This window comes from Nymphaea colorata, chromosome 14, assembly GCF_008831285.2.
Source record: "Nymphaea colorata isolate Beijing-Zhang1983 chromosome 14, ASM883128v2, whole genome shotgun sequence".
NCBI classification, from domain to species: Eukaryota; Viridiplantae; Streptophyta; class Magnoliopsida; order Nymphaeales; family Nymphaeaceae; genus Nymphaea; species Nymphaea colorata.
In genome coordinates this window covers 7,388,044-7,515,836 of record NC_045151.1, presented here as the reverse complement: position 1 = coordinate 7,515,836, position 127,793 = coordinate 7,388,044, and the positions used below count along the sequence as shown (strand labels likewise).

The window sequence follows — 127,793 nt, the reverse complement described above, 5'->3', positions numbered from 1 at the left end:
GAGTAAGCCATTGGTTTCAGATATCTTCACACCGTCGCATTAAAAACTTTGGATTGACTAGTTATTAATATTATTTTTTTAATTTTAACATATTTCTACTAGCAGTGTAAAAAAAAATATGAAATCACTCACCGGCGCGTGTAACTGCGGCTGTCGGTGGAAGTTACTTTTTTATCGACCTCCAGACCATAGGGCCATATTAAGATAACTGTTTTCTTTATGATTGTAATTGTTTAATAGGGATCAATGTTTTAAAACTCAGTGACTTCTGTTCTTAACGCATGACTCGGCAGGCCAACTCAGTGACTCGGACTGGGTTATACTTACGTTTTTGTTAAAGAAAAAAATAATATGTAACTTATTTTTTAAACATGAAAAGTTTCGTAAAATGATTTAATTTCACTTATATGTTTCAAAAACCAGTCAAAGACTTTGAAGTCGCAACTAAGTTCATTCTCCAAGGAAAGGCATTTATTGCGAAAAACACAGCTAGCATTTCAAATGGAAAGACAGGAAACCCAATCAATTTCGTTAATATTGTTCGACTTTAACAAACTGAATCTATATCTTTAATAAAACCTATATCTTAACCTGTATCGACTATCAACAGAATAAAATATTAAAGCGTGAACTAAAACAAGTCCTCCTACTGGGTTGATCCGGTAGCTGAGTCGAGTCACGCAGGTCATCGGGTTGACTTGGCGAGCTTTTAAACGTTGATAAGGATGCATATATGTGGCCGACCAAGAGTCACTCGTGTATTTCTTTTTCGTGTTGGATGAGAAAAAACATGCACCTTTTAAGGCAGTGTTGGTGATAGTTTTGTATGAAAAATCCAAAGTAGCTTAGTATATATAGACGAAGACACGGCATCAGGAACGATAATATGACCATCAGTCAAGTATACTACCGTGCAATGTGGCGGCATGCAGTAGCAAGTGCTTAGCAGATGCCATCCTATTTCCAGGAAAGCTTTTGAACAGCAGACCACCTTTGGCGCTGGATTTCTCCTTTCTTTATTCCTTTTGTTCTGTTTTAAGATTCTTTGCAGGTGAATTCCTTAATTTTGATAAGAGAATGTTACTTTTCGAGAAAATCCTCTTGAAGGAGGCAAAATTATTATCTTCCAATCAATGGTTGGATCATGATTCCAAGATTGAACACAATATTCTGGGACGTGAAGCCAAAAGAAAATGTTCATAGATGACTTCTTTTAATATGTTTGGTCAGCGTAAGGGTGGCTTTTCTGTATTTTAATCCAATGTTTTCTTATGTATAGTTTATAGGCAAAGGCAGGATCCGTGTAGGCTAAATAATCTAACAGGCTAAATACGCTAGGAAATAATTTTAGTTGCATATGCTACAGCCAGAAACAAGGCTGAAATCTTAAACTATATCCCCACTTATCTGGATGTGATTCATTGGTGAACAATTCAGTGATATGTTTCCTGCAGGACAAGGGGCAGGTCTCAGTTCATCAATGATAGAGACCAATAAAATTGATGTTCCTAAAGAAAGTTTGAGAACAGCACAGGACGACAGCATACTGTTAAAACTTAAATCTAATGGAAGATTCATGTTCTTGTGCTTTCCATTTGCTTCTTAATTTCATATGAAATTTCGACAACATCTTTTTCCTTTTTTTAGTTTCTCGGCATTTTGATTATGCTTTCAACTCATTCTGCTGGTAACCTTGGAAACACAAGCCATTATGTTATCAACCTTTTCTTTCTAAATCTTTCCAGCACAATATGTGTTCACCTCGTGAACTATATAGGCAGGCAGTACAAAAAATTTCCCAAAATTTTGATTAATTTTTACGTTCATATAAGTAAGTCCTTTTTCTTTAAGAACATGAAGAATTAGGAAAGAACTCAAGTAGAAATTTTGCATTTACCACCTTTCTTAACCTTCCAAATATTGCATTACCAACAAGATGCAATAAAACATTTCCCTTGGGCTTCTTTGTTAAACTCTCAGCCACAGTACTAAAATGTTTTATGAAGCACTAAATCACCAAGCCGGATGGTGTTGAAGTCTTAAAGATAGTGTTCAAGTGCTATGAAGGGTCGAACATGGACAAGTCAAGCCAGTGCAGCATGCCAGTGGACTCCGACGACAAACCAGTTGTAGTTCCTTCTTGAATAATCTGCCATCAAATCCTGAAGAGTCAGGCCCTGAGTCTTCCCATTTCAAAACCTAATCTTAAACCAGCAGAAACATGGCTACAATGGGAAGCACCATCCTCTTCATTCTTTTATATAGGGGCCACACTAGTGGATCCCTGGGATTTCAGCTTACGTACACCCTAAATTACATCCTCACATGAAGTATTAGGCTACTTGAACTTCAACCCTAGATGAAGACTTTCATATGCAAAAGAAATGCAGCAGACTTAATGCTTGCAGCCAAAAAGGGATTTCTTAAACCATACACATATCATGTACTCATAGGTTGCTCATGAGTCGATCCCACTTGAAACTGATTCTCCGCTCTTCTTTTCCTTAGAAAAATATGCCCTTGGTGCTAAAATGTTGCCCTATTTATAGACAGGTTTGCCTCCGTGCCATTGACAGTGAGACACGATACTTTGTTGTCTCTCCCCAAGCTCTTTAGAAGGAAATGTGAGATTCCTTCAATTGTGATGCAAACAGGTGCTTTTCAAGTCCTGCTCGCAGAGAACAAACTCACAAAAGCTGAAAAGCTGCAATTGAAGGTCATCGGTAAACCATGTCCATGAAGCCCTATCAGAACACTGCCATTCCTCCAAACACCTATATACCTCTATACAAAATCTACATGGAAGAGGCTTTCCATGGGAAGTCACCAGTTGAAACTAGTTGCCGACTATATATCATTAAGCAAGGTGTCCAACCATCGCCTTACGCAACGACAAGCTTTCACTTGCTTGTCCCCTGCGCCACCATACATGGTTGTGGACGCAGCTTATGCGTCCACCTAAGGAATTAGCTCTAACCCACATGCACCCTCGTGTGCAGCCTAACACTTTCAGTTTTAGCACTTTTCATTAGTAAAATTTGCAATATATCTGATGACCACTAAATATCAAATTTCTAAGATGTGTTGCCTTTCAGTACTCACCTTTAAGTATCATGACATGCTCGCTTGTTCAAGCCATGTCAACACCAAGGGCCCATGCTCTCTTGGATGTTCCTTTTGCACGTTAGGTTTCTTCACCCTATTTGCTTCAATGAGCTGCACTTCCATGGTCTTATGCTCCTGACACCCAGTTCTTCAAAACATGTGATCTCCATCTAGAGTGTCCTCCGAACATACCCCAAATAGTAGGGCATTTCACAACAAGCCAATGTTTTTCAAAACAGCTTGCTGAATACATCTTAGCATCAGAACTTCAAGTTCTTTGTCCCTTTTTGATCTCATTTACATCATAGTTCGCAAAATCGGTGATCCAACTCAAGAATCACATGAGTCAAGTCGGATCGGCTAAAAACCTGGCCATAATTCAAGGTTTGACTCGTATATACCCGATTTTCAAAAAACTCATGTCTAAATCACCTAGTTTGCTCGGAACCACCGAGTCTGAGTCTGGTCGGATTGGGTTCGAATCACCAGAGCTAGGTTGAAAAAAAGAAAAAGGGAGAGAAAAAGGAATAGGAGATAGAACAAACAGAGAGAGAGAGAGAGAGAGAGTAAAAATCAAGATTCCCCCCCTCTCTTCCTTGAAAAAGGGAGACTTGTGTAAAAGTAAACCTGTTTCTCACATGCTTTTTCACTCACTCTCTCTCTTTCTTGAAAAATCTCTCTCTTGAAAAAGTGCTTTAGAAAAAGAAGTCAATTATGATATTATTTAATGATGTGTCAATACAAATACTTTCAAACTAACAAAAGAAAGTTTCAAAGATTTCATTTTTAGTAAATGTTCAAAACATTTTTCAATTTTTTCTGAAAACTGCCAAAATAAAAGACCTAGCTTGGACAAGTCACCGAGTCAACTCGGTGTCCCAGTTGGCTGCCGATTTTGGGTTTGCCAACTATGATTTACATCATTCTTGTCTATCAAGTTCTTCTCAAGAAATCATTCTGCTACAATACCAATTAATCAGGGGATGACTTTTTCAAGTCATTTATGGGCCGCACAGCACCGAGGGTTACCACAAACCCCCTCGGCCAGCCTGGCTCATCCTTAAAAGTGGCAGCATTCTTCAATCTTTCAAACAATAGATAGATGAGGAGTGCAAGGCAGTTGGCGAACCATCACCCATGATTATCTCAACATAGGCCTTCGCCATGGCCATGAGTCTCTGTCGAAACACTGTCATTCTTCCAAGCACCTTCTACTTCCATTCGAAATTTGGGTGCGGGAAGACTTTCCTTAGAAGGAAGTTCTCAACCGAAGCCAGTTGCCAACTAGATATCATTAAGCAAGGGAATCAACCATCGCCTTACGCAATGACGAGCTTGTCCTTGCTCGTCCTCATGCCACCATATGCAGTTGTGGACGCAAGCTATGTGTCCATCGAGGGAATTAACACTAACCCACGCACACCCCCGATGGGTCTACTACCATCGATGTGCAAGGGAAGTTCATGTCCTCAATCCAAGCGACATCATCACTGGCTCCCAACCTTACTATGGTCGTGCTTAGATAGACAGAGGTGTGGCGCACATCACAAACACTGTTGTTGAATGGTGGATGCACTAGAATCATGGCCACAGCCGTCATCCTTCTGCGTGACTCTCATCAAACACCTCGTACAACCATAAGTCAAGACTTCTAACTAGGAGGGCTAGCTCATCGAAGCCAGTTGAGCATTCTAGTCCAACTTATAACATCTAGTCTAAATCTCATGGTACTGACTATCCCATCTGCTTCAGATGCCACGAGTTAGGTCACCTAGCTTCTAAGTGTCCAAATTCACATAGGAAAACTCATTTAGTGAGACTATAGAAGATCCAACAGAATCTAAAGAGAAGGGAAACCACAACTCAAGTGACTTGTCTAAAGCAAGTTTTGATTAAGGTGATGTTACACACTTTGATGATGATGACATAAACAATCTTTTGCCGATTCATCATGTTATGACTGCACCTAAGAAAAAATCAGATTTTTATGGTTATGAAGTAACATTTTCAGGATTCGATGCAAATGTGAAGGGTATATCTATGATGCCATCATTGATAGTGGTGCATGGGAGAACCTGGTTTCACATGCAACAGTTTCGACCTTAGGTTTGAAACCTGAGAAGCACACATTCGTACAAGATGGCCTAGTTTAAGAAGTGGAAAAAGGTTCCTATTGTGCAACAATGTTTGGTAAAAATTTTTATGAGACCAGAATTGCTAGATGAGGTATGGTGTGACGTCATCCCTATGAACACGTGTCATGTTCTTCTTGGGTGACCTTGGTATTAAACCATTCATGATGAACATAGAAATACTTATTCATTTAAGTTTAAGGGCTAGAAGGTTTAATAAATACTATATTGACCGACCAATACTAAAACCTTCAGTTTCGGGAAAACCATTATTGCTCTACATTACAGTCAACCGCTTTACTTGTGGTGTTTTCCTAGCACAATATGAAGGATGCAGAATAGAGCATGTCATCTATTATGTCATCAAGTTAATTGTGCAATTTGAGAAAAATTAATCCCACATAGGCAGAACTTGCTGATGTGTCAAAAATTGGGACTATCTATTACCATGAAAGGTCAAAATTCCATCCAAATTAAATACACTCAAATACATCATTGAATAGCCATTCCTGAATGGAATGATAGCCAAATGGTAAGTTCTATTGATGTAATATGATTTGGAATATGTATAAAAAAATCAATCAAGGGACATCCCATTGCAGATTAGTTGATAGACTTTTCCTTATCAAAAGAAATCAAAGCAAATGATGACTGTCCAAATGAATAAATCATGATAATAGAACCGGTTGCACTATGGAACATGTATTTTGGTTGTTATAAAAGCATCGCAGAAGTAGGCATTAGAGTACTTTTCATTAGACTAGAGAACAAAATGATCCCTTTGTCCCTCAAACTGAATTTCTTTTACACAAAAAATATGACAAAATTTGAGCCTTAATTTAGAGGCTCAAAGTGCTTCGAAAATTCAAAGTACAAAGAGTTCATATCTTTGGGGATTTGCTCCTAGTTGTAAGCCAAGTCAATGTTGAAGGACAAGTTAGATTAGAAACTAATCCTCTATCAAGAGTTGGTGACATCCCTTATAAGACAATTTGAGGAATGCTAACTCTCACACATTAAATGGAAACTTAACCAAATTGTAGATGGTTTGGCCAGTTTAGGTTCCATTATCACTTTCAAGCCTAAAGAGTCATTCTTTTGAATTCGGTAGACTCAAACCACCAGCTAACATTATGCCAGAACTAGTACTCCAAGTAGAAAGCATAAAAGCGCCTTGGTATCCAGACATCAAGAATTACATTGGAGATGGAATATTTTTGCCAGAAATGTCTTGCAGAGAACAAAAAGCAAGGCTCATGACCACAAGATATTTTGTTCTCACTGGAGTTTTTTTATAGAAAAGGGTTCTGCACAAAATATGCAAGATGTATTAACAAGCAAGAGGTATTATCAGTCATCCAAGAAGCCCACAAAGGATTTTGTTATGTAGGATATCAAACCCACATCAAACAGGTAGTCAGAGTAGAGCACTATTGGTCTACCATGCAGAAATACCGTTATCAATTTGTTAAGAAGTACAACAAATGTCAATTGCATGCACCATCAATTCATGCTCCCACAATATATCTATATTCAGTCAGCTCACCATAGCTGTTCTTGACATGGGCCTTCAATGTGGTTGACCTAGTCATTCCACCAGTCTCAAATGGACATAGATATTAGTAGCTATTGACTATTTTACAAAATGAGTGGAAGTAGTCATCTTCAAAACAATCGAGGGATTACATGTGGTGTCTTTTATCTACAAAAACCTAATGTGGCATCACCCATGACATTGCCTCAACAATGGCTCTCATTTTAAAAATGAAAACATGGGCAATCTCTATAACAAATATCAAATACAACCTCATTTTTCTGCATCATATTGCCCCTAGAGAAATGATTAAGCAAAAGCAACAAACAAAATCTTAATTCAAATTTTGAAAAGAACTGTTCCAATAGACTAAGATTGGCATGAAAAATTCCATGATGCAGGGCATATCTACACACTATTCAAACACCCACAAATGCCACATTGGCAAAATTGGTGTATGAAACAAAAATTTTTGCTACTCTTATCGAACTTCTTATCAACAAATACAAGTGAAGAAGATTAGTAGATCTCTTCAATGAAAATAGTTATAAATAGTAGAACATGTTGAAGTCTATTGCAAAAGAGTAGCTCAACACTATGCAAATCTATCATTGAAAGTAAATTTCGAGTAAATGACCTAGTTCTTCAATCTGTAGATAGGTGTCAAATTGGAAAGGACCTTATGTTATTAAGAAAGCTTTATCCGTAATTCCTATCAGGTGATTGACGCCAACGGTGTTGAAAACTTTGATCCAATCAATGCATTACACTTCAAGAAATTATATACTTGAGTGTAATCACAAATAAAAAATGCAAACATTTGAATAATAATTTTCTAACAAATAAATGTTTTTACATTTTTTACAAACCTCTAGAAGTATCTTACCTTCTACCAGGAAATTTCAATCGAAATTGATTTTGCAAACCATCTCTTCAAATGAATTTCCTAAAAGGAATTCAAACAATCTTTTCAATAACCTTTACAAACAATTTTCAATTTCCAAAATTGAGTGAGATCAATGTTCAGAAGTTGATATTGGGATTGACAATCAAATATTTGTGAAGGTCTAACATAAGATGCCATGAGGTAAAGTCTTTCTAACCAAAAGAACCTTGGCAAGATTCAAGAAATAAACTACCAAACAAAATGAGTTGAGTGATGAGTTTAGGGTGAGTGTAATTGTTCTTCTAATGCAAAGTTATGCAATAGCGGGTAGACATATGATCTATGCTTATGCCATAAAGCAAAAGGCAATCCATGAACAATTTTCTTATGTCAAGCCCCCTAAAGGCTTTTAGACTCAAGTAAGAAAGTCTGAGAGGTGTTCTATGCCTGGTACCTGTCTAGGAGCTACCAGCCCAAAACTCATTACAAGGGTCCAGAAGAAATCCGGATAGATGTGACAAAATTCAAAAGAAAGTAAGAAAGAACACAAAAGCAAAAGCAAACACTTGCCAAGGGACACAAGACTTGAAAACCCAATTTCTTTAAAACGTCAAGTGTAAAAGCTCTCCACAATTGCGGGATTTCTTGATCAATATCAATTTCTTTGTAGTACTTCCTGTGAAATTGAGCAAGAACTTTATATCTAAGCCTTTTCCCTCAATTATTGCTCAGGTAATAGGACTCAACAAAAAAGCAAGTTTTTCAACTTACATTTGCAAAAATTTGGTATGTATTGCTACTAAGTGAAGCCCAAGGCTCGCTCATCAACAAAGAGTGGCATCTATTAACACCCCAAATTTTTGAACATAGATCTCAATGGTGATTTTATAAATTTTGTAAAACATTTCGTCAAAATTTAGAATTTTGTAAAACATTTCATCAAAATTTAAAGCAATGTGCTTCTATGTCTGCCCAATCCAATTTTAGACCAGAGCTTAGGAATCAATCACGATCCCAACTCTAAATTAACTTAGAATTGTGAAATTAAAATCAAAACCCCTATTGAATTTGAAACAAGATTTCAAATTCGAATTCATTTAAAACTAAAATGGAGCTCAAGAATCAATACAAATCAAAGCCAGGGATCCAAGTCTGAAATTCAATTTTAATCTAAATTTAAAAAATCTAATCTAAACTGAGTTAAAAATTTAACTTCGTCAATTTCACCTTTATTGAAATTTTGGACTAAAATGTCCAAGACAATTCCAAAGCATAGAAACCTTAATTCAAGGTTATGTAGAGTCAATTTGCACAAACATAGAGTATGTGATCTTATGATCTATCTCAAACAAGTCAAAAGAATTTGATTTACTAAGTAATTGAAATGCACTCAATGAAAAATCAATCAATTTGGCATAACACTCATCAGAAAAGTGTTCAAAGCATGATTCAAACTAGTTAGATAAAAACTATGTTTTAGAATGAAAATTATCAAAATAGAGTCTAGTCAAAGTCACAATGCACTTTGACTGAATCTAGACTCACCTAACTCATGCATGTAGGCTAGGCAGGTCTCATGAATTTCAAAATTTCAAAAAAGATTCAATTCTCTTGTCATGTCATTCAATTCAAGAAATTCCAACGTGGAAACTAAAATTCTCCTAAGCAGGATTAAAACTCAATTAAGAGAACAATTAGAGAGAATTTGAAATTAATTATCTTTTTTCAAATTTGGTTTCATTGGAAAATGAAACCAAATCAATTAGAAAGAAACTAGTTGGACGTGTTCCTCTCGCTCACTTTCTTCTTCTTTGGAATTATTTTAAGTAATTCTAATTAAGAAGCAAACAATTTAAAATCGAGGCATTCAGGAGTAGCTCAGTTGGAGCGTAACTCTCTTCTCTTTAAAATCATTCCAAGTGATTTTAACAAATTTCAAAGTCATTTTAAAGGTTGATAGTGTCTTAAACACACATTTTTTCTCAAAAATTTTGGAAAAAATCCAAAAACCATCTCATTGAACCTGCAAATTCTTAAATTTTAAATGGGAACCGCCCAAATGGGTTGTACTTCAGTTCCACTTTTTAGATTTAAAAGATTGGAAAGGAAACCAGCTTAATAAAAGCTGGTGATTTTCAAAACTCATCAAGAAGCCACCAAAGGGGCACACTTCTCTTGTCTTTTCAAAAATTTTGAAAACGTCCCAATCTTAAAATGATCAGTTCAATTAGAGCTAATCCATTTACAACCTCAAATTGAGGCTTGAGGAGCCACTCAAAGGGGCATGCATTTCTTGTCTTTTAAAGTTATTTTGAAAATATTTCAACATCGAGAAAATTTAAACCAGCTTTGATGGAGCTGGTCTCTCTTTTCTAAAAATCCAATCAAGGAGCTGCTCAAGGGGGTTTGCTTTAAAGAGCAGCCACTTGGGTGTGCTTTTCATTAATTCCAAATCTTTTGAAAAAGAAACCAGCTTTAAAAGTAAACAAGTTAGCTTAGTAAAGCCAACCCATTTCCAAAGCTGAAGAACAGCCTCTAACAAGCATATTCTTCCTTCTCTTTCTAGCAATAAACTTCTAACAAAAGATTTAATAGCTAACTTAATGCAGTTACCTATTGGGGATTAAAATTAAAAAGAAAAAAGAAAAAAGAAATGAACTCAAACAAGAGAGGCACAACCCAGCTGGACTTAGCCTCTCCCCTTCTACCTCTTGATTGATGATTGATGCTTCATCAATCTTCATAGCTGCATGGCATGGTCCCCTACATTGAAAGGACCAAGTCCGTAAAAGCGGCATCAATGGTCAGGCAAAGTCTCTATAAAAAGCCTAAAATTCTAGCTTAAGGGACGCGGGAAAATTTGATCCTCCCACCTACGCCTCCCATTGCTGCTCTCCTTCAGCTCGTTGCAGCAGCTCAAGAGCAGGTAACTCCCTCGGACATGCTTCAGCTTCTCCAAGCCCCGCCGCAGCTCAAACCTGCGTTGTTCTCCTTCAGCTTGTTAGCTCGTCTTAGCTACAAGTATCCTCATTGTATCTCCAATTCTAACTGTTTTCTCAATCAACGCAGCTTCAGCCTGCGTCCATCTCCAACCGGTGCAGTCCCAAGCTGTTTGTCGTGTTTTAGCCTTAACATTGCAGCTTCCTACGGATGCCTTGCTGTTCCTAGCAGCAGCCATCAACTGCATCCCCTATCAGCAGAACCTAGCTGCTTTTAGTCTCCCAACGACAAGCCTATGGCAGCTACCTTGTTGTTCCCAATCAGCCAGTAACCCATTCGCTGCTCCACACCTATTTGAGCAAAGATCAATCCCTACTGATCTCAAACAAATTCTGCTGCAACAGTCTTCTTGCTCCATATCAACTAATGCAGAGCTCGGACCTACTCCTTCTCCTCATTGAATAACTTTCACAAGCTGAACAGTCGAAATCTCCGTTGTCACCCACTGAACTCAACAGGGTTCGGCCTAAACATTTACTATCCAAATCTAGCAGCTCCCTCTACCGTAACAGCCCTGTTGCTGCACTTCCAAAACCGCAAGTTTGTTACTGCTCTTGATCGGTAGCAATTTGTTGCCCTCCCAAAATAGCAGCTTTTCTTTCTAAGGCAGCAACTCAAGCTTCTCGATGTAATCTAATTAGTAGCCCCACTACTCCCCCATCGGTGGACTAGCTGCTCACTACTGAAGCCAACCTACTGCCCCCAAGAACAGCAGCATTGCTGCTCGTCACCACCTAAACAGTAGTTTTGCTGCTCTTCCAAAGCAGCCAACCTGCTGCTCTCTATCCTTGAGCTACAATGCCAGCGATTTTGCTGCCTTCAACCAACAGTCTAGCTGCTCCTTAGTCAAACCATCCATTTGAGTAGGGTAAGTATTGCAATTGATTTGATTTCATTTCTTGCATGAAAGAGCAAATATGGGGTGGGATTTCATTTCTTTTATTAAGGCTGGGTGTAATGTATAGCAGGGTTGCCGATGTTGAATCATCTTGGATTTTGGATAGTGAATTTCCCTAACATGACATGATATTTGTATTTTTATGATATCCCTTAAATCATGATCTCAATTTTGAATTCAGAAACAAATTTTCTTGCTAAGTCTATGTCCTACACCCTACTCGTAGCGGAGACTGGACTCCATGTCTATATGGCCTAGTTTTTGCATCTATCATATTAGATTTAGGACATCGATTTGCATTGATCTATGATGATCTGGATATAAACTTTAAATTAATTTCTTTTTGTTCATCAATCCATTTCTAAGATTTACTTATATTTTAAAGTGTACATGATTTTAAAATTAGGGTTTATTTTCTTTTGTAGGTTTTGGATGACATTTAGACTTAGAAAACATAACATTTTAGTCTAATCTTTAGTCTAATTACCCCCGGTAAAGGTGCTAGGAATGGTTAGACCTCGTACGAATAAGTTGAGTCCTGACTATCGAAATCTCGCACATGGAAACAAAGGCGAGTGCAGGTAATGCTATCCATTTATTACGGTCTGCATGTAAGATTTGATAAAAGAATTTTACATGTAAACAAAAGTGGCGGTCGTGATGGGACCTATCATTGTCTGACCAGACAAAAAATGTTCCACTTTTCTAAGTTCTAAATGTCATCTCACCCTTAGAGTCATTAGTTACCCTCATTTGATGTATGTATATACTTTTCATATGAATTAGGATTTAAAATTGAGAGAGATTTTTCATACTCACATAGATATAGGGTTACATATTACCTCTCTCAATTTAGGCCATCTTAGCTTCCATGCTCTCCTCTTTGATTTTAACCCTCTTCTTAGGCCACATTGCATTAAAGTCAACTACTGCTTGTATATGTGATTGCATATTTCAAAATTCCCCTCACTTGTATGTCTTGGTCATCACATCGTCAAGGAGAACGAAGACACTTAACTTTTAGAACCCCATGTGAAGGAGTCTATGCCATGTACTATAGAATTCTTGTCCACGGATATCGGCATATCTAGTATATGAAACATCTAAGGATTTGAAATCCTAAGATATCCAATTCTAGGTGATCAAGCTGCTTTCCATTATTTGCATGATAGAGCCACATCATTAGGGGGTGTTGTTTGAATACAATCTTCATGCATCTTATTTGATTATATGTTTACACCTTATTTAACACAATGCGCCAAATTTTCATCAAGTATTGGATGAATTTTTCAAATTTCTTATGTTAAAATCATCTGGAATTTTCCTTTCCAGTGTCACCCTATAGAGTCTCTTCAGCCTCTCAAGGCCAAAATTGTCATTTTAGTTGAAACCTCCTGTTGTGTCAATCTTAATAGGCATAGAGTCATCACTTAGTCTGGCCATTTTCTATTTGTATGTTCATTTATATGTCTGTCATGACCCCCACCATGTCATTTTTTTCAATCACCATGATCAGGATGTTCCCATGAGGACACATTATACACTCTATTCTTATAGATGACCTAGACATCATTTCTGTTCCCATAGATAGACTCATGCTAGGCTAGTATCCATAGTGATTTGAGCAATTCGTTATCAGTAGTGTTATCAACAAGATGTCACAGCAAGGCGTCAGATCAATAGTCATATGGTTCATACATTGGTTGAGAGGTAGAAACCATGCACACCCACATTTTGGCTCCCCTCTAGGGAGATGACATCCCTCCTAGACAAGTTCACCTACATCTTAGGACTGCTAGAGCCAGAGGGACATCATAGGGACCCAATCGATCATCAATTTGTCACCAACTTCAAGGTCATCAACTACAAAGGTTTTTGTATAGACTTACAGGCATCAATAATTGAGACCTTAAGAAGGAGGGAGATCGTAGTTTTCTTCAACTTAGAGATTTCCATGCACATTTTGGAGGTACAATAGAGGAAATGAGGGCTAGATCACTCAAACAGCAACACAAGACTAGGGAGGTGATGATGATTTGCAATACAGGACTCTTAGTCTTCCTCAATGGATAGGATACGATGGATGTACGCATTCTACACCTATTTAGGATGTGGGGAAACATCAAGACTCTGTGCCTCTCATTGCTTTGGCTGGTCTTACATTTCTGTATAGGGGATTCACCCGATTCATCATGGGAGATTTTAATATAATCGAGGGTTGCCCTCAGTTTTTACAAGTGGTTTTACATGCATGTCTTTCAGAAAGGTTGAGCTTTGAGGGGCGACAACTTCTTATAATTACATGCGCACAAGCAGATGATAGAGGATCTAGTGGAAGAGCGCATCATTTTGGATTTTTCTTATATGAATGAGCAGCTAAACCTTTACATTTACCACAACTAGAGAACATACTTTCTTCTACTTGACCTATTCTTTGTTGTTTCATATCATCAAGACTGATGCATATCTCAATTATCAAAGAGGTAGATTGATGGCTATATGATCAGAAGTTGCTTCACACAATCATAGATTTTGATCTAGATAGTGAAGCATGGTAGGACATTTGCAGTTTCATTACTGAAGGGTGGTCATCAGGGATAGATCTTTATATATATGGAGAAGCAGTTAGGTCTAGAGTGTACATGATTTGGTGGGAAACTATCCATCCCACTTCATATTGTCATTGAGTCCTTGTATGAAACAATATTGACAGTTTAACAACATTTTGGCATCTTATTCCCTTCCAATGTGTTAAATAAATACGTATTTCTTTTCATTTTCAAAACAATGTTATTCTTGCCTCTGTTCTCAAAATAATACGTCTGATTCAGGTGCAACTTTGACAGATTTTCTATGGCTCCTTGCATGAGATCATAAACTAAAAAGGGAAAAGAGTTTGAAGTTTAGATGAAATGGGAAATCCTCATTAGGTAGATTCTACTCTTATGCTGGCTATTCAGAAGATGATTTAGCAAATGATGGATCAAGGAGAGATAGCTAGACCAAGTCACAAGAATTCTGAAGGCTCCACTCGAGCCCAGGAACTTGAAGTCTCCATTGGGCACATTACATATCCCATCCAGTTCTGCATTGATGAAATGAAAAGAACCATCCATCAATGTAAGAGCAAGGGCAAGAAGACCTACTCCATATGGGATTTTTGTGAAGGGATGATGATAAAGACCTCGAGGGACTTCCAAGAAAATTCAATAAGTTCAAGGGAACATAAAACCCCCACACTCATTTGTCAATATTCTTTGCTGAATGTGAAAGGTTTTGCGACAATAACAATGCATTATTCATATGTTTTCCTTGACCTTTGGAAGGCAAGGCAACATAGTAGTACTTGGGGACCATTGACCCCAGTCAGATGTGGATTTCAATGAAGTGGTCAATGCTTTCATTAAAAAATGTGAACTCAATATCTCTATTGTGCCAACCATTGACATCCTTATCCACCTTCACCAAGAGTTGGGAGAGACATCTAGAGAATATATCTAGAGATGGCAAACGTCTAGTTTAAATCTTTGCACCCTAATGCTAGAAGTGCATGTTCTAACCATGATCATTAGCGGTTTTCAAGAACATATCTACCATCATCTTGTGTGAGGACTTCTATGATCTAACTAAAAAGATAGAGCAAATAGAGACAGCCATAAAAAATGGCTATCTTCGAACAGATGTAGGGCAGAGTAGTGGTGGAAACAAGAAGGAAGATTTCAAAAAATTCAACAAAACTCAAGTACATGCTCTATTTATAAATAAGAAATCAGCCAATGTGCAATCAAGCCAGCCCGATCAGAACCAGAACTACAAGGGCATGGAAAACAATAAGAAAGTGCCACAGTCCAACCACAACAATAATAAAAATCCTACTTAGATAAGAGGCAAGAAGTTTACTCCTTTTGGAGCAAAAAAAAGAGAAGTTTTGAAGTACGTCTTAGTTGAAGGACTCTACCACTTGCTGGTGTATCAGATCCCCTTGAGATGAAAGGAAAAATGAAAGATCAGTACTACAAATTTCGTCGTGCTTTAGCCATGACACTGAATATTGTATCCCACTCAAGCACATTAGTTAGGATTGTATCAATATACTGGATAACATATCTTTCTATTCACAATACTCTATCCGGCCATGCACACGAGAAGACATGGTTGTAATGGCCATCGATAACAGATCTATGTGTAAGTCGTTAGATTTTATTAAAGTCGTCAACAAGAGAACAATCACTATGAGGATCCAAACTGACAAGCCCAAGCCCATCAAAAGGCTCAGGTACAAGGTGAATGAGGCGCTCGTAGCTACTGAGTCCCCTTTTAAGGTGCCTGAATAGTGGATCAAAAAGGAGGAAAACAAGATAGAGGATCAACTAGAATCTTCCCGCACAACTAAAGAAAGGGCAGCTCAGTAGGTCCTTAACATCCCACTAAATATCCCTGTTCTGGATCTCAGAAATACCTTTGCCATAAGACTTTCATGGAGAAAGTGCTCAGGAAAATCAAGGTCAAATCTAGCACCCCTCCAAAAACCCTAGCGCAGACCGTTAACTCGGTTATGGTTAATGTACCAATCATGTTATCAAATGATAATCTCCCAAAGCCTCATCAGTTTCACAACAATGCACTTTATATCATAGTGAGGACTCGTGGTATGAACATTTCACACATACTAATAGACCGACGAAGAAGTCTGAATATATGCTCGGAGATGACAACTAGAGCCAAAGATAAATATTACATGTTAGATGATATGGCCAATTATAGCATTGCACGAGCAAGATATATCTGGACTAGCATATCAACTTCACAGTCTACAATTCTTTTCTATGTGGTAGATGTGCCACCATCTTACAGTTTACTTCTTGGATGACAATGGATACACAAGCAAATGTTGTGTCCTCCATCCTGCACTAGTGCATCAAATGGAGTCGTGGATGCACTATTACTACAGTCCTAGCTAAAGAAAGGCTCCCACAACCTTTGGTTCCTTGTCCTACATGCATCATTGAGATGTTGAGTGTCCAGCACCCTCATGAAGTGTACTTGAAAGATAGCCTTGATTGCTTGGCATGAATGAACCCAAGATTATAGAGCAAATCAACACAATGGAGTGGAAAGGACCAACCTTCTACAAGCTTAGTAGGCAAATCAATGAGGTTGCCATCAAAGGCCATCCCTTATACAAATGTTTTGTAGAACTATTGAAAGGACTTCATTTGATGATCAAGATGGGCTGCAAACCATACACAGGCTTAGGGGTTAATGAAGATGGCATTGTTGAACCAGTCATCAGCGAAGCCAGACACAAAGGAACTGCAGGTCTCGGCTATAAGAGGAAGCTTAACAAGGGAAAGGCCAAAGAGCTGTTTAAGAAGAAGCGGGGTGCTTAAATAAAAAAATCGTTGTCACTATTTCACTTTTCCTTGTCTTTTTGTTGAATTTCTATAGAGATGGCGATGGTCCTTATACTTCAGGGGGCATTTGATGGGCTGGAAAAGCACTGTTTAGCTTAGCAGGAAAAAAATTTCAAATTTTTTAAAATTTTTCGTTTCATCAAACGTGGAAACGAAAATTTTACCGTTACATGAGCTTTCGGAAAAATATTTCCTAAAATTTCTTTCCACCCCAGCGGGGTGGAAAAATTTTTCCGGAAATTTTTTTTTTGCAGGGCTTCTCCTAAACGCGTCTGATTCTCCCCTCGTCTTCCGTCGCTGCCTCACCTGCTGCTGCCTCAACCCACACGCTCCTTCAACACTGAAAGCATCTCTTCACCAGCGCAGCGTCTAGCAGTGGTGAAAGGTATCTCTCTCTCTCTCTCTCTCTCTCTCTCTCTCTCTCTCTCTCTCTTTCTTCCTCCGCCATTTTCCCACCGTCCATTGCAGCCTGTCATCTCTGTCTCTCTCTTCTTGTTTCGCCTTTCTCTCTCCCCACCATTTTTCTTCAGCCCTACCAGTATTCCAACTACTGTGGGTTAAGAGAACGCTTTGGCGTTAAGTTTGTTATTTTTCTGCTGCTTTATCAGATTTGTCTTTTTTTTCATTTGAGTTGGATTCCAATTGTCCATGCCAGAGATTTCCCTTTTTTGCAGCCGATGCTTCCTCTAAACCAGATTACAGGGATGATTCAGGTCATGATCCTTCTTCAGCCTCGCTCGAGGTTCCTCCTGCAGATCCTCCTCAATCGCGTCCAGAAGTTAGTACCTTTTTTTTTTCTTTCCTTCATTTTCTCGAGTGCTGCCATTTCTTGTCTTTCTCCTCGTACCATTTGCAGATGCATTCTAGGTTTTTTGTTTTTTGTTGATTTTGGTAATAGGATGATCTGCAATTGTTAACTTAGGTTTGGTATTTTTTGCAAGTTTCTTTTTCATCTTGTGGAATCTCATATCTGCTTGCAGCATTGTTTACTCGATAGCGAATTCATGGATACTTGATAAAACTGGGATACTCGATAGCGAATTCATTTGACCTCTTTTCCTTCTCTGCGTTGTTAATTTCTCAGGAAATGCAGATTGGGATACTCTTGATGATTTTGCTTGGTAACATTTTTCATTACATGCTCTCTTATACCACATTTGCTCATGGAACTCAGGACGTTCTAATCTCTCCCATTAACAAATTCTCTCTCATTTTGTTCTGTTTTTTCTCCCCCTCTCTGTGGTTGTGTGGTTTGGCAACAGAGGGTCCCCTGTCACGATGGCAGGAGTGGTCCTGCCAGGGCTTCCCCCGAGGATCTAAGTCCGACATCCAGCCATGGAGGCCCCTGTTCTTCGCTTCGGAGATGCCTCTGTCATCTTCTTCAACACTTTCTCGTGCCCACACCTGCTTGCCCGTCTGTGTTCAGTCTCTGTAGAAACCTCTTCCTTACATGGAGAATGTGATTCAGGGCCTCCACCGGCCTTGGACGGATTATCCCATACAATTCTTATGTTTCTGAATGTTTGAAAGGATTTCTATTAGATTCTCTTTTTCCATTGAATTTGCAAATGAATTCAGTTATTTCATTCTGCATGCTGATTGTTATAGATCTGTTTCATCTTGATGAGCATATGTTTTATCTTGAAATTTTTGAGTCATCTGTTTGAATTGGTCATGCGGTGGTTGAACTTTCAATTTTTTTTGCTTGGTTAAGGTAGCTGAATGGGGACATGGTGCTACAAATTGAGATGTCTCTGGAAATCCACAACCCAAATGCCATCATTGCCAAGAAAACGTCGAGGTGTACTTTGAGAAATCTTGCTTTCTCACTGGTAATCATGTTGTGCATGCACACATCTCTTTCTCCATGCATGCCTATATGGGAGTTCAAGAGAATAACCGTTCCCTTCAATTAGCTCTATGTTTCAAGCAAGCCATTAGGATTTAAGCTTTATTATAGTAGGAAATCTCCATCCTTGTGCATCATCTTGGTGATTGAAGCCAGTGTAGTTGCAATATTCTGTTTTAGGTTCCCTTATTACTATCTTCTGCTGTCTTGGTGGACCAACCTCTCAGAATTTTCAACTTCCCACTTGTTCAGTAGGGTTATCATTAACTTCTGCACAGTCTCTGGTGCTGAGTGTTTTCTTTCTGTTCTATGATAACTTTCTGTATAGTGTACATTCTTAGTTGGCTTCAGATTTCTAAAGGATGGAGCATCTTTGTGATTGACCTACGCTAGAATGCTGAAATCAGATGTTGACTTACTATAACTGCAAAATTGGAAACTGAAAATCTGGAAATATAATTCTTTTTCATCAAACATAGAAATATATTTCTGGAAATATATTTCTCAGTCATCACACACACACCAAAATTGGAATCGGAAAGATTTTTCTCATTTATTTTTTTCAGGAAATATATTTTCAGAAATATATTTCCAATTCCACATTTCCAGGCCATCAAACGGCCCCTCAAAGTTGATAAAAAAAGTTCAAGTTTGGCACATATCCATGTATCTGTTCTGCCTTCTTATTATTTTGTCTCACTATGCACACTAAATGCATGTCTTATTTATTTTTTTATAGAACCAAGATATCATTCAAACCCATCTGCAAGCTAGGCATTAACTCAAATCTTAGGCAGCAGAAGAATCTACATGTCTCTGAAATCAAAAATAGGAAGAGCCAATTCTGCCAGAAGAACCAGTCAAGTATTAGAGCAAGCAGAAATAGAATTGGACCCTGCAGATTTTGCTCAATTGCAGGAGGATCAGCTACCAGCATTGCTTACTTATTCTAATAAGGAAGTGAATATTGACACCATAAAAGATCCCAAAATGATACAAATTGGTGTCAACTTGGATCCAGAAGAAGAAGAAAAAAAAAATGGTTCAATTTCTCAAAAGATACAAGTTTTTGCATGGACATACAAAGACATGCTTGGACTAGACCCAAAGCTACAGAGCAAAGGTTATTTCTCAAACTAAGGAGCTGCCCAGTCAAGCAAACTAAGGAAGTTCGATCCACGAGTGGAGGATTAGGTCAAATAAGGGCTGGAAGATCTACTCAAGGCCAAGTTTATCAAAACCATTGATTACACTGAATGATTTGCCAACATAGTAGATGTACCAAAGAAAAATGAGAAGGTCTAAATATGCATTAGTTTCTGATGACTCAATAAAACCATGTCCAAGGATGACTACTCGTTGCCTAATATCGGCATATTGGTAGACAAACAACAAGTCATGTCATGTTCTTCTTCATGGATGAACATTCTGGCTACAATCAAATCAAGTTGTCTCCTAACGATCAACCCAAGACATCATTCATTACTCATTGGGGGACTTCTTGCCATATAGTAATGCCATTCGGATTGAAAAATGTAGGAGCAATATATCAAAGAGCCATGACTATTATATTTCATGAACAAATGCACAAGCTCATGGATGCATATGTAGATGATATTCTAGTAAAGTAAAAAACACTTCAAGTGTATATTGAGGTTTCACCTCAAGGTTTTGATAAGTTGCTCCAATACAAGTTGAGATTAAGTCCTCAAAAATGCATGTTTGGAGTTAAATCAGACATGATGCAGACAATCTGACAATTTGTTTCCAACGTAGCCTTCAAATGTGAGACATTCAATCAGTTGCTCCTGGAAGGCATCACGTTCAAGTGGAGCCCATAATATTAGGAATCGTTTGAGCATATCAAGCAGTATTTACTGAATCTTCTAGATTTAAAGCCACCAGTCCTAGGACGTCCCTCACTATTATGTATTTTTGTTAATCACTCTGCTTGCTGAGGATTTTTAGCACAGTATGAAGAAGGTTGCAAGATAGAGTATGCAATATATTATGTCAGTAAAACCTTTGTTCAATATAAAAATATATATTCAATGATGGAGAAAATGTGTCTCTCCCTTGTCTGGATGTGTCAAAAATGTCAAACACTATATGCTCTCATGTAAAGTCAAGGTGGCTTCAATATTAAATCCTCTCAAGCATATCTTATAGCAGTCATTTCTCATAGAAAGAGTCACCAAGTGGTAGGAGCTTCTCATGCAGTATGACTTGAGTACATTTCTTAGAAATCCATTAAAAGACAAACATTAGCTGATCAGCTATTAGATTTTTCATTAGCTGAAGAGTTGAAGGCCAATGATGACTTATCATATGAACAAGTCTTAGACATTGAAACCTCTTGGCTCTAGACGTTGTTCTTTGACAGCTACAAGGGCATGGTTGGAATAGGTATTAGAATTCTCCTACTCATCCATGAAAAGGAGATGATCTCTTTTTCTCTCAAGTTGGAATTTACATGCACTCACAACATGGCTGAATATGAAGCATTGATACATTGACTCCAAATGTTGCTGAGTTTTAATATAAAAAAAAGTTCATGATTATAGTAATTATCTTCATATTGTGAACCAAGTTAATGAAGAATGGAAGGTAAAACATTCTAAATTAGCACCTTATAAGGAACTCATGTAGGCTTTGGTGCAGCACTTCAAAGAATTCTAGCTATTTCTTGTCAAGAGGGAGATCAATCAATTTGCAGATGGTCTGGCCACCCTTGGGTGTATTATCATGTTAAAAAACAATGAACCATGTAGAGCTTTTGAGGTGGGAAGACTGACTCAACTAGCATGCCATCCTCTAGAATAGAATTGATAAATCAAGTGGATTTTGACGAAGCTCTTTGGTATCAAAAAGCAAGCATTACTTGGAAACTGGTGAATTCCCTCCAAACATGCCCAAGAAAGAATAGAGAGCAATACAACATATGTCAGGTTGATATTTCATTTTAGTAGGGATATTGTATAGACGTGGTTTAGCAAAGAATATTCCTAATGCCTTGACAAGTAAGAAGCTCTAGAAATGATCCGAAAAGCCCACGAAGGAATTTGTGGAGGACTTGTTGGATATCAAACTTTGGTCAAACAGTTAATTTGAACATGTTACTATTGGCCAACTATGCAAGAAAACTATCACAAATTTGTCAAGAAATGCCTAAAATGTCAAAATCCATGCGGATGTTATTAATACTCCCGCATTGTATCTACATTTTGTTGTATCACAATGACCTTTTTTATATAAGCATTTAATGTGGTAGGCCCCATTAATCCCCCACGTCAAATGGACACAAATATTTTTTTGTTATAACAAATATTTCACCAAGTAGGTAGAAGCCATCACCCTAAAAATCGTGGAAGGCAAGCATGTTGTCTCTATCATCCACAAGAACATCTTATGCAGGTTTGGAATGTCCCATGACATCGTGTCTGACAATAGAACACATTTCAAAAATGAAATGATGCACGATTTCTGCTCAAAGTTTGATCCATTTTTCGACACCCTACTATCCACAAAGTAACGGCCAAGTGGAAGCAACAAATCCATATCATAGAAAGGACCGTTAAAACTAGCCATGATTGGTATGAAAATTTACATGATGCATTATGAGTTTATAGGACTACAATCAAAACTCCCACGAATGCCACCCCAGCCGAATTGGTATATGGCATAGATGTTGCCCTCCCTTTACATGTACAAAAGTCAGCTTGCAAGTTTTCATATATTATTGAACTACCCGTGGACCAATATAAAAAAGAACAAATATAACAGTTAGACCTGCTTGATGAGAAAAGATTTTTAACAATGGAACATGCATATGCATACCAGCAAAGGGTAGTTCGACATTATGCCAAATCAGTGATCAAATGAAGTTTCAAAATCAATGAATTACAGTTAAGATCAACCATCCCCTGAAAGAATCTCCCTCGTAGAAAAAGGGTCCCGAATTGGAAAGGGCCTTATGTCCTCAAGGAAGTTTTGCATGGCAATTCATGTCGATTGATTGATGTTGAATGGGTAGAATTGTCTGATCATGTAAACGCTTTTCATTTGAAAAAAATTTATGTATAATCCAATTGTATCAAAATTCTCTCTCAATACAATTTTTTTATGGCCAAGTCCTCACAAGATACAAAAGATACAAGTAGAAGAATTTAATCAAATTTTACAATCATTTTTACAAGTCCACAAGTATTTCACAAGCACTCACATGAGATTTTTGCCAGCACAAGCACATGCATTTCAATGCATAAATTTTACAAGCATTCACATGAGTTTTTTGTGCTTCGGTGCAAACAAGCATAAAAGTACATTCAATGCACGAATTTTACATGCATTTTTACAAGCACTCACATTTTATGTGAGATTTTTGTTCTTTGGTCATTTTTACAAGCATTTTCACAAGCATCTCACCAGTGTTCGCACTGGAAATATATATCAAGATGGATTTTTTCTTTTTGAAAGTTTGATTGCAAAAAATTCATCATTTTCAAGATGAGTGTTCAGTCTTTGCCACTAAGTAGCAAAGAGAGGCATTTGTAAACACCCAAAATTTTTACAACTCTAAATGATCGTTTTACGTTTTACCCTTCACGAGGAGACCTCAAAATAGTTTTTCAATGACTAAATTTCAAGAATGAGAAGTCATTTCTGAGCCAAACAAACACTTTTTGCACAAGTATTGAACACCTGAACCCATAACACATAAGTTGGCCAAACTAATACCTTTTTTGCCCCTGCATCTCGGCATTGCACCTAGAAAGTAGAAATTTTCACCAAAACTTTTGAGGATTGTCTAACATTTGAGCAATTAGGTTATTTCTCAATTTTTCATCAATCCAGGAGTTGCTAGAGTTAGCTCACTTGGGTTATTCCAATCTAAAATCAGCTCTCCTGCAGCTCAAATCACCTCTCGAAATTTAAAACTATGATCTTTAGCTGGACCAAGTCAAAACATGTTTAACTTATTCAAGAGAGAGTTTTATTTTATTGATAATGAGTCACCCAGCCCAAGTTTAAGTCATATACTAACTTATAGACTTCTATTGGAGCTTTCTCTCTCTTATTTTCAAGGGTTTGAGTTGGATTTGAGCTCAACCTAAAAGAATGAGTTAAAACTGAGCTAGGGCCATGTTTATAATGTGTGAATCATGCATCCCTTAGTTCGGTTTGGGTTCATTCATCTTGGTTTGAGTTCAATTCAGATTTGAGTGCTTTCTCTCTCTTGTTTTTAGGGGTTTGAGTTTATCATATATAAATCGAGCTAGGACTATGTTTATCATATATAAATCAAGCTTCCCTTAGTTTGGCTTGAGTTCATTCATCCCGGTTAGAGTTCAATTCAATTCGATGTGCTTTTGCTCTCTTGTTTTCAAAAGTTTAAGTTGAATTTGAGCTCAACATAATAGAGTAAGCTGAAACTGACTTTTGGTTTGAGTTTAATTCAGTTATGAAGGCCATAGAGGCATGAAACTTGTTCCTAGTACTTGCTACACTCTATAAATTGTTGTTGATCTCTATTATGCAAAAGGTTAATTATGCATGTCATTACAAGTAATTATCTTTCCCAAGTGCCCTCAGCTCCACCTATGAAAATTTCAATGAAATTCTTATTTTTATGGTCGTCCTTGATTTTTCTTTATAAATGTGCCATATACAGTTTGGTTAAAAATTTGTTTTTGGTTTTGAGAGCAATCCAAGAGGATTTTTTCAGCAAGATCTTAACCAGAGCCCATTTAGGAACTTGGCCACATCTTGGTTCAGTCAAATCAAGAAAACTCATCCAGAGCTTTAGAAATATAGGGGCAAGTTCATGCTGGTAAGTACCTGGGTCTGGACTGGGCCGACCCGCTACGCAGCCCATCTTGATCTACGTTGTTGTGGCTTGGCCTGTCTTGATAATGTTTTCAACGACGATGAAGCAGGTGGAGGCAGGGCAGGACAGCGGGAGGCACGGTGGGGCGCGATGGTGATGACGGTGCCGACGGCTTGTGGCAAAACTGGTGACTGTAACGGCCTACGGGAGCAAGGTGGAGAACAGCGATGGTGGTTACAACTTACCATCGAAGTTCCAACTTCCAATAGGTTCCGAAGCAGAGCAATAGTCGTCGGGACTGCGATGGCAATTGCAAAGGCGAGGGCATGTGGGAGCAGGCAGCAATAGTAGCGGCGAGGCAGCGCAGCAAGTGTGGTGATGACTAGGCAGTGGCTGTAGGATGGTAAGGTAGGGCTGCAGGCAATGGCGACGGTGTGGGCTGGGCTGCAAGCAACGGCGACGGCAACGATGAAACCCTAACCGGACTTCCAAAAAAAGTAAAAACAAGAAACAAAACAAAAACAAAAACTTAAGTTATAACTTGTTTGGCTTACTGGCCCCCCGATGGGCCTACCTGGCATACCCTATACACGGCTCGTTGGCTTGTTTTGGTACCCCGGCCAAACTGGGTCAGGCTGGGTATCCGTACCCCTGCTAGGGCGGCCCTGCCGATGCCCTAGCTTAATTTTTAGTTTAGTTCTCTTTTTGCTTTTTGCATGTCTAACTTAGTTTATTTTTCTTAGTTACTTTAATATTGTAATTTAGCATGTTTATTTTTTTATATTAGATTTATTATAATGTCTTTAGGGTTGACGATGGATTAGATTTGCCCCTCTCTTCCTTATCTATTTCTCTTAATTTGTTTGCTTTTGTTTACTTAGTTTTGCTTAAAGCATGCATATAAAATGTTGTTTTCTTTCATGCTTTCATTAATCATGCATTGCACCTATATTTTTAATATGCACCGAACCACCTTGCACCCACATGCACCTTTTGTCTTAAACCAAATTGGGTCAGCTTAGTATCATACCTTATGTACATCAGCTCAGGTCTATGAAAACCTAAATCTAACTTTGTCCTCATAAAAAAATAATTTCAAAACATAGTTTTCTCTAAAATATTTCAAAATCAATCTCTTTAAAATAATTTCAAAAACCCCTAGGCCATGTAGACATGGAGTCCAATACTAGTTCAACTCCCTAAGATACAACCAAGACCAGTCTTAAATCCTACTACATATGAACCCAGTCCATAGTGTAGGTCCAATCAAACTTCTTTAAATACCCATTCACATGGAATGAATGAAGCTTATATATCACATGTTTTGAATAAGACCAAACACACTTACCACAGTCAAACCAAGCCCTAGTTAGGTTCAAACCTAGTGTAGGAAAGATTGAACCCAGTCATTTTGACCAGCTTACCCCTAGCCCATTTGGATCTTGAATTTTAATTCCAAGTATTAGATTCAAACAATAAACTTTATGTTGATCTAAACCATAACCCTAGTCTACTTACTTAGATTTGGATCTCAAGTATAGGATTTTGGATCCCACGTATTAGATTTTGGATATTGGATTTTGGATCCCACTTCTTAGGTTTTGGTTCTCGAATTTTAGACTTTGGATTTTGAATCAAATTTCACGTACAAGTCTTGAATCATAAACTTGAGATCATGGATATTGGATTTTTGGATCTTGAACCTTAGATTATGGATTTTGGATATCATATTTTGGGTTTCAAACCTTGGATCTTCGATTTGGATTTCAAATCCTGGATTATCTAGCTTGGATCCTAGGTCTTGGAGTTTTGTATTTCAAACTTTAGATACTAGATTTGGGATCTCAAATATTAGATTATGGATTTCATATCTTAGGTTTTGAATCTCAAATCTTAGATTATGGATATTCAATCACCACTTCGAATCTTGAATTTTGGATCGTGCATTTTCCTAACATGACATGTATCTTTACGACATCTCTTATTTCAATTTAGAACAAGTTTCTCTCATATTATGATCTCAATTTTAGATTCAAATCTTGATTTTCCTTCTAGGTCCATGTCCTACACCCTAGTCCTAGTAGAGACCAGACTCCATGTCCATATGACTTAGTTTTTTCGACTCCATGTCCATATGACTTAGTTTTTTCATGCATCATATTTGATTTAGTGTGTCGATTTGGATGGATCTATGATGATCTAGACATCAACAAACTTCAGATTAGTTTATTCTTAATCATTAGTTCATTTTTATATCTACTTAGATTTTAAAACATGCATGAATTCAAAATTAGGGTATTTTTACTTTTTTAGGTTTTGGACGACATTTAGACTTAGAAAACAGAACAATTAGTCTAGTAATTGGTCCGATTACTCCTGGTAAAGGCGCTAGGAATGGTCAGACTTCGTACTGACAAGTCGGGTCCCATTTCTTGGAATCATGCACAAGAAAACATAGGCGAATATAGGTGATAACATCCCATTATTATGGTCTAAATGTAAGATTTGGTAAAAAAATTTTTACTTGTAAACATTATTCATTCTTGTTCTCAGGATTGGGTTGTGGTTTAACTTCCATTCTATTGTTTTCTTTCTTTGATTCATGGTTTCCACCATAAATGGGATGTTCATTTGATCTGAAAAAGACAATGACTTCGGATTTTTAGAGAATGCTCTGATGACAAATATCATTGGACATGGACAAATGATTTGACATTGCATAATTGGAATTGGAATGAGACGACAAATATCATTGGACATGGACAAATGATTTGACATTGCATAATTGGAATTGGAATGAGACAACACTGTTTGTGATGGATCAATTGATTACAATGTTTTTGTTAAGACTTTAACACCTAGCTAAGAAGAATAGATGGGCAAACATCTCTCCACCATTTGATATAGTCATGACCCACGGTTGAGCCAAGGACAAGATAGATGTAGCAAAATGTCTCCAATGCTATTGGGCTAGGATGTACGTTCTAGATCACTCCAGAGTGTCTAGCTCATGTTCCATGATGGCTCATTCTAATCAGATTTCATGAGTTTATCTTTACCACAAGGAAAACTAGCGAAGACACTAGATTGTTTTCCACCATGAAACATTGCTCCAAAAGTAGGCAACCCTTTTCTGAGTTGTAAGTGTAACTTGATTTGATGGCATCTCCTTCAAAAAAATTTTAAATGATGTTTTCTTCAACTTGTTCCACCTTTCCACAATGATGATTTATGTTGAACAATCTTTCATCAAAATTTTAGAAATGACTAGTTTGTGGCCTCACATGTTACTAAAACCAGGATTGTAAGGCAAAGACACATTCGTTAATGTAATTTGTATTTTCAATTGAAATTTTGATAGTCCTTTGTAGAGGAAGGCTAGTGTTGTCGGTGCCACTAGTCGGCGGTGAACTTTGATGTGCCCCATTTTGTGAAGAGGTGAGCAACTTGAACGTCCATATTTTGTTCCTTATTGTGGTAGAAGATAAGATCAGCTGTGCAAGTCATCATTGAATTCATGTATTTGTCTGCATTATTTCCAAAAAGTGTGGTTGGATCAGCATATTGAGAAGGCTCTTTCTTAAGGTTAGCCAAATAAATGTATTGATGTCCATCTTTTTTTAGAAATGGCCAACTGCTTTTTCTAGTTATTCTATAAATCACCTCTAGGACTTTGACTTGTTTTTGGTTGATGATAAACTTCTCGATTGGTCTTCGGCAATCACCTTTAGGTTCAAAAAGTCTCATGATCTTGGAAAACTTGTCTAGGGCAATAGTCATTTCACCTCATAGAAACCAAAATATATTAGTTCTTAAATTTCATCTTTCAGCAACTACATGGTTCAGTCTGTCGTTGATAAGCTAGACTACAGCAATCTTCCAAGTGGTCTGAAAACATACACCAGAAGTAGGGTACTATGATAGGTACCATGTGTATACTGCTCCAATTGGGATGGTACAAAGTCCAAATTACCCTTGACGAACTCCAAAAAGGATGTGGTCATAGGAAAAATTATTGTCTAAGTATGAACAAATCCATCTAGACACAAGAAGGAATACTCAATTAGTTTGAATTGATATTGGTTCACTCAATAAGGACTCAAAAAGAGTTTGACATTGGGTTTAAACTTGATCATGTGGGTATTTCATCCATTTCATGCATCTATTCAAGCAATCATTTGAAGATAGAAAATAGCATGCAGTAATGCACGTCTTAGGACTCTTGTCTACATGTATTGTTTTAGAAAGTATTCTTAGAAACTTAATATATCCAAATTATTGGTATTCCATGATTGTAATATTTGTACAGACTTCTGTAGGGCTGTTTTTGGTTTTAAGGCTTTTTATTTCTCTTTCACCCATCAATATACCAATGACTACTGTTTGTTTTGGTATTAATGAGGAAAATTTTCAGTCCAGCTGGTGGTCTAATTGTAATGCTATATCTTAGACTGGGTCCTAGAAATAACATGAGAACACGATGACCGAGATTTAATAGGTATAAGGGTTGATTTTGAAAATTCAATGCAGAAATATATGGCTTTATCACAAACATTTCCAAGAGATAAATTTGAAAAATTAGAGAGCACCTAGTGGCTTCATACAAACCTTAAATTGAGAAGGAGGAGGATTGATTTTTAGACTAATGATGTATGATTTCTTCTTAATTGTTTTGGTTTGAGAGTTTTTGAGAGAAAGGAATCTAACTATTGGTATGAGGTCTAACTGTTCTTGTCACTTTTAATAAGGATCATCGAGCCAAGATCTGAACATTTCTCAAATTACACAAGTCATTTAATTGATCCTCTTATATATGCTTGTGCATGAATTGGATTTGATTTTGAAGATCATTTTAAACTTACTGGAGATTTGGATGAAGTTTTTTGAATTCCATTAAGATTGAAAATTTAGATGGAAATTGAGTATTGTCTAAAATTTGATTTGAACTTGGAATTTGATTGTAAATTGGGAATTTAGAAATGTTGGAATTGGAAAATTGGATTTGGACGGAGAGGTGATTGCCAATTTTGGATTCCATTTTGGTAAACTCAATTTTGAGATTTTGAGTTGACTTCAAACGGAGATGCTGATTTTCATACCAAGGAAGCTACGATAACTAGAGACATAATGGAGGGTTAATGCAATAGCAGGTTGCCTGATGCCAGATAAGACAACAGTGCGTTACTGCTTAGGTTAGGGCAACAAGGCATCTACATTTGCAGGGTGGGGTAGACCCCCCTCCTCTGCCCAACACCATACAAAAAGAAATTAATTTCGCCTCAAATAACATTAACATAGTTGGTCAAATTAGCGGGCCAATAAAATTCTAATCTTTAATTTTATTCAGAGTGCTATTCTAGACTGCAAATAATTAATTGATAGACGTCATGCTCCCCACCCAGTTCTAAAGTAACTCTAGGCCATGCAGCAGGGGTAAATAAGGGGCTCCTCTTCAGGTTATTCTCCTCCCCCCTCAAACCAGTTTTTCCTCTTGGTCAGTCATTGGTCAGTCAAAGATAGGATGACAAATCAACAGACAGATTGTATCCACATTTGGATGCTCCAGCAAGCTTATGCCCAAGACTGCGGTTGTATGGTTTGTGCATATCACAGGTCCGGGAATACAAGCACCTGCTAAAGAAACGACACAGGACTTGATTCTATTCATTTCTCGTGTTCCAGTCTGAATCTGACATTTTTTTTTCAAGTCAATCTGAAATGTAAAATGAAGAAAGAAAAGAAATTGCCAGTCAATTTGGCAATAACCACAGACTAGTTTGCTGTTTATGTCTCTTTTTAATAGCTGAATTTGACAATAAGACCAGGCAGAATTAACCTAAGATGAGCATAAACAGACACAACAGGCCCATTTTAGCAGAAAGGCCAACGAAATGAGCAAACGTTCCCGTCTACAGAACAAACATTGCCAACTAAAACACAGATACAGGTTGACAACCTGAACGTCACTGTTTCTTACAGCATCCAGATTTTTCACAAACTTACACACAACCCATCAAATGAAACCCTTCTATTTGCCGGACTCACGTGCACCTGCATTTTTCTAACTCAGGCGTAAGCCCCCAACCCAAAGAATATTAAATACATACAACAGCTCCAGCTGCGAATACATAAGCACAATTGAACACTTCAAATGAACGAACAGATGCATATTACATTGCTCCGTGCCCAGAACATTCTTTGTACAGTCTTTTTGCCCTTTCATGTCTCTATTTTGAGAAGGGAATTTAGAGAGGTGCTGTTGAATCTTTGTGCAAAACCTCTTATCACGAGGACAATAAGATCACGCATGTGTCGTGTCTGAACCATCAAATCAACTTCATTCTCACTATCCACAACAATTTTTAGTCGGTGCTGGTCGTTTCTGTATATCTCAACCTGCATAATATAATCAGAGCTTAGACTAATGCATCACATGGATTTGTGTTATGTTAAAAACAAGTTGGTGAAGTAACCATAAGCCTGTCTAAGATCCAGTAATCTCCTCTTTAAGAGTGATTAATGTTCTTATATCCAATTGACTAAGATTCTGGCAATCCCAAGACCATTGTGACCAACACCATTGTGACCAACATTAGTTATTGAGAGAGCCATGCTGAAAGCTTGGCGAACATGCCTGAAGCTTGAGATACCTTGGGAACTTTTGGTAGCATAACCAAAACACTAAAAAATCTAGTTCTTATGAGATTTTGATAAAGGAAAATCTCAAGGAATTCTGAAAATTTTGTTTCATCAGTACAATGCTCAGAAAATTACAATATTTAGAAAATTAGAATATATCTATGCAGCACAGACAAAATCCCAGATCATACTATAAAGCAAAAAGCTTTCTTTTCCACAAGATTTTTTCGACACCATGTTCCGAACCTTTGAGAATCTCATGAAATGTTTCCACATTTATGATCAGGCAAAAAAAGGAGAACACAACACAAGGTGACTAGCAATCCTAATGTAATTGAACAGGCCATCCACAACCAAGGAACTAAAGATAAATGGTGAAGCTGGGTGTGTCCAAGGTGTTCACTGAGAGGTCGTTTGATGGCCACAGGACACGCGTGTCCTGTTTAGTTGATTTTTTCATCAAACGTTGGACACAGGACAAGCTGGACAGGACGGATGACTAGACAAGAGTATAAATATTTTTTTTGTTCCATTATGTTCCGAGCTAACCCTCGGAACAGACAAGACAGAACTTCCTCTCCCGCCCCCAACGACCACGACCCCAACCCCGAGCCGTCGACGCCATCTTCTTCTCCTCCACCTCCGCCCCCATCTCCCCTGCCTTTCTCCTCTTCTCCGCCCCCGAGCTGCCTTTCTTCTCCATCTCCTCCCTCGTCTCCGCCTCGTGCTGCCCTAGCCCTTCCCGTTCCGTCGCCCGAGCTGCCCTAGCCCTTTGTTTCTCTCTTCTCCTCTGTCTCCACTGGAGGGCGACCGGTGCAGCATTGCTTGCAGCAGCGGGCATCCTCAAGCAGCTCCTCAACAGGGCATCTTCCAGCGGCTCCTAGGTGGCAGCTTGCGGTGCTGATAGGTAAACTCAATCACTCTCTCTCTCTCTCTGCTTGTTTTTTCCAGCCCTTGTCTCTCCCTGGGCCCATTTTCAGCAGCGAAGGGGTTTTATGGTTTCTTCTTCTTCGTGAACAGACCCAACATCTCTTACAAGCGTTGTAGGAAACTTAAGCTCTCAAACCCCGATTTTTGACCATCCAAAGAACCGATCCAACGACATTCCAGGTAAAGGCCTATTCCCATCTCTCTCTCTCTCTCTCTCTCTCTCTCTATTGTTCGATTCTATTGTCTGCTCTTTATTGTGACTGAATGGAAGATGCTCCCAAAATGTTTGTAGAAAAGCCTGACCGAAATCTTGTATTGTGATCAGCCATGGTAGCTGGCTATGCAGGTGAGAATCTAAGTATCTCCTTTTGTCTCAAAACAACATCACGTGAGAATGTGAAGCAGTTGCCAGTAGGGTTCTTATGAAACCTCAATGTCACCTCGCTTATCCCAGTTTCTGGTGGATCAGAGGGACCTTTACATGGCATGGAAGTTGATGTTATGTACTTACAGGCGCTTGGCAGCAAACCTGATAAAAAGACCTATGTCGTCCTATTCAACAAAGAAAAGGGAAAAGTTAAAGAGGGAAGAAAAGTGTCAAAATAGGGTGCTCACATTATTGCATTTACTAGATTTATTATCATGGTATGATAATATTCAATCTCATCTTTCTGTGCCCTTATGTTGATATATTGAAGATGTATATTTTTAGATCCATCCTTAACTTCCATTTCACCTGTTAGATATTTTTAGTGGAATGCACCTGAACAAATTTAGCCTCTCTATTTTTTTGACAGTGTTGTAAAGGAACTTGTAAATTGCTTGAAATTATGTGTTAGATTTGAATCATGTGATCCTGTTGTTAGGACTTAAGTTATTAATTGCATACATTGCTCAAATACATCTTAACTTTGAAATAAGTGCATTGTTGGTTTGAAGAGAAAAACTAGTATACTATGTCACACGGGTACTCCTCTTAAGGAGGAGTACCTGCATGGTACCGATACGACACCGGTACCGGTACCGGTACGGTACTGGGTACGCCATTAATGAGGCGTTGACCGAACCGGGTGCGGTCAACGCACCCAAATCTACTTTCGTCTGTTTTCAAACTCGGTCAAAGTTGACCGAGTCTAAAGTTGTCCATTTTAAATCTTAACGTTTTTTCATTTTAACGTTTTAAAGTTTAAACTATTGTAACGTGAAATTTTTTGAAAACCTATTCCCCCTTTTTCATTTTGTTTGGTTTCATTCCTTCATCTCTCACCGACGAAGGCAGCGGCGACTGGCGAAGGCAGGGGCGGCGACCGGTGGCTGTAAGAGACGAACGGCGACGGCAGGCAGCGACCGGCGACGACAGGCGTTCAATGGCAACAGTATTTGGCTTTTTTCATTTTTTTCTCATTTTCTGTCGAGCTTATGAGCCTTCCATTGCCTGTCGAGCTTCGGAGCTTTTGTTTGTGCTTCTGCTTCTTTTATTGATCTCTCATCTCTCCGACCATCACTCACCAATCACCATATTCACCACCCACAATCTCTCTCTCTCTCTCTCTCTCTCTCTCTGTGGCTCGCAAGTTTTCCATATTCCATTTTCTTTTCATATTCTAGACAGTAGCATGTGGTTGGCGTTTAGAACCATGCGACCCAAAGGCGTGTGTTGTGGCAATAATATGTGTTGTCATGAACAACGCATTTTTATAGGGTATGAATCTTTTCAACACAAAAAATTACAGTTATTGCTAAGTGATTGACGGAAATGGCTGAACCTAAGCATTTTAATACGTAGTAGCATCAGTTTTCTGGGCACATGACAGATCCCAGCTCTCTCTGTTATGGTTTCTCCTCCATTATTCTCTACTGCTGTGACAGATCATTTTACTATGTATTGGTTGGGAGGACTTTATTCATCTTTTGATTAGGGCTTTCGATCGTTGCTTAAGCGGCACTTTGACAGTCCATTAAGTTTATGAATATGTTATTCTGTTTGTGACTTTTTTGATATATATATATATATATATATATATATATATATATATATATATATATATATATATATATATATATATATATATATGTGTGTGTGTGTGTGCATGTGTATGTACGTCCGTACCCCCCACCCAAGTTTTTTAAAAATGATCCGTACCCGTACCCGCACCGGCACCCGTACCTGCACCCGTACCCGTACCTATGTGACATAGCTGGTATGCCAAATATTGATTCTAGCATGTATGTGTTGCACAAAGTGAAAAAGTAAAGGGAAGGCGCCAATATTTAGCATGTCAATGGGGGTGAAAACAGATTCTTCAACTTCATTAATTGTGAGCCACAAATCAATATCCTGTTTTACCAAAATCTAAAGCTGCAAGTGAAAAGTTGTTACATTCTAATCCTTATGGGCTGTATTTTAAGCAATCAGTGCTATTATCGAAGTAACTGGATTTGATTTTAACTTTTTTCTCTCTTGCCTTCCTTTTTTCGTTAGAATAGATTGGCAATTATTTGCCACAGGCAGGCATTCCTAACTCTAAGCTACAATAAATAAGTTGTCCTATAACCACAAGCACATGTAGTATCACAAATATGCACGTGGATCAGAAAACAGTTCTGCAGACCTGAACTGCTGCATTGTCATGTCATTGGTTGAGGAGGAAGAAGTCTAGGAAAGGGAGGAACGTTAGGGAGTGAAACATGAGAGATCGGCCTCCTCATTATTAGGATGATTTTACTTTATAAACTAAAGAGTTTCTAAAGAACTAGTAAAGCATGCTTGTTTGTTCTTGAGGGATCCCCATCCTGGCCTTCAGTAGGATAAATTTCCCTAGCGTTTCAGGGGACTTATAATGGGTGCTTCCCGTTTATTTGTGTCGGTAAAGACACTGGAATTAGTGCTACCTATTGTTGGTTCATCTGTCTCCCAGCTAACAAAAAGCCTATGGTTTTCTAATATTTTGTGTCTTATGTGGATGTGCAGGTTTAGTGAAGGTCCTAAATAAAGAAACATGACAAAAGGACTGGTGCTCTCGTGCGACTGCCTTTCATTCAGAGAGTCCTGCATCAACCTTTTTTCACCACTGACCTCCTCTTTAAACTTGTTAAAGAGTGTGAGAGAATGCTGGATCACCTTTTTTCAGCAAATGAGCCAACTCTTTCATATGCCACAGATGGTGGTGAAGCAGAGCCGGAAGAGAAAAAAGTGGAGAGCAGCAAGTCTTGGTTAAAAGAATCCCCAGAGTTGGAGGAGATAGAGTACATGGAGAGCTTGTACATGAAGAGCACGATGGCAGCATTTCGAGCTTTGAAGGAAATTAGAAGTGGCAGTTCCACTGTTAGTGTCTTTTCTTTGCCTCCCCTTCAAAATGTGGGGGTAGATGAATGTTGGAGTAAGATACCTTACCTAGAACAAATTTAGAAAAGAACTTTGGTAACTTGAATATGTTGTACAGTAGTCAAATGAGATTACTAGATGACAAGGTTTTTGCAATGTTCTAACACAAAGGAAGATGAAATATAGTGATGCACCTTGATATATGCCCAAAGTCCTTTCTCTATAGCGCAATTCAATTTTATTGTACTTTGAACCTTCTAACCCTGTAACAAGTGTACCATGACTTTCACCTTCACTTGGTCTCCTTCTGAACTCGGTTAGTTAAAGTTATCACTCTTTTTTCAGTATTTATCATTCAGAGAAGATGGTATTTATTTTAGTACTGCGACAAGAGGAATGAAGGGGATGGTATTTATTTCATATAACATGTTGTATGAATTTTATACTTGTTTTAATATAACCGGTTAAAAAAAAGATATTCTTGTCATCATATAAGGAACAAAACAAATATAATAGCCAAAACTGATTAGAAGATACAAACATCGGATAGAATAGATAGTTCGAACAAAACATAAAAACAAATACCAAACAGGACAAACAGAACAAACAAATCGAACAGGACAGAAACAAAACATCGGACAGAACAGACAGAACGAACAGAATAGACATATACGAAACAAACGCCGGACAAAAAGAACGCAGTGTTCTGTTTCTAAAGTAATCAAATGGTGGACAATGAACATCATTGTCCATGAGGACATGACACTAGTGTAATGGACAGGACGTCCTGTGAAGGAACCAGAGGTACCTCATTTTTGCTGCACTAAAACCTTCCAGAATACTCACATGAAATGGTGGTGTGTATGTTCCACGAATTTCTGTTGCAGGAAAGGAAGTCTTTGAACCAGGTTTCATGACCTTGATGCGCTTTCTGTTTACTTCAAGAATCCTCCTCTCAAGTCCACCAGCTAGCGTCTCAGGCTATAGAGAGAGAGAGAGAGAGTCCATTACGTCAAAAAAGGACAACAGTAATCATATAAGAAACAATCATTTATCATGAGTGATCATATATACCTTGGATGATTGATCTCTATCACGAAGTACCTGAACCAAAAGAAGTTTTAGGAGGTGACTTGAATTTTTTAAACAAAAAATAAACAGTAAGTTGGGACAATCCGTCAATTTTGGCTTATGGTGAGTCAATGACGCTTTTTCTTGAAAAGGATGAAGCTATCATAATTTGTTTACCAGAACAGAAAAGCAAGCCAGAGCTATATCAGAAATGACTTGCTGATGACATCAAATTTTTCCTAAAAGGATCCACGCCACAATTTGACATGCACAAACAAATACAAATTTGCAGATACACACAATTGCTACCTCAAATTTTACGGCTCCCATTTCTAATCTGTCCTTGACTTCCTTCAATACATCAGGCTCTGGAAGAAGCGAAAAGTTAGTGGATGGAAAGTGATATACAAAGAATGGTTAAAACTTAAAAATTATCAGTAATATGTGTAACGTAGGTTCAACTGTTCAAGTCCAGTGCCTAGGTTACTAGAAGTTAGCATAGGTAGGAAGGAACCAAAGTTTTTTACTTATTCTTTATGTAGTAGCACATTACGATACATAAGAATTGTGATTCATCAATTATTTTTAGGAATTTCAATTATTTCTAATTATGTTATTTTTCTACAATACCAAGTTTTTATTGCCATTTAGACTTTAATGAACAATTGTTTAATTTTGTCTGAGCCCTTACTAGGCATTTCAGTGCCTGGCTGGCAAGGAGCCAACTACTGCTTTTGTCTACAGTGGTATACAATCAACAGTAGTACTACTCCACAACATTTTACTAGGAAATTAAAGCCATTACCCTGAGAGCGTATAAAGGAAAAGAATCAACTAAAAGAAATCAGTCCTGCAACAGGTTGAAAATTCAATTGATCTGGAAAACAGCCAACATTTGTAGTTAGCTCTCGAGAAGTGCTGCTAGGAAGCATATAGTCACAGCCAAATTTTCACTATCCTAAGTAGAGAAAACAGTGCAATTATATTTTCTTTTAATATTCTTCCTATATTTGTTATACACCAATATCTATGTAAACAACTTTAGAACAATCCAATTTTGAATGCTAAAGAAAACCAGATACACTTTCAGAGAGTTACTATACCAAACTTATCATCGGTCAGAGCAATCATTTACAAGCAGATTATATAAACTATACACTAATTGATGCACATCAGCAATGAATGGACTACACGATCAAGCAACCAACCCAGCCACATAACTATCAAAGTTCTGCAGCATGTGAACTATTAGATTCCACTAGCAAGCTGTTAATCCTGCCAAAACAACAGCTTACCAACAGCAATTGGCTCAGTTGATGCTGACACTGACTGCCCTTCAACTCCATCCTCTCTTAACGGGGTATATAAGGCAACCAGCCTATAACCTACATCATCCACATTGGCCTCATACATTCGACCAACCTCACCTGCATAACCATCAACCGAGCAACAATATTGTAATGATCATAGTTCATAAGCCACAACAAGTTGACCAGAGGCAAATAACCAACAATGGGAAAATGCAAACCCAAACTACTCAGAAAATTATTTTCACACGTCAAGTAATGAAATAAAAAATATATATAAGCGTTGTAAGCTTCCATGTAGCTGGGGCAAGATTCCTTAAAGAAAAAAGGAAGAGGTTCCCAGACAATCCATCCATAATAGAATCTCATCTATAGCATTTATTCCTATGTAGTTGTTATGTCCTTTATATTCCTAACTTTTCAGAAAAGATTGTGCAGATAAATGTCACCTCAAGCATTTATTACACAGACTCATCATGATAAGCTTATGATAGTTGGCAATGGCTAGTATTAATTTTTTTATTGTTTTTGAAATTGATTTCTCTCAATCTCTCTCTCTCCAAGTCATGCCACGGTCAACCCTTGGAAAAGGTATGACTGAAAGATCAAGTAGAACAAATAGATAGGCTGGAAGCCGGAAGGGCCTAATTTCAAGACGGGACAGTCGGCTGCTTGAGGCCGACCGATCAGGTTGGCTGGCCTAGCACAATATCAAGGGTTGGCAACTAAGCAAGGACCCATGAAATAAGGTTGTCTTAACAACTAAGCAAGCACCCATGAAATAAGGTTGTCATTCCCCAAGTTAATGTCTGTAAGAACATAGCAAAGTTTACTAATTCTACCATTGAATCCTGACATAAGATGCAATGTTTTATCAAAACTGAAAAGCAAGCATATTCTTAAAGCAAATAAGTAAAAACAGTTTGCACTCTGATTAAAGAACAATTTATTATACAAAACCTTTGCTGCCAAAAGAAGGAATGGACTCAATTAAGGGCCTAATTCCCTGAAAACTTAGCAAGGAAAGAAATTAATACAGATGCAGATTCTTGCTACAAACTGAAAATATCACAAACATTCTAATCTAATGCACCTCACACACGAAACAACTCGAATGCGAGTATCTGACAAGAGAAAGTCAGATATGAATCTCTAAGAAGTTTAACAAACCTTGGATGGAAATAAGATCGGGACTACCAACCATGGACCTTAGCCACTGAATTCTGCTGTTTCCTTCCCTACCTCCACTGTAAACTCCACGAACTGCATATAAGTTCGTGTGGTAGCCTCTGCCCTCAATCTCTAGCTTATCTATTTTAGGAACTCCTGTCAGACATGGAAAAGTTAATTTGTATGATTGGAAGACGTCGAACAAAGACTCCACAGAAGAGCAAGTGTGAAAAACATCCTCCTCAAAATTTTACTGCAAACACTTATCATGTACATTGAGAAAAGGAAGGAGTTAGATATTTCCTAACTCAAATTGGAAATAACCTTTCTTTTAAACAGTGAACCTATAGAAAGCAATGAAATAATGATGAAGCCTATGTTCAGTATAGTGGATTCAAAATGTCAAGTGAGCAGCATCCTCTCAAAACTAAGCAAAGAAATGCTGAACAATTCAAAAGATATAGTGAATGCTTGTGCAATATTCAGGACTTGATAAGTAGGCTGCGGACTCTCATTACTTACTACAAAAACTTATCGTGAGTAGATGATGCAGGAGCAGAGCATGAAAAAAAATGATTCAGCTTCAATTTGGGTTTTATTTGTTATTTTATGTTACTTGGATTCCGTTCTAGAATTTTATGTTTTTATTTTATTGTTACAAGGTTTTGGATCCAGATCCAGGGATCTGTTTCTAGGCTATATCAAGATGTTTAGAGCCTCATTTGTAATCAGTCTTGAGTTCAATGAAACCCTAATCTTCTTCGAGTTTGTCCTTCTTACGCTTATTTCCGTTCAGTTTCACGTTCCATTCGAATTTCCTAGTTTAATTTAGATGTTGAATGTGGGTTAGAGGAGTAGTCCTCTTCCCCACTGTATCAGTAGAGCACAAGAATGATGGCTAAATTACAAAGGAATATACACCTCCCAAAAAAAAGGGCTTCCAACATGCAAGAAAATTCATTAGAACCATAACCAGATAAAGCATCATGTAACCACCCAGAATGATTGAACTTTGCAAGATATATAGACAATCTAACATACAAAGAAGGTACCTGCTACAATGGGATCAGATATAGCATGTAGTGGTTCACTGGATCTGCCAAAGACATCAATCACAATGCATTCACACCTTAAACACCGACCTATATCCTCTAAACGCAACTTATATGAAGAACATTGTAGAGGCAATGTCTCATAGGAAAGCAGACCATCCACTTCAGACACAAAAGACCTGTATTAGTGCCATGTTCTCAGTATTTTGAGCTATGTGTTTGAATAACCTCCGAAACATAGCTGAGAACACAACAAAAAATATCATACCATTGATAAGTAACCTCTTTCTTGTATTTGTTCCATACAAGTTGTTGTGCATCACTTTCAGAGATCACCTCTACAGCTGTAAGAACTTCTCCTTCGATGGCTTTCCCAGTGAGAACAAGCTTCTGCAATTTTATTAACTCTGGAATGAAACACATGATCCAATTACAACAATTAGTCAAGATGAGATACATAGATATAGTTATCACCAAAAGTAGACAACAAACTACTAATAGAGGCAGTCCATAAGACCATTTAAGAGTAAAAAAAATTCTGCTGGTACATGGATTTAAGAGAACCATAGGCATGTTGAGGTTAAAGCAACATATGAAACTCCGACAAATGAAAAAGAAAAAAAAACATGAGCTATAATTACAAAATATGGTCACGCAAAAATTGCAACTTCTACGGCACTAAAAAAGAGATAAATAACCAACACATTGAAATTTGTCGACTTACTGCCATTATAAAGCTATCCAAGTATAAAAGCAAGTCTGGACCCTTGGAGAGGGGAAGACCATGAGTTTATGCATACCCCAAAATAATCAAAATCAAGATTCAACATGCCCATATGTGTTTAATCAATCATTTCTGAGATAAAAACCACATTTACCTGGAAAAACCACATTACTTGGCTCAGAAAGTAATAGTTCACCCATGACTGAGTCTGAACGAACAGGGGTGTAACTGCAGATTGCATTTGTCAGATGATCACTATTCAAGTTGACAACATTAAACTTTACCACATGTTACTCAAACCAGGAAAGCAAGAAAAGATGCTATTGCTACAAATTTGTGACTTTTATCCTCAAAGAGAGTTTCAAAAACGGGATCAGCAAAAAGCAAACTGGTACTACACCATACCATCATAGATGATTCACCTATTGTGATTGTAACAAATAATAGTATGTTTCATAAATCAAGTTACTTACCCAAACAACAAACGGCAATTGTAGTCAGCATCTGTAGCTTCATATGTCATGGAGTTAGCATCAGTGATGAGAAACATGGTTCCTTCGGTTGTTTCTTTATACCAACTAAACAAACTGGGACCCTCAAATCCACCATAATATTTCCCACATCCCAAATATACACCCGTTGACACTTCTTTAACATGAACATCGGAAACCACAGGAAGGGCTGTAAAGGGTGCTTCTTGTTAAAATCAAGGATGAGAGTGGAACATTCAAATTTAACAAGGCAAAACAGAACTAGGAACTAGGCTTTCATTGATAGGCAAAACAAAATGAAAATTATTCACCTGGTGAAACCGGAGTTTTGCTGACAGCCACAATCGGCTTTCCAAGCCTTCCATCAACACGGGCAGGAACCCAGTGTAGTGCTAGATAAGCTCCTACATCATTAAGTCTTGGAACATACGTCCTGTTTTGAAATACATTATCAACCAAATCAAAATATAAAAAGGAAAAAAATAAGGAAGAAAAAAAGTAAATATTAAAATATCTTCCAGACAAGACAATGATAGCTTCTTACAATTTGTTTCCAACAATATGAACATCTGCATTAGCTCTTGGCGTGCCCATTATATCTGTTTCCTGAAGTCTCCTAGAAGATTTATACCATGTATACTCTCCATGACCTTCCTTCCCTCCAAAATATGATTTCACAGGAACCACTTCCTTATCCTCAAAACATTCTGGAATAATAAGCTCCAAGCCAACAGGTTCCGCTGATATAAACAACAAGAATTATCAAACCTAATGAAGTTAAACAAGGCAGAAAATACTCCAAAAAAATAAAAGGAAAAGAACTAAGCAAAACTTTGGAATATTGCCATGTTCCTTCGAACAATATGACTGCACTATTTTGAAATTATGAATGTTTTCTATATCATCTCCAGGAAGCATCCAGCCAACAACAGATGAAATGACAAGGGAAGTTTGATGAACCCTATAGATGGAACCTTGAGCAGGTCAAAGCCCAGACAGATCCAGCCAGGGCCTGGACAAGTTCTGATTTGAAGCATCATGCATGGTCCAGGGACACTGTACAAGTCCAGTCAAATCTCATTTAGGCAGGACCAACTGAAGTGAAGTGAAGATAGCAAAAGACTAGATAGTATAATATTTAGTTTTAGGTATAGTTCTTGTATAGTAAATTTATAGATTGTCAGTTCTTGGGTCAGAGGCTGGATATTATGTAGTTCCATATCAGATACAAGTCCATCCACTACTTAGATCTTGTGATTCAGCCTGATTAACCAATCATATCTTTCTTTAACAGGTTCAGACATTAACAATGTTAGAGCTCATATAAGGTTCAGCAGCGCAAAGGCCAGGAAAAGGCTAAAGTGCCAGATTACACAATTCTTTTTCAAAAGGAAATGCAGTTTTGTGACACAACTTTTCGTACTTTTCTTTCTCCTGGCGAATGTTATAAAGATCCTCAAAGCTTTACTTCTGGTTTTGTCACTCCACAAGCAAAATTTTGAGTTTCTCAAACACAGGGATAGCCAAAGGATCATAACATTGGCTGCTCAGAAAATGTGGAAGTGTCTTTTTCCTTTTCCTTTTTCTTTTATTTTCATGAAACGCCTGTTTCACAAAATGTAAGAATACCTCTTTATATGAGTTACCTTAATTTAACAGGCAGCACATACCAGGACAAATTAGGGTTGAGACTATGGTCTTGGGCTTCCCTTGCATTCCATCTTTGCGTATTGGGATAAACACAAGCTCAATGTAGCCACCTACATCCTCGTAAGTCAAATCATGGAACTCTGACAAATTAAAGAAAACAGTCAGTACAATCACAACAAATTAGTACATGAATTTGCTTTGAAATTCAAAAGCATGTGTACCATCACACCCCAGCTTCTCCTTTGAACCATCATCTTTCAAGCGAAACCACTCATGAATGCAATCTCCTTTCTCACTGCAATGAGAGAAAATGGCATGTCAGATAGGTTACTCATATATGAATCACAAAAAAATCAAATAGTATGCAAAAGGGCAAAGCGCACCCTCCACTGTAAGCAGCTATGAAAGTTAAGCGTTTCCCTTCAATCATCTCATCGTGAAATTCAAGAGAGACACAGGATGGTCGACCTGCAGAAGACAACCACATTAAGCAACATAGTATAGAATCATGGCATTCAAACTTAAGCTTTCAGCTACAAACAGAATGCTACCCTTGTGTTCCACCTGATCATTAAGACAAACAAAATTAAGTAGGATGACAATTGACAACTTGTACAGAAAGCAACTGATAATCATGAACTATTGGCCATTGCTGAAAAATTGCAGAGTTAGAACAGGTTTTGAGTCCACAAGTTGGTCCGTGACCTCAGTGTGATTGGCTGATTGCTTATATCACTACATATATATATGTAGGTAAGAGACTCTAAAGGGCAATTTGAGTGCCTCTGGTCTGAGATGAGAGGTGATTTCAGATCCTTGAATCTAAGATACTGGGATCTCAGATCAAAGGTTTCCAAAAGGGATTATAGATTCCTTGCTTGAAGGCTGAATGGATTACCCCTGCATCTTTAATCCATGGATCCTAATTCAGACCCTGTCCTCTTGACAATAGATCCACGGATTCGAGGGATGATGGCGAGATCTTAAATCCATGGTTTGGAAATCATCAGTTTGTCAAAACCATGGATTTAAGGTGGGCCCCTACGTCACATGGGTGAGGGATGCGGGGTGCAGCAAATTTCAGAAAAACATGGTGTTGGTGTGGTGAGGGTGTGTGTGAGTGTGTGTGTATCAAATTCTAGATTCCAAAATCTGTAGCATTTGATTTTCTTCCTTGTAATATACACAATGTGGCTGATTTCATGTTTTACAATCTTACTCATAACATAAGTAGGCATGAAACAAATAGTTATATATCCAGTATTAAACTTATAATTGGAAAAATATACAGCAATGCTTTACAACCCAGCGACTTGGGACTCGACTTGGCCGTCCTCGACTCGTGACTCGGCGGGTCAACTAGGTGACTCGTACCAGGTTATGTTAACTTTTTATTAAGAAAAAATAGTATATAACTTGTCTTTTAAAATATAAAAAAGTTGTAAAATGACTTAATTTCACTTATATGACTCAAAAACAAGACAAACTAACATCAAGTGAAGTCACAACTAAGTTATATTTACTATGTAATAACCAAAAAAAAAAGGCACAATTACAGCATCGATCGAACTACTGTTGCTAAAAATTCACTGCAATTGAGAAAGGCATTTATTGAGTAAAACACAAAGCTAGCATGTCAAAATGAGAGTATGCATACACCACTGCCCATCTGGAACAACATATGTCAAGCACTAGAACACCAAACAGATTCAACACCCCATAAGGAAACACGAAATGAGAAATAAAAATTAATACAATCTCAATGTTCTATAGGAAACATTTCATATCGGATCACCAGAACCAAATTATTTCGCCTTATTTTGATGCTGAGAGATAGTGAGGTTCTGTGGTTCTTGGTTACAATAAGTTGTTGATAGGAAAAAGAGAGTCGAAAACATTCATAAAAAAGTAGAAAGGGATCAAGACAAATACAACTACAGGAGGAAAGAAATTGCTGATGCCAAAGAAAAAAATTCAGAAAAATCGCATCTATGAGAAGCATAAGTATTTGGCACATAGACATAGTAACATGAGCTCTATGGTAAACTGCTAATGTCATATGAAACGACTGCACTTCTCTGAAAGACTGAAACAATAGGAGTGTCATGATAAAACAGGGGGCTACAGAAAAGGACAAAAAAAAAACTGTTGGAAAGAAACAGAGGTACACAGCACAAGGAGAGAGCGTGAGAGAGACAGAGAGAGAGAGGGAGAGAGTAAAAAGAAAGAGGAAGAAAGGTCATGGAAGAAAGCATTGAGAGATGCACGAAAGAGGGAAAAATCGACGATCACCGGAAAGTGGGAAACGGAAAAAAGAGAATCAAAGATTCGAAACAATAGAAAGAAAAAGGAGTGGAATAGGGTTACATACCTTCGCCGCCGGAGTTTTTGTTGATGCTGATGCAATCGTCGGAATCCTTATTCCCAATGGTGACATCGCCAGAAATAGTGAAGGAGGGTTTGGGGTTTTTTAAACCCTCCTTCAATTTCACAATGACAACCCCAATGCTTTGGGGTTTATAATAACATGCCTGTATCAGCAGAACTCATTTGAGTCTTCTTTGACTCGACTCTGCCAAGTCAACCGAATCGGCTTTGAGTTTTGCAACTATGTCACATAGGTGAGGGGTGCGGGTGCGGGTGCAGGTGTTGGTGCGGCACATCTCAAAAAATTTAAGTGCACGGTGCGGCGAGGGTATTTATTTATTTATTATTATTATTATTAATTTATTATTATAATATTATATATATATATGACAAAAAATTGTAAACATTATATATAATATATATTATATCATATCCAAACAAATATCTGATAAGATAATTAATTATTATGTGAACCTAGATATCTGGCTTCAATAAGTAAGATCTGATCGGATCCGGAGTTGATATTTGACTCTATCAAGTAATATCAGAATTGATGCGGAACTTATGTGTCGGGCAAGTAATGTATGATATTGATTCGTCTGAATTGAAGTTGAATCCTACCACAGTGTCGGGTTTTTTTTAACTTTCAGGTATTGTTAACAAAAGAATCTAAATTGCATATAAAAGTTCACAACTAAATGACTAGTTTTACAATACAAAACATCTTATCTGATGCTTAATTAGAATATGAATCAAACATAGCTCAACAAAATTTAACTTATTTAAAAATAAACATTATTTGCTGAGGACTCGAGAGAAAGAGAGAGAGATAACAGGAAACACAAAAAGCCATCTACGCAAGAAACAATCTCCGACCCTCTCTCTCTCTCTCTCAAAAGCCATCTACGCACATAGGAAACACAAAAACAGAGTGTCACTTGATTTTAGAGAGAGAGAGCAGCGGGAGGAGAGAGAGCAACGGACGGAGAGAGCAGTTGCCGCCGGTGGAGGAGAAGGAGCAGCGGACGAAGAGAGAGCAGTGGGAGGGCACGATATCGTGCCCTAAATTGATTTTTACATATATAAAAATTTTTAAAAAAATGGACCAAAATGTCCATGGTTTGGGTTGACTGCACCGGACTTGCGTTTGACGCGAGTCGGGCCCGCATCGAAAATAGTCGGGTGCAGTTGACCGCACCCGACTCACATTGACTGATTCTGGGTGTGAATCCGGGTCGCACCCTCACCCGCGTCGCGTCGACGAGGGTACGGCTCCAAAAATGACGCACCCGTGTGACTTTGTTCTGCAATGTCTTTGACTAAACGAGTAAGCTTGGGCGTCGGGCCAGGCCGCCGCTGGGCCGGCCCGGTATGGGCCGGGTCCGGGTCAAAAAATCATGTTATCGGGCTCAACTTGAGTGAGCCCGGCCCGGCCCGACAGCCTGTTAGGTCGGGCGTCTCCTTTCCTGCGCGCAGCGCCCTCCCCTTTTCGTTAATCACATTTTCGTTTCTTTCCATCGAAGGCGGAGGGAGGCATCAAGGATTCGAGGGAGGCAGAGACAGGGAGAGACAGCGACCGCATGCCACCGGCTACCAGCCAGTCCGCCACCACGACGGCGCCACCGTCGCCCTTTCGCCGCTCCACCCATGGTCCACCGTCGCCCTTTTGTTATGTGAAGGGCGACGGTGGACGCTGCTCACTGTTCTCAGAGAAGAGCGTCGTCAGCTCGCCTATGAGTTCCTTCTCTCCCTCTGCTTGTAACTCTCTCTCTCCCTCTCTCCCTCTCCCTCTAGTTGTAACTCTCTCTCTCTCTGATTCATTGGTGAAGAAAACCCAAATCTTTTTCCAATATGCTTCTGCTTCTTCTTCTGGACAATGATTAGCATTTTCTTTGCTTAATTGGGTTAGCACCCATTTCATGATAATGAACCGTGAGATCGTTAGAGTTTAGACTAATATAGAGAAGTTTTTCTAAACAATGTCATTTATTGGGATGAGGATTTGGTAAAATTAGAAACTTCTTTAAAAAGCTTCCTAGTGGATTAGAAGATGGGTCTGTATGAATCAGGTTCAGGTCCCAGCATTCATTTGATCTTGTGATCTATTCTGTTCCTGAAATTTTCTGCATTAGGAGATGAGATTCAAATGGTAGACCGATTTACCGTCAATCTCGTGGAAACTTCTGCTTATATATATATTTATTTTTGTCCATCTTCTGCAGTGTCAAGCGGCGGCTTGTGCCTCGATTTCCGAAGCAGCATGGAGCCAGAGCCAGGGCGGTGCAGGACGACGGATGGGAAGAAATGGAGGTGCTCAAAGGAAGTGGTTCCAGATCACAAGTACTGTGAGAAGCACATGCACAGAGGTAAGAACCGTTCAAGAAAGCCTGTGGAAAGGCAGACACCGCCCGGCCCGTCCAAATCCACCACCTCTGCCACCGCCTCCATTGCCAACACCATCTCAGACTCAAGCACACACCTCTCCATCTCCATGCCCGATGGTCTTAATCTCATGAACAACCACTCAAACGCTAACACCAACAACGTCAGTGCCTCGGTGTCGAGCTCCCCAAGGTTGGAATTCTCCCCTACGAGTGTGCTTCATAAGATGTATTATGGGTGCTCTGCCTCTGAGAGCAGTAGCGGTAGCACCTCCAATCTATTGCTTGTGCTTATAGTTTATGTTATTTGTTATCGGCATTGCCAATTTGCCATTGATTCTTCTCTCGAATGTTAGATTTTGTCGAAATTGTAAGTTTTTTTTCTTTTTTCTTATTTGATTTTTGGACCAACCGACCCGGCCCGACCCGGCCCACCAGTTAACAAAACGGGCTGGGCTGGGTCTCGTTTATGGTGGACCAGGCCCAGTACCCGGCCCGTCAATAATTGGGTCGGGCCCAACGGGCCGACCCGGGCAAGGTCTTACCGGGCCGGGCCCAACGGGCCGACCCGGGCAAGGTCTTACCGGGCCGGGCCCAACGGGCCGACCCGGGCAAGGTCTTACCGGGCCGGCCCGGCCCGGCCCAGCCCAATGGCCACCCCTATAAACGAGTCCTCCTACTAGGTTGACCTGGTAGGGCGGGCGAGCCGAGCCAAGTCAGCGGGTTGACTTGGCAAGTTTTGAAACGTTGATATATAGCATATGTTATACATAAACTGGTAATACATATATAATATATACATATAAATTAGTAACACACACACACACACATATATATATATATACACACGCACACATATATAAGACTAATTAAAAAACTGGTAATACATATCTATAATCTAAATAACTTATAAGCAGCATATGTGTGTGTGTAATATATATATATATATATATATATATATATATATATATATATATATATATATATATATATATATAACTCATTAACAAAACTTGTGCAATCAATAAATATAAGAAAACATGTTCCCAGATTAAGAAAACCTATAAGCAATAACAGCATACATGACCAAATAGCATATGCAATATATAAAGTTATGAGCAGCATAAAATATGTAGTATTAAACTTAAAAATTAAAATATGAAAACCAATATTATAAAAGGTGTATCGTAATGCATATCATCGGGCGGACCTATACGTGTATCATAACATATCATAACTATATCGTAAATTTATTTGTTAATATAGAAAAAAAATAGAAAAATAGAAGAAAAATTAGAAAAAATCTAGAAAAATGTGTTTTATATCAAAAACTCGTTAAACACATAATGAGCATTCATGATTTATCGTTGCCAAGTAACAACACCTTAACAAAATAAAGTCTAAACCATAGCCACAAATATTGTCCTCGGGTTTTTATAGGTGAGACTTTTCTAGAATATTTTTTGGCAATATTTTTTTTCAGGAAAATCTCAGATTTTTTTTTAAAAAATAAAAAATCTAAATGTTGGGTAAAAATTCAAAAAATGAATAACTAATAAGAAAGTAAGAAGGAAAAAAAATCTAATTAAAATGATAAAGTAATAAGTATTATATGGAGGTCACATTAAATGCCTAAATCAAGAGGAAATAAAGCAATGAAACAGAAGTTGGAAAAACTAAAAACAAAAATAAATGAAAAATCGCAATAAAATCGCGTCAAAATTGTGATAAATTGTTTTTAACGTTTTTTCAAAATATTGAGATATGTTCCCATTGTTTCGTTAAAACTGTGATATTTGTAGCTATGGTCTAAACGTTAAAAAAGTATTTTACATCACATCAAATGTACAATCCACAGTTCAATGTCAAATGATAATTGCAATAATGTTTATGATTAAATATCTAATGATTAGTTATCAATCGATGCAATAATCATTATCATCTTCATCCTCATCCCTGCAAACTGGTGATTTCTCCTTTAAGACAATGTTTTCTTGGCGATTTCTTTTTAAAATGGTGAAAACTCACCCTTTCACAACTCTTAGAAGCGTTGAAAATGAAAGGGGAGAAGGATTTAAAAAAAAAAAAAAAAAAAACTCAACAAAGAAAGGGCATTAGACCCTTTTTTGAAAAACAGAGCCATGTCATAAGATACAACCCCTATCAGCCGTATTATACGGGCATGATACACATGCATTTTACATATTGTGCCTATATTGTACATGTTTTTCCAACCTATATGGTACGTATTGTAAGATACAGCTAGGATATGGATACACTGCTAAAAAGAGTATGATAGGTGCAGCAACACAGAAAAAACAGAAAAACGGAAGCATTATTTCTAAAAAAGATAAAAGAAAAGACAGAAATGGCCTCGATGTGGCTTGATCGCTCCGAATTCATGTTGATTGCACCCAGTACCATGTTGAAGGCGCAACTGCACCCCAGTCGTGTCAACTAGGGTGCCTTTGATGTTTTGGTCAGTCCATGTGAAAAATGCATGACACACATGCAAATGCCATACAAACACACATATACACAAACCACATAGAGTCATTATGAATGTGCATATGCATGTGAATCCTCAGTCTACCTTGTCCACTTACTTAAGAACGTGAAAAACAGTTTAATCTCTTATAAATCTGGGTGTTATCAGTTCAATCTCTCATAAATCTGAGTGTTCTCATCTATAAGCATATTTCTATTTGCAATTAAATCTAAATACATCTCCATAAATTTTGAACTAACATAAATGAATAGAACGTGATGTTTTAGAAACTAGTCACTCACCAGGCAAAACTGGCCCAATACATTCAGAAGTAACAATAGGCCCATGGGCCCAATCATTTCGAACAGGCTCACATGAAACAGAAACTAAAGAACCAATGTCTTTGCTTGATAATGTGTATTCACAAGTTGTTGCACCTTTTATTTCATGCTGAGTTCCATCTGAGTCTGTCTGCAGAGAGAAACATGGTAAAAGAGAACACTGAATAAGTGTAGAACCTGTTGACCTAAGCAATCCATCACTATGATTTATTTCCTAATCAAGATTATCATGCAACAGAACTACATAATAAATCAGACATGTTTTCTAGGTTTATTTCAGAAAACTTCGCAATATATTAAGTATATCATGTGATAATTTTTAAGAGAAACAAGTTGTCCAAGAAGACACACCAAGTACCATCGAAAAATGGATTGTCCTTCATTGCCTCCCCAATATTTCTTCTCAACATGAAGGGTAGAACCTTCAATACATTCCCCTAAAATCTGCAACGAAAGCAGCCTAGGGCTCCCTGTTAATCAGTATAAGCAACATAATCAGATTCCAAGTTTTAGGGGCATAGCTATGATGAGTTTATTGATATTCTATGTCCTTAAAACAGGTAGATGTAATTACCAGGACGAACTCTTTCCTGCCCCATGGAAATCCGAGGCTCACCAACCATGCCATCATCTCTTACTGGTATACATTTGAAAGACACAAACTTACATATAGCATCTTTGGTTATGTGATACTGAAGAAGGCCAGATGCCTCAAACACTAATGTACCAGGGTCGGTTTCATTCTGCACATGTATGGACATGAATTAGCAGCTACGTCATATATATTATTTGTCAATGTTTATTTACTCATATTACTGTAAATAAAGGTTTATGGGAAGGTTATTTTGTCTAAAACCCTTTTTAGAAAATTATATATATGTATATATTTAATAATTTTAGAGTATGTTTTTTGAAGAAAATCAAATTTTATAAGAAAGTCATTTTAGATTATGTTACATAAAGTAGTCTTTTTTAAATATTAGAATAGGCCATGTGGTCCTCAAAGACAACAAACTGGACTACCTTTTGAAAGGACCACCAAGTCGTCCTTTAAAAAGGATGAGTAAGTGTAGCCCTTTTCAAAGGTCAGGAGAGACAGAAGAGAGAGAGAGAGAGAGAGAGAGAGAATGCATGACTTGTACAGTTGTACCACTAAAAAGGAAAGCGAAAGGATGGAAAAGCTGAAGGGAAAGAAAAAAAGGGAGTAAGAAAGAAAAAAAAAGGAAAGAGAAAGAGAAAGAAAGTGAAGAAAAAATACCGAAAAGGATAAGAATCAGGTGTGGTAAGGATGCATGTAGGGGCCACACCCACACCTGCATCGTGTCGATGCAGGTGAGGCCCCTTTTTGAAGAGTCTGTGTGACATAGATTCGCAGGTGCTGTTAAAGAATATTTCTTGTTTTAATCAATTTTGAAAACCCAGAGCAATTCTTATTGCTTTTGCTCATGCACAATATAAAAGACAGAAGCAGCTAATAGACAAAAGAGATTCATATACCTCATGCAGATACCAATTATAGACACTTTGGCCCTCTTGGCCCCCTATGTAGCCATATGAAGCCGTCAATATCTCACCCTCTGAGTATTCACCAGTGACAGAAAGAAAATTCAGACTTGGAGGAAGAGCTGCAAAAAAGAAGTCGAGAATGATAGTGTAAATCTACAAACCTTGCCAGAAAAAGGGAAATGGTTAGCTTTATCATGAAAAATCAGCAGAGAGTGCATTACCATCAGATTAACACACCATATTATGAGACAGGAACTTAAAAGGGCATGTCAACTCAAGGGAATGATTGTTAGTTTAATTTCTTGAAAATTATTATACATGCGTCAACATGTAAGTCAACAATCAAACTGACCATATAGTTAGATTTTTGTGTGTGTATACATATATATATAAATACACACACATGTCATAGTCACAGACATACAAACAACCTTGTAGGCAATTTCTCAACGAGATTTTCCTCAATAAGATATCAGGAATTCTAAAGAAATAAAGAATGAAAAGTAATCTGTATTTTTTTTTACATTTTGCATTTTTCAATTCTTCTCTTTTTTTCCTTTCCTTATTTCCTTCTATTTCTTCCTTTCTTTCTTTCTCTATTCATTTATTTCAACTTTCTGTCCTTTTACTATTCCTTTTTACCATTCATTCCCTTTTGTCTCCCCATTCTTTCTTGAATCCCTTTTCTTGATTCCTTCCTATATTGCAAACAAATTTTTATGAAAAAGAAAAAGTATTGTGATTATTTTTTACAATAACAAACCTATTTACTCAATATGTCAATAAAATCATGATATTTTCAAAACAGTGCTAGCATTTGTGACTGTGGATTAGAGTTACTTGTGTTAGATTTAAATGTCTACATTCATCCACGTAAAGAAGAGGAGATGACAGAGAAAAAGGGGTTCAACAATATGATAGCAGCCTCAAGAATCTTAAGTGTGCCCTAATCACATTACCACAATAAGTTAACACATTGCACATGGACTGAGTAAACACTTTAAAATTAAACTAGCAATCCTATCACTCTATACATGCAAGGACACAAAACACAACTAGCACAACATGTGGATCTGGGTTGGATCCAGATCCAAAACAAATACACGTCTTTTCAACCAGTTGTGGTACCAAGAACGAGAAGCAAATCGGAAAGTGGAAGCAGAAAGCCAGGCCCTAGAAATTTTCAGGAAGTGGTAATTGAAGAACGGACTAGAAGTGAACCAGGAACCGAACCAGAAATGGAGGTCGCAAATTAAAAGTAGGAAGCAACAGATACTTTATTTTTTTCCAACAAATATTAAATACTTAAAATTTCAAACTCAAAAACTTTTGCAGAAACTTGTAAGCTTAGGCAGTGATGAAATTAAAAAAAAAATAGAAATCAGGGTTGGCTCCTCTGGGGTGGTGACAGGAATTTTGATTCCCATTTGATGGAAGTGTGTTCTCCTTATGAAGGAAACATGTTTACTTTAAATTGGAAGCATGCCTTTGATTGCAAACAAAGCTGGCTTCCTTTTCCAAAATAGCATTTCCTACAATGCCATGGAAGCACCTCACTATTCACTTCCTTGCCAGGCCCTATGCACGCTTCCAGTATTCCAATCACAGATTCTCATATACCTGTAACCCTAAATAACAGAGATGAATATAATTCAAAATCTATAAGCACATATGGTTATAACCATTTCTACAAACTCGGTATAGCACTTTAGATGACAGTTGCTAGTGCAGATGTATGTCGTATTATGTTGGCACCCAAGAAAACAAGTGCACTTTCCACAGAAAATACATGGATGCAAGTGCAACTGCAGTCATAAATATCAGCAATATTTTCAAAATATCACAAAAGATCTGCCCAAAAGGTTAAACCAAAAAAATGAAAGTTTACCATGTATTTTGAAAATACCGCTATTGCAATTTCTCACAAAGATATCACAACAATCTAAGAATTTTTAGGAAATCATCTTCTGCAGTAATGTTTTAAATGTTTTTTGTTTCTTTTAACATTTTAATAGCTATTTTAGAATTTTAGCACTGTTCCCATAAAAAAAAATCTTTATTTTCATTTTGAGATGTTCAAACTCCCAATTCAGTGGAAAACGAGCTTCCCAATTAGTACATGAGAAGAACCTTACTGATAAAAAAACCCAAGAAGTATATCTGTAACTACCAGATGCAACCTGTCAGCTAACATCCATTTAAAGAGATTTCAGTGCATTCAACTACAGAGCTTTCTCAATCAGCTGTTTATGCCCACTTATCTGCTTATCTGGTTCCTTCCTTATGCAAAAAGAGGTCGGATATGATCTTGGATGATCAAGGCAACCAACAAGGAAAAAGCTTCTCAAAATGTTTCAACAATGATTAATGAGGCAAATGCACTTCGTGAAGGGTACCAAGCTCCAATCCAAGCAAAGACTTACTTTCCACTGCCTTTTCTGAAATAGCATATGCTGGTTCACCAGATCCACCATCAGGAGACATTGGAGTAAACTTTGCAACAATATAGTAGCCAACAGCACCCAAGGGGATCCGAAATGACTGCATACAAATACACCAACCAGTATTATTGTTTTGTACAACCCAGATTTGCAAAAGAAAATTTAAGCCCACAATAAAGGGAATAAATGGTTTGAATTGGTCAGAACTTTGCTTCATATGTCAATTGGAAACAGTTGGATTTGATTTGTGGAAGCTATCCAAAGGGATTATAAGTATTAATAAGTGTATATATGGAGATTTGAAACAAGAACCCTTTAATTAGCATAAAATTTGATTAACCAGATAAAAATAACACAGTAACCCACCGATCCAAAATCAGTCAGGTCTGTTTCCCTACAAAGAACAGCATCCGGAAAAAACACAGAGAAAGAAAGGAACAGATCATACCTTAGCAATTTTAGATGTGCTAAGAGCTTCCAAGGAAATCTTATCCTCCAATTTTGATGAACTTGACTTGAACCACTGAACCCTGCTAGAACCTTCGGTACCTCCAGTGACACTGGCACTTACAGACAATTTATTCCCTTCTCTCACATCTCCAATTATCTTAAGATTACTAACTCTTGGAGGTGCTGCGGTTTTGACAAAAAAAGCAGCAGAGAGCAACCACCCAAAGAAAGAAAAGTAAATACCATGATATCTCAAAAAAAACCTGTTAACAGCTAAGAAAGTAAACAAACACATGCAGATTAAGTTACAGAAGTCTAATCAAGTTGAGTCCTTTAATCATTTCCTATTCTCAAGCTACAAGAGATCTCAAACTCTCAGAGAATTTCACAAGGCAGTACCAAGATACTGCAATCACATAAAACGTTACTGGTTAGGAACATAACATTGCCAAGACTATTTGATTTTATTATTTGACCTAGCTTACCATCGACTCAAACTAACTAGCCCCACCTATTCTTTTCAAGACTTTGATCGACTTGTATCTGGCTTGACAACTGAGGTCGTTTGTAATTGGAGTCATTCCAATTTTGTCAGATGTGATAGATCTTGGGTATCGAACTATAACCTACGATCAGCTACAGTAAAAGAAATGTTAAGAGAGATAACAAGAAAAGAGAAATGAGGAAGGGAGGTGAGTGCTCACATTCTCATGCAGTCCATTTATAATAATGATCCTTCTACACAATTTATGAATCTAGAATGAAGCAATCACAATAATCTAGAGTCTAGAGTGAAGCAAACACAAAAATGACAATCATGACCCTGCCTAGATAAATGTGATCAGACATAGTTAGACATGTTGGATCTGGATCAGACTAGACCCAAGATCTTATCATCCTCCCTCAAGTTGCATATGGGTTTTGCAGCATGTACAACTTACCTTCTAGAGACCAGAATCGTTGCATTGTTAGTCCCTTGGAGCCCGTTTGATGGCTGAAAATATGGAAACGGAAAAAAAATTCTAGAAAAAAATTTCTGGAATTGGTGAATGGGAAATAAAATTCCATATTTCCAAAACCACCTTGTGTTTGTTAACTTGGAAATATTTTTCTGGAAAAAAATTTCTTCGTTTGGTGGAAATGGTGAGGAAGAAGGGAAGGAAGGAGGAGGAATTAGGGAGCGAGGGAGGAAGAAGGAGGAAGAAGGGAAGGGAAGGGAGGGAGGAGGAAGGGAAGGAGAAAGGAGGAAGAAATGCCCACGGTAAGCTCTTCTTCTTCCTCCTCCCTCCCTTCTTCGTCCGCCCTCTTTCCCTTCTTCCTCCTCCCTCTTCCTCTGCCTCCCTTCCCTTCCTCCTCCTCCGCCTCCCTTCCATTCCTCCTTTTTCCGCCTCCCTTCTTCCTCCGCCCTCTTTCCCTTCTTCCTCCTCCCTCTTCCTCCGCCTCCCTTCCCTTCCGCCTTCTTCCTCCTCCCTTTTCCTCTTCCTCCCTTCCCTTACTCCCTTTTACTCTGCCTTCCTCCTTCTTCCTCCACCTCCCTTCCCTTCCTCCTTCTTCCTCTTCCCTTTTCCTCTGCCTCCCTTCCCTCTCCTTCCTCCGCCTCCCTTCCCTTCCTCCTTCTTCCTCCTCCCTCTTCATCCGCCTCCCTTCCCTTCCTCCTTCTTCCTCCTCCCTCCTTCCTTTCTTCCTTCGCGTCCCTTCTTCCTCATAACGGTCAAAAAAAAAATTTCGAAAAAAAATTTCCACCCCTCTGGCTGGAAAAACTTTTCTGGAAACATTTTTCTGTTTCCACCTTTAACGGTAAAAAAAAATTTTGCATTTGATGGAAGAGGAAAAATTTCAAATATTTGAATTTTTTCTCCTTCGTTACAGGAGATTTCCAGGCCATCAAACGACTCCTTGGTAAATAAGTCTGCAACTTGTTCATCTGTACGAACATAAATAGGTTGAATCTCTTTGTCTTCCACCTTTTGTCTAATAAAATATTGATCAATCTAAATATGCTTTGTTCGACCATGTTGCATGGAACTAAAAGCAATGTTAATAGCGCCTTGATTATCACACATTAACATTGACATTTTAATTTTTCCCCAATGTCCTCTAGCAAATGTCTAACCCATGTAACTTCAGCAGTAATTACAGTCATACATCTGTATTCAGCTTCAATGTTGGATCTTGCCACTGCCTTTAGCTTTTGACAGCTCCAAGACACAAGGTTACATCCAATGAAAATACAAAAACCAGAAACCAACTTTCTTCGATCGGGATCTCCAGCCCAATATGCATTTATGAATGTCATAAGTTGATGTCCAACAGTTATATTTCCACTCTTATCTTAATATTCTTTTGATAGTATCCATGTGAGTATCATTAGGTGCATGCATAAATTGAGATACTTAGATTCACAACATATATAATATCTGGTCTGGTGAATGTAAGATATTGAAGTGCCCCAACAATGCTTCGATATTGTGCAGGATCTTCACATAACTCCTCGTTCTAAGCACTTAGTCTTTGATTTAGAACACTAGGAGCTCCGACAGGCTTACAATTAGACATACCTGTCTTTTTCAGTAGTCAATGTGAGGTGATCATTGTGCCTATCAATCTCCACTCCAAGAAAGAATCGTAAATCACCAAGCTCTTTCATTTTGAAGTTCCGCATCATCAAAGCTTTAGTGTCTCCTATGTGTTCTTTAGAATTGCCCGTGATAACAATATCATCAGCATATATAAGAAGTAAAGAAAATATGTTTTCTTTTCGATAAATGAAAAGAGAGTGATCTTGAGGACATCTCTGAAAACCATATTCTTGAATCTTGCATGAGAAACTGTCAAACAATGAGCATGAAGGTTGTTTGAGTCCATAAATAGATTTTCTTAGTTTACAAAACCCACGTATGAGAGTCTCCTTTGGTATATCCTAGAGGTTGTTTCATATATACTTTCTCCCTCAAATTACCGTGAAGAAAAGCATTCTTCACGTCCATTTGATGTAGTCTCCATCCATATTCAACTACCAATCACACAGATCGTTCCCATTTTGATCATAGGGATGAATGTCTCATCATAATCTTGTCCATACTGCTGCGTGAAGCCTCATGCCACCAATCTTGTGTTGTATCTTTCTGATTGCCATCAGGTTTATATTTAACTTTATAAACCCATTTCGATCCTACTACATTCTTTTCTTTGGGTCTGGGAACAATTTTCCATGTCCCACATTCATGTAGTGCATCTATATTTTCATTCATTGCCCTAATCCAATGTGACGACTTGGATGCTTCCCCAAAAGAAGTAGGTTCATCTTGTTTTATAACTTGAGACATAAAGAGCTGAAAATCTAAAGAAAGATTATCATAACTTACCCATCTATGAATGGGGTGTCGCACTCACTCAGGTCTTCTAACAAGCTGATCATCATAGACTTCATCATGGGAAGAAGTCAGATTTGTCATCTATCCCTCTTTTCTGACGAGTGTAAACCTGTTCTGAAAATCGACATGAAGCATTGTTTTCTCTTTCTTTCATAGCTGGAATGAGTTCTTTGTTTCCTTCCAATGTGCCCACGATTCATGCCTCTTTGATGAACCTCATTTCCTTTTCCATGACCTGCAGCAGCTTCAATAACTAAAACATTGTGAGCTAAGTCACATGGGTACTTCAGTAAGGTCCACGTACCCGTGTCGCCGTACCCGTACCCAAAATGGGTACTTTGACACTTGGGTACCTATAGATCCGAACTGCTTAATTTTATTTAATTTAATTTTTTCTACCATACTTTTCATTCTATTCTTTAGATGTGAAAATTCGATTGATGTTCATATTTGACTAGGAGACTGCTTGGTTGTCCATATGTTTAAAGTTTTTTATAGGTTTCTTAAACACACTGCTACAAGAGCCATTGATATATATTTTCAATGTTATTTATTTGTTTATGTTGATGTATATTTTTTATTTTGATACATGTTAAAGATACAAAAAAGGGGTTTTCTGAAATATTAGGAAGTTAGGGAAGGTCTCTTTAAATGTTTTGTTACTTTTAGTGGACTTCTCTTGTAATTTTCCCTAACCCTAATCTCTTAATAGAGATTAGGGTCACGTAATGCAAGAGAACTTTTTGCTGCCTCTCTCTCTCTCTCGTAACATGGTATCAGAGCGGGTGTGGGCGTCGACGGCAGAGTGCACTTTCCGGTGACCTTCTCCGGCGATCACCATCTTCTCCGACGAACAGCCAAGTGAGTTCGTTCCTTTTTTTTTTCTCTCGTTCTCTCCCTTGTCACCGCTACTCCTTATTCCCTCTTATCACCCAATAAGGAGACAGTGAGGGAATAGGGGTTGGGCGTGCCGTGAGAAGGAGGACCTGATCACGCCTATGTGGAAGGCGTGATCAGATCCTCATATTGGTCGTATGAAGAGACTATTGTGGATGCAGCGTGACGTGTGACGCTGTGGTTTGTGATGATCGTAAATACAGTTTCGGTAAAGTCAAGCTGCGTGAGGTGTTGTGGATGCTTTGTGGAGTCTATGTGCTGCTTATAAATTCAGGTTTTTGAATATGATCAGATTTTTTCTATAGATCGTGGATACAAATTCAGTAAAGAAAGGCTGCGTGAGGACTGTTGCTGATCCTTAGTACAAGTTTTTGTTTGATTTCGTGGCTTTCTTTGACACGTGGACAGGAAGTTTTATGAGAACTAGCTGCTGTTATAAGTGGCAGCAGTCTTCAGTCGTTGGGAGCAACAGTCTTCAGTCGTTGGGAGTTCATTCTTGTGTTTGTCATCGGCTAAATCAGATCTGAAGTGACAGTAATTTCCTAGCCCTCCTTCTTTAAACGTTTGCGTCAATCTGGTCTTCTTTATTTACTATGGCTGAAAACAGTAAATCTGAAGGGTCTACTGACTACAAGATGGCTGGGAATTCATTCTCTTATGGAACCACGATGAAACTTAATGGCTCAAATTATGAAATATGGTCTAGGGTATTCATAATGTCGGTGGCTGGTCATAGGAAGAAATATATTCTTGAGGAGGATGAACCTATTGAGAAAAAAGGAATATATGCTGCGTGGGATGAAGATAATTATATTGTTATGTCTTGGATTATGAATAGTGTGGAGTCTCATATAGCCCCAACTATTGCATATTATACCAAGGCCAAGGATATGTGGTCTTTCTTGAGAAAGACATACTCGCATGCCACTAATGTAATCAAGATCCTACAACTAGAAGAGGAGTTATGCAACATTCGACAAGGGGATCAGGACCTATCTCAATATTTTGCTACTTTGACTGCTGCATATGAACGGTTAAAGGCTCTTCGCCCACCTTGCCAGCATTGTTATGCATCACACGTTGAGACTGGTATGGTGGCAAAGTTCTTATCTGGCCTATCTTCAGAATACTCTGTGGCAAAGTCTCAAATTCTAACAGGCAGTGAACTTCCAGATTTAGCAGACACGTATAATAGGCTGAGTCGCTTTGCAGCCACTCTTTCTCAGACTACGCATGACATACCAGTCTCTGCACTTGTGATATCAGGAGGACGGGGCCCTAGTTCTTTTGGAGGCACTAGGGGGCGTGGTACGGGCCGTGGTGCTGGACGTGGCAGATTTCAGTGCTCTTATTGTGGCAAAATTGGTCATCTAGAGGACCGTTGTTGGGACAAACATCCTCACCTCAGGTCTAATGTTTCCTCTGGACGTGGTGGAGGTAGAATCACCACAAGCAGAGGTCCTTCTTCATCCCAGGCAACTCATTCAAAGGCAACAATATCTATGGTTGAGTCTTCTACTGATCCTTCTATATCTATGTCATATTCTCTTAACCTAAGTAAGGATGAATATGATCGTGTTCTTGCTCAGAGGTCTGGCTCTACATCTGCCTCTACATCTACCAATGCTGCTGTTGTAGATTCAGCATTCTCTGTTGGTGCTCCTACTGCTGATCCAGGTATGACATGGATGATAGACTCGGGCGCTTCTAGACATTGTTGTAATCAACCACAAAATTTTTCATCATTTGTCAGATTTTCTACACCACAGTATGTTAAGCTGGCTGATGGCAAGTTGTCCCCTGTTTTGGGTAGCGGTGATATTTATCTTCCACATTTAGGCACTATTACACATGTGCTATATGCACCTCAGTTTCCTGTTAATTTGATATCTGTGAAGCAGCTAGCTATCGACTTACAATGTAAAGTCATTTTTGAATCTGACTCTTGTTCTTTTCAGGACTTACCAACTGGGAAGATGATTGGTGGCGGCCATGAGCGTGAGGGCCTTTATTTTTTGTCAATCCCAGTTGATGTTGCTGCATCTTCAGTCCCTTCCAAGCCTTCTCCCTTCCAATGGCATCTCAGATTGGGTCATCCGTCCGTACCAAAACTTCGTCGCATGTTTCCAGACATTCCTGCATCAGAGTCCTTCTTATGTGATGCCTGCCAGTTGGGCAAGCATACACGGAGCAGCTTTCCTTCGAGTCAGAGTCCATCGAGTCAGAGTCCTTTTGATCTCATTCATGTGGATGTATGGGGTCCTAGTCGGGTTCCTTTTCGATCATGTTTTCGATATTATCTTGTTCTAGTTGATGATTTTACTAGAGTAAGTTGGGTTTTCTTGTTAAGGGAAAGATCTGAAGTCATATGTATTCTTCAAAAATTTATCAAGGAAATAAAAACTCAGTTTGGATTCATTGTCAAAAATATTCGCACTGATAATGCTCTTGAATTCAAGTCTTCCATTCTACTTCAGTTTTATGCCGACCATGGAATTCGACCTCAATATACTTGTCCACATACGTCCCAACAGAATGGTGTAGCCGAACGCAAACATCGGCAACTCCTAAACGTAGCTCGTACCCTCATGTTACATTCTCACATGCCTGCCTATTTTTGGGGTGATGCTATCCTTACTGCGTGTTACCTCATTAATAGATTACCCTCTTCCTCCATTCAAGACCGTATTCCAATTCAAATTCTATATCCAGGGCGTTCATTATTTCATTTACCTCCCAAAGTTTTTGGATGCACTTGCTTCGCACATATCCTAGGCCCGAACAAAAGCAAACTGGCTGCCCAAGCTATCAAATGTATCTTTATTGGCTATTCAGCTAATCAAAAGGGATACAAATGCTTTGATCCCGTGACCAAGAAAGACATTATCAGTGCGGATGTTACCTTCTTTGAGTCTCGTCCTTATTTCCCTCCGTCAAGTCCCTCTTCATCTGAGATGCATGCACCTATACCTCTTCCTATTCCACCAGTGTCACTTGAGTCATTTCCATCATCTCAACCTAGGTCACATGAACGTTTTCTTGAGCCTCCGTTGGTTTACACTCGTCGTCTAGGTCCCTCTCTCGACCGTCCACCAGCATCGTCTCAAGAGGTAAGCTCTACTGATAAGACTGACTCAGGTTTAAGTGATGACTATTCTGCAGCAGATCTCCCTATTGCTATTCGCAAGGGCAAGCGACAGTGTACCTTACATCCTATATCTAATTCGGTCTCTACTGCTCATCTGAGTACACACTTAGTACAGTTTGATCAAGCTTTATCTAGTCATGTTATCCCGTCCTCGCACCATCACGCCCTGTTAGATCCACGTTGGCGACAAGCTATGCAGGAGGAAATGGATGCTCTTCTTTCTCGGGAGACTTGGGATTTGGTAGACCCCCCAACACGCTGTGATGTGGTTGGCTCACGATGGGTATTCACCATCAAGTATCATTCTGATGGGTCAGTTGAAAGGTTCAAGGCCCGTCTTGTCGCAAAAGGTTATACTCAGACTTATGGTGTTGACTTCTTTGAGACCTTTTCGCCTGTGGCCCGGTTGGGCACTATTCGCTTGATTATCTCTCTTGCTGTCCAACGAGAGTGGCCTCTTTTTCAATTGGATGTCAAAAATGCCTTTCTGTATGGAGACCTTTCTGAAATTGTTTATATGCAGCAACCACCTGGTTTTGAGCGACAAGGGGAGTGTTCCAAGGTATGCAAGTTAAAGAAGGCTATTTATGGACTCAAACAGAGTCCCCGTGCATGGTTCCAAAAGCTTACTGAAGTGTTATCTAAGTGTGGATTTAGCCGATCCCAACTTGATCACTCATTGTTTATCAAGCGAGGCTCAGCAGGACTTGTGATATTGATTGTCTACGTGGATGATATTGTTCTTACAGGGGAAAATGATCAAGAGATAGCTCAAACAAAGGAGTTTTTACAGCAACACTTTGTTACGAAAGACCTTGGACAACTTCGTTATTTTCTTGGTATTGAGGTGGCTCGTAGTAATAAAGGAGTTGTAGTGTCTCAAAGGAAATATGCTCTTGATCTTCTACAGGAAACAGGACTATTGGGGGCTAAACCTGCCACACTTCCCATGAATCCTCGCATTCATATACATGATGATGACTCAGAGCCGTTTGACTCTAGATCTTACAGATCTCTGATAGGGAAACTGTTATATTTGACTGTCACTCGTCCCGACATTAGCTTTGCTGTGAATAAGTTGAGCCAATTCATGGAAAAACCCCGAAAAGTTCACTGGGATGCAGCTCTAATGATTGTAAGATACTTGAAATCAGCCCCGGGAAAGGGGCTATGGTTCAAGAAAGGAGAATGTGTTGACATCGAGGCGTATAGTGATGCTGATTATGCTGGATCTGTAGATGATAGGAAGTCTACTACCGGGTTTTGTGTCTTTGTGGGCGGTAATCTTATTTCCTGGAGGAGCAAGAAGCAGAATGTTGTGGCTCGTTCTAGTGCTGAGTCAGAATATAGGGCTATGGCTCAAACTGTGGCTGAAATGTCGTGGGTTAGATCACTACTTGTAGAGTTGGATGTCTCAGTGAATCTCCCAATGAAGATGTATTGTGACAACAAGGCAGCTACATATATCGCTAACAATCCTGTCTTCCATGAGCGGACTAAACACATTGAAGTGGATTGCCACTATATTCGGGACTTAGTTCAAGGAGGAATTGTTAGCACTATTCATGTCTCCTCAGAAGATCAGGCAGCAGATATTCTCACTAAAGCTCTTCCCATAGGCGATTTCCTGAGATGTTGTAACAAGCTGAGCATGATTGACATATATGCTCCAGCTTGAGGGGGAGTGTTAAAGATACAAAAAAGGGGTTTTCTGAAATATTAGGAAGTTAGGGAAGGTCTCTTTAAATGTTTTGTTACTTTTAGTGGACTTCTCTTGTAATTTTCCCTAACCCTAATCTCTTAATAGAGATTAGGGTCACGTAATGCAAGAGAACTTTTTGCTGCCTCTCTCTCTCTCTCGTAACAATACATATTTTCTAAGTATTTCTTATTGTTTATATATATATACGGCCGTACCCCCGCACCCAAGTTTTTTGAAAATAGTTAGTACCCGTACCCGCACCGGCACCCATACCTGTACCTATGTGACATAGATTGTGAGCATTACCTTGATTTGTTCCTCCTATCAGTTGTTTCATGTTCATTTCATGTTGAAGCAGTTTGCCCTGAAGTTCATTGAAGGTAGGCAAGATAGGCAAAACTTCAAGAGCAGTAGTGAAGGCATAAAAATCTGGTCCAAGACCGCTAAGAGTCTACTAGACTTTTTCTTTGTCGAGAACAAGGTATCAGTAACTCTCAACAGATCAGCTATCCCTTTTATATGTCCCAAACATCCATAATCGACATTGACCCTTTACTGAGATTCTGAAATTCTTTCTTCAAATATAGAATATGTGCCTCAAATCTGCAAATAGGTTTCAGCAAGTCTGACTCACAATTGTCCTACGGTACAATCATCAGAAAGAGAAATCAACACTTCGTGAGAGAGAGTTGATGTGATATATGCAACAAGACTTTGTTCTTGTTTCATCCATGTTACAAATTTAGGATTACGAATTTCCTCAGTGGAAATTGTCTTCCCTCTCTCATTCTTAATGTCTTGTTGAATGAATTATGGTGGGATTGGAATGGAACCATCAAGATGCACGTATAGATCTTGACTCCTTATGAAAGGAGTGACCTGCCTTTTCGAAGTAAGGTAGTTGGAGTGGTTCAGTTTTTCAGAAATAAGGTGTGGTAAGAAGTTGGATGACATACAGGATTGGGCGAGAATATCCATGAGAATTTAAATATCTATTAACGTAGATATATACTAAGTACTAACAGAAATATAAGAATGTTGTCAAGATAGATGAAGGGTTAGGAGCACAATGTTAGAATGAGTATAGAGAAAACCAACCAGAAGATTTCAAGTCTATTCAAGCATTCTCTTTGGTTGAACCAGCCAAACTTTGCTCTGATACCATGATAGATTTTGGGTATCGAACTATACCCACAATCAATTTCAGCAAAGGAAATGTTAAAGAGATATAACAAGAAAAGAGAAATGAGGAAGAGAAGTGAGTGCTCACATTCTCATGCAGCCCATTTATATAATGATCCTTCGATACAATTTACAAGAATCTAGAATGAAGCAATCACAATAATCTAGAGTCTAGAGTGAAGCAACACAATGATCTAGAGTCTAAAATGAAACAATTACAAAAATTACAATCATGACCCTACCTAGATGAATGTGATCAGACATAGTTAGACATGTTGGACCTTGATCTGATTAGACCCAACATCTTATCAAGATGTCCCCGCGGAGCCAAGCAATTTTTCTTGAAGTTATGTAAAAATTTTCAAAAATGCTAAATTAAGTTTTCTTTGTCAATGGATATTGTTGATCAGTCACAACCTATGTCACATAGGTACGGGTACGGATCATTTTTAAAAAACTTGGGTGCGGGGGTACGGCCGTATATACACATGCATATATATATATATATATATATATATATATATATATATATATATATATATATATATATATATATATCAAAAATGTAACGCTCAGCGTTTTGGGCAGAGCGGGTCGGGTCAGGGTCCAGACCCGGACCCTAGCCCCACGCGCGAGGAGCCCGACACCGTCTCTCCTCCCTCGCTTTCTCTTCTCCACCGTTTTCCTCGTATCGTCTCTTCCTTACCCACGACCGGAACTCAGGGAAGAAGAAGGCGGCGACGGTGACGACGGCGGCGACGGCGACGGTGACGACGGCGGCGACGGCGACGGCGACGGCGGCACTTGAGGTGAACCCTGTCGTCCCCTGCCTCTTCCTCTCTTTTCTCCTCTTCTTCTTCCCGTTTTCTTTTCCCTCCTCCCTCTCCCACTGTCTGTCGTCTCCCCCGCATGACTCTCTCTGGCCGTCTCCCTCTTTTCTCTCGTGCCCTCTTCTTCACACGATCCCTCTCCTCACTCACTCTCACTCCCCCACCTACTCTCTCTCTTCTCTCACCCCCATCGCCGTTTTTCCCTTTTTGGTCCGAACCCCCCTCTCTCTGTCTCCCCTTTTCTGTCAGCGCCTCTCCCAGCCCACACGGTCCCTTCGTGAGCACTCTCTCCCTATTTTCTATCCGATTTTCCCTTTTTCCCCAACTGAGCACTCGTTTTCACTAATTTTATCACTGTTGATCGATTTTCAGCTTGGGGGAAGTGTTCATTTTTCCTCATAGCAGCGACTAGGGGTGTTGGTGGTGGAGGCTGGGCACGATTTTTGTTGGTTGGGGATCAATTGGACGATTGAGGTGGTTGTCGAAGGCGTTGCAGCAGTTTGGACTTTTGATTTGGGGTGAGCTAGACCTAATCAAGCTCAAATTATTGAATGTTATCTTTAAAAGCATGTATAATTATTGTTTGAGCATGCTAGAGCTTAGAATTGATTATTTGGAACACATGTTAGTGATTTTGTTTTTGGGGGAAAGCTTAGGATTATGTTGGAAAACGAAGATTCATACTTTTGATGATCATTTAAGCATGATGGATTAATTTTCGAAGCATTAGGGAAGCATGGTAGAGATTGTGAGGTTGTAGGGAAGATTTAGAACAGTCTTAGGATGCACGTAGCGCATGCTTTTGTGAACGGGTGTGTCATGAAGTTAATTGGGGAAATATACGTTTTTGGAGGTGACTTTGGGGTTGATGTCTTAATTAAAGAACGTTATTGAGGAAGGTGTTAGTGATGGATTGATTGATGGCTGTGAGTTTTGATATTTTGTGCCAACGTCTAGTTGTAAGGAGGAGGCCTAATGGAGAGCTTGTTGGTCGACACTACCCGTCGACCCCCCTCTTGAGGCGATGACACGTGCCTCAATGATTCTATTTGTATTTGTTTGAATTGTTTAGGTATCTAGTAGGAATCTTACCTTTGGCTTATGTTTTCAGGTACACCGGGCACGTCCCATCGAGCTTGAGTTCAAAGCTCGAGGAGTTTTGAAGAAGTTGGTGAGCGCGCCACAGGTATGGCGACATTCCAGGCAAATCCATGCCTGGGCAAATGTATGACTGTGAGCGCGCCACAGGTATGACTGGGAGATGTGAATTGATTGATTGTTTCGTGAATGAGTATATGTATGTTTTGATATATAACATGAACTATTTTGAAAGGCTATTAGTAGTTTGTTTTGAAAATGACGCATTTGCATGTGCATGCTAGAACTGATAACTGTTTAGGACAGATGAGGCAGGGTATCGAGTCGAGTGTCTCCTCGACCCCAATTGTGCATTAGAAAGCATCATAGAATGATAACTGCATAGGACAGCTACGAGCCAACCGCAGATCGAGACTACTCTCTGTGGTTTGACTAAGTTTTTCAAAGATATGATTGATGTGATTGATGAGATGATTGTTATGAATGTGTATGTTGTTGCATATACATTGCCATGGGCAATGATGCAAATGGATGATTTGGAGGGTAGCTGTACCCGTATGGTATAACGGCTAGCAATGACTGTTACTGTATGTATAGACCTCATGTGGAGGTAATTGGAGGTATGGGTGCACTCGTAAAGTGTACTAACCTCATGTACTAATCAGTCATCTTGTGAATGTGTAACTATAATGATAAGAATGAATGAATACGAGATGAGAGGCCAGTGGGATGTGGCTATGTGTTTGGGAGTTGTCCCGCTTTTGCCACTGGTCTCGCCTGTTCGGAGCGCAGGCGGTGCAAGGCCCCAGGGTTCTGTTGTGTGATGTGCTTGGAGCGTAGGCTCCCGCCTTCCCAACCTGGGTGTCCTAGGGAAGGCTGAGTGTCTCTCCTTGGAACTCACACATCCATGGATGAGTGCTCTACCGCTGCAGCGGATGGATGGATCCATACTGTTCTGGGCCACCACGGGGGTTGTCTCTCGGCTGTAGGCCGCCCGCGGTGTGCATGTGCCTGTGTTTGCACCGACAGGAACTGTTAATACATTGAAGTTAATGAAAATGTGATGTATATAATGGAATGCATCTGACTGATGTGTATGTGAATGATCTGAATGCAAGTGTTATGTTTAAACATGCTTCGCATGTGATTGACATTGTGTTAGTGTGGCCATCAAGTGGCCTTTACGAGTCGTACTCTGACACGACATGATGATAGATGGGTTGATATTTGTTCTCTTATTTGAGCCTTACTTGAGAAGGTTTGACATTTTCCTGGCTTGTTTCCATACTACAAAGGCTGAGCCTTCAGTTGTTTTCTTTTTCAGGTTTTGGCGGACCCCGGGCAGCAGGTTGAGCAGATGGCTTCACTCACGTCCTACTGGGGAGGTTTTGGGTTTTGTTTGTATAGTGTCAGCGCGTCTTGCTTCGTTTGTATTGATGTCTTATTTTGTTAGGCATCAATGTTAGGATTTTGGGGCATTTTTGTCATGTATAGGGATGTGATTTTGTATGAAATGACGTTGTTCTATAAATGAAAGTTCGCCCCATTGTTTTGAATTGCTTGGCTCATTTCTTTTGAACTGTTGTGTAGTCACACCTCGATGTTTGATGTTTAGAAAAAAAAATGGTTGTGTGTCAAAAGGTCGGGGTGTAACAAAAAAGTCACAAACAGAATAACATATTCATAAACTTAATGGACTGTCAAAGTGCCGCTTAAGCAACGATCGAAAGCCCTAATCAAAAGATGAATAAAGTCCTCCAAACCAATACATAGTAAAATGATCTGTCACAGCAGTAGAGAATAATGGAGGAGAAACCAAAACACAGAGAGCTGGGATCTATCATGTGCCCAGAAAACTGATGCTACTACGTATTAAAATGCTTAGGTTCAGCCATTTCCGACAATCACTTAACAATAACTGTAATTTTTTGTGTTGAAAAGATTCATACCCTATAAAATGCGTTGTTTATGACAACACATATTATTGCCACAGCACACACCTTTGGGTCGCCTGGTTCTAAACGCCAACCACATGCTACTGTCTAGAATATGAAAAGAAAATGGAATATGGAAAACTTGCGAGCCACAGAGAGAGAGAGAGAGATTGTGGGTGGTGAATATGGTGATTGGTGAGTGATGGTCGGAGAGATGAGAGATCAATAAAAGAAGCAGAAGCACAAACAAAAGCTCTGAAGCTCGACAGGCAATGGAAGGCTCAGAAGCTCGACAGAAAATGAGAAAAAAATGAAAAAAACCAAATACTGTTGCCGTTGAACACCTGCCGTCGCCGGTCGCTGCCTGCCGCCGCCTTCCGTCGCTGTTCGTCGCTGCCTGCCCCTGCCTTCGCCGCTGCCTTCGTCGGTGAGAGATGAAGGAATGAAACCAAACAAAATGAAAAAGGGCGAATAGGGTTTCAAAAAATTTTACGTTACAATAGTTTAAAACGTTAAAATGAAAAAACGTTAAGATTTAAAACGGACAACTTTAGACTCGGTCAACTTTGACAGAGTTTGAAAACGGACGAAAGTAGACTTGGGTTCGGTCAACGCCTCATTAATGGCATACCCAGTACTGTACCCGTACCGGTACCGGTGTCGTACCGGTACCGTGCGGGTACTCCTCCTTAAGAGGAGTACCCGTGTGACATAGGTCACAACCCATCACTTTTCTTCAGGTGGCAAGAATCGAGAACTAAACTTGCAAATAGGGACTAGCAATGGAATACCGAAGGATCAAAGCTATAGCTTCGTTTTAGGAATTTATTTGGAGGATGCTAGCAAACTTTGCTTTATTCGGAGGATGCTAGCAAACTTCAAGATCTTGATTTCTAAACCCTTATGATATTTTGGTCTTTGTCAGTATTCGAAAACTCGTTGAGCCAACTCATTGACTTGGCTCGACTCTGCTACTTGCCAAGTCAACCCAATAGAGGGACTCGAAGTTTGAAACTCGATGTTGACTTGGCCAAGACTTGCTAGTAGCAAGCACACTTCAGAAAACATGAAGTGCCAATGCACGAAAGAATTTACACTTTTAATAGAGATTAGGGTTACGTTAATGAAGAATCCTTGTCGGCTCTCTCTCTCTCTCGTAACATGGTATCAGAACAAGGTGTGGCGTCGACAGCAGGGTGAGTTTTTCTGGTGACCACCTTTCCGGCGAACAGCCAAGTGAGTTCTTCATAGTTCTTTCGTCCTCCTTCTTGTCATCTTGTCATCGCCCATCCTCTATTCCCTTTTGTCACCCAATAAGGAAACAGTGAGAGAATAGGGTTTGGGCGTGCCGTGTGGAGAAGGACCTGATCACATCTGTGTGGAAGGCGTGATCATATCCTCAAGTTGATCTCGTGGATGCTACTTCAACGGTGATTGGAACTTCATGTTGATCATGTGAGGCAGAGTGTTGTGGGTGCAACGTGACCTGTGAAGCTGCTGTTTGTGGAGTCTATATGTTGTTTGTGAACGCAGTTTTGATATGAGCAGAATCTTCTATAGATCGTGGATGTAAAATCAGTAAAGTGAGGCTGCGTGAGAGTGGACTGCTGCTGATTCTTAGTACAAGATCTGTAAGTTGATATCGTTGATTCCTTTGTCGTGTGGACAGCTAGTTTTATGTGAAACAACTGTAGTTATAAGTAGCATCAGTCTTCAGTCGATTGGTGAAGAAATTCCAGTCATCGGCTGAAACAGTTTATTCAATATAGAAGCCTGGTCTATAAACTTTCAGATCTGATATTGAGTTTCAGTCATCGGCTGAAACAAATTATTCTATATTGTTGCCTAATCTATAGAGTTTCAGATCCGATATTGGAGTTATAAGTTTCTTTTCCAGATTCGCCTGTGTCGCAATTGATATTTCTCTAATATTAAGTGATCAATACATTTCGTTTTCTGTTCAAACCTGTAAGTGACAATGATTTCCCAGCCTCTTAACTTGTGCGCCAATCTGATCTTCTTTATTTACTATGGCTGAAAACAGTAAATCTGAAGGGTCTACTGAGTACAAGATGGATGGAAATTCCTTCTCTTATGGAACCACGATCAAGCTTAATAGTTCAAATTATGAAATATGGTTTAGGGTATTCATAATGTCGGTGGCTGGTTATAGGAAGAAATATATTCTTGAGGATGATGAACCTACTGAAAAAAAAATGATATATGCTGCGTGGGATGAAGATAATTATATTGTTATGTCTTGGATTATGAATAGTGTGGAGTCTCATATAGCCCCAACTATTGCATATTATACCAAGGCCAAGGATATGTAGTCTTTCTTGAGGAAGACATACTCGCATGCCACTAATGTAGTTAAAATCCAACAACTAGAAGAGGAGTTATGCAACATACGGCAAGGGGATCAGAGTATTTTGCTACATTGACTGCTGCATATGAACGGCTAAAGGCTCTTCGTCCACCTTGCTAGCATTGTTATGCATCACACTTTGAAACTGGTATAGTAGCGAAGTTCCTGTCTGGCCTATCTTCAGAATACTCTGTGGCAAAGTCTCAAATTCTCACATGCAGTGATCTTCCAGATCTAGCAGACACGTATAATAGGCTTAGTCGTCTTCCAGCCACTCTTTCTCAAATACGCATGACACACCAGTCTCTACACTTGTGATATCAGGAGGACGGGGCCCTAGTTCTTTTGTTGGCACTAGGGGACGTAGTACAGGTCGTGGTGCAGGACGTGGCAGATTTCAGTGCTCCTATTGTGCTAAAATTGGTTATCTAGAGGATCGTTGTTGGGACAAGCATCCTCACCTCTGTTTGAATCTCTCCCCTGGACGTGGTGGAGGCAGAATCGCCACTGGCAAAGGTCCTTCTTCATCCCAAGCAGCCCATTCAAAGGCAACAATATATATGGTTGATTCTTCTACTGATCCTTCTATATCCATGTCATATTCCCTTAACTTAAGTAAGAATGAATATGATCGTGTTCTTGCTCAGAGGTCTGCCTCTACATCTGCTTCTACATCTATCGATGCTACTGTTATAGACTCAGCATTCTCTGTTGGTACTTCTACTGATGATCCAGGAATGACATGGATGATAGATTCTGGTGCTTCTAGACATTGTTGTAATCAACCACAGAATTTTTTATCTTTTGTCAGATTCTCTACACCGCTGCATGTCAGGCTGGCTGATGGCAAGCTGTCCCCTGTTTTGGGCAGCGGTGATGTCTACCTCCCACGTTTAGGCACTGTTACGCGTGTGCTATGCTCCTCAGTTTCTTGTTAACTTGTTATCTGTTAAACAGATATCTATTGATTTAAAGTGTAAAGTCATTTTTTACCCTGGTTCTTGTTCTTTTCAGAACTTACTAACTGGGAAGATTATTAGTGGCGGCCATGAACGTGAGGGACTTTATTTTCTATCGATCCCAATTGATGTTCTTGCATCTTCAGTCCATTCGAAGCCTTCTCCTTTCCAATGGCATCTCAGTTTGGGTCATCCGTCAGTACCAAAACTTCGTCGCATGTTCCCAGATATTCCTACATCAGTTGGGCAAGCATACACGGAGCGTCTTTCCTTTGAGTCAGAGTCTGTTTGATTTTATTCATGTGGATGTATGGGGTCCTAGTCGGGTTCCTTTTCGATCATGTTTTTGATATTATCTTGTTCTAGTTGATGATTTTACTAGAGTCTGTTGGGTTTTCTTGTTAAGGGTTAAAGGAAAGATCTGAAGTCATATGTATTCTTCAAAATTTTACCAAGGAAATAAAAACTCAATTTGGACTCATTGTCAAAAATATTCGCACTGATAATGCTCTTGAATTCAAATCCTCCATTCTACTTCAGTTTTATGTCAACCATGGAATTCGACCTCAATATATTTGTCCACATATGTCCCAACAAAATGGTGTAGCCGAACCAAACATCGACAACTCCTAAATGTGGCTCGTACCCTTACATTCTCACATGCCTGCCTATTTTTGGGGTGATGCTATTCTTACTGCATGTTACCTCATTAATAGATTACCTCTTCCTCCATCCAAGAACGTATTCCCATTCAAATTCTATATCCAGGGCGTTCAATATTTCATTTACCTCCCAAAGTTTTTGGATGCACTTGCTTTGCACATCCTCAGCCCAAACAAAAATAAACTTGCCGCCCAAGCCATCAAATGTGTCTTTATTGGCTACTCAGCCAATCAAAAAGGATATAAATGCTTTGATCCCCTGACTAAGAAAGACATTATCAGTGCGGATGTTACCTTCTTTGAGTCTCATCCTTATTTTCCTCCGTCAAGTCCCTCTCCGTCTGAGATGCATGTACCTATACCTCTTCCTATTCCACCAGCGTCACTTGAGTCATTTCCACCATCTCAACCTAGGCCACATGAACGTTTTCTTGATCCTCCGTTGGTTTACACTCGTCGTCTAGGTCCCTCCCTCAACCGTCCACCAGCATCGTCTCAAGAGGTAAGCTCCACTTATAAGACTGACTCAGGTTTAAATTATGACCATTCTGCAGCAGATCTCCCTATTGTCATTCGCAAGGGCAAGTGACAGTGCACATTACATCCTATTTCTAATTCTGTCTCTACCACCCATCTGAGTACAAGTTTGGTGCAGTTTGATCAAGCTCTATCTAGTCATGTTATCCCATCTTCTCACCATCACGTCTTGTTAGATCCACGTTGGCGACAAGCCATGCAGGAGGAAATGGATGTTCTTCTTTCTCATAGACTTGGGATTTGGTAGACCCCCCGACGCACTGTAATGTGGTTGGATCACGATGGGTATTCACCATCAAGTATCACTCTGATGGTTCAGTTGAAAGGTTCAAGGCCCCTCTTGTCGCAAAAGGGTATACTCAGACTTATGGTGTAACACTCGACTTCTGCAGGTGGACCAAATTGGGTCCAGACCCAAACCCGAACCCACCTGCGTGTGGGTCGGACGCCCTCTTCTCCCTCGTCTTTCCCTCTTCTCCCTCGTCTTCCTCTCAGTCCCCCTTTGTTGCCTCTCGTGCCAACGCAAAGAAGAAGAAAAAGACGGAGGTTGGTGCAGGGCAGCGACGAGAACGGCGGCAGTGGTGCTCAGGTGAGGCTTCTGACTTCTCCCAGCCTCCTCCTTACTCTTCCTTCTTCTCCTCCTCCCTCCTGCGCAGCCTTCTCTCCTTTCCATCAGCGCCCTCCTTCTGCCCACACGATTTCTCTCCCTCTCCCTCTTTGCTCGAGCTCTCTCGTCCCTTCTGTCTCCTCCTCACCATCTCCCCCATTTCCCCGCTCGATTTCCCCTCTCTGCTTGTCTCTCCCCTCTGCCCGAACCCTCTGTCTCACTCGTCTTCAGCCACCCTCGCAGCTACCATGGGGTTCTTCTAACGACAAACCCTTTTTTTGACCTCTCTTTCGCTAAATCTTACCCTATTTATTGTTGTTGGATTGGATTGCAGTTTGGGGACACAATTTTTCCTTATAACAAGGACTAGAATGCATTGGTGTGACTGCATTGAAGGATTTTAGCTACTTGAGGATCACTCGAATTGTTACAGCCGGCAGCCTTAGAGAGAGAAAACGTAACTTCATTCACTAACCCTAATCTCCATAATAAAGAAATTAGGGTTGAAAAGAGATTTACAAAGACATCAACAGAAAATAGAGGAATGTTTAAAGAGACCTCCTAACTATTAAATATTGCAAAGAACCACCTAGAAACATAAACTCTTCTAATTCAACACTCCCCCTCAAGTTGGAGCATACATATTAATCATGTTCAGCTTGTCACAACATCTAGAATAGTCACCAATAGGAAGAGCCTTAGTGAAGACATCTGCAGCTTAATCTTCTGATGATACATGAATGGTGGTTATGGTTCCTCCTTGAACGAGATCCCGAATGTAATGGCAGTCCACTTCAATATGTTTAGTTCACTCAATGAAAAGTAGATTATTCGCAATGTATGTGGCTGCTCGATTGTCACAATGCATCTTCATGGGAAGCAAAATCGACACACTTAGGCTAGATAATATGGATTTAGCCCAAGTCATTTCAGCGGCAGTTTGAGCCATAGCTCTGTATTCAAATTCTGCACTAGATCTTGACACCACACCTTGCTTTTTGCTTCTCCAGGATATAAGGTTGCCTCCCACAAATACACAGAATCATGTGGTAGATTTCCTGTCTTCGACTGAGCCAGCATAGTCAGCATCACTATAGGCTTCCACTTCCAGGGTCTTGCCTTTTGTGAACAAAAGTCCTTTGCCAGGAGATGATTTCAGATATTTGACCACCATTAAAGCAGCATCCCAATGAACTTTCCTGGGTCTTTCCATAAATTGACTTAGTCACCCCACTGCAAAACTAATGTCTGGTCTGGTCACAGTAACATAGAGGAGCTTTCCAATAAGAGACCTGTATGATCGAGAATCGACTAATTCTGATTTGTTATCATAAAGATGTATGCGTGGATTCATAGGTAGATTGGCCGGTTTAGCTCCTAGCATCCTGGTGTCTTACAATAAATCCAGAACATACTTTCGTTGAGAGAGAACTACAACTTCCCTCTTGCGAGCCACCTCTATTCCCAAGAAATATCGTAGTTGACCAAGATCTTTCGTCACAAAGTGTTTTTGAAGCAACAACTTTGTATCAGAAATTTCTTGATCGGAGTCACCTGTCAAGATAATATCATCAACATAAACCACTAGAACGGTCATACCCCTGGAATTCTTCTTGATAAACAGAGAATGATCAAGAGGGGATCTCGCAAAACCATAGTTTGAGACTACCTCAGCGAACTTGTGAAACCAAGCACGAGGACTCTGCTTGAGTCCATAAATAGCTTTCTTCAGTTTGCACACTTTTCCACACTCCCCCTGTCGTTCAAACCCTGGTGGTTGTTGCATATAGACAGTCTCATCGAGATCACCGTACAAAAAATCATTTTTGATATTAAGCAGGTACATGTGCCAGTTATAGTGTACAGCCACAGAGATGATAAGACGAATGGTCCCCAACCGAGCAACAGGAGAGAAAGTCTCGAAGAAATCAATCCCGTAAGTCTGCGTGTAGCCCTTAGCAACCAACCGAGCTTTGTATCTTTCTATAGAACCATTAGAATTATATTGCACTGTGAATACCCACTTGGAGCCAACAATGTCACAACCAGGAAGAGGATCAACAAGTTCCCAAGTGTCTCGCTGAACTAATGCATCCATCTCTTCTTGCATAGCTTGTCTCCATTGGGCATCTAATAAGGCATGTTGGTGACAAGTAGGAACTGCATGGGCCGCCAGAGCTTGAATAAACTGTTGCATACTTTTACCAACACCGTCAGTAGAAACAAAATGAGATATAGGATGCAGGGTACATTGTCACTTGCCTTTACAAAGAGCAATAGGTAAGTCCTGACAGAGATCAGATGGACTAGGTATACTCACTTCAGATGTACTTACCTCCTGAGAAGCGGTTGGGGAAGGATCATGAGAAGGGTCCTGTCGACGTGTGTAGACCAGCGGAGGATCACGAAACTTGGACACTACAACGAGAGAATCCCCAGAATGAGACTCGAAAGGGAATGACTCCAAAGGAATAGAAGGAATAGGTAGTGGGTAAGATGACAATGGCATCTCAGTAGAGGTAAGTGGAGAACTATAATAAGGCTGAGACTCAAAGAATGTCACATCCGCACTGATATACTCCTTTTGAGTCAAGGGGTCAAAGCATTTGTAACCTTTATGATTTCTGGAGTAGCCAATAAAGATACACTTAATGGCTTGGGCACCCAATTTATCACGTGTGGGTCCAAGTATGTTAACGAAGCATGTGCAACCAAATACTTTGGGAGCTACTGGAAACAAGGATCGTTGTGGCTACACAAGTTTAATGGGAACCTTGTTGTCAATGGAGGATGAGGGTAAACGGTTGGTCAAGTAACAGGCAATGAGGATGGCATTCCCCAAAAATATGCAGGTAGATTAGTATGAAGCATTAAGGACTGTGCCACATTTAAAAGTTGGCGATGTTTTCGCTCAGCTACTCCATTTTGTTGGGAGGTATGGGGACAAGTAAACTGAGGAGAAATGCCATTATCAGAGTAACATTTCATTAAGGTAGATGCCTTGAACTCAAGAGCATTATCAGTGCAAAAGCTTTTAACAAGAATACCAAACTGAGTCTTTATTTCAATAATAAGGTTCTTGAGAGTACATATGACCTCATACCTTTCTTTCAAAAGAAAAACCCAAGTGACTCGAGAATAATCATCAACAATAACGAGGAAATAACGAAATCTAGACCTACTAGCAACTCTGCTAGAACCCCACACATCAACATGAAGAAGATCAAATAGTCCACAACTGGACGGACTAAGACTCGATGAATAACTGCTACGGGTGTGCTTGCCAAGTTGACAGGCCTCACACTGGAACGACTTTGGAACTGATAGATGAGGAAGTAGGTGACGGAGCTTGGAGACAGATGGATGACCAAGTCTGAGATGCCACTAGAAGGAGGAGGACAATGAAGAAGTCGAGACGGCTGCAATACCCACAGAATCAGACAGGAAGTAGATGCCCCCTTTCTCATAGCCTCCACCAATCGTCTTCCTAGTTTGCAAGTCCTGAAATGAACATACACCAGAGTCAAATGTAACACGACAATGTAAATCATTAATCAATTGTCCAACTGATAAAAGATTTGTAACGCTCGTTGTTTTTGGGCAGGTCGGGTCGGATCGGAACCCGGACCCGAACCCTTGGCGTGAAAGAGCCCGACGCGAGGGCTCTTCTCCCTCGCCTTTCCCTCTTTTCTCTCGTCTATCTCCTGGGTACTCACGGCCAGTGCAGAGAAGAAGAAGACGGAGGTGGTGCAGGCGGTGGCTGGACCGGCAGCGGCGGAGGTGGCAACGGTGGCAGCGGAGGTGGCAACGGCGGCAGCGGAGGTGGCGACGGCGGCAACATGGATAAGCTCTCCTCTGCTGCCCTATCTTCTCCCTCTCTCGTTATTTCTGCTGCCTTTCCCGTTTCCTCTTTTTCCCCTTTCGTCTGCTCTCTCTCGCATCTCTCTCTGCCCACGCTCACTCTTTCTCTCGTCTCCTTCCCCTTTCTCATTCACGCTCACCTCACTGCTGGCCTTTTTCCCCTTTGACCGAACCCTCTCCCCTATCAGTCCGCCTTTGTTTTTCTCTCTCTCCCTCTACTCGACCTCCCTCTCTGTCCACGCTTCACGCTCTCTTCCCATTTTCTGCTTGTTTTTCTATTTTCTCCAATCGAGCACTCTCTCTCACTGATTTTCACTATTCTATCACTGTTTGATCTGATTTCAGCTTGGGGATTTGTCCTCCCCCTCGTAACAGCGATTAGAGAAGGCCTTGGTGGTGACGGCATTGGAGGATTTTAGCCGTTTGGGGACCACTTGGACTCGTGAGGTGGCTGCCGGGAGGATTACAGCAGTTTAGACCTTCAATTGGGGTGAGCAAGGCGAAATTGAACCTATTTTATGATATATTTTTCTTTAGAACGTGTATAATTATTGTTTGAGCATACTAGAAGGTAGAATTGATAGTTAGGGACACATGCAAGCGACCTTGCTTTTTGGGAAAAGTGTAGGATGATGGGAGAGAAGACATGATTCGTGTTTATTATGATCTTTTATGCATGATAGGTTGTTTTCGATGCTATAGGGAAGCATGGTAGAGTTAGAGATGTTGTGGAGAAGCGTAGGACCGCCTTTGGGGAATGCTTGGAGCACCCTTGATGTCGTGGGTGCTATGTGTAGTAGGAAGAGGGTGCGCATGTTGGGAAGACACCTCAACTAACAGAAAGTTAATGAGAAATGCGTTAAGGATGGATTGATCGAAGCATTGGGGTTTTGACGTTGGGTGGAAACGGCAAGAAGTTGCGTAGTGGCCTATTAGAGGGCATGTAGGTCGACACTACCCGTCGACACCCTCTTGACGCGATGACACATGCCTCAAGGATTTTGTTTGGTATTTGTTTGAATTGTTTAGGTATCTAGTAGGAGTCTTACCTTTGTTTATGTCTGCAGGTGCACCGGGCTCGTCTCGTCGACCTTGAGTTCGAAGCTTGAGGAATTTTGAAGAGTTTTGTGAGCGCGCCACTGGTATGGCGACATTCCAAGCAAATCCATGCTTGGGCAAATGGGCGATTGTGTGCTCCTAGGATCATGGGATCCTAAGAATGTGCTGTGACTTGATTGATTGTCTTGTGAATGAGTATATGTATGTTTGTTCATGCGTTGATATACGATATGAATTGTTTTGAAAGGTTATTAGTAGTTGTTTTGAAAAGGTTACGCATTTGCATGTGCATGCTTGAATTGATATCTATTTAGGACAGATAAGGCGGGGTATCGAGTCGAGTGTCTCCTCGACCCCAATTATGCATTAGAAAGCATCATAGAATCATAACTGCATAGGACAGCTACGAGTCAATCGCAGATCGAGACTACTCTCTGTGGTTTGACTAAGTTTTTCAAAGATATGATTGATGTGATAATTGATACGAATGTTGTGTTTTGTTGCATATTCATTGCTGTGGGCAATAATGCAAATGAATGGATTGAAGGGTAATTGTACCCATATTGTTTGACGGCTAGCTATGACTGTTAGTGTTATGTGTAGACCTCGTGTGGAGGCAACTGGAGGTGTGAATGCACTCGTGGAGTGTACCAACCTCATGAGCTAGCCAGTCAGTTTGTGAATGCATTATTCTAATGATAATAATGAATGATTAAGAGATGAGAGGCCAGTGGGATGTGGCTGTGTGTTTGGGAAACGTCCCGTTCTTGCCACTGGTCTCGCCTGTCGGAGCGCAGGCGGTGCAAGGCCCCAGGGTACTGTTGTGTGTTGTGTTTGGAGCGTTGGGCTCCCGCCTTCCCAACCTGAGTGTCCTAGGGAAGGCTGAGTATCTCTCCTTGGACTTCACACATCCATGGATGAGTGCTCTACTGCTACAGCGGATGAAATGGATCCATACTGTTATGGGCCACCACGGGGGTTGTCTCTCGGCTGTAGGCCGCCCATGGTGTGCATGTGCCTGTGTTGCACCCACAGGTACTGTTAATTCACTAAAGTTAATGAAAATGTAATGTAGATGATTGTATATGTGACTGATGTGCATGTGATGGATATGAAAGCATGTGATTGAATTGTGTACTGTGGCCATTGAACGGTTTCTACGTGTCGTGCTCTGACACGACATAATGATGAATGATTTTGATAATTGTTTTCTGATTTGAGCCCTATCTAAGAGGGTTTAGTATTTTCCTGGCTTGTTGCCATACTGTGAAGGCTAAGCCTTCAGCGGTTTCCTTTTTCAGGTTTTGGCGGACCCAGGGTAGCAGGTTGAGCAGATGGCTTCACTCACGTCCTACTGGAGAGGTTTTGGGATGTGTCTTTTGTAGTGCCGGCGCGTCTTATTTTGGTTTTATTGATGTCTTGTTTTTGTTAGGCATCAATCATATAGTTTGGGGCATTTTTGTCATACATAGATGTGATTTTGTATGAATTGAAATGATTATATAAATGAAAGTTTGCCCCATTGTTTTGAATTGTTTGGCTCATCGTCTTTTTGAATTGTTGTGTAGTCACACCTCGTTGCTTTATGTTTAGAAAAAAAAAATAATGTTTGAGTGTTAAAAGGTCGGGGTGTGACAAGTCATGTGACTATGTCCTGTCACGACATGATGATGATTTGCTTTTATAATTGTGATTATCTCATATTTGAGCTCTGCCTAAGAGGGTTAGGGATTTTCCTGACTTGTTGCCATACTGCGAAGGCTAAGTCTTCCATTGTTTTATTTTTCAGGTTTTGACGGACCTGAGGCAACAGGTTGATCAGATGGTTGAACTCACATCCTACTAGGGAGGTTTTGGGTCTTTTGTAGTGCTGGTGCGTCTTGTTTTCATTATATTGATGCATTGTTTTTGTTAGGCATCAATTATATGGTTTGGGGCATTTTTGTCATACACATAGATGTGATTTTGTATGAATTGAAATTGTTATATAAATGAAAGTTTGCCCCATTGTTTCAAATGGCATAGCTCTCTCCTTTTTGAATTGTTGTGTAGTCGCACCTCAATGCTTTATGTTGAAAAAGAAAATTTGTTTAAGGGTGAAAAGGTTGAGGTGTGACATATGGTGTTGACTTCTTTGAGACATTTTCGCCTATGGCTCGGTTGGGCACTATTCGATTGATTATATCTCTTCTTGTCTAGCGAGAGAGGCCTCTTTTTCAGCTGGATGTGAAAAATGTCTTGCTGTATGGAGACCTTTCTGAAACCGTCTATATGTAGCAACCACCTGGATTTGAGCGACAGGAGGAGTGTTCCAATGTATGCAAATTAAAAAAGGCTATTTATGGACTTAAACAGAGTCCTTGTGCATGGTTCCAGAAACTTACTGAGGTGTTATCTAAGTGTGGATTTCGTCGATCCCAGCTTGATCACTCATTGTTTATCAAACGAGGCTCAATAGGAATGGTGATATTAATTGTCTACGTAGATGATATTGTTCTTATCAGGGAAATAATCAAGAGAAAACTCAAACAAACGAGTTTTTACAGCAACACTTTGTTACAAAAGACCTTAGAAACTCCATTATTTTCTTGGTATTGAGGTGGCTCGTAGTAACAAAGGAGTTGTAGTGTCTCTAAGTAAATATGTTTTTGATCTTCTACAGGAAACAGGACTATTAGGGGCTAAACTTGTTCATATACATGATGATGACTCAGAGCCGTTTGACTCTAGATCTTACAGATCTCTGATAAGGAAACTGTTATATTTGACTGTCACTCACCCCGACATTAGCTTTGCTGTGAATAAGTTAAGCCAGTTCATGGAAAACCTCTCGAAAGTTCACTGGGATGCTGCTCTAATGATTGTCAAATACTTGAAATCAGCCCCGGGAAAGGGGCTATGGTTCCAAAAGGGAGAATGTGTTGACATCGAAGCGTATAGTGATGCTGATTATGCAGGGTCTGTAGATGATAGGAAGTCCACTACAGGTTTTTTGTGTCTTTGTGAGAGGTAATCTTATTTTCTGGATGAGCAAGAAGCAGAATGTGGCGGCTCGTTCTAGTGCTGAGTCGGAATATAGGGCTATGGCTCAAACTGCGGCTGAAATGTCGTGGGTTAGATCACTACTTTTAGAGTTGGGTGTTTCAGTGAATCTTCTAATGAAGATGTATTGTGGCAACAAGGCAGCTACATATATTACTAACAATCTTGTCTTCCTGAGAGGTCTAAACACATTGAAGTGGATTGTCACTATATTCGAGACTTAGTTCAAGAAGGAATTGTTAACACTATTCATGTCCCCTCAGAAGATCAGGCAGTTGATATCTTCACTAAAGCTCTTCCCATAGACGATTTCCTGAGATGTTGTAACAAGCTGAGCATGATTGATATATATGCTCCAACTTGAGGGGGGTGTTAAAGATGTAAAAGAGTTTTTCTGAAATATTAGAAAATTAGGGAGGAGGTCTTTAAATAGTTTCTTATAGTTGTTGGACTACTTTGTAAAGTCACCAACCCGAATCTCTTTTAATAGAGATTAGGGTTACATTAATGAAGAATCCTTTTCGACTCTCTCTCTCTCTCTCTCGTAACATTGATATTACCATACTGGATGTCATCTTGATTCTTGAGTTGATAATTTGCCATTACAAATTTAAAAGTCCTTAGGGTGTCATAGGTTGTTTGTTATATGCACTACTGCATTTAAAAAACATGTTAAGGTATGGCTCCTGGTTGTCTGCTAACTTTCTTTTGAGTAGAAATTCACTATAAAGATTTATCACTTGACATGAACTCGAGTCACGAGTTTGTCAACTATGACAACAAGGTTCCTTTTGTCTTTTAAAAAGGATCTCTCTCTCTCTCTCTGTGTGTGTGTGTGTCCCCATCATCTATTGTCCTTTGAAAAGGAGGACGGGGGATTTGTCATCCTTTCAAAAAGATGACGGTGGGTCACCTTTTAAAATTGATTTTTTTAGAATTAATTTTATTTAATAAGATTGCTAATTAGACAAAGTAACCTTAATATAAAAAAATATTTATAAACATAGACAAATAAAGTTATTAAACAGAATTAATTGATTGGATAACATATTTTAAGTTAGCATTTTGTCATTTTGCTTGCAAAATTTGTTATTTTTCTTTTTTTTATGGATCAATATATAATCCCTGGATTTCTAGGTTTAAACAGAGAACTCCTTTGGTCTCTCATAGCACACCACCCGATGCATTGCATCAGGTAGTGTGTTTTAGTCATGACAAAGGTGCAGAGGATTTTACCTTTATAATAGCTAGAGTCCAAGGGTCTAATTTTTTCATGCTTGCCATGTTGGACACTCGTAGTCATACCCACGTCCGGCACCTACATTCATGTTTGTATCCATGCAACATAGCTCATTTGACTTGGCAGAGACTTGGTTTGACTCAGCCAAACTTTGTTCAACTCGGTCTGAGACTCGTTCGACTCAGCATAATCTGGTGCTAGACTTTGCATTTTGGAATCAACAATGTGATTTGTTATTAACTACTTACCTAATTTCCGATATGAATCTTCTAACCTATTGGAACATAAAAATCTGGTAATGTTTTTTATTTACTAAATTTACATATCGCAAATGAAAAGTTAAAGCTGGTTAAGCTCAATTTTAGGTATAGTTATCTATTTATTTCAGTTTTCAGTTTTGGACTTCTAGTTCTAGATAATTATACATATATAGTTGTAAATGTTGAATACATTGGCTTTAAAAGTTTAATGTTAGTCTATGTCACATGGGTGTCGGGTGCGGGTGTGGATGCAGATGTGGCAATTTTTCAAAAAAAGAAAATAGGTGCAAGTGCGGTGAGAATGTATATATATATGTGTGTGTATATAAAAAAAAATATATATATATATATATATATATATATATATATATATATATATAAATCCTTTGTTATACAGCTATTTGACTATTTAGTAGCTTTCTTTATCTATATATACATATAAACTTTTTGTATTAGAGATAGTTTAGTAATGTGCACACTGAAAATGGTCAGTTTTGGCCCGGTTCGACTGACCGAACCAGATGCATTGTGTCAAAGAAGCACCAGCACCAGCTGCAGCAGCCATTTAGAAGCACCCATGTGACATAAATGTTTGTTTTTTGTTGTGTTGTTTTTCATTGTACTTGATACTCAGTTATATTTAAGTATGCAATTATAGAGTAGATGTCTAGTTTCTTGTTATCACAAGTAAATACAACTTAATTATTGTTTTACAGCCTTTACTTGATGTTAGTTCGTCTTATATCTGAGTCATACATGTTCTAACAACTTTTATGATTAAATGGAAAGTTATATATGGTGAACACAACTCAGCCGAGTTACTGAGTTGATGCACTGAGTCATAAGCAAGAATGGACGACAAATCATGAGTCACTAGGTTTTACGAGACAAATCTGGAGTGACTGGGTTTTAAAATATTAGTATTTGTGGTTTGGCTTGAGCAAATGGGAAATTCCCCAAGAGTAAAATTTGTTATGCTTCTATTGAAACTTTTAGGCATTATATTTCATCTGTAATATGCAAAAATAAGAGAAAGGCAAAAGAAAATGAATTTCAATTTATTTGAATAAAAAAAATCCAGGTAATACATTGACGACAACGAGGAAGGCAAGAAAATAAATGACATCATGTAGTTTCATACCTTCAAGGTTTTCTTAATTTTGCCATGTTAAAGGTTTTATCCAGCCTTCAAGACATTCTACATCACAATACACTTTATGCTTTGAACAATGACCAACACACCAAACATATGCAGGGGTGTGCAAAGGCTACTGCAGTTTTCTTGGATTTTACTACATGCATTTTGATTGAAAAAGAACCTGAGTTGTGCTTAAACCTTGAAAACAAGAACTAAAATATATTATAAACTTTTTAAGTTGAAAATTTATTCTCAGCTACCATGAAGGCCTCCAACTATACCTAATATATGATATCATAGCTATTTATACAAGAAAATATAAAGATAGAACAGAAGAAAACACAAGGAAACAGATGCCAACTTATGTGAATGAAAAAGGCCAATCAGCTTTCCATTTCCAAGGAGAAAGTAGGAAAAAGATAGAGATGAGTAGTTTCCCAACTTTTCAGATTTTCACAAAAGTGTCGCCCTCATTATGTTTTTTAATATTCATATCCAATCAAAGCATTCTAATCTTTGATAATCTGAAAACAATGATATCAATGCTAAAAATTAGGTGAATGGAACAACTTCGAATGCAAGGATTTGCCTAAAAGGCAGCTATGCACTTACCAATACAGCAGAACATGCAGATGGAAATGGGACAGTCAATGCCACGGAAGGTGCAGCCAGTGCATTTTATGCCTTTTCTGACACTAGTTCCTTGAACACTCATCCATGTTGAAAAGTAAATGCTCTTTCCTTTCTAGATTGTTGGATTCCATTCCATGGGTCAAAAAGAGTAGAAGCATCATGCTCCCCATCGTTATCAGTTACATAAGTAATATATTATGGAAAGGAAAAGATTTCCGCTTTGCATACACTATACAATTCATTAGAGAACGACCATCCCAAAATATGATCATTTCCATGCACCCAAGTGTTCTGAAATTGCTCCTTCCTTGTGTTTGACTTGTCTTAGCAGTCATATGACATAAGGAACAACTGTATCTGAAAGTACTGCAGTACTATTACACATCAAGATTTGCCTTTATTTAATGTTTCAAAGACAAGATATACATTGTCATATCAACAATTGATAAGCAACCAATGTAGCGAATATTCATATTGAAACGAAGAGGTGGTAAATAGTCCCAGCAGAAAATGGTTCAATGCAAAGTTAATAATACTTCAGAATGTGACAATATAGGCAATAATGATGATCACCAGACCAAACGCTTTATAGATGATAAGCATACAAATCAAAGAACATGCATACAAATAAAAGACTTAACAAATCAAATAGGACTAACCTTGTTTTACCACATCTGTCACAGCAGATGCAGATTCCCCTTCTTGGCCTGATAATAAATAAAAAAGGAGAAAATACACATATGTTAAGATCTAATAGACTAAGACTAACCTAATACTGCTTGTCATTTCATCAAGCTAGAAAAGGCAGTTGACATACCCTCAAAATTTATGGGAATATATACAAACATCAAACGCAAGCCAATATCTTTCTTGCTCAGGCTATACTCCACGGTACCAGTTGAAACCACAGTAAAATCACTGTAATATAGAATATATATATAGAGAGAGAGAGAGGAGTTAGGCTGATGGATCAAAGAATGAGCTTGAAAAGATAAAAAGAAAAGAAAGCTCCATTGATGTTAATATTCATGAACCAATAAAGCTAAGCATCTGAAACAAATGACCACCTTCCTAAAATAATGTGGGATGGTTAATGTGCCAAGATAAATAAAATATTTGATTATTAGTTTTTGAGCCCAACACCTAACAATAATGTACTAAACTGTGATGGCCAGTTTGGATGAGCACTCCATGTGGTGCGCCTTATCATTTCCACTGGCTAGTATGCTTGGAGGACAGGCGATTCAAGGCCCTGGGGTGTCGTATCACATTGTGTATTAACAAGTAGAGGTCTTTAGCCTTCCAGAACTGGGTGTTGTAGGAGCGGCAGAGCATCTCTAGTTTTCTATCGACCCCAAGTAGGTTATTCCACCATTGCAAATGCATCAGGATCCTTCTTGTCTCGGGCCATTATGAAGGTTTCTCTCGGCCAGTCAGTCGCCCATGATGCACACGCACTTGTGTTTTGCACCCACAAGGTTTGGTCAAAAAGTGAAATGCAAAAGGATCATAATGTGGGATGGTTAAAAATTGGCAAGATCATATTAGACTAAGACTCTAGACTCTAGAGACTAAAAAAGCAAAATTTACACTACCACAGCTTACGTAGCTGGGTTTCCTCTTGATTGCTCAACTTAAGGGATAGTCGGATAATTGGTTAGGCCCTAAGGTCAATGTGTGATACGCTCTCGTAATACAAGACAAGTGTATGTAAAGTGATTCAGAGTAGTAGGACAATAATGTTCTCGGCTGAATTATTAGCATTGACTGTATAGTTTATATACTGGATAATACTCTGCTTAAATGGACATATGGTTGGTTGAGCAAGCAGCACCCTCATTGTGTATACCCTGTGTATATGGATTGTGAAATCAAATGAATGATTGATCTCATGTATTGTTGCAAACTATTATGTGCACAATGACTGATGATTATGTAAAATACTATTGAAATAATGAATATGCTCCGAAAAATTGCAAGATATGTGGGGTTAGTGATCCAAGTTCTAAATGTGATATAAGTGTGACAAATGATCAGAATTTGTCAGATAGTATAGTGTAACTAAATCTTGATATAATGCACGCACACCCAGTAGGTTAATGAAATTACTGGTTATCTGTCATAGTCTGAAAGCTCAGTCTCTCGTTATGGCCACTTTTCAGGTCGAGCATGCCATGACAGTGAGAAGATCAGAGGATACAGCTTGCATTCCACTGAAAAAGTGACTTGTGTTCCAATGCATTGTCCACAGTTTCAAGGTAGTTTTTTTTGGCTTTGCATGATTTTGTAGGCAAATACAACTAAGGTTAGATGTTTATTTCATATAAAAGTGTCTGCATAGATGTTTTGCATCTAAAGAAATGAATAGTATGGTTTGCATTATGTGGTTTATGTGATTTGAATCAGTGTCGTCAAATATATCACATTGCCAAAGTGCTGTGTGCATTGAACATTTCAAGAAAAAATAAGGATGAAATTTTGGGGTTTGGTAGCAGCCCTTTTTGGTAGGGAGCAATTCCCTTTTCTCTCTCATTTTTCTTAATCAGCTCACTCAAGAAATCAATGTGAACCATGTGATTAGACTATATAAAACATATATATAATATTGGACTCTTCAAACCAGTTGAATGCCAGAAGAATATAAGAGCTATTGAAAACAACAAAAGGTTTGTGATAGGCCGATGGCAAATCGAGAGTTTTTACAAACTTGAGAGCTATTGAAAATTAGAACATGAGGAGGATTGGAGATGGAAGAAGAATGGTGGACTTGAAAGGCAATCAGAAAAAAAAAAATGGGTCTGATGTAGATAGAGAGAAATCAAAACGAACTGAATAGAAGAATACAAGAAGTCTCTTTTAAGGAAATGGAAATTTTCTTGACTTGAAGAGTTACTTGTAAATGTCTGTGAGAATACCTTATGGAAGAAATCACAGCCTTTAAATGCAACTTCGCTTTCATACCATGATAGATTTTGGAAGAAGAACTGCCAGAATCTATACCAGCAAGAAGTATTTGAGAAGCGAAGGAGATGCAAAAGGGTCATGGCTCACAAAAACAATGTAGCAAGTTTATCCACACACATGCATCAAATGTACACCACGTATAGATATGGACTGAATCCAGATCCAAGACATGTTATCAATATACATAGGTAACTTCTTTTGGATAGGCTAAGACTTCTAAAAAAACTTCCAAGATCTTCCTTCCATAAATTTCTAAGATTAGTCGAGTCCGTTGAAGATGAGAGGAGAAGCACTGAGTGAACTAAAGATCTAGACAGCAAATTGATTGTGCCTCTGAAGTAAGAGTAAAAGAAATATTAGACAATAAAAAAAGGCAATCACTATGAAGATTAAAACATAAAAAATGTAGTTTGTAGACACATCCATGCATAAAATATTTCCTGAAACTTCAAGGCATGTGTGTCTGTGAGTGTGCAACCTTGCGCACAAATTATATTCCACCTGCAGCATCAGCCATCAATTTTACAAAATTCCAAAGCTGATAGTGGCAATCAGCATACCCTGTTTCCTTGTTTTCACGAAGCCACTTGAACTTGCTAGGACCTTCCTTCCCTCCAAAATATTCACCTACACCAACAATCGCATTTCCTTCAACAGCATCCTCCAGAATGCGCACATCACTAACTGATGGTGGAGCTGGAAATGTTGCCAAAAAAAAAAAAAAGTTAGGTTGCAAGAAAGTAGCTCATAACTTATAACATTCCTAGACAACAAGCAACAGAAACTCTTGATCACTCACGAAGAAAGCAACAAATTCCCACAGCCGTTATGCAAGATATCACAAAAAAGGAAATAAAAGGATCCAATTGTGAAATACCAAAAGGAAACAATTTAAAACATTACAGCATGTTTACCTGCTTTCACAAAATCAGTCATAGCGTATTGAGGCTCTCCTTTAGCACCTTCTTCTGTAACAGGTGTATACATAAAGACCAAACTTGAACCAATATCATCCAGTGTTAACCGATACTCCTCGTCTTCCGCACCAATTATTGCAACTGGACTACTGTTCCATTTACGCCTCAACCAACTGAAACAAAAGAAAAGAAGAAAGAATAAGAGCAAAAGAAATCATAATCTGCTCAAAAGTCCAGCAAAGATCTACAATATTTTTGGGAGGGAAGAAGACTACCTAGCAACTCCTTTTCCAGGTGTTCCTCCACACCAAGCAACCTCTGCGATACCTCTGAGCACGTTTCCCTCTACAAGATCTCCTTCAACACGTAAGTTCACAACCTTCGGGCAACCAGTTCCTTAGAAAACGGGAATCAGCAAAATGGATGGGTCAACAACATGAAATAATGATTAAAAGGTGATGCTGAAGATTCAGCAGTCAGCATATAAACACTTTGGAAGCCAATGAGTTACACAATCATTCTTTCATCCAGTCTATAGCCACAAATATCGTTTTCGAGTACTTATCAGTGAGGTATTTTTCAGCAAAGTTGTTTTTTTTTTCCTTTTTTGGGAAAATCTCGGAGCATTTAAAAAATGGAAAATAAAAGATCAAAGGGTTAGGTGAAAAAACAATACATGAGAAACTAATAAGAAGACAAAAACACATCGAATTAAAACGATAAAAATGATAAAGTAAGAAGCATTGTATTCCATATAGGAGGCCACATTAAATACCCAAAACAAGAGGAAATAAAACAATGAAATAAAAGTTGACAAAAATGAAAACCAAAACTGAAATGAAAAATAAATGAAAAAAATCACAATAAATTAATTTTTATTGTTTTTTTCAAAATATCATGAATTTTTCTTTTTTTTTTTTTTTCTTCATTTTTTCTCAAGAAGCAAGTGGGATCCAATCGGTTGCTGAGTCAACTAAAAAGTAATGCATTTGAGATGTGTGGCAAGGTGGTGCGAGCACAAAGCATATCAGTGCAGCATGGTTGGTAATCCCTTTAGAAGCTATGTCACATAGGTACGGGTACGGGTGCCGGTACGGGTACGGGTGCCGGTACGGGTACGGACCATTTTTAAAAAACTTGGGTGCGGGGGTACGGCCGTACACACACATGCACATACATATATATGTCAAAAAATTTCAAACAGAATAACATATTCGCACATATATATCAAAAAGTACAAACAGAATAACATATTCATAAATCATAATCCAAAATTTATCATTTTTTATTCTCATTCTCCTCAGTCGCAAATTTACTACTCAACTGAGGCCGAAGAAAATCATGCGTGTACAGAAGCATAAGCACAAACAAAAGAACAACATAAACTTTTACTGACATAACAAGATAAAGAAGCTAGAGAAGCAAAAAACGAATCCGAACACTACTAAGCAAAAATGAAGAAAAAAGAGGGAAGTGGGACATTAAAATGAGGGTTTCGAAAATTTTAACATTAAAATGTAAAAATCGTTAGCATTAAATCGGACAAATTTGGACTCAGTCAACTTTGACCGAGTCTGAAAAAGGTCAAAAATGACCTTGGGTGTGTTGACCGCGCTCGGTACGGTCAACGCAGTGCCCTTCCGTACCCAAGGCCGTACTCGTACCCATGTCATACCCGTACCGTGCAGGAACTTCTCCTTAGGAGGAGTACCCGTGTGACAGAGTTTAGAAGATGCAGTCACGTCAGCAAAACTCTCACACACAGTGTTAGGCTACACATGGGGGCGTATGTGGGTTAAGAATAATTCCCCAGGTAGATGCATAGGCCGTGTCCACAACAGCGTATTATGAAGTGGGGGTAAGCAAGTAGAAGCTCATTGTCGAGTAAGGAAATGGTCGGTCACCTTCCTTAATGAGATCTAGTCATCAACTGACTTTGGCTAAGGACTTCCTCCCAAGGGAAGTCATCCCCCACTTAGATTTCGTATAGAAGTAGGTAGGCGTTTGGAGGAATGGCTTGTTTTAACTGGGCCTCATGACCATGGCTTGGCGATGGCCGATCATGGGATAAATCCTAGGAAACGGTTTGCCGAGTGCGTAGCACTCCTCGTCTAGTCTACGGTCCGTAAGATTGAAGGATGCTTCCACTACCTTCAAGGTTGAGTCAGGTTGGTCGAGGGCTTGTGGCAACCCTCACCGCCGCTCGGGCCAGAAATGGCTTGAAAAGTCGGCCCATGACAAATTGGTATCAGAGTAGGACGATTTCTCAAGAAGAATTTGAAAGACAAAGAAAAGAAGACTCAAGAATGAGTTTAAAAAAGGGAACAAAAACTAAAAGTTTTGATGTTGGGAAGCATCTAGCAAGCTGTTCTGAACAATGTTGGCTTGTTGTGATGCGCCCTATGGTTTGAGGCATGTTCAGAGGACACATGTTCAAGTGACCCCCATAGTGTTAGCCAGATGAAAAGGTTCTGAGGACGGTATCTAGGCATCATGAGTAGAAAAGCAAGGTTCTACATTTCACTAAGACAAATAATGGTACACAAAGGTGAGTACTGGTTGGCAGCACCTCTTGAAAATTTGGTACTTAATAGTCATTAGATATGTCACAGACTTTACTAAGGAAAAGTGCTAAATGTGAACGAAAAGTGAGAAGAGTGCTAAATGTGATCGAAAAGTGAGAAGACACGAAGTTGGACTAGAACCAATACACTTGATAAGGCAGGTAGTCAAGACGTAAAGGCTGCATCAACCAAATGGATGTCGGCAAACCAAGAACAATCAACAACATCGTGTCAAATCATTGTGCAGAGATGGCCAGAAGTAGGTGGATGGACAACGCAAAGCCATGAATGATTCATGGGAACCGGCAGGAGGAGGATTGAATGTGGCAGAAGGAAAGAAGGGGATGGTCGTGGATTTTCTCATGCAAGCAACTATCGACAATGACGTCAACGATTTGGTGGTAGGAGAATGTTGTGGACCGACTATACATAGTCCGACTAAGCGAGCAGTATGGAATGATAGTGTAGCCAACTTTGACATTACTCGAAAAGCAAGTGAGATCCAATCGAACGCTAAGTCAAAGAGAAAGGAATGCACTTTGGATGTGTGGTGTGGTGGTGCACCGACAAAGCATCAGCATGGACAATAGTCCCTTCGAAAGATGCAGTCCCGTCGATAAGGTTCCCATGTGTAGCATTAAGTTATGCATAGGAGTGTACATGGGTTAGCCCTAATACTCCTGGTGGAGGCATAGGTTGTGTCCACAACCGCATATGATGGCGTAGGGCCGAGCAAGTGGAAGTTCATCATCGAGTAGGGGGATGGTCGGCTGCCTTGCTTAATGATATCTAGTTGGCTACTGGCTTTGGCTGAGGACTTCCTCCCAAATGAAGTCTTCCCTCCACCCAGATTTTGTATGGAGGTAGATAGACACTCGGAAGAATGGCTTTTTCTGCATGGCCTAATGGCCACGGCTTGTCGATGGCCTACTATAGGATAAAACCTAGGCTGATAGTTTGTCGAGTGTCTAGCACTCTTCATTTGGTCCACAGTTCGAAAGATTGAAGAATGCTTATGCTACCTTTAAGATTGAGCCAGGATGGCTGAGGGCTTGTGGCAATCCTTGGTGCCATGCAGGCCAGAAATGGCTTGAAAACTCAACCCATGACACTACCACTAGTCTGACGAATGAAAATGTTTACTAATGAAACCATATAAATATAAATTGTAAATTTTCACAAAGAGCTACCACACCATCCATATCAATAAAATTGCCATATCAATAAAATTGACAAAAAATGAGGGTACACTTAGTTAGGTTCGAGAATAACACTTCAAGTTGTTATAGCATAATAAAGCTAATGCTACGTTAGTCATGTCTGCCATCTAAACTAGTAACGCTTAAACAAACAAGATAAACCTGAACCTGACATGCAATTGGGATAAAAATATACAACACAAATACAACAAATTGTTGAGCAGTCTAACAAAGTGTAGTTGTTCTTTAACCTTTTAGAGCAATTAGAAGTTAGGCAACAAATAATGCAAGAGTCATGAATAATATGATAAAGTCAAGTAAAAGAACTAATAACACATAAAACCAGAAAAAGGTAAGAAATAAAATGCAAAAGAAAAAAAATATATGCCAAAAGATGTGTTTGAAACTTTGAATACATGTAAATGCTTAGAAAATGTACATTAATGATGGCAATTGCTTGGGCACAAGTTTTGGCAACGGAATGCACCTTTTGTAATGGTTTTCAACTTTTCAGTGACAAACTTTTTTTTTAACAAAAAAAAAGGAATATCTGGCCGTAGAGGTAGCCAGCTGATTTCAATTTTCCTGTATATATATATATATATATATGAGACTCAAATGTTAGATATTTGATTCATTCAAGAATTTTCACAACCTTACAAGAAAATCAATTTGATGCTAACATAAAGATTTTAAGGACTGATTTCAAAGGAAAGTTTATTTTAAATAAATTTGAAAATTTTTTGTAAAATTTTGGGATAATTCATCAAAGATCATGTTGAACAACACATCAACAATGAATTAATGGAAGATTCTTGTGGGACAGAGCTAAAATGAGATGTTATTGGCTAAAGCCTAAATGTCTATACTTAACTTGTTTTCAGTATGGAGATTCTTGGGTTTACGTCAATGAATTGATGGAAGAAAAGTTAGATTGTGAATAAATCCTCTATGCTCATGAATGTCTATTTCATGTGCAATTATAGAATACCAACAATAGAGTACCAGCAGTACTTTGATTGATGATGATCAATGTTGTTAATGGCATAGCTTTTACTTTTCAGTTTGTAGTTATTACAATAATAAATATAATTTAGTTATGAGTTATGACTTTCACTTGACTTTAGATTGACTTGTTTTTTATCATATAAGAAAAATTAGGTCATTTTATAATCTTTTTATGGTTAAAAGACAAGTTATACATTGTTATTTCTTCAAAGAAAAAAGTTAACAAAACCCAGTCCGAGTCACTGAGTTGACCCACCGAGTCACAAGCCGACAACAGCCCAGTCGAGTCCCGAGTCACTGGGTTTTAAAACCTTGATCAAAAGTCTTAAAAATTAGTTGGATATGAACCACATTATGGAAGGCTTAGAGTTTGCAGATTAAATGTTATGTTTTAAATGATAGGGCTAACAAACTAAGGTTAAAAGTTATCGGATGGGTTTTTGTTGGATACTCAGAACCTTAGAAAGGATATAACGGTATGATTTGACAAAATAATTGTTTCAAAAGATGTAAGCTTTGTTGAATAAGAAAGAGGTTTTGAAAGAAATAAAACGACTCAAAATTATAAGGACTACCCACCTTCATTCAAATATCATTCAAGGTTTGATAATGATGTGTATGACTATGAAGAAGAAAATGCTTTTAACAACAAGAAGAACGGAGAATCTAAGGAACTTATAATAGAAGACATAGATCCTGATTTGAAGGCACTCATGATGAGATAAATGGTTCTTTTTCCATTGAGGATTTTACACATATTGAGAGAAAACTTAGGATATCTAAGGGAACATATGACACCAAATCAATTTGTCTCCTATGAATCTTTTGCACCTAGATATAGAGCTTGCTTTACTACTATGCACTCTTATTTTGAATATTTTACTTCTAATGAAGACAAAGCATACAAAGAATGGCAAAAAAGTGATCTAAATGCACTTAAAAGGGCCAGACATGGGAAATAGACCTTCCCTTAGGAAAACCATAGGGTGTGACCGTGTAAAGGAATTTCTAATGTTAGAACAAAAATGACGAATATTTAGAAAGATATAAAGCTAGACTAACACCCAAGGACACATCCAAGAATAAGGAATAGATTACCAAAAAACTTTTGCTCCAATAGCAGGAATGACAACTGTTCAAACTCTTATAGCTCTTGCATCCATTAAAAGATGGAACATCTGCCAAATGGATACCAAGCATTATTAAATGTCGTTCTCGCCTCTCAAGTTTTTAAAGACCAAGTTTCTTTCAGGTATTTTCGGCAAAGGTGTTATTCTCGTGAAAAACTTGGCAATTTTTTACAAAAATAAAAAATCTTAAAATTTTCGTGAAAAACAATAAATGAGAAACTAATAAGGAAACATAAAAAAACTAAAAAAATGATAAAAATGATGTTCTAGTAATGATAGAAATGAAAATAAATAATTTAACTTTTGAACTTTAAAGCAAAAAAAAACTTAAAAATAATGCGAAAAAACATGGTTAGAATGCAAAAAGAGCACATTAAATTCATACTAACATTTTTTTCAAAAGCTATAGGTTTTTTCCATTCTAATTTTTTCAACATAAATATCGGGTCTTTTTGAAAAAGACACAATATTTGTGATAGTAGTGTCAAGAATGTTCCTTGGTGAACTTGAAGAAGAGGTTGGTAGCTACCATGCAGCTGTCAGTTTCCTCGTGCAGAATTCACAGAATTCCACCCTAACACACCAAATGACTCGAAGCCCAGCTTCTCTCACGAAATGTAATCTTCTTCATTAGGGTTTAGTACCTTAATCGTGCTTATATAAATAATGTCATGGGTTGGGTTTATTACAGGCCTAACTGGATCTGACCCGTTGCTTAAAAGAAATACTTAAAAGGAAAACACAAAAACAGAGAGTAACAGAAATAAACCAAACTCAGAAACTCATCTGTTAGGTCTGCGACTGACAGGTTTATATGGATGCGCACCCAGTTTTCTTATTCCTCATGGAAAAGTTTTAAGATAAAAAAGCCTTGTATGGGCTCAAACAAGCCTCCAAAGCTTGGTTCAATCACTTCAATATTGTTATATCTGAATGTGATCTTCATACTTGTCTGACTGGCACAACCCTGTTTGTCAGTAATTCTATTGCAGGCAATGTTATACTGCTATTGTATGTAGATGTGACAAGGAAGGAATCAGATAAAGTTGATAAACTAAAAGGCTTTTACAACAGTCTCTTGAATGGAAAATTTAGGTTCTCTTACATACTTTTTTGTAATAGAGGTAGCATACTCTACTAGATGATACTTCCTGTCACAAATCAAATTTGCTGGAGGTATTATCGTCAAGGCAGGGTTAACATATGACAAAGTTGTTGAAACTCCAGAAGAAGTAGGACAAAGATGAAGTTGGAGAACTGGATTCCTTTGAATAACCCTACTCTGAGGTATCTGACTCAACTAGACATTGCTCATGCGGTTCATGGGGTAAGTCAATTTCAAATTTTCAACATGCTCCAATTTCAGTTCATACGAGTGTTGTACTTCAAATCATAAAATATATTGAAGGATAGGTAAATTTTTTTGAATTTAATTGCTTATAGCCTTACACTGATGTAGATTGAGAAGGAAATCCTAATAATAGATACTCAACAACTACCATTTGTGTTTTTCTAGGTGAGTCTCTCATCTCGTGGAAACGCAAAAAGCAGTAAAAAATTTCTCTATTTACAGAAGCTGAATTCTGGAACAATTATGGGAATAATTTGGCTTCAATAACTTTTATCTGATATGGAGATTAAGATGGAGGTGCCTACTAAATTGTGTGTGGCGACAAAAACTTTATCTATATGACCAAAAATCACACTTTTCATGAGTGAATCAAACACATTAAGATGGATATCATTTCATCCACGAAAACTTCTATAGAAGTCAATACAATTACATTATGTTGGCTTAGAATTTCAGCTTCCTGATTTCTTCACTAAACCCTATGTCCTCCAAGATTCAACTTTCTTTTAACCAAACTTTCAGCAATTATACCATAAATTTGAGAGCAGTGTTAGAATACATGTAAACTATACATATATATACTCTCCGTCCAGGTTTGGATGGAGAAATCCTTCAGCCTCTAACAGCAGACCACCTGATCAATGCATTGGGCAGTGGTGATTGGATAGAGGACTAGATGGCCAGAGGATTTACCTCCTATATATAATATGTAAATAAATATATATGTATGTATATATGTGTGTTTGTATATATATATATATACACACGTAGGTGATTTTTTTGTGTAGATTTTCATTCATAATTTTCTGTATTTTTATATCTTTCTAAGGACAAGCTCTGCCCAAGGCATTGACTAGCTCAAAAAGAGCCATTAGAGCTAGTCCAATGGCAAGCTCACATCTGCTCTGTTCTCCCTTTCAATCTACTTTTTTTGGATAAATAGCTATCTATAATGTTTCCTGATGTAAATGTGCTCTTTGAACAGCATTTGTTGTTATTCAACAAAGTTTGCTTTTCATTACAGATCTGTGATATTGTTCAGGCCTAAGTGTCGTTGCTTGTTGACTGATGTAGCTGTTTAACAGCTTTGTTTACAAGATGGACATAATTTTCATATTATTGGTTAAGCAAAACACCAAGGAGCAGAAGAAACGTACCAGGAGAAACAGGAGTAGAGATTGCAAATATCGGAGGATACTCAGTCTCCCTCAATATTGGAGTGCACTCGATCTTCAAAACTCTATCTACCTCTTCATGCTTTGGCCAGTACACCTAAGACACAGTGACAAAATTACACTGACTTTTCTTTGGTGTACAAACTTATACGTACACTTGCTATCACAAACAATCTATCACAAACAAAAACTAACATGAGTGGGTATTTCCCATATGCATTGCATATCTACATGCCTATTCACGAATAGCATCTGAATATGGTGCCCAATAGTACGTGCAAGGAGGTATATGTAGAAGTGATCAGCCTACCTCCTGGACTGCACCCTCAATTGGAACAAAATTTGTGGGTGTTCTATCTCCAATAAACCATTGATACTTTAATACCAGATCAAACTCAGTAGTCAGCATGCGATCTTTGGTGAAAACAAAATGGCAATGACAAGCATCCTCTTCAAAAGGCTGATCAACGGAGGCTTCCTTCAGCTCATATCCTGCTGGCATGTGATCCTTCCATTGTTCAAAAAGAAACCTAAAAGTTGAATCTGTTCCATAGTTTTGAGTGATTACAATCAGTCCTCTACATGAAAAGAAAACATCTATGAAATGCAGTCCCCCATATCCCCTTGATAAGGAATCAAAATATCAACATCTTTGAGCTAATATATGATCCAAAAGAAAGCAATTCATAATAAACAGAAAGTTTATGAGTTTATCTAAATGTGCAGAATTCCCAATCTTCAGCTAAAACATGTGAAACATAAGTTACATTCTCTTTTCACATCATTTTTGCATTTCCGCTTTCCCTTTCTTCCTCCGTACACAGGTAAGCTGCACAGCTTCTAGATTAATATTGAAGTTCGCTTCGCACTGAACCTAGTTGTTAAGGCGTCGCCTAGGTGTGGACTAGTTGTCAGTCCACATCCATGCCTAACTTGCTAACATGCTAACTTAACACATAAAACATAAAGCTAACATTTTAGAATTAAAAATAACTAAGCAAAATTGCAACAACTTTTGGATGCCTTTTTTGGCTAGTCCCGGTGCCTAGGCAGTGCCTAGCCGCCTTGACAACTAAGACACTGACTCGTTAAAAAGAGATGGAAGATCAATGGTTCATTTATAGAAATGAAGTAATAAACACATGGGCTAGCTTTGGAATTTGTAAGAGGAGCAATCATGTAGGACTTGCCTGCAGCCAGTTCAGGACGACAAAATTCCCACCCATCTCTGATGCACAAAGCAGTGTGAGGAGGATAATGCTTTGCAAGTTCGACCTCATCAGGAGACAGATCTGTATAATACCAAAGTTTACACAACCAAGAAAAACAGAAGCATCATAGAAGAAATGCCTTATACATCTTAAGGAAGTCTAAAATCTTTCGGGAAAATGTGGGGGTGTGTTAGAAATATTTGACTCGAAATCCGCATCCTAATTTCCCCCAAAGTAGAGTATGACAAATAGAGATGAACAATGGACTTCTTCTATAAACCATGATGCAAGAGTAACACTCCATGATGCAGTTCTTCCCTGAGTACCATAAAGAAGCAAAAGCATAATGCGAACTGTCACTATCCCAACCACAAAAGCTGCAACAATATCACTCAATACCTCGGTCATTAAACTTTTTCAATGTGGGGCCAACCAGCAGGATTGACGCTGCTTCTACATGAGCCATTTCCAGGATAGGATTTTCCTCAACACGTAAATGCTGCAGAAAAAGCATCAGAACGAGCAAGTCATCAAGGTTTAGAAGATCAGGCACCCACACAACAGTAAATATGTCAGCAAAATTGTATGTCCATATATAGCCTGTTATCCTGTAAAACTGAGGAGCTGTCTGCACTGTCACATAATCAAGAATTTTATCCTTAACTCTAAACCACACAAAATCAAATAGTTCGATAAAATATTCGAGGCATAATTACACAAAGAAGCTGGGGGAAGTTTAAAGAAAGTGATAAGAATGTTCAGCTATATAATTGATAGGCTAACCTCAAGAAGTGGCAAATGCGGAAAAGCCTTTAAAGTCACTATCTTGTTTTTGCTGGCAGCCAACACCTATAATGTAATAAAGATCAAACAAATTCATGAACGGAGTAACCAGCACGGACATGAGGCAAGTTGTCTGAATTAAGCTAATAGAAACATGCATGCTGAAGAACAGGAATAGCTACTGCTGATGAACACTAACCTGCAACCGAGGCTGGGTAGACATTGCAAGGGATTTCAACCTATTTTGAGCAACCGACAGAAACTGAAAAAGATGACATCAAAATTTATAATTTAAGAGAACTTAATTGGTGCTATGACCAAGGGACGTAATACCAACATGACCTAGTTCTCACCACTCAGACAATGTGATGTACAGTTGATATACCTCTAGATTAGGAAGCTCTGGAAGTGTTGCAAGTGATGTAATCTGATTTCCTGCCAGATACAATTGCTGCATAGCTAATCAGTATTGAGGGCTACCCTCTAGATAACAAGAGAACAAAGAAGGAAATGCAATTTATGATAAGAGGATGAAACAGAGAAACCTATTCCTTTCAATGAGGAAAAAGATTCTATTACTATAAAGCACATTGCATCATGAACATTAATGTGCAAATGCAGTTACAATTTACAACTTCCACAAACATAGAACAAATATGCAAAAGTACCTGCAGAAATTTGCAATTTTCAAGAGGCTCAAATGCAAGACCCTTGAACTCGTTAAAACTTAAATCCAGTACCTACAAGACCAACTTTATTGTCATACATCAAATTCAACTTAAGAAAATCTCAATTAATTACAGTATGCTGAAACAGGATTTAAAATTGCTAGCAGCATGCACAGGCATTCACTACATGCAATTCACAAGGGAACAACCACTGGCACAGGGCAAATATGTTGTTGCATGTAGGTTGTATGTGCATACCTTCACCCGCTTTAAAATCTCAATACCCTCAAGTGATGATAAGAGATTGTCCCTGAGATAAACAAACTGTACTAAAAAGTGTTAACTATTAAAGACAGACTGGGAAAACCTAGGAAGGAAAAAAAAAAAGAGTAACTGTAGAGCAAATTCAGGGCAAAGAAAGCAACATGACAAGTGCAGTTGGGTGCAGAATGTTAAAATATAAATCCTTCACCAGCACGTTGAAGAGGAGTCTCTTAGGATTCCACCTCCTTGTAGAATGTGTTGTGTTAAGATATTTAATGTCCTTATAACATGTGAAGAGTCTCTTAGGATTCTATGTTGTAGTTAATATCCTTGTAATATGTAAAGTCTCCCAGGATTCTATGTTGTAGTTAATATCTTTGTAATATGTGAAGTCTCTTAGGCTTCTATGATGTAATTAATGTCCTTGGAGCTTGTGAAATCTCCTAAGATTCTATGATTGGAGACTCTTAGAATTCTGGAAATGGGATTATAAATAGAGGCCGTGCAAACCATTTTAGCTACGGCTTCTTCTCATCAACTTCTTCTTGTTTTCATTCTCTCTCTCTCTCTCTCTCTCTCTCTCTCTCTCTCTCTTCCTGCGTGAGTACTGTTTTCTGGTTACAGATATTGGTACTAGATTTCTATCATGGTATCAGAGCGCCAGGTTACATTATCTCTACCAAACGAAATGCCCCAACAGGTCTGATCAGGTTAGAACTCTTTTCTCATCTTGTCTCTATCCTGAATTTACTTTTCTCTTGCGTAATTTTTGTTCTTTTTTCTTCTTGCTTACCTAAAGACATATCTTGTTATATCGTGTCTTCTTTCCTTCTCATCTTCTACCTATATACCCTTCCTTTCTGCTGTCATGGAAAACCTTTCGCATTTTGACATGTCCTCAAGTTTTCTTCTTCACCTTATTACCGAAAAACTCAACCATGAGAATTATCTGATCTGAAAAAGGCAAATCATGCCTTTCATAAGAAGTCAAGGCCTCTTTGGACATCTCGATGATTCAACAAAGGCTCCACCAATATCCGTTTTGTAGGAAATAAAAAATGAGGCATGAGAAGTTATTGTTGTTCATGAAGACAGCAACCCTGAACATGCTGTGTGGATGAGACGTGACCAAAGTCTGTTTGCGTATATTTTGTCCACTTTATCTCAACAAGTGTTACTTTCAGTTTCTGATGATTGTACTCCAGAAGAATTATGGGAAACCCTTGCTGATACCCTTTCCTAAATATCAGAAGCTCGAATTATGTACTCAAAGAAAGAATTTCAGAATTTGAGCAAAGGTTCAATGTCTATCATGGATTATTTGGGCGTATTAAGGCCGTCGCAGACCAACTTGCTGCCTCAAGAATAACATTTCTGATAAGGAAAAGGTGCAGCAAACCTTGAATGGACTTGGGCATGATTATCATGCTTTTATTACAGTTCTTGAGGTCCTTCCTGTTTTGCCTTCCTTCAACGAACTACAACGTAAACTTTTCCAACATGAAATTAATATGAAAAAAGTCATTGAAAGGACTGATCAAGGGAACTCCCAAAATGTGTCAAAATGTGATGGCTATGAATGTAAAGTTTGATAAGAGCCATGGGAACTCCAACCATGTTGGTCGTGACATTCTACCAACACCACATAACCAAGGTATGTCTCCTTTGGATACTTCAAGAAAAATACCAATTTGTTTTCAGTGCAACAAGAAAGGGCACATGAAGGCACAGTGTTGGTTTAATCCTCAAAATAAAAACAAAGGGGTAAGACATGATTATAAACAAGGAGGACAAAGTTCTAAATCCACCGCTGAAGATATGCAACAGCTATTGATGACTGCATTCTCAAAGATGACTATAAAGCAAAATGAGCAGGGAGAATGGTTTTTGGATTCAGGTGCAGCTACCCATGTGACAGGAAATGCAGGTAAATTGACTAACTTATCCCCTCATTACGGTAGAAGTTGCATTATAACAGGTGATGGAAAATCTCAACCCATTACACATATTGGAAATGCACATATTCCATTGTCATCCTCGTCTCAATCACTGTCTAATGTTGTTCTTGCTCCCAATATCAAAAAGAACATCCTATCCATTTTTAAACTCATTGATGATACAAGCTCTTCTGTTGAATTCACACCTTCTTCTGTCTATGTCAAGGACCTCCAAACGAAGAAAATGTTCGCTAGAGGGGAGCGTCAAGGGAATATGTACGTCCTCAAGGAATGTCTGCCCAAGGATTCATCCACTTTTGATATAGGATTGAAGACATTTTCTCTTTCTCATAATGCGTCATCAGTGCCAAGTTCTTGCCATTTTCAATCAAAAGTAAGGGGCCCTAACCAATTTTTGGAGTCTGATCTGTGGCATAGTCGGCTAGGACACTGTGGTCGACATTTCATTGAAAAACTTGTCACAGATAGTCTCATTCCAAGATCAAGTTTACCTCTTACTTCAAGTATCAAAAAATGTTCAAGTTGTGGACTTTGTAAGAGTCATGTTTTACCTTTCCATAATATAAATCAAAAGGCTTCCAAACCTTTTGAAACTATTTTTTCTGATGTATGGGGGCCAGCCCCTATTGATTCCATGTCTGGGTCAAGATATTATGTCTTATTCATTGACTCTTACTCACGTTTCACCTGGATTTACTTCATGAAACACAAATCAGAAGTACCCCACATATTTCGAAACTTCTATGCCATGATTCAAACCAAATTTTCATCCAATGTGGTGCATTTTCAATGTGATGGAGGAGGAAAATATTCCTCGCTTGATTTTATTGAATTTCTACGTGAAAAAGGTATAACTAGACAAATCTCCTGCCCTTACACACCACAACAAAATGGTGTAGTTAAGCGGAAACATCGACATATAGTTGAAAGCGCCATGAGCATGATGCATGATACTAATGTGCCCATTTCCTTGTAGACTGAAACCTTCCATACTGTTGTATACATAATAAATTGTTTGCCTATGACACTCTTGATGTCTAAATCGTCATATTTTACACTCTTCGGCAAACAACTTGATTACAAGAACTTGAAGGTTTTTGGTTGTGTATGCTATGTTCACGTTGATGCTGCCTTGAAGAACAAGTTTCAAGACAAAGCTATTCAATGTAGATTCGTTGGATATACTGATGAATATAAAGGTTTTCGATGCTATGATCCAACAACTAAACGTATCAAAACTTCAAGAAATGTCATTTTTGATGAACATAGTTTTGATGATACAAATAAAATGCCTATGACCATTGAATCTTATGATCCCTGGACCAGTACACAGTTATTCAATGCAGATCCTGTTATAGAAAATGATGTGCCTCAAAATGAAGATCCAGAGAGAGCAATACAACCGTCGGACATGGCTCAAAGTGAAAATCAAGAAGGCCCAACACAGTCATCAAGTCATCTCGAAAGCAATAATGAAGAACAGAGCAACGATGCACATCGGTATTCGGGTCTTATCTACAGTCGACGACTAAGGGACAGAGATGCTCACAGTGAAGAAGACAATATGCCCCACCTTAGAAGATCCCAACGCATTCGTCATCTCATTCACAGGTGGGTTAGGTATGATTCTTTATCACTTGATTTTCAGTTATTAATGGCAAAAGTTGGCAAGGAGGAAGAACCTACTTCATTTGATCAAGCATCAAAATCACATCATTGGAGAAAGGCTATGAAAGAAGAAATGGATGCCTTGCATGAATGTGGAACATGGGAGATCGTTCCGAGGCCACACGAAAAGAACGTAGTGGGCTCCAAATGGGTATACAAAATTAAATACAAACCTGACGGCAGCATAGAAAGACACAAAGCAAGGTTAGTAGCAAAAGGGTTTACACAACAATATGGAAAAGATTATGATGAGACATTCATCCCTGTGATCAAAATGGGAACAATTCGCGTGATTATATCATTGGCAGTTGAATATGCATGGAGACTACATCAAATGGACGTGAAGAATGCTTTTCTTCATGGTGATTTAAGGGATGAAGTATATATGGAACAACCTCCAGGATACAAGAAAAGAGACTCTCATGCATGGGTTTGCAAACTAAGAAAATCTATTTATGGACTTAAACAGGCTTCACATTCGTGGTTTGACAGTTTCTCCTGCAAGATTCAAGAATGTGGTTTCGAAGATGTCCTCTAGATCACTCTTTTTTCATTTATCGAAAGGAAAACATATTTACTTTACTTCTTATATATGTTAATGATATTGTTATCACAGGCAATTCAAAAAAACACGTAGAAGAAGCTAAAGTTTTGATGATGCAAAACTTCAAAATGAAAGAGCTTGGTGATTTACGATTCTTTCTTGGAGTGGAGATTGATAGGCACAATAATCGCCTCACATTGACACAACAGAAATACACGTTGGATCTGCTGAAAAAGTCAGGTATGTCTGATTGTAAGCCTGTTGGAACTCCTTGTGTTTTAAATCAAAGACTAAGGGCTCAGGATAGGGAGTTATATGAAGATCCTACGCAATATCGAAGTATTGTTGGGGCACTTCAATATCTTACATTTACTAGACCAGATATTATATATGTTGTGAATCAAGTATCTCAATTTATGCATGCACCTAGAGATACTCACATGGATGCTGTCAAAAGAATATTAAGATATCTTAAAGGGACAGCAGAAGATGGCTTAGTTTATGGAAAGAGTGAAAATATAACTACTGGACATCAACTTATGACATTCACAGATGCAGATTGGGCTGGAGATCCCGATCAAAGAAAGTCCATTTCTAGTTTCTGTATTTTCATTGGACGTAATCTTGTGTCTTGGAGTTGTCGAAAGCAAAAGGCAGTAGCAAGATCCAGCACTGAAGCTGAATACAGATGCATGGTTGCAGGTACTGCTGAAATTACATGGGTTAGACATTTGCTAGAAGACATTGGAGAAAAGATTAAAACGTCAATGTTAATGTGCGATAATCAAAGCGCTATTAACATTGTCTTTAATCACATACAACATTGTCTTTAATCCCATACAACATGGTCGAACAAAGCACATTGAGATTGATCAATACTTTGTTAGACAAAAGGTGGAAGACAAGGAGATTCAACCTAATTATGTTCGTACAGACGAACAAGTTGCAGACTTATTTACAAAAGGATTAACAAAGGAACGATTTTGGTTTTTAAAAGGCAAGTTGTACATGGTGCAAAACTCTGCACAACTTGAGGGAGGGTGTTAAAATATAAATCCTTCACCAGCACGTTGAAGAGGAGTCTCATAGGATTCCACCTCCTTGTAGAATGTGTTAAGATATTTAATGTCCTTGTAACATGTGAAGAGTCTTCTAGGATTCTATGTTGTAGTTAATATCCTTGTAATATGTGAAGTCTTCTAAGATTCTATGTTATAGTTAATATCCTTGTAATATGTGAAGTCTCCTAAGATTCTATGTGTAGTTAATATCCTTGTAATATATGAAGTCTCTTAGGTTTCTATGATGTAATTAATGTCCTTGGAGCTTGTGAAATCTCCTAGGATTCTACGATTGGAGACTCTTAGAATTCTGGAAATGAGATTATAAATAGAGGTCATGCAAACCATTTTGGCTATAGCTTCTTCTTGTTTTCATTCTCTCTCTCTCTCTCTCTCTCTCTCTCTCTCTATCTTCCTGCGTGAGTACTGTTTTCTGGTTACAGATATTGGTGCTAGATTTCTATCACAGAATGGTTGCCTCAAGTGTGACAGTTGAGACCACCGTTCTACTTAACATGTTGTATAATCGATGCATTCTGAAGTATCATAATTATGAAGAAAAACGCTAAAGTCCACCTCCAAAAGTAGTTTTTAGAGGGGTAACTACACCATATGAAGTGTAATTTAGGATACAACACCACCATTCCCCCACCCCCCCCCCAAAAAAAAAAACACAAGACACCTCCACAAAATGGCGACCTAAAAAAAAAACCCTTTTGTTTTACATTAAAGTTTAAATTTCTTATTCATCATAAAAGCCGTTCTCACACATTTAAAGTAAACAACGATACAAATTAGGGTTCACATCATGCAAAGAAATGGAGCTTTCAGGGTTTCCCACAAGAGTCTACTTCTGCCGTTCAAAATTAAAATTTCATGTTTTATGATCCATTAAGTAAGGAGTAACTTATGCACAAACAAAAGCTATTTATTTATTATACTCATTTAAGTAACGAGAGTAATTTAAGTAGCCTGTTTTTATTATTTTGAATGAATGTGTGCATGTTGCAGGCAGCATATACTTGTTATTTGTGTTACATTATTCAATTCATGTTTTTTATAGAAATTTTTTTCCAATTTACTTATATTTTTGTGTTTTTTTATTGTTTTTATTTTTGTGATCTTTTTTATATTAAATTTTAACTTGCAAATTTTTTTCGTTAGACTTACCTGACTGTGGCCCCCACCAATACAGATTTCTTCCTGGGTTTTACAACATTGATTGCAATATGAAAATTTCTGCTGCACTAGTTCATTTGCATCTAGTCAAAGGACGTACTAAAGAAGCAAATGATTGTCGCCCTACAAAGCTGAAGGCATTCTTTTTTAAGTTTTAATCTATTGTCTTTGTAAAGGATGGCTGAAAAGTAAGTTAGCTTTGGAGGCTTGATCTGATTAACAAAATAACTTTCCCGTGCTTTCTAATATTGGAAGTACAGAAGAACTTTTTTTTTCCCGAGTAAATGGTCACATAAGTTGCTGATTTAAATACCACTTAAGAATCCTTTGTTCCTCCATGCAGCAGAAGTATCACCCATGGCAAGTAGAATAAGGCCATGACACGGATTCATGCTCATGAACATAAGCCAGCCGTAAATGTATTAGAAAACACAAAAACACCTACTGGGAAGTACAAAGAACATATAGGATCAGAAGGAGTTACCTCCAGATTTGGTGATAAGTTCAAGCCACCTGTTTCAAGACTACGGATTCTATGACCCCGAAGATCCAGCCTCTACAGAAAATGAGAACAAAGAGTAAACCCGCAATCAAGTGAGGAAGTTGGAAATTGTTGTTTTCTAGGCAGTATGCAGTGGAAATTACTTTTTTCAGAACGTTGTGGTCGCCATTCAAAAGGATTATTAAAAGAACCAACTGCCAAAATGGATGCCCACAATAGTGACGCTCGTGTGTCATAATGCTAACAACAGTAGATAAGTGGTTAATCCACTTGATTAAGACTATTAGTTTACCTAGCTTTACCTGGATAGCTGAAACCTATCCAAGTATAGATAATTGCACTTTTCTTCCCAAGTATTCACATGATCTTCGTTTACTCAGCTACTCTATGTCTATTGACGCACTTACGAAGACAGGCGAGAAGAAACAAACAGGCACGTGCATCCAGACAAGAAGACGAGAAAGTGAATAATTCAAAGAAAATCACGAGAGTTGAGGAGTAAAAACATACGACGTCGTCGCCAACTTTTGTTTCCACCTGTGGGAGGACGATGAAGCGAGAGTCTCTACTGTCTGGAGTTGAAACATTTCGCCGCGCAGACGTTGCAGAACTGCCCTTCTCTACAGAGGAAGATGATGACCGGGCTTTAGAGCCACTGTTCACGGTCGGCGAGGTGGCGGATAACGGCGAACATGGCATCTTTCTGAAGCTTCCGCTTCCCGCACTCAAAGATGTCGAGAGCAGAGACGAACTTCGCGGCTTTGTTGCCGTCGATGGCGATGGACTGAGCTTCTTTATAGACGACTCGGAAGACGAATTGCTGCTGCCTCGTGGAGACGAGGCCAGGGATTTAGAAGCAGTTTTACGAAGAGATTCCTGCCTTGTTCCAGTGACCGATGGCACGGCAGGCTTCTTCTGCTCCGGAAGATTAATAGAAGAGGGCAGTGAGGCTCGCCGAGAAGGTCGGGCGCCTTCCGAAGTCGCTGGAGAGGCAGCGTTAGCCGAAGCACTTCCAGGCCGCCTCTGAATATCTCCAATGCTGTTTCTCCTGACCAAGCCCCTCGTCGAGGCGGGACTTGCACTGGAAACAGTCGAACTGGATCGCAGTCGGTTAGAGCTGGAGTCTGAAACCGAGCTACTTGCTGGCGCATTCCTGGTTGAAGCAGAAACCCTATTCGCCGAAGAAACGGTAGGTTTAGCAAATCTAGAGCTCTTCTTGACGCTGTCACCAGAAACGCCTGGAGACGTCTTCGCATTTATCCCATTCTTTTTCACCGCATCTTCACCGGAATTGTCGACTAGAACCTCCATTGTCCTAGAACTCGCTTCCTTTCTCTCGCCGTAGGCCCTAACTCACCTGCATTTTCAGAATCTCAAGTGATTCCGTTACTTCAGTCTCGAAAAAGCAGTGTCACAACTCGATCTTCCTCCGAGCAAGCCACAATAACCTAAGATGCAGCCTACCAAACCCCAAAAGCCAGAGAGATGCCGGGAACCTCAGCGTTGCTCAAAGAAAACTTAATTTCCTCGCCGACTGCACTTCCAAACCGTAAAACTCGGCGCATACAGAAGAAAAAGCCCCTGAAAATCAAGATCTTGCCGGATTCAAAAAGAAACAACCGCGTGGGAGTACAAATCTTAAAGAAACACTGGAACTTCCAGATCCGCCGACTATACGAGACGACGAAGAATGCAGAGATACGACAAGAAAACCGAGTTTATTAAATAAAATTATACAGACAAAAAAAAGAGGAAAAATGAGAGCGAGAAAGAGAGGGAGAGAGGAAGGAGAAATCGATGGCTGTAAAAGAATGACTGAGCGCTTTCTCTCTCCTCGACCAGGAGAGAAAGCCAGTCAAAGCAGGCATTCCTTTTTCCTTTCCCCCCCCCCCCTTCTTTTTCCTTTCTACCAGCTTCCCTTCTTTTCCTTTTCAACGACAAGCGCAACTCGAGGGAGCCACGTCTTCCGAAAAGTGCTGGGTGAGGAAACAAGGGGTTCTTACTTCTTACCTTGACTCGGTGCCGCGAGTCGCAGAGAGAGGACCTATTCGAAACGGGGAACGGGTCGACTGTTGAGAGAGACGAAGCCAACGCCGGCACCTGAAATCCCGGGGACAGTCCTCACGTCTGAGTCAAAACCTCTCTAAAGTCCTCTGTTTTCGGCTCGGACACGGACCAACCCCGAATCCCCTTGGTCAAGGATTGGACTTTTAACATTACATCAAGTCCAACCGGGATGTTGCAAGGATCGGGTCTATTTGATTGCAGATCCAAATCTATACCCGTTTAACCGGCTTCACGAAAAAAAGTTTCTTCTTTTTCCTTTTGGCAATCATCCATGACATTGATGGTGGTTCTGTTTAGAAAAGCCTACGAGAGCGTCCGAAACTGAAACTACATCTAACTATATTAAATTAGATCCGTTCCGATTTTGCCAGACTCAATGATGTTTCAATGAATACGAGCGGGATCCCGAACTACGTAATCTTCATAATCTTTCGGTGAGCTGGCCTGAATTGGACTGGCCACCAAAATTGTTACCCCTCGTCTTCCTTTTATTTTTTTACTACAACCAAATTATAGAATCCTAGTTTTTGGAGACTACGTTTGCGCGTTCGGCCGAGAACAAGGGACGGTGCGTTCGCTATTGGCCGTGAACCAAAGACAGATCAAACCTTAGTGCGTGTGGTTTTATCGAGGTGCAATCGCCTTATGCTCAAGTAGTACAATAAGTCATGTCGAAACAGAAGAAAGAGAGCAACCGTTGGCAAGTAGGGCTGGGCATGCGGCCCAGCCCAGGTCCCATCTTTGCAGCCCAGGCTCAGGCCCGACCATCATAAGCCTGGTCAGGGGCTCGAATTGTCTGGTGTGGTTCATCCCTATTCTGCCCCTGCTTGGCCCAATTCAATTTTAATAAAACTAAATAAAAATATTTATATTATATACATATATAATAAAAATATTTTAAAATTAATAATCATATTTTTTTTGTTGGATTGAGTCAAACCTTGCCCGATGTCAACTAGGGCTCAGGCCAGCCCAAGCCCATTTTTACAACCCTGGCCCAATCCAAACCTGATGGAGAATACAAAAACCCGACAGACCCAGCCTGGTGCCCTAACAAATTGTCCATGCCATCTTGCTTTTGTTCAAACTTTTGCCCATAATTTACAGTGTCATTGCAATTTCAAAACCAGGAGAAAAGAAAGCATCAACGACGGGATTGCCAGCAACAATTACGACCACCCATATGCATCGTCATAAGTTGTCCAAGTTGGAAGAAATAGTTGTTTTGCATGAGTAAGAAACTGATACAGTCCAGCCTAGGACCGTGCTGAGAATGGCTGGGGATGAGACCGGGAGCAGCCATAGAGGGCAGGGCCAGCCCGCCCAACAGTCAGTCAAGGCCGAGCAAAGTGAAGTTGACCCGAACCAGGGTCAAGAGGGAGGAGAGGGTGGTGTAGAGCAACAAAGCCAGACCAAATATAAGTCACAGTTAAGTTTGGAGTTGGAGCAGAGGGCGAAGCGGGAGGAAGTGCAACGACTCTAAGCGAGGCTCTTGAAGACCAAGGAGGTGGGTCTAGTCCGGTCCAGGTCAGGTCCAGCCCAGGTCATGGTTAAAACCTAGTCGCTTAGGGTCAGTCTAGGATGAGCCTAGGTAATTCGAGGTCCAAGTCAAGCCCAAGCACGCGCGGGCTAGAGGAGGACCGGTTTTAGGGATGAGACTTTAAGTCTCGTATTTGCTTTTGTGCGTTTTTGCTTTGGATTTGGAGTACGCCTTTTGCTTATGCTTTTGGATTCATGTTTTAATCCGGATCAAGTGTTAGATTCGTTTTTCTTAGTTCAGACTATATATTCTTTGTAGACATTTGATTTGATATGGAATTGAAGAATATTGAGTTCATTGTCTCTCTCTCTCCTCACGGCTCTCTCCTCTCCCCTTGTGCACTCTCTTCTCACCCGCGCCTCTTGTCTTCTTCTTCCTCGTGTGTCACATTTGGGGAATTCGACATCCAATGGCGAGTACTTTGAAGGCATTCTCAAATCCAGCGGACTCTTCTTCTCTCTTTGCCTAATTCTCTTTTCTCTTCTCATCCACTCGCCCAAGGAATCGACGGCTTGAAGTTCTCCTCTTGCTCTGGCGTGAAGAGTCCCTTGCCATGGTTTTCCCCACTGCATCAACCAGCCACAAGCAAGGTGCAACCTCCGGCATCCCCACGAAGGTTAAAGGCCATTCCGTGCATTGGGAAGGCTACCCCGGCTTGGAAACAAGAAGGCGTGTAGCAACGACGTTGGAATAATTGAAAAGGTTAGTACTCGAGATTTTAAGGCCATTTGTGGATTTTGTTGAGTTGCTTTGGAATAGGATTCGACCTAAGGGTTGATTCATTCTCACGGCGTAAACCCGTGAGATTGGGGTCACATTCCGACGGTGGAAGTCTGTTTTAAATCGGCTTTTACAAGGCACAAGGACGTCTTAGGACCTTCTAGTGCTTACCCCTTGATTTGGCGAAGTTTGGCCGGTGAAACCCTTCAAAAAGCTCAAGTATAGGCCTCGGTTTGTGCTTGGGCGTTTCACCGGAAATCAAAAGCAAAAGTGAGAAAATGTATGTGAATTGAGGGTGATACAAGCGAAAAATAAATACCAAAAGTATCACCCACGAAAAAGGAAGCAATCGGCCAAGTTAGGGCCAAATTTAAGTTAAAACGGGCACGTTCTAGCCTCCGCCGGAATTCTGGAATTCCGGCAAACGCTGCACTAATTCCGGCCTTTCCCTGAAGATTCCGCCAACATTTGGGCGTGCTAGCTAGAAGATCTCGTCCCCTACAAGATTGTAAAAGTGGGGCTACAATTGAGGAAGGCACATTTGGGAAAACCGAGTGGCAATGGGAGCTCCTAGGTGTGTTCACACCTAGCTGCCAGTGACTTGGAGTTTCACTCCTCCATTTCTGGTAAGTGGATCCGTTTTTTTGGCCTTTTGCAAATCCTCACCATCCTTCTAGGACACGTGGTGAAATCCTAGATTGTTAGAAAGAATTGGGGAGATCTCGTCCAGCTCTTCCTCCACCTTGCGTGTGAGTGTTCCCATTTGGTGGAAGTGCTCCACATTTGGAGGGTTCGATCTTCTTTTTGGGAGATATTTTTGGGATTCAATCCCAAGTTCTTAGGTAGTGGCCTTTATTTTAGGATTGACCAGCTCCCCTAACCTCGCCACTTGTCCTCCACCTTAGCTCGAGCCACTCCAGCCTACTCCACCTCATCACATTTGGACAACTCGTCCCCTACACCTCATCGTTTTCCTTAGCCTCTCTCCTACTTCTTTGGGAGATAGCCTCCACCGCACCGCCACCTCAACCAAGTATCTTGGGGCGTGATCCTCACTTAGGATCCTCTCCAATGCTTCAGCATCATTTCCCTCAGCCGAGTTACCCTAGTCCCCCTCCATTCCCCGTTTCCATTTCCCATTTTCATTTCCACACTTGACGCCTAAACCTACCCTACCTACTTTGTAGGGACCCGCATTTGAACCCCTTCCCCTCACCCGATTGAGCCTAGACTCGAACCCTAGGACCCACTTCACTTAACCTACCTTTGACCAAGCCCACTTCCCAGACCTAGCCCGGGCCCACCTTGACCCACTGGACCCGAGCCCACCTAAGCCTACCTAAGCCCAAGGTCCGCACCTAGCTGGTTCCAACCCTAGTCCTGAAGGAAGACTGCGCTATCGCATCCTTGCGAGTCTTGGAACCGGCGGGCCTTGCCTCAGCCATCTCCGGCCAACTCCGGCCGCCGCCAGCCGCCGCTGCTACTTTTTCGGCGACCCTCCAGCGAAGATTCCAGCAGATCCCCACTTCATCCGGCCAGTACCCGTGGTGCTCCTGGGCGTCTTTTGGCGAAGAGTCTCTACAACTGGGCGATCTAGAATGCTCCTTTAACCGCCGGCGTCACCTTCATACCTTGGATTGTGCTTCTGCAGCCGACCCTCTTCTACCGTGTAGCTGCATTACCCGAGTGTGGAATCTCACCTCGTGGTCCTTGGATATTATTTTGCCAAGCTAGCCTTGGCCGGTACTCTCTTTTCCACCCTATAGACATGTGGGAGGTTGCTTTTGTTTTGCTTTTGCATTTGCTTTCAGCCCGACCTTGGGTCGTTGTTGCGCATTGAGGGACTTTTGAGGCACTGCGCCAAGGACACGACCTCATGCCAACCTAGCCTCCTACGGGTGGGTGTGGATTGCTCGATTAGGTTTGGTTTGATGGTTTGCTTGAGTGAGTTGTGAGAGTTTAAATCTTTGTATCGCTTTCGCATTGTACTAGTCTCACATCTATTAGTTTCTTGTAGTAGGATTGTTTTTGGGATTGGGTTAACCTCACTTGTACATCTATACCTATTGGGATTTAAGTCGGGGTTCCTGTCCGACTGGGTAGAGTCCTTGTACTTAGTTTGTTTTAGGTTTAGTCTTAGGTTGCTCCAGGGTGATCTTGGGGGTAGGCACAGTCGTCGGCTTTGGACTTTGGTCGGCCACGGGCAGAAACCATGCTTTTGCACTGGTCGGCTCGCTCTGTTTATCTGTTCCTCCGCATTTCTCGTATTATTTTTGTGGATTAGCATTTCGAGGTTTTTTTTTAAAGGCATAAAGAAATCGTCTTGAATGGTAGCCACTGCGAAATTAATAGACCTGAACTCTTGGCTCTTCAGCCGACAATTAGTAGGCCTACGGCAAAATGGTGAAGGACCAAAAAAACCTTGGTGAGTGAACTCGACTTGAATATGCTAGTGGGACAAGAATCGAAGTGGGGGGCCTCGCTAATCTTTTTCTTTCGTGGAAGTTACTAATTGCGTCTAGAATGGAATTTCCATAATTCTTGCAAAGCCCTCTGCAATAGCTTTGTTTAATAATAAAAAATCGTGTGGTATTATTTGCGTTATTTCACTTAAATATTGTTGGCTTTAATTCCGTTATGCATATATAAATAACTTTATTTCCTTTCATTATCTATTGATAAAAAGTTGTCCATGCACACATTAAATCGTTTTATTACTTTGTGGTTGGTTTTGTTGGTATTGATTGCATATATAAATAATTTATTTCAAATCGTTGTGAACATTTTGTTCAACGTATGCATATATTCCTAAGTGATTTGATATGATAATTACGCATATGTAGTGGTACCCGTATTAGGATTGAAGAATCGGGATGCAGCAAAGAACCTCTACATGCAAAAATTTTTGGTCGACGATATAGATTACACACCTAAAAGTAGAATAGTTTCTAGTGATAAAAAAGGCGAAAGATTTTTTTTTTTCATTATGAGAATGATACAAGTGTAGGAACTTTAAATAGCTAATCCTTATATTCCAACAAAAGGCATGTTATTTGGTAATGAGACTAATATGTACAAGTTTTACAATATGTATTCTATGCAACATGGTTTCAGAGTAGAAAGTCAGCCTGAGATAAAAATGCACATAGTGGGAACATCATAAACGCATATGTTTCTGTCAGGGGCCGTTTGATGGCCTGAAAATCTGGATTTGGAAATGTGTTTTTAGAAATATATTTCATGAAAAAAATGAATGAGAAAAATCTTTCTGATTCTCATTTTGATGTATTTTGATGTATGTGTGATGACTGAGAAATAAATTTCCAGAAATTTATTTCTGTGTTTGATAATGAAGAAACATATTTCCAGATTTCTAAAAATATATTTCTTAGTTTGACAATAATAAAGAAAAATATTTCCAGATTTACATAATCTTTATATAGTTTCTTAAATCACTACAAATCTTCCATATTGATGCAAGCTCTCCTGTCGAGAGGCACCATAATTTAAAACCTACTCCTTTCCATGTGGTGTTACATAAGTTTTATCAAGCACGAAGCAACATAGATAACAAAAATAAGCACACAAAATGGGGAATAAAGCTTCAGTTTTGTACTTAAGCAGTCGAATCATAAATGTCCCCACAACAAACATTCAGACATTAAATATGCCTTCTACCTATCAATGTTTAGTTTTAAATTTTTCTTCATTTATGTGTTTGGGAAGGATGAATCGCTCCCCCAAATAAGTCTGCAAAATTCACCAAAAAACCCAGAAAATTCCACAATAAACCTGCAAAAATCAAGACTGGCTTGTAAGGGTAGGTATCGGGCCGGGCCGGCACGTTTAGACCCAGCTCGGGTCAGCCCGTCGGGCTCGAAGCCTGGGCCCGGTCCGATTATTGACGGGTCGGGCCGGGCCAGGTCCACCATGTCTCAGGCCCAGCCCGGTCTAGCCGGGTTCGGGCCGGGCCGATTTGGTCAAATTGTTTCTCCTTTCAACTGACGTTAGAAATTTCAAATATCAAATATGAGAAACAAGGTATTTAAAAGATTCATTACAAAGAAACTGAAAGTAGGGCAACCATTTGTTGATGTTCAGACAAAAAAGGAGAAAAATGCGGTTGTAAACAAAAAGGAACAACATCCAAGTTACTAACTTAATATAAATTTCCATGAAATCTCACTAACCACTGTACAATTTCTTCCATCTCAAAAGAGTAATCAATAAACGAAGCAAAGGAGAAACGAAGAGGAAGAGAAAAAGAGAGAGTGAGAAAAGGAGAACCCCCAGTATCTTTAGCGAACGCTGAAACTTTGGATAGTCAAGCATAAATAGCCTTAGCAGGCATACTATTGTTCACAACATATACCATGTACATGCACATTTATATATTAACAAAAAAGGAAAAAAGAAAAAGCTTCTTTTAGCAAGAAAAAGCTTGTTCTGGAGTCGTATCTGACATTATTGTATCACCACTTGAAGCAGAACCAGTCTGACCTGAATGTAGATCATCCATTGACATTGCAAGAGCTTGTTCTAGCAAGGCAGTCTCTTCATCCTGCTATGCACAACTACAATTAGCATTTGAATGATATGGCTTGTTGCAAAATACTGGAGACAACAATTTGTTTCATATTATCAGCAAATGAATGAACATATATCAGGATGGCTCCCAAGTCATTTAAAGAAGTAAACCAGGACACAGGAATAGAGTTAAAGACAAACCATAAGCTCGGGCCCCTTCTTCTCTGAAACTGGATCAGAAATCAAAGTATTTCTATACCTACATGGACAATATCAGCAGTAGCCAAGAACAGAATGATGGCATCCCCCGAAATGAATTATTGTGTCTTCAAGAAGAAGACTTCCATTTTTGTGTATTTAAGCTTATCTTCACTTCCATTTTCTTGGGCACAGCCATTGGCATTCACCTCTGCCAAAGCATCACCATCCTGCAGACTTGCATGCAGGAGATTAGAGAAGCCTTGCCCAATAGATTTCCAAAATCTAGAGCCAAGGGATGCTTGCATGTTCTGAGAACATACAACCACCAAGAAGAAGCAAGGTCCAGTTCTAACTTCTGAGAACATACAACCACGAAAAAGAACGACACAAAAATGCTGGAATTTGAGTACAGTGAAGCTGAGACAAGATATTGCCCATCAAAATGAACTTAACTCAACTATAGAATAAATTTAAGCGAGATCAATAATATACATTTTTCCTTTGGCCAGACTACTTCATCAAAAGCACCAGCATCATCATAATATTTCTCACCATCAACATTTAAACTGTCATAAACCTTCCATTTTTAAAAGATGATCAACTGTCATAATGACAAATACTTTCCAACATAGTTTAAGTTACAAATACTTTCCAACATAGTTAAAGTTTGGCATGAACATCAAGACTATGCACAAGATATTATACAAAGATGCCATACCCATATCTGAGAGCAACAAAGAAATGCAAAGAAATGATAACCTCAATAGAGAGTTCATGGTTGTAGCTTGAAATGTCCATCTGCAATTTAACATGAAAAAGAAATGTTAATAAAAATTAACATGTGTTTGTCAGCATAGAATACGAAGCATTAATTAAAAAAATTACCATAATAAGCATGCACTCGATTAACAGTTATTGTCAGAATGGTGCTCTGCATCATGAGAACTGTAACAAAGACACTTATTAATTTAAGCACACTATTATGTTAATATGTATAAACTATAAAGCATGCACAACTTACCTTTCACGCAAGTTGCTTGCATCACGAATCCAACTTTGTGTGCAGATTAATGTTTCTACATTTTTAGGAAGTAGTTGAACATTGATAATCATTAATAATTCTTCCTGATGTACTGAATGCAGATTCTGAAGCAACTGTAGATATAGGAATAACTAACACATCTCGAGCCATCTTTGCTAGAATTTTATATTTGCTTTCATTTGTCTTCCACCAAGATAATATGTTGAACTGTACTAGGTGTAATTTCTTCCATTGGATCAATCAAATATTTGTCTAGATCTGTGTGAATAACTACATGAGATACAAAGTTGACATATGCTTTAAATCCATATCTAGAAACACTTTTATACTCTTCCATTGCAATCATGGTACTAGTGGATGCATTGACCCTTTCCATATTACACGTGTCACTATCCTCATACATATTTCTGTACTCAGCATACAATTCATGAAGAGTGCTCTCTATAATTTCATATTTCACTCTTGCATCAGGTTTATCTAAATTTCCAAGCAAATACTTCAAGTATGACAACTTGAACCTAGGATCCAAAACAGCTGCAATTGCGAAGAGAATATTGTAGCTCTTAAAGTATTTGTCAAACTTTTCCTGTATTTTGCATGCCAATGCCCTTATATGTTCATTTGATGTTGTTCCACGATGCCTATACAAATGATGGTAAATTGATACGATTTCTTCAAAAACAAGATTAGTTGTTACCTGCTTGGTGGTAGAGAATTGATGTGTTGCATCGTAGAAGACCTTTAAGAACTGACATAAATGAGATGCATGTGACCACTCATCCTCAGAAGGCAAACATGTATAACTAGGATCACATGATGCCAAATGTTGAAAGACATCTTTGAATAATAATGCATCTCTCAACATTATAAATGTAGAATTCCATCGAGTAAGAACATCATAGTTTAAACTTTTTTTCTCATCCAACCCCATTGCCTTTACACATTCTTTGAAAGCATGTAGTCGTTTTGGTGATCCCCTTACATATTTGACATTGCCACGAATTTTTGAAATTGTATCATCCATATCATTCATACCATCTTTAACTATCAGATTTATGATATGTGCACCATAACGGACATGAAAGTACTCCCCTCTCAATGGAAATGAAATATTATTTTTTCTTTCTACGGTCCTTCTCAATAAACTTATTCCACTATCATTTGTTGAACAGTTATCAGCAGTGACAGAAAACAGCTTCAAATGAATTTCCCACTTAGTAGTAATGCACTCCGATAAAATGTCACATATACAAATTGCATTATGTCGTGGAGGCACATGTATAAAATTAAGTATGTGAGAGTACAATTGCCAATCTATATCAATATAAGAGACTGTCAAGCATAAGTACCCTAATATCTGTTGTGAGGACCACATATCAAATGTCAATGATACCCGCTGCACTTGGTTATTTAAAACTTCTTGATATCTCTTTCTTTCAGTCAAGAACATTGACTGTACCTCTTTTGTAAGTGTTCTCCTAGAAATTGGCACAAACCTTAGATTGCAAATATTTAGAAGATCGTTAAGATATTCATATCCTGCATTACTGAAAGGAAGTGCATGCATTATTGTCAACTTAGCCAAACCTTTTCTTATATTGTCCATACCAAATTTCTGTAGACCTAAATTTGAGGCAACAGATTAAACAACTCCAAATGACAATGTTCGTTGCTTTTCATCAAGTATTTGTTTTCTAACACATGTATCTCTATGTCGTTTTAAATAGCTCATACCACTGCTACTATGTGCAGTAAATCGTTCACCACAATGTTTGCATTTTGCCCACTCTTTTCCATTAAATTCTACTAATTTGAAGTAATTCCATACTATTGAGTATCTTTTTCTCTTGGATTGAATGCCTTTTTCAGTACATGTAAAAGATTCATCTTCCTCTACATCTGCCATCGCACGATATTCTTCATCCCCAATATTAGATGACATGACTTACTATTTGAATGAAATCCGAACAACCTAAACATATAGTCATAGGGAAACCAATTACAAAAATTCTCACAAGAGGCATTCATAGAAACTATGACAGGTCTATAGGCTCTTACAAGTTATACATTTCAGAAATCGAAAACATAGAATTGCAATGAGCAAACAACAAAGCAGAAGCTAAAAAACTTAACCGTGAACATCCATTTCAACAATGTCAAACGGATACAATATATTAATAAATGCTTGTGCTAACAAAATTACAGTTTTGACAGATTAAATTCATTATATCAAAATAAGTAAGTGTATAGCATGATGGTAATGTACCCTCTTGATTTATTTAAAAACACTACAGTACCGGTACGGGGGTACGCGGTGGTACGTTTCGATTAGGTTTCGGGTCGAAACCAGATCCAAACCATATTTTGATCCGGAAAAATGAATGCCTAACTCTCGCCTTCTTCTCCTTCTCCGGTTCTTCTCAAGCAAGAGGAAGAATGACCCTTCACTGAAGAACAACACATCTACTGCACTTTCTATGCTGGGCAAACGAATGCCTGCTTGAGGCAAGGCATGGCGAACGCCAAAAGAGAAGGCATACTGAATCTGGTAGGGTAGGGGAACGATGAAAGCGAGAGGGATACATGCAGAGAGCAGGTGAGGGATGGAAATCGGTCTGGTAGGGTTATGCCCATTGGTGGTGCTCAGATTGAGGCATTGAGGGTGGTCTGGGCCTTTGGGCGAGTTATGCTTTAATGCAACTGTTGTCAATGGAGTTTTGCAGGGGGATGGTGCAGGCGCTATAGGCATGTCCAATAGAAACAACATCAGCAAGTTTATCAAAAGGAACCATACTATTAGATCTGGATGCTAGCAGTCTTCCTATTAGCTTTCTCACGTATGCCTACGCCATGTGTGCAGGCTTGAGTCTCCACCAATAGCAACACAAAACAAGATCAAGGGCGTCTTCCCTTCATCCACATACTGAAGATCTTGCATGAAGAAAGAAAAGAGAACTAAGACAACATTCTGATCACATCCACATATATGTGTGTGTATATATATATGTAGACACCCACACTCACATATATTGCACATCACATATGTTATATTTATAACATATACTATATATGTGTTGTAAAATGTTTCACATACTGCATATTGCACAATGTAGACATATGTATTATAATATGTACATATTATCATGTACAATGTAATATATAATGTACTACATTATATATGCATAACATATGTAATGCAATATAGAGTGTTATTATGTAGCTATAGTTATGTACCCATATATATATATATAGTGTGTGTGTGTGTTTGTGTGTGTGTATGTGTATGTGTGTATATATATATATATGTTGAATATGCATATCATATATATGTATATATACATACGTCTTATATATACATATGTATAGTGTATATGTACAATATGTTATACATGTGTTGTTTATGTACATACATGTATATGTACATATGTACAATATATACATTATGCAATACATATAATATATACTTACATTTCATACACATATACATATTGTTTACAATATGTAACTGAACACATACGTATATATATATACATGTTATGTATGTATGTACGCATATACATGTGCGCATATATGTATTTATTATTTGTATATATATATTACATACATATATTTTTGTTAACATCTCATGACATATAATATATATGTATTGTATATAAGGATGTAAAATAGACATCCCGAAATCTGATAGGTTGTCTCTCTCTCCAAGTACTTCATGTGCATGTAATGACATTGCGAGATCTCGGACTGCAAGAAGAAGTTTGAACATGTCAGGGCCTGTACAAAAATATCATCCAAGATTAAAGAACTTCTGGTATCTTGTGGCTTTCTCAGATGACGTTAAAGATGACAATATGGTAAACAATGCTACTTGATGAACAAGCTAATAAGTTCAGATTGATTTTCCTTCTGCAGGTGAACTCCTTCCTCATATCAGACTAGTTTAATTATTTAAAATACTTCAAGAACTGCAAGAACATTAGACTTCGTAGATCAGTTGACAATCAAAGGACCACAATTATTGTGTTACTTTTTTGTCGTTGTGGTTTTCTGCTGTCTGCAAATATGAGCTATCAAAGGACGACAATTGTTGTGTTACTTTTCTGTCGTTGTGGTTTTCTGTTGTCTGCAAATATGAGCCGCAGTGCAGCAATGGACAAATGTTTCCTCTCATATGTTTCTTTAACAATATCAAGACAGTCATAGTAGTAGATCTATGCAAATGCACCTGGAAAGCCTTGTGCATTCCAACATGGCTTGGTATAGATCTTTTAGTGCTGGATTGATTCGCAGAAGATTGATTCCATTGTTCTTGATTAACATCTTCTGTAACATTAGTTGCATCTGTCATTGGTTTCATTTTTTTGTCTCTCCTTCAGTTGATTTTTTTTTTTGTTCCTATTTTTTGATTGCTTTAGAACTTGTAAGACAAACTTTCTTCTCCTTAGAACATGGTTGTAACAATCTTTCAGATCATCTACTGCCTGGTTTTTCAGGATATCATCTGAAGGATCTAGCAACCAAGCCATGAACATGTGTCGTTTAAAACTCTTGCCATGGATGTGATTATTCCTTTAGGTGGTAGCTCTTTAATTTGGTTTGCTGTGACATTTCAGATAGTCATGTTGCTTAAAAATTGTGTTCATTAATTAAGATCCTCTTTAACCGATTATAATCTTTGCTGGCAATGCTTAGGGCTTGAAAGTTTTGTTCTTTATAGTTAAGGATGCTGTTGTTTACTAAACTCACTGCGTTTCTTGGATTCCAAAGTTGGGATTGTGCAGATCCACCAATTTATGCCAAGAGAAACTAGCACATGTGCAATTATTGCACAAAGAATGTGGGAATACGCTTAATACAACATTGTTTTGAGTGCTCTTCTGGATTTCTATTGTGCTTATGTGATCACCACTCGAAACTTAGGGACCACCTCTTGGATTAGATCATTTCAATGTGTTAATTATGGGCATTTTTGAGGATGAGAAGCAAATCTTTCCAATTCTGTGAACTATAAAATCTCTTTTAAGCATATGAAAGAACTGATCTTCAATTGTGGTAGAAGGGCTGCTCAAGCACTTTGGAAGGACTGATTCATGCTATTACTTGTTGCAGAACAAAGGTACGATACATTGAGACTCGAAAGCAAGAACCAGGTAGTAGAACCACCAAAACATGTTCAATTAATTAATTACACACAACACCAAAGAAGTATTTCAAACAAAAAACAGACATCTCACAATTTTCCCCATCAATGTTAACAAGTATTAACAAGTATCGAATAATTACAAAAGTATCTGATAGATGAAGCAAGGATTATTACATCGACTGTAAAAGCAAAGTACAACATTGACATATTCGCCTATATCACCACCACTAATGAACTAAAACACCATGGTCCCGTACAAATTGTTTAAAACATTCAATTGTTGTAAGCCATAAAACAAAAACAACTATAACAACTTGCTAGATAACTAGTCTTTTGTCCTGCACACTATTCTTCCCATCGAAGTCATGCAATACTTGAGAAGATGCATCACCGCCTAGTTCCTGCATTTCAAAAATTAAAAAGACAAACAAGTAATTAGGTTATCACCATAAAGTATTAAAATAATCAAGCATTTAACCATCGCTAGAGAAGAAAACCTTTCGTTTATTAATTTTTGTCATGGTCCGGCCAAGTATAATTCAGAAAAATTTCGCTGAAGTGCATATAACTGTTTCTTGATTTTTGTTGAGGGAAAATTAAATCCTAAAACAAAGTCATAAGCAGTAGATTGTTTACTTTTCCACCTCAGGTAAGTAAATAGCAGCAGTAAAGCAAGAAAGCAGAAAGCCCAAAAATTTTCAGGGTGTCGTCATAAATTACCAACAAAAATAAACCAAGTTCATCTTCTCTAGTTGCATCTAATCCTAGGGACGTGCAGAAACGAAAAACTCTAATTGGGGCCAGAGAGATAAGTTAACATATATTACTAAAATCTGATCAGTCAGAGCCACACAAGATTCACATGGAACCTCACACAACACCTACTCATCTAAGCAGCAAGATAATTTTTCCCTGCATCTTGACAACTGCCGCATGCTAAACAAACAGATACAGGATGTGCTTTGAGATCTTGCAATATTTCTTCAAGTGATTGAAGTTGAATATCAGGTGCAAAGCTATGGCTGAGGTGAATGATAAGAGTGACAATAGAGATGTCCTTTGATTCACCTCTTCACAAAGCCATTGCAACTATGACAGTGTATGGTACTTTGTTGTAATCACATTATTCAAAATTCACTTTCTATTAAACAAATCATGTAGATTATGCCAGTAAGGTTTATTAAAAAGTGAAAATATGAAAGGAATGGTGATTTTTAATTTTCTGCTAAACTGTTTCACACTATCATGCATGCACATGTACACATACACACCATCCAATGGTATGCAAATTTACAGACAAAAAGAATAAAATAAAAAAATATGTGTATCATCTTAAATGACAAAAAGTTTATTAAGGTTTCTGAAGCTTATCATTACAGGAGAATTTTGACATTGCACGCTGGTTATCTTATGTTTATTCACTTCTTATTTCTGCAAATAAATTCCTGGCACCCTCTCTGCACCAATCATGTGACTATGCAGTTGCAGATTTTTCAAAAGGCCTCTCGGAGCTGTGATCACACATTTGTGGCTTCTGGATATTGGAAGGTCAGGACCCAGGAACTGACCTATGAATGATGAACTGAGTTTTCAGATCTACATTCCAAATCCCAGAAACCCCATCAAAAGAGTGGAAAAAAGCCATAGTCATTGAAACTGTGACATCAGGTTCTAGCCATATCTCTAAATATTGGTATGTAGCTTCCAATTATTCCTAGATTTTCTAGTGAAACATTTAGTGCTGAGCTGAACTAATGGCTGAAATAAAAAATGCCATATGTTTCTTTGATTGGCGAAGCTGAAGGCATCAAGCCTCAATGACCTTTAAGAAGCATTAATTTGTCAGAGTTTTTGTCCTTTTTGGTGTAATAGTCATATAGATCCATCATTATTATAAGATTTACGGATGTGGGAGCAACTGGCCTCAGCTCTTACAAATCCAATTGGACAGAAAAGATGAGTCACACATATCCCTCCCCATGTGTAACCTACATCTTGCTATAGGCGGATAGGTGTTGTGTGGCATGCAAGGAGAAATAACCAAAATATTATTGTTGATGAAATTTGTAAACACAGAGCTGAATGTCCAGCACAAATCATGGAAAACGATGTGTGATAAACACTATTCATAGGACCTTACCTTTTATTAATATAAACAAAATATTGGCAAAGATTAATGGACCTTATTAAAAAATGGTGGCGTAGTCAAGAAAAAAAAGTTTAGAAAATTCACTTAACATTTTTTACAAGGAGAGGACCTAATTATATGCACAACAGAACTTGAGAGGAGCATCATATCTCAGAACCAAGCTGGTGATCTGATTTCCGAAATCTTGTGGAATCCATTGTATATAACTTCCAACCAGTAGTAGATTTTACTGTATAATGAACTTCATGAGGCTTACAGTTGAACACAAAAAACGGACCATTTGTGTGAAAAAACAGTCTGAATCAAAATCTAATTAAATAAGGTCTGATCAAATCCAATTCAGTAAAGAGTGTATCCAAGCCGTTGACATCCCTATTTAAAGGCACAGATTTGCCATTCCCTGTTTCAATTCTTTCTTGATAGTTAATATGAAGAAAATCCCCTCAGTGCTTTAAACCATAAACTTAATTAAGAACTGTTTAGATTGGTTTATTTTTTTACTTAAAGTGATCTTCTTAAGCAGTTCTTACTATGCCTAGAAAGGACCATATAAATATTTTAGTTTTGTCGTAAATAACAATAATGATTTGTTCACTGCCAAGGGCAGTCTAGAAAATTCATATAGAAGCTGTTATGGTTTTTTTTTTTGCTCGTTGTTCTGCCCTCTTCACTTCAATGAGAGTTTTCTTTGGCCTTACTCATGTAGATTAGCCACATCCAAAGGAACTGCTTGTTACATGTCTCCTTTACCAGGCTTTGTGAAAGGATTAGGAGAATGAAATATCATCCTTCGCCAGGCTCAAACAGTTATTAGCCCCTAACCTGTTCAAGCAGATAATTGCTATGTACAAGAACCAATTCAAACAAGACAGACAAAGAATGAAATATATTTATCAGAAGAACAACACAACACCATATCAATTCATATCAGTAGGTCAATTTATATCATTTCATTGAAGGCAAACAAGTTCCAACTAACAAATTTAACAATAGATGTATATCAATGTGAACCAACCGAACAAAAAAAATTTCAATAGTCAAGAAACCCTGTCTGTTATAGATTTATTTTTGTTGTAAAAAAGAGGACGCCCTTACCTCGACGAGAAGCTACTGCTGGGCTGCAACAGAAGCTACGGCTGGTCTGCTGATGGCCTGCAAATGATAACCGGCAATGGAAAAAGGGCAAGAAATAAGCCTGCAGTCAGGAAAAAGGAAAACAACAGAGAGAAAGAAAGAGAGAAGCAGCCTGCGCCTAACCTCGACAGAGGTGGGGAAGAGTCGCTGCTACGGAGAGCTGTCGTTCCTGCTAAGGAGAGGAGAAGAGGAAGCTGAGGAGCTGCTGGGCTGAGAGGTTGCAGATTGCTTGATTGGCAGGGCGAGGGGAAGCTTCAATCCACTGCACGTTTGAAGGAGGCGAGAGGTTGAAGGAGGGTGAAGAAGCGTGAAGGGCAGACAAGAAGGGGCTACAGGGTGAGGGCAAGGGCAGCTCGGGCGGTAGACGAGAATGAGAGAAACAGAATGAGAGAAACAGGAATAGGGCAGCTCGGGGGCTTAGACGAGGGCGGAGATGGAGGAGAAAGTAAGGTCGGGGGCGGAGAAGAGGAGAAAGGCAGGGAAGATGGGGGCGGAGGTGGAGGAGAAGGAGATGGGGGCAGAGGTCGAGGGCTCGGGGTTGGGGTCGAGGTCGTCGGGGGCGGGAGACGAAATTGTGTCCTGTCTGTTCCGAGGGTTAGCTCGGAACAGAACGGGACGAAAAAGTTATTTATACCTTCGCTCAGCCATCTGTCCTGTCCACCCTGTCCTCTGTCCAATGTTTGATGAAGAAATTCATCAAACGACCTCTAAGGGAACATCAGCCCCCTCTCTAACTTGCAAGATGCCCAGAATTTTGTTTTCGTGGAGCTCGATTACCATAAATTTGAGGCGTTGGAGCTCTTTCACAAAATGCAACTTGTTGGTGTCCGTCCACCGTGACCATGTTAATGTGTTCACATAGGTGCACCATGCATCGAGATGGCCAAAGAGACTATGATCGGACAAAGGTCGAGATGGCCAAACACACACACACACTATATATATATATATATATATATATATATATATATATATATATATATATATATATATATATATATATATATAGCGAGAGAGAGAGAGAGAGAGAGAGAGAGAGAGAGAGACTATCATATGTTAAATTTAATAAGAATCATCTAAATCTGGGCTGTCAATTTTAAAGGTATAGAAAACACAATATTCGAGAACAAGTTGAAAGGTTTTGTAGAAGAAAGTGCACACACATAAATGAGTTTCTTTAATCGAGACCTCTTGTTTCTTCTGACTACTCTGATTTCCTTATAATAGAATCAAGGAGTCTAAACGATGCCATTAAGTTTGGTATCGGAGGTATATATGGTAGATTGGTATGCGTTTATAAATATATATACACACACTTTTGCGTTAACCAAAAATTAGTTTTCTTTTTTAATAAATATTTATTTTTTACTCTGTCTTTATTACACATTAAATCACTTATTTATATTTGAAAAGCTATTCAAATTTTCTATCCCTTTTTCAATCTCATTTATTTGGTTTACTCGATTACCGAGTTTTTGTTATTGACTTTGTAGAAAATAAAATTTAATGAGCCATAAAACCTTTTGAATATTTTTTAGCCAATCATTTGCTCCTTTAATACATGTTCTAGTTAGTAGATTCATTCCTTGTCCGAAGCCGGATCATTCATACCTTT

The 127,793-nt window shown here is 38.9% G+C and overlaps 1 protein-coding gene and 2 long non-coding RNA genes across 15 annotated transcripts; 1 reads left to right on the top strand and 2 right to left on the bottom strand.

The window, feature by feature from the left end:
- The first annotated feature begins 17,060 nt into the window (after nucleotides 1–17,060).
- Nucleotides 17,061–35,908, top strand: LOC116267562 (uncharacterized). 11 transcript variants are annotated; one of them, XR_007572066.1, is made up of 7 exons: nucleotides 17,063–17,354; nucleotides 17,644–17,747; nucleotides 18,684–18,801; nucleotides 24,755–25,142; nucleotides 31,571–32,191; nucleotides 32,305–32,394; nucleotides 35,186–35,901. It is a non-coding gene; the product is annotated as an uncharacterized LOC116267562 (long non-coding RNA). The 11 variants fall into 11 exon arrangements; XR_004175628.2 differs by lacking the exon at nucleotides 24,755–25,142 and having other exon boundaries at nucleotides 17,061–17,354; nucleotides 35,186–35,908; XR_007572067.1 differs by lacking the exon at nucleotides 35,186–35,901 and adding an exon at nucleotides 32,540–32,565 and having other exon boundaries at nucleotides 17,061–17,354; nucleotides 31,571–32,394.
- On the bottom strand, nucleotides 30,281–109,551 carry LOC116267561 (187-kDa microtubule-associated protein AIR9). Of its 2 annotated transcripts, XM_031649362.2 has the most exons (37): nucleotides 108,166–109,551; nucleotides 107,638–107,709; nucleotides 100,738–100,803; nucleotides 100,480–100,551; nucleotides 100,197–100,262; nucleotides 100,011–100,073; nucleotides 99,812–99,877; nucleotides 99,428–99,527; nucleotides 99,008–99,109; nucleotides 98,128–98,360; nucleotides 97,800–97,914; nucleotides 89,666–89,786; nucleotides 89,388–89,563; nucleotides 89,034–89,169; nucleotides 86,327–86,427; nucleotides 86,169–86,216; nucleotides 54,977–55,161; nucleotides 54,511–54,628; nucleotides 52,079–52,206; nucleotides 51,156–51,324; nucleotides 50,933–51,051; nucleotides 50,543–50,711; nucleotides 43,388–43,472; nucleotides 43,226–43,299; nucleotides 43,025–43,144; nucleotides 41,899–42,094; nucleotides 41,666–41,787; nucleotides 41,337–41,544; nucleotides 41,018–41,091; nucleotides 40,408–40,546; nucleotides 40,140–40,318; nucleotides 39,088–39,243; nucleotides 37,906–38,037; nucleotides 36,920–36,978; nucleotides 36,614–36,643; nucleotides 36,386–36,520; nucleotides 30,281–31,041 (listed from the first exon to the last, which is right to left on the bottom strand). In XM_031649362.2, the coding sequence occupies exons 1-37, from the start codon at nucleotides 108,964–108,966 to the stop codon at nucleotides 30,865–30,867; spliced, it is 5,112 nt and encodes a 1,703-aa protein (XP_031505222.1). In that variant the 5' UTR covers nucleotides 108,967–109,551; the 3' UTR covers nucleotides 30,281–30,864. The 2 variants fall into 2 exon arrangements, with proteins under 2 accessions (XP_031505222.1, XP_031505223.1); XM_031649363.2 differs by lacking the exon at nucleotides 100,738–100,803.
- Nucleotides 109,552–122,981: 13,430 nt separating this feature from the next.
- LOC116267729 (uncharacterized) lies at nucleotides 122,982–126,685 on the bottom strand. Of its 2 annotated transcripts, XR_004175661.2 has the most exons (4): nucleotides 126,302–126,685; nucleotides 126,140–126,196; nucleotides 123,393–123,498; nucleotides 122,982–123,296 (listed from the first exon to the last, which is right to left on the bottom strand). It is a non-coding gene; the product is annotated as an uncharacterized LOC116267729 (long non-coding RNA). The 2 variants fall into 2 exon arrangements; XR_004175660.2 differs by lacking the exon at nucleotides 123,393–123,498.
- Between the last annotated feature and the right edge of the window lie 1,108 nt (nucleotides 126,686–127,793).

Bases quoted from the DNA above. Each gene is read 5' to 3' on its own strand.
- LOC116267561 (XM_031649362.2), bottom strand. From the start codon at position 108,966: ATGGAGGTTCTAGTCGACAATTCCGGTGAAGATGCGGTGAAAAAGAAT. The intron at 51,052-51,155 runs GTAATTACATCT...ACTGATTAACAG, and splicing joins GCAGGAAAGAGTTCGTCCTG to GGAGCCCTAGGCTGCTTTCG. The intron at 40,319-40,407 runs GTATGATATTTT...GCACTAATACAG, and splicing joins AAAGAGGTTACTTATCAATG to GTCTTTTGTGTCTGAAGTGG.